Source organism: Solanum dulcamara, chromosome 12 (genome assembly GCF_947179165.1).
Source record: "Solanum dulcamara chromosome 12, daSolDulc1.2, whole genome shotgun sequence".
NCBI classification, from domain to species: domain Eukaryota; kingdom Viridiplantae; phylum Streptophyta; class Magnoliopsida; order Solanales; family Solanaceae; genus Solanum; species Solanum dulcamara.
Genome location: NC_077248.1, coordinates 48,139,161 through 48,283,339, shown reverse-complemented (window position 1 = coordinate 48,283,339; position 144,179 = coordinate 48,139,161). Strand labels below are relative to the sequence as shown.

Sequence of the window (144,179 nt, the reverse complement as noted above, 5' to 3'; positions counted from 1 at the left end):
TACTGGTTGTTATATTTTGAGTTTACATCCGAGCTAGTTAGCTTTCCCTTTTTCCTCCCTTACGATTGATTTCTCTATGGTGCCGACCCTTTTAGATAGATGGCTAGATCAGTTGTGTTAGTTATGGGAGTTGTGATACTCGAGGTTCTAGTTGTCTTTGAGGGTCGCCTTAGTTATGTGTTCTCCCATTCGGTTAGTGGTTTAATGTTTCCTCATATCCTTGTACATATCTAGAGTCATCTTGACTAGTATTTCCCTTTGATCATTCTAGCTTCTTAGCTTAGATGGCTATCTTCATTACTGGGTATTGTTTGGTTTGATTCTAGGTTATGGGTTGAGGTTTGCTTTATTAGCCTACTGGGTTGGATTCTTAGTAGTAATCCTAGTTGGCCATCTCTTCTCGTTTACCTTAGACTTGTTCTCAATTTCAAAGTTGTGGTTTATTCGTTCAATATTTTTGGAGAGGTCTCTTTTGAAGTTTCTATTACTTGGTTGCAGCGAGTTGAGAATTTGGGATGTGTGATCTCCCATGTGCCTTTTTACTATTGTTATTGGTTCCCTCAGGTTATGTTGGTAGCTCTCGAGGCTTGAGTTTTAGATAGATTTTGAGTAGCGGTGTTCGTGATTGGCTCCAGATGTAGCCTAATCTGGAAGATGGAAAGTTGGTTACAAAGTTCATCTACAGAATGGGGTCAAAGTAATTCATGGAATAACTTATTCTGAATTTGTTCAGGATGTGAGGACTTCCATTGTCGTATTTGGTAGCTTGCGGCGTTGTGAGTGGGGGTTGGTGCCCTTGGACCATTACCAATCGGTTTTCCACGTTTTTTCCTCTCCAACTAACTTTTGTTTCTCTTGGACTAAGATGGTTGGCTCAGACTTAAGGAGACAAAGTGATTTGTGAGCACATGATGCCAGCTTATTTTAAGTTCCTATGATTGAGTAAGTCATTTGGGAAGGGCTCAGTGGGGCCTTGTCATTTTTGGGGTAACCATCATTTGAAGTGAAGTATTCAGTTTCAGAAGATTGTGTTTTCCACTTGAATTATGGGTTTTGAAGTTGAGATTGGAGTTTTTGTCTTTGCCCAATTTGTCTCCTTGTTTTGGTTGTTTTCATCCTCTGGTGTTCAGATATAGTAAGTAACTACTTTGAGGATTGGGTAAGCGGGATTATGTAGGAAAGTTTCAGATGATGTAAGAGGTTTTTAGGATAGCTAAGGACCAGTAGAATGCCCTTAGTGGCTTCGAGAAAAGGATTTGGAAGGCAAAGTTTGCAGGCTCGGTACCCTAGTCCTTTCGTGCCTCAAGACTATGACTGTACTTTTACTTTCACGGTCGAAAGTCTAGTAGATATTGTAATAACCCTCCAAGTCATTTTCTTTATTTTTTGAGCTTTTTTGTAGTGATCTCAAGTCATTTATGACTTGTCGGCACTGACAGCTCATTCGCCTGATCGTTCATTTGGGTTTTATGTCTGTTTCTATATTTTAGAGCTTTTGGAGACTTTAAAATATAGAAAAAACTGAAATCTGGTGCGGCCCCTTTAGAGACCATATTTGGAGCCTTTAATGACCATATTTTGATTTTTTGGGACCAGATCCGTTTTTAGTTAAAGCCAAAATTAGCATTCAACCTTCATTTTCAAAACCCAATTTCTTGAGCATTTAAAGTCCAAATTGAATTCTTCAAAAAGCTATATTACGTGGTTTTTCTAGGAGAACATCATTGTAGTGTCGGAATTGATCGTGGGTTCTCTGTTCGAGTAAAATTTGAGTTTTTTCTTCTGGTTTGGATGGTTTTTGAGATGATCTTTTTGGAAACTTCGGAAGTTGATTTATGAGGCATTTCAAGTCCGAATTGAGTGGTTCTTGGGACTAAATTATGGGATATTTTGTGAGGAACGCATTAGTAGGATCGAAAAATGACTTAGGAGCTTTGTTAGTGGTGAGTTTTTCAATTCTGCAGTTTCCATTTTCGGATTGGAATTTGAGGGATTTTTGGAAAATCATATCATAGTCTGTATAGGTCCGAATTAGGTGATTCAAATCTCCAAGTTGTGGGGTTTTTTGTAAGGATTGTCACGGTGTGGTTGGTTTCAACTGTAGGACCTTCGTTTGAGTCAGTTTCTCAGTTTTAGCTGTTGTTCCTCTTTCTTTATTTTTTCTTTCCATTATTGAAGAACTCTTTTGCATGCACCAATTTCTTCCATTCAGAGCTTTGAATTGTGCCCTATTTTGGGGTACAAGTTTCTTTTTATGCTTATAACCTTTTTACAAAATTGATTTTATGATTTTTGTCGTGGGTCTGACAATGCCATTTTAGACCCAATTTTGGATTCATCTCCAAAAAATATGATATTGGTGTCAAAACATTTGTATTGATGAGGTGATCAATATTTTATTAGCATGGAGGTGATTGGAGGTGATTCAGAAGTAGAGAGCTTCATTCTAGTGGATTTGGAGCGCTCGTATTTGGCTTCGAGGTAGGCTATGGTCTCCCCCTTTTGATTGAGTTATTTTAGATAACGTTTAGTATCTATTGCACATGATTTAGGTTGGTATTGGCCGGTCTTAAAGCCTCCCTCATTTTATCCCACTTCCTTGACTCCGGTTGGACTTTAGCCTAGCGTAGTCTCTTTAGATCCTTATTTTAGCTTTTTGTTTTAGTTGTATTATGGTTGAGTGAGATTATACTTCTTACGATTAGTATTGATGTCCTTAGGCTAGGGTTGAGAATTTGATGCTTTAGTTTGTGTTTCAATGCCATTATAGCTAGGTGGAGCTTCTGATGGGGCTTGTGATGGCTGGTGTAACTTAGTGCTTGTGCTGGAGACCTTTGATGCTCGTCGAAGCCTTAGGATTGGCTTATCTATGCTCATTGGGAGATGAGATGGGATATTTTAGGGTAAGGTATCATTTACAGAGATGTTTCTCCCCTTATTTGATTCTGAGTTATGTCTCGATTGTTAGCATTTAGTTAGCATTAGGCTTATGATGCCTACTTATCTATAATTCATTATTGGGCACAAGGCCGTATTCAAAAAGCGATTGGACCCCAAGTTAGTCCCTTTGCCTTGTTAGTATGGTATGACATGATGTACTCTTCAGACTGCGTGTACCTTATTTGAATACTGGTGATGGCATGCTTGCATTGATTGAGAATATTCACTCATTTTGTGGTATAATTCCAGATTCTTTATGGATTTTAACTATTATTTTTGAGAAGGCTTTTGCACACTTTTACTACTTTTACACTGGTTTTTAACGAAAATCGTACCACCTAGATTAATTGGTCAGATATTTTGAAACTTATGAGGAGTCGAGGATGTACTTATTTTTCTACTTGAGGCATTAGAGGCATTTGGGGTGTTCTCTATTTTACTAGGATATTCGCCGCATCGATGCCCTTTCTTGACTTACAGATGCACCCGGGTTTACTCTTGCTAGCTGGGCCGATGCCCCTGGGAGTTTACTGGCTGGCTGGGCGGCCCCTTTTTAGGGTGTTCACGGTTTGAGGTTAATAGTTTACTGATCTTCAGCACGTCATTTCCCTTTTTACCTGATCTGGCTACACATTTCTCTTGTACAATCGATAGAGATGACTTATATAAGACCTAGTTCGGGCCCAGGTAGTGTATATGGACTTCCCGCATCCCCCATGGGTCCCTCTGGTCTTAAGTACTTGTACTTGATAAGGGAGATACATGGGTCTCACCTGGCAGGCCGAGGGCTGGGGTGGTTCTATACACTTTAGGTTAAAGGCTCTAATTATAAATGACACATTGGGTTAAATTCCCCAGTGACAGACGACACTATGTGTTTTACTACAGATTTACATTCAATAGAATCTCCTATCACCAGTCCACTTGTATGGTGTAGTCCCCCAATTTATGGGAGTCGACGGAATGTTTGTCATTGTTTGTACCTTCCGAGGGTATGGGCATTCAGTTGATAATTATTTGATCTTACTTGTACTTATCTTTGGTTGTATTTGTAGTTGGTCTATGAGGTATTTAAGTTGGATTATGGTTGGTACTTCTTTCTTGATTCGTTTGGATTAGTTCTTAGGTGATTACATGGTTAGAATTGCCCATTGGTATTGTATCCTTGTTTAGTAGACTCATATGATGCCTTCTTATTGTTAATAGGTTGTTGGATTGTGTTTCAGGTGCTTTCTTCGACTATGCTCCTTTATCTATGTCTCTAGTCTTAGTGTCTTATTTTCTGACATTATTATGATAATTTCTGATTAGTTACTGGTGTAGTATTTACTTTTTTTTATGTTATTTATGCTTTCTTTATCTGCACAGCTCAGTCGGTCTATGCCTACTAGTACCATTCATTTTGTACTCATACTACATTTTTCCCTATGCAGATCATAGTACGGGTTTTTCACCATTGATTTGGACTGGTGCGGAGCAACTTTTGGTTCAAATATTTGGTAAGCTCCTGGCGTTCAGAGTTACCGATTTCTATCTATGACGAACTAGGACTAGTCTTTAATTTCTTTTGAAGAATGTCTATACTTATTTTAGATTTTAAAAAAAGCCTTGTACTCTTATTTTGATATGCTCGATTACTGACTGATTCCAGTTCTTGGGGTGGTTTCCTGTGTTTGTTTTAGTTGTTCTCTTTCTTCTCATTATTACTTACTTTTCTCTTTATTTATTCATCTTCCACTTGATAGCTTGTTGTCTCTGGTTTCGGGCTAAGGGTTAGGCTTACCTGCTGGTGGGTGTTTGGAAGTGCCATCACAGCCTGAAAAATTGGGTCATGACATGTGAGAAATAAACAAAGCTATATAGGAATATTGAAATAATACTTAATCAATCAACCAAAATGTCTACTTGACTCCACTGAAAGCATATAACATATAAGAAACATAAACTGTCATTCGGATTTAAAATAACACTAGTAACATTTTTAATACATAAGCTTAAACCTATAAGCTAAAACAATAACTTATTCGATAGATTCAAAGTTAATGGAAGAGCTCATTGCTAAACATAATTCTAACACAATTTCTACTTTAGTACTTCACAAACAAGCTATATACCGATCTTACTGTATAAAGAATTATAACTCATAGTAAAGAAAACTAGGAATCAAAATCATGACTAGGAATAAAGCTAAAAGAAAGTAAAAGATAATTCCTTCTTCGGATACTAATTTACTTATTTTTAGAGGCTACTGATTGCAAGTGATTCAAATAGAGAAGAAAATAAGTTTCTGCTAAGGCTGAAAAAATAAAAAATGTATATATAACATTTTTTCTTTAAACAGTGAGGAGAAACAAGAAAAAATTTTAAAAAATTAGACAAATACTTCAACAATCACATTTCCTATTTATTATAGTGGAAAGAAAAAAAGAGAATTAGCTACATTAATCTAACATATGCTCAAGCTTTCAATCCAAAATGTTGCAATGCCACTAACTTTTTAGAAATAAAGAAAAAAAAACTTTAACATATATCTTAAGGAGAAACATATCATCTTTTCCCAAAACCAACCTCCGTGTAGAGTTAAAGCTTAATATCCTAAAACCAAGCATGCTCAAGAGAAAATAAATTATTTTTTACTATTTTAGATGCAAATGCATGATAAGATTTGAACAACTAAGATGATACAGCATGTGTTTATGCTAAAAAGATTCTAAGAAAATAAATGAAACCCAAAAGGTAACCACAAATCTACTATTGTAACATTAAATTCAAAGAGGAGAACCAAGCAAGCTATCTTATATAATAGAAAAATTACTTGAACTACTTATAACATTTCAGAATATAAAGCTAACAGAACTTATGAACTTAATGCATAATGGAGTTTAGTTAAGCAGAACCTAGTCTCACACACCTTCAAACAACTGGCTATTCATAAACCTAAAACATTTCTATTGACAAAAGAATGCAAACAGTAAAAATGCAGGGGAAAGGCATTATTGCTAAAATAATAACCAACTTAGAAAATAGTAAATTTACACTACTGAAATTAGACAACACATTATACAAAATGGAAAACCAAAGAAGAGAAAGGAATATTACTTTTATTGGAGCAGCTCTTTATGACTCAGATTGAGATGAAGGATTCTCCACCACAAAAACATGAATTCCGATGCACTCCATTGAGGCTCCAATGAACCAAAAAAGAACTCTGAACAGCCAAAGAGAAATTTTTTCTCAAAACCCAAAAATTGGGTGTTCTTTGTTTATTTAGGCTCTCTCTCTCTTTACGAAATGAAGAATGTGGGTTATTTATATGGTTACAAATCTAGATATTGGGTGCTGAAACTCGATGTGGGATCGTAGAAAGTTTTTTAATTCCTTGGAGGATAAGCATTCTAGGCCAGTTGTTGTACAAAATCTAATGGATTTGGGGAGGAATATACCAAGGCCATCTGCCTGGAAGATTTTCAAACCTTCGCATGGCACAAAGGATCGTGCCTTGCACACTATATGTATGAATTTGGGATGAGAATGATGAATTGACATCATTAATTGTTCGTTTCTAAAGTTCATTTGGTTCTTTCTCTTGTTTTGATCTTTGAAAGCGTGAGGGAGAATACAAAGAAAAAGAGGGGTGTGAGCACGCATATGTGAAAGCGGTGGGTGTTTCTAGATGAAAGAGAAAATGGGGTGGTTTGAATGATTTTGGGCTTGAAGTTTGTCAATTTTGGGGTTAATTATGACTTAAATGAATTGAGTCCCCAAACTATTACATTGAGGGACGTGGATCCTTTGCGAATATTAAATCTCTGGCCAAATATTCATAATTGAAATTAAATTAAGAGAAATCAAAATAAATTAATCGAGTTTCTTAATTTTAACAAAGTAACTTAATTAGTTAAAGTAAGAAATTAATTATAGTACTAAACTAATTTAAACACTATTTTTTGATAGTTTTCTAATTTTTTACAAAAATGAAAGTCGTATATAAATCTATATAAAGATATAAAATTATATAGCAAAACTATATTGAAATAAACTTTAAAATATTTTTGAATTTTTAAAAGCAATTACTTTAAATTGTTTAAAACTATAGAAGCTTGATAATTAATCTTTATTGTGGAGGGTCAAAATTGTGTGCCAACAATCGGATCCTTCCACAAACCTTCTATAATAACTAGCTAAGCTAAAGAAACTTTGAATATCAAAAGGAGATAAATTTCTAGGGAAATTATTTACTACTTTGATTTTCTTAGGATCAACAATAATTCCTTCACCGGACACAATATGGCTAAGGAAAGCAAGGGACCTCAACCAAAACTCACACTTGCTAAACTTAACACACAATTGTTGGTCCTTGAGGAATTTCAACAAAATCCTTAAATGATCAGCGTGTTCCTCTTCACTCCCAAAATCAACCAAAATATCATCAATGAACACAATAGAGAGCATATCCAAGTATTACTTGAACACCCTGTCCATCAAATCAATAAAAGTTGTAGGAGTATTCGTTAGTCCAAAATACATAACCAAAATTCGAAGTGACCATATCGAGTACTAAAAGATGTCTTCTGAATGTCACATTCCCAAATTCAAAGTTGATGATAACCCGATCTAAGATCGATCTTTGAAAAATATCTTGCCTCTTGAAGTTGATCAAATAAGTCATCAATCCTTGGAATGGGATAATTGTTCTTGATGGTGACCTTGTTCAATTGCCAGTAGTCAATACACATCCAGAGAGAACCATGTTTCTTCCTAACAAAAAGAACCAGAGCAACCTATGGAGAGATACTCAGTCTAATGAAACTCTTATCCAACAAGTCTTTCAACTGATTCTTTAACTCTTTAAGTTCTATTGGAGGCATTCAGTAAGGAGGAATAGTAATAGGTTGGCTATCAATAAGAAGATAAATACCAAAGTCTATCTCGCATTCGAAAGGAATACCAAAAAGATCATCAGGAAATACTTTTGGAAACTAATTAATAATCAAAACTGACTCAAGAGTAGGGGTTAAGAATTCGTATCCCTAACCTGTATAGATGATAGAGGCAACCTTTGAAAATCATTTTTCGAGCTTTAAGGCACGAGATAAATTGACCCTTGAACACTTAATTACTACCTTCCTATTTTAGGACTGGCTCATTAGGAAAATGAAACTTGACCACATGGGTTCTACAACATAGTGAAGCACAACATGCAAGAAGCTAATTCATACCAAGGATAACATCAAAATCAGTCATATCAAGCTCTACAAGATCACATGAAGTAACTTTGTGAAACATTGAGACCGGACAATTTCTATAAACTCTCTTTTCCAAAACTGACTCACTAACGGGTTGGCCTGTGGTCTGAGTTTGAACCTTCAGTCTACCGCCACCACTACACTTTCTCGCCTAGCTTACCACACCTATAACATCCACCCGATCTTGCCAAGTATTCTCTCATATAGTTCTTTCCACACTTCTTACATGCAAAAATGGATTGGCCACTAAGAGCTCCTCCTTGAACCTTAGGGTAAAATACCCTATCCTTGTCGAACTTTGGAGACAGAATGTTTGAAGAATTTTGATTGGAGTACTTTTGGGGAAATTAAGGATGACCACCATTTCCGAACCTAGAGTGTAAAAATTCATCACCATAGGTCCTAGCCCTCTTTGAATTCCTTGCATTCTCCCTAAGCTTTTCCTTCTCAATTTTCTTGGCATGGGCCATGAGCCTTGAGATATCCATTTCCTTAATTAGCATTGCAATTTTGCACCAGATACAAACTTTCTCATGAGAGCTCTAGAGTCTGGTACCATGAATTGGGCGTACTTTGAAAATTATGTGAACTTGAGAGTATAAGTTGATGAACTCTTGAATTTTAGCCTCTCTAAACTCAAGGGAAAAGAAACGGTCAAGAAATACCTCTTTAAAGTCTTACCAAACAATAGGACCCGCTTTTCTAGCTCGCTCACCTTTCCATTGATCAAACCAAATCTTAAAAACTCCTTTCAATTGGTAAGCGGCTAACTCCGCTTCTCTAATAGGCTTACTCTCATAATCTCCACAATCTTGTGAATGCTCTCTATAAATTCTTATGGACCCTTATCTACTTTTGACCCATGAAACTAAGGCGGACTCATCCTCATGAAATCACGAACCCTTATTGCCACCGTACCCATATTTGGATCCATAGGAGCAATAACTTCTCAATTAGCTTGGGCCACCACGGCTTGAGCAAACACATGGAAAGTGGCTCGAAACACCACGTGAGAGTCTTTCTTAATCAAGGGAAAATTTGGAGCTTGTTTCTCCTCCTCAACGTTCCTTCTTAGGGGAGATCTTCATGGAGGCATGACTCTGTAATCATAAAGAGAAAATGTTAGAGGGAAAACCCTTAGAGTTCAACTCTATCACACAACATAAGAATGATGAAAGAAGTAAAGATTCCTAAAATGCCTTATAGCCTCCTATTCATAGATGTTGCGAGCGTTACACCAATAAAAAAGACTCTACTCAATGCAACATGTTAGACTCTCGAGGAAACCTTAAATATTGAGCTCTGATATCAATTTTTCATGAACTAAGCTAGGTACTAGGGATGACAAAAATGGTCAGAATCCCTAGGAACTCCAACCATACTTCTTAGCATACATAAGGTAAGTAAAAACATCAATAAGATCATACTGTGGAAGATAAGTCTCAAAAAGTATAATCTCAAAATAAGGGAAGTACATTCTCAGGTTCGTCTAAACATGCCTCTACATTTATTAGATGGGGCTTAGGACAAGTTCCTAGATCACCAAAACATAAACAATAATAGTACAATGGAAACATAGAGAAAAACATAAGTATTGTGTCTCGAAACATAAGGACTCACCAATAATGAAATACTAACTAAATAGCTAGCCATGAGCAGGGTGAGTGTGATAATCATTGATCCCTACGTTATGATATAATATACACAAAAGTATGCGTTAGTACATAATATGTACTAAGTATGTGAGAAATATGCATCATGTACTAAGTATGTGAGAAATATGCATGATGTAGACATGATATCATGATGAACATAAAACATGTGATGAAAGATAAAGAATCATTTAAAATAATAAGATCTAAATCATAAGTAGAAGCATGTGGTAAATGAATCATTTCAAATCATCTTGAGGAAAAGTCATAAGAAAACACAATTTATTTGTGGGATATAACCTTTTAACCGACATTTATGACCATCCAAGATATAACATGAAAATTGGTGTTACTCCCACACCAAAAAGAGAGAGGCTACTTGCCAAGGTAGACTCCATGAGTAACATCATTTAACATTGGGCTATTTGTAGATCCACTAGCTAGGCCAATTAAGGCAAATCTATAGGGGCACGTAGTTTGGAACTAGAGGTTGCTATTAGAGCTCTCTTAGGTTGCTACTCAAACTTCCTGAATGAACCCCACCTCAAAGTCCTCTCGGTTCTTAGTCAATATCCCAACGAAATTCATAAACCATAGTCATTAATAACGTTAGGAAAGGCAATAATAAGTAAGAATCTACATTATAAAATAGTCATAAGAGTAGCTCATTAACATCATGATTCATACAAATATAAGAAAACTTTTCATCTTTATAAATCCGTGAGTAGGTCAGAAAACATTTCACCTTTACATGATTGTGTGTGAATTCCTTTCACACCTATTTACTTGAAATATCTTTGAAAACATCATTCATTACTTTCATGAATCATTCATAAGTCCTTTATCAATTCTATGTTCAAAATTCCATAAATTTATACTTGAAAATGGAATAATGCATGGGCCCATGAAAACTCAATTGCAAAACATGCAATGGAAATTGAATCATGCATAATTAAGTCATTAAAATAAATCATAATTAAAATGATCCAGTGTAAATTGATCAAAACCCTAGAATCATTGAACTGAAATTGATCGAAAGAAGAGAAATGATTTGGGACTCTGTGGATGAAAAGGACCCATGGATGAATTTCCAGCATACCTTGATTAATCAAAGTTTGAAACCATGAATAGGAGACTTGAATCTTGAAGCCCCAGCTTAACTTGAAGATTGATCCTTGGGAGAGTATTTTTAGATAGAGAATTATTTCATAGACTGATTAGAGAAGGAATGAGGGAAATTCAAAGTGTTAGGATAGTTCTAGGTTTATAAATATGTCCCAAAAATATAGCTTAGGGATTAATTGGGTAAAACAAAGTCAGAAATAACCTCATTAAAAGACTGACGGAGACAGGTTGGCAAGATCGGCCGAGCTCACCATCTTGATCAGTAAGTTGATGATCTCCTGAACTATCTCACCAAACATCCTAGTGTTCTAAGGAAAAATCTTTGAAAAATTTGGCAAGACCAACCTTGCTCGCCAACGCGATCGGCGAATCGTCAATCGATTTTTCTCTCGCCTACTTTCTCTCCCTCCTTCCAACTTTCCTGATCTTTTTGGTGAGGATCCCTAGCTCACCGACCTTGATTGGTTACTTTACAAGTCTCATCTATCCTCGCTGAGAATTCCTCATTCTTGAGTCAACTCTTTAAGATACTTAGGCAAGATTTCTCTACCCGTCAAATCTATTTACCGATTTTCCAAACCTAACTCTTCCTCACCAATTTCTCTTTTTTTAAAACAAACTTTAAGAACAATTGGGTGAGATTTTGAGCCCTTAGGAGATTTACCCAACCTGCTCGATGAGTCGCCGAGTCCAATTTGGCGAGCATCAACCTTGTTTTCTCAGTGTTTTTCTTTTTTAATCTCAATATTTTGACTTTTCATTTTTGGGGACTCACATTGTAATTACCTCTAAGGTACTTTCCATACTTTTGCATATTTTTACCATTTTATCCCACTTCTTATCTTGTTTTATAGCTCTTATATGATATTAGTATGGGTGGCATGCTTTCCAAGGTGGTTGAGTGAGCTACGTGTGAGTTTTTCCCTTTTAGAAGTTTACAGTGAAAAAAGTTAATTTTAGTCAACTTCTAGAGATTCGGTCATTGTATGGGAATTTCAACTATTCAATAAGCTCTAGAAAGTCTATTTTTGTCTAGAAGGAAGGTTGGTTCAGGTTTTGGAATCTTCATTTTGAGTTTGTGTGATTTCCCATTTTAACTTCAAAGTTTTGGCCAAGTTTGACTTTAGTCAACATTTTGAGTAAACACACCTGGATGAAATAAATTTCAGCTCAGTTAGCTCCAGAACACCAAGTTTGGTCTAGATTTGGTTTAGTTCTCGAGGTACTCGGAATGAGTTTTTGGTCGTTTGGGTGTTTTAAGTGTTTTCTCTGTAAGTATTGACTTTGGTCAACTTTTTGATGAGATGACCTCAGTTGGTCATTTTGTCAATTCCATTGAATTCGGAATTCCATTGAGTCTGGAATTCCATTTCCAGTTGGGTATCAATGGTTTTGTTTTGATGTGTTGTTTGATAATTTGGTAGAGTGGCATCGTTCAGAGGCGGCCCAAAAAAGAAAAGCTCTGGTTTAGTATTTCGTGTGTGGTTTTGGGCATGAGGTGGGCTATGGCATCTTCCTTCTATACATGGCTCGGTTAAAATTTGTATATTATGAGTAGTAACGTATGTTTAGGTTGGTAAATTTAGGTGTTGATATCCTTTGAGAAAAATAAGAGTTGATGGCTATCGTGGGTAATTAGTTTGGAACTTAGCCGTTGAAGCCTTAGTTTAAGAATTTTCTTTTCTTATTTGTATCGTGTAGTATCCTTAGAACTTACTTCTAGGTTACTTGAAACTTAGGATGCCATTCATTTAACTCAGTTGATTTTGTTGCCCTTTTAGTGTATTTTCGGTTTATGCTTGCAGATACTTACTTGTGTTATTGAAATATTAGGCCCAAGGCCATCTTTTTGGTACACCGGAGTTCCACGTTAGTGAAATGATGCCCTTGGTGGGGGTTTTCCCTTGGCTTTGAGTGATACATGATTTTTGATATGATACTTGCCTTGGTTACTTCACCGATGTTTAAAAACATTTTAATAGTTGAATATATGATGAGACAGGGATTTTTGGTAAAACAATAAATATAATGATTCGAAAACACTAGTAATCTCATTGAGTATGGAACTCTATGCCTTTGATGAGATCGAGGTATAAATCTAGGTGGCTCTTTTATTGACTTTTTGCTATATTATTATATTCAATGTTGATAAGCTCGAGGTGTGAATTTTGGGGGTCAGTCAATATATATTCCAGGTTATTACTTTGATATTGATGACCTCGAGACTTATTTCACCACTTCGTGATGTTTTGGGATTATTATTACATTTGTGCTTTGTTATATCTACATGCTCTTCCAATACTCTGTGAGTTAAGGCAATAATTGTGGTTATCTATTATTGTTGGGTTATTTGGCCTTGTATGATCTCCCCATACTCCGATGCACCTGTAGCTGTCATTTATGACTCATTTATGTTATCATCAGTATCATAGTGCTTCTTATATATATATTATTCAATCTGACCTTAGTAGGACTATGATGCCTACTAGACACCCTATGTTTTGGTACTCATACTACACTTTTGCTTTCTTTTGATGCAGATCCTAGTTCGAGCTACCCCCAATACACACTTGATCATCTGTAGTTGTGCAAGATCCAGATTGTGGTGAGCTCTCGGTGTTCAGAGACTTGCTTCTTACCATATTTTATACTGACTTGCACTTGTATCTTTGGACGGTAAGTTCTGTATTGCATATATATATAGTCAACTTTTGTACTTAGTATATCCCGTATAGGTAACACCAGGTCTGGGATTGGTTTAGCATCAGTTCTTTATCTTTGGTCATATTTGGGTCCTTTTGTATATTTTGTATCGTATTTACATATCTATATATTGGCCTGATCTCTTTTGTTATGTTATTCTTACTTCTGCCTTCTTTGTTACTACCTAATTATTTAAATTGATGTTTGACTTTAGATTTTGAGTTGGGTTTGGCTTTCCTACTTAAAGGGTATAGTAGGAGCCATCATGGCTCGGATTCGGGTTATGATAGAGTGGTATCAGACCTTAGGTTCTCGGTCTCACTAATACAGGAGCAAATGTCTATTAGAATCTAATGGATTGATACTATGATATTTATATCCATGTTTTAGGAGGCTATAGGGTATTGTTATGAATTAAGTCACTATCATTGTTTTTGATCATGCACTAATGATAATAAAAACCTCTAAAATCCTATTTGTTTTACTCTTTCTCAGATGGTAAGGACAAGATCTTTTCGGGGTAGATGAGGACCCCTTGCACTTGTAGATAGTGCCCAAACTCGGGGCAGAGGTTGAGGTCAACTAGTATACATAATTCTTAGGGTGACCAAAAATCTCTCTAAGTTTTGGCATGAGGTATATGATGGTTTGAATGGTAATTGAAACTTGGTAAGTGGTAGATTGCATGGAGTTGATATTGGGAGTGATTCAATAATTTCATTTGAACGAAAAAGTACTATGATAGTTGGAATTTATATTATCAGCATTAGGTGGGATATGTACCTATTATGGAATGCTTAAAAGGAAGGAGAGAGAGATATCTTTTGAAATATTAAAGACAAAAATGTGTTGTTAAGAAGACCTTGATACTAGTGATTATTTGAGAGTAAAGTAAATGGCCAGTGTGGTTATGATGTTCTATTAATAGTAAGAGTGTTGGCTTCAGTAAAGTATTGTGTGGAGTATGTAGAGGTTGATATATCGAGTATGTCTACTATTGTAATGAGACCAGGATGGTTAATTATGGGTAGAAATCAAAGAGATAGAGTAAGACGAATGAAAATATTTGATATGGGAATTATAAAAGTGTATCTTGTATTATTCAATATTGGTTCTGTACTTTCTTATGTGATCACCTACTTCATTCTGGACATGTTTTGGAGTATGATTTGTTGCATATGGTCACGTGTGTTCCCACTTCCATAGATGAATTCTTAGTGGTGGATTGAGTGTCATCCTATAATGATCTCTTGGTAGTGTAGGATGCTTGTGCAGACTTGGTCAGTTTGATATGGTGGATTTAGTGTTGCCTTGGGGTACTTGAAGTGTTCTAGTGGTATTACAAGTGTCACCTTACTTACGAGAACTTATGGAAGAGCTACCATGGATATATTTAGTGACCGGTAGTTTGGTTATACACCTCATCGTCAAGTGCACGTTCTGGCTATATATAATTAAAAGTGTGGCCTATTGGGTCTAGTGTTACCTCTTTTAAGGGTTGTTTACAATTACAACTATTGATCTACCATTTTCAATTATGTTGTTAGAGGTTTTGTATGCTTGGGTGTATCACTCGCTAGGAGGTTATTGGATATTTTCCTTCTTTGGGTTAGATAAATCATATTCTCTAATGATGAGTACCCAATGTCTAAAGATCAGATCTGTATAACTTATGCTCGTGAAAATGTTTGATTTTTGATGATGCAATCTTGACAAGATCTGTGATGGTCTATGTATTATAAATGTGGTTACTGGTTCAAGTTCCCTTCTTGTTATAGCTTGTATTGATTCAGAATTTTATCGTGGTTATGTGAGAAAAGATTCATCTTGATGGTTATGTTATGATCTAGTGGGTTTTGGTTCAGATTAGGTTCATGGGTTAGACTGTGACTTTCTAATCACTCATAATTTGTATATCTACTAGAGTTCGATTAGAAAGTTCAATTCTTAGTAGTTGATCTTGATGGAATGGTATTAAGGAGATGCTCATTTGGATATATAAACACCGACAATGGTAACATTATTTATTCTTCCTTCTCCATCTTTATGTTCAAGGATAAACATGATTTTAGTGGTGGATAATGTAATGATCCATTAGGTCATTTTGAGAACTAGTACTCTATCTTTTATAAAAGACCCTTTCTATAAATTTTAAATAGAAAATTTAGACTATTCAATAACTACAGTTATTTAGTTGACGGATAATTATAGAAATTTAATTTAATTGGTGGACTAAATTGATAATTTATTTAATATTCTAAATCAGTTTTCCCATATTTATTAAATCAAGTTAGTAGGGTTTGTCACTTTTAATACATAATTAGTTTGGAAAAGAAACAAATAGTGAGCAACTCACCTGTGCAACGGCGGCACATGAGTACGAAGAGAATGTGGGCTTCGGGTAAGCAAATCTCAACCAAGTTTCAATTCTTATGTATGCACACATTGATTACGCCATATATGGGTAGTATTATTAAAAGAATTTTGGGTTGAAAAATAAAGGAAAAAATAGATGGTGAGAGAATCTAATACACCTCCAAAGCTATATGGATATTGATGCAGTTATCAAGAGAAAATAATATAGCAAGAAAAATTCTTAATTTGTTTGCAGGTGGTAAAAATAAACTTAGCAAATTCATCCGTATTCTCTCTTTAGCTTTGTTAGTTAGAATATTCCAATTGAAGTTCTGGTACTTAGTTAGGGTAGGGATGTTGTCATGGCAGGGGTGGACAGGGAGTTGGAGTACATGAAACATTATGCACTGGTTAATTCACGAGAGAATTTTAGGATCTGTTACATACACAACTATAATTCTTATATAAATATATGTTGATCATCTATTTACCAAGTGACATTGAGAGGGATTTTTTGACACTATAGCTAACATCAAACTAGAGAATATAAATAATTGCATTACAAATGAATATATGGTCATATGTAGCACCTAGTTGGGAAGTAATGATGTATCAAAGAAAACTATCTGACGTCGGAGCATAGGAGCTTCATGGTTATGAATTGTCTAGTCAGTCAACCTGGCTTTGATACCTTGTCACGACTTAGAGCCAGGTTGACTGACTAGACAGTTCATAATCATGAAGCTCCTATGCACCGACGTCGGATAGTTTTCTTTAATACATCATTACTTCCCAATTAGGTGCTACATATGATCATATGTCCACTTGTAATGCAATTATTTATATTCTCTTGTTTGATGTTAGTTCTAGTGTCAAAACAACTCTCTCACTGTCACTTTGTAAATAGATGATCAACATATATTAATATAATAATTATAGTTGTGTATGCAACTGATCCTGAAATTCTCAAGTGAATTAAACAGTGCATAAAATTTCATGTACTCCAACTCCCTATCCGTCCCTACCATGAAAACATTTTGAACCTTACTAAGTACTAGAACTTCAATTAGAATATTCTAACTGACAAAGCTAAAGAGAGAATATAGATGAATTTGCTAAGTTTATTTTTACCACCTGCAAACAAATTAAGAATTTTTCTTACTATATTATTTTCTCGTGATAGCTACATCAATAGCCACGTAGCTTTGGACGTGTTTTAGATTCTCTCATCATCTATTTTTTCTTTTGTTTTTTAACCCAAAATTCTTATAATAACACTACCCACATATGGAGTAATCAAGGTGTGCATACACAAGAATTGAAGCTTGGTTGAGATTTGCTTACCCGAAGCCCACGTTCTCTTTGTGCTCATATGCCGTTGTTGCACAGGTGAGTTTCTCCTATTTTTTCTTTTCCAAGCTAATTATGTATTAAAAGTGACAAACCAAACTAACTTGATTTAATAAATATGTTACAACTGGTATAGAATATTAAATAAATTATCAATTTAGCCCACCATTAAATTAAGTCCCTAAAATTATCCATCAACTAAATAACCGTAGCTATTGAATAGTCTAAATTTTCCATTTAAAATTTATGGAAAGGGTCTTTTACAAAAGATAGAGGACTAGTTCTCAAATGACTTAACAAATCATTTCACAGGGTACACAGCCAGTCTCTATTCTATCGTACCGAATGGCTTCAGTTGAGTTAAGGGAGCTTAACATACAGCTCCAGGATCTCTTGATTAAGGGGTTTATAAGGATCAGTGTGTCTCCTTGGGGTGTTCTTGTTTTGTTCGTGAAGAAGAAGGATAGTACCTTGCATATTTGTATTGATCATAGAAAGCTGAAGAAGGTGACCATTAAGAATAGAAATCCGATGTTGTATACTACTGAGTTATTTGATCATCTCCATGGTAAAGTAGTGCTATCTAAGATATACTTGAGGTCGAGGTACCACTAGTTGAGGATTAGGGAGGCATACATCCCTAAGACTGCCTTTAGAACTCCATACAACCACTATAAGTTCCTAGTCATGTCTTTTAAGATGACAAATCCCCTTGCAACCTTCATTGATTTGATGAACTGGTGTGTTCTGACCCTACTTGGTCTCATTTGTTATTGTATTCATCGATGACATCCTAGTCTACTCCTAGAGTAGAGATCAACATGAACAGTACCTAAGGATGGTACTTCAAACCTTGCAACATAAGCAATTATATGTAACATTTAGTAAGTGTAAATTTTAGCTTGAGTCTATGGTGTTCTTGGGGGAACGTGGTGTCCAAGGATGGGATTATGGTCGATCCGATGAAGATAGCAGCAGCTTGTGATTAGATCAATTTCTCCTACTGAATCATAGTTTCATCAGGTTGGCAGGGTATTACAGATGATTGGCAGAGGGGTTCTCTTCTGTTGAAGAACTTTTGACTAAATTGACCTAGAAGAATGTTCATTTCCATTAGTCTGATGAGTTTGAGGCGAACTACCTGAAGCTCAAAGCTTAATGAGTTCAGCTCTGATTCTTACTCTTTCTGTTGAGGGATAGGGATTTATAGTGTATTGTGATTTTCTAGTGTTGGCTTGGGTTGTATTCTGATACAGTAGGATAGAGTTATTACATATGCGTTCAGGTAGTTGAAGGTACATGAATGGAACTGCACCACATATGATTTGTAGTTGGCGGTGGTAGTCTTCGTATTGAATATTTGGAGGCATTACCTATATGGCACCCATTGTGAGATATACCCTGATCACCACAGTTTTTAGTACATCTTCAACCATAAAGATCTTAATTTGAGACAACGTAGGTGTTGGAACTACTAAAGGAATATGATGTCACTATTCGTTATCACCCAGGCAAGGCAAATATAGTAGGAGATGCTTTGAGCTCTAAGGTAGTGAGTATGGGAAGTTTGGCATTCTTATCAATTGAGGAGTGACCTTTAGCTTTGGACATTTAGCCCTTAGCTAACCAGATGGTTTGGCTTGATGTTTCTAAGCCGGGTAGGGCACTTACTTGTGTAGAGGCTAGGTCTTCTTTGATGGAGTAGATTTAGGTACAGTAGTTCGATGACCCATAGCTGAGGGTGATTCATGAGAGAATGCTCTATGGGAAGTTGTTACACCCCACACTTTTAAACTCGGAATGTCTCATAAGTTCCTTAGACATTATCATATGAGACGGATACACTACGACACTATCTAACGACTCTAAGGAAGGGAGAATGTGATACCCCATAGTAGAGAAGGTTGGAAATGGAGTCATAAGAATCCGGAGGGAATTGGAGGCCAAGTAATGAGTCGTAGGACCCGATTTACCTACGTAAGTTGTTAACGTAAAAGTCTTATACACTTGAGCTACTTAAGGATATATCAAGCTTACGTAGTACAGATTACATCGACTCTTAAAACAAGACGAGATTACAAACCCACGGGGGAGAGGAGAAGGCGACATGTGGCAGAAAAAGAAGGTGCCACATGGAAGCCTAGGGAAGTGCCACATGGAAGCAGGTGACCCACCTGCTTGGGGTCAATTAGGTGACCCACCTACTTGGGGGTGGGCCCCACCAAGGACACGTGGCAGCCTTGGAGGCTAAGGGTGGATCCGTGGCCCAATATGGGCTTGACACGTGTCACCCTTAGGGGATGACACGTATCACTTCCTAAGGGACCATATATATGTATGATAATGACTCTTAAGTCATTTGGATTTCAAAAATCAGCCCAAAACATAGAGATAAAAACGTGAGAAGAAGAAGAGAAAGGGGCCGCCATGGTTTCTAAGAAATTAAGGTAAGTTCTTCAATTTTCCTCTGTGAATTAATTATCTTTGATGTTCCTCAACCCCGTGGAGGTGTATATATGTATCTTATGATGTCTACGGAATTAATTCTTCATCTTGGAACTTGAGAGAAAGTTGAAAGAACAAAGAGGGAAAACGTTAAAAACTAGTTAACAAACCCATTTTTGGAGGGGACAATTGTTAGTAATATTGGTATAACGTCTTGTGTATAGCTTCATTTCAGGTGATTCAATATGTTTTGGAAATTTATTTCATAGTTATATAACTTTAATTTAGACTTTAAAATCTATTTTTGCTTTTAGCTTCTCGAAAAAGGGTGATGAAGTGTAGAGGAGGTACTGACCAGAATTTGGTTTTGGAAATCTTACACGGACTGTTGTTGGTGTTTTGGGCATATCGTTTTGTACAGAATTGATGTAGGAGTGATTCAAAATTTTATTCGACCCTAATACACATGGATATAACTTTCATTAAGTAAGTAAATCCTGTTTCCCTCCATTACCCCTTCGAAACGAAGCGACAAGGTAAAATAGTAAGCTGTCCAGAATTCACGTTTTGATAGTTTTGAGTGAGTTGTTGCTGCAGGGGTGTAATGTATTGTTGCAGGGCCTAAATGCATTCTAAATGGGGTGTGGATGCTTCTGGTTTCAGCCACACGACCCCTCGTTTCATATAATGAAAGGCGTTATAGAATAAAGACTAGACGCCCTATTTGATATCATCTTTTTGAATGAGTCATTTGGAGTTTATATTGTATATTGTTGGTGTGAATTGCTGCAGGTTGTTGTTGTTGGTTGGCTGTATTTCTTAGGGACCTAATTGGAAATTTGGATAGGGCACATTAAAGAGGAGGTGCTGCCCAATTTTCGGCGATGCCTTGGCAAATAACAGAACTAGTCGGGGAAACGACTAAGGAAATAGATTCCATTAATACTAAGGTGTAACCTAGGGTGCTGGAAAGTTAAGAGGGGTTGATATTCATATTACTTTCATGTTGAATAGGTTCAAAGGAAGGCGAGGCAAACAGGATAAGAAATAATTCAGATAAGGTATGTAAAGCTTTCTCTTGGCATGTTTTGGTATAAGTTCATACAGCTATCTTTCTTTCCTTTTGGCAATGTTTAGCCTTAAGTGAATTGTATATGAAGTGCGGGGATAATTCCATTCCTAGAATTTCGAGTACGCCTCATAACCCCTATCCACTGTTCAGTATTAGAGTTCTTGTAAGGATTAAGTATTGCCTAGTAGGGCTTCTACGTGTTAAACAGTAACGTGTGGAAAGCTATCTCTCATTTTCATTGATATGTATTGGATACGAAAATGAGATTATGACGCCATAATGGTTCACCGAGTCCATGATGGGTTGGGTACGAAATATGTATATGAAGATCACCTGAAGGAAAGTATAGACTATATAGAGCCTATTCTCTTTCTTCTTTTGGGCATGTCTTTATCTTAGTCATAAGTTGAATATGATATGAGCTGCGGATGTAACTCCATTCTTAGTTATCTCGCATTTACTTTCGAATAACGAACTCTGGTAGTAGTAGAACTATTTCCCTAGAAACTAAAAGATGTTAAAAAATACCAAATGTATAGGCTCCAAGTCTTAAATACTATACGATAATAAGTGTTTTAATTCCGTAAATGATTTGGCCCTATGTTAATACATGTCTAGGGTCCCCGAGATTACTTTTGAGGCAGCCTATAATGGAACTTAGAGGTTACTTGAGATGACTACACCGTTGCTCGGGACCTTAGACAAAAGCTTAACTTTCTTATTTTGTCGAGTCTCCGATATGATTTAAATTGCATATAGTTACTCACTACTCTTTTCATGTATACTGTAACACTTCTTTCAATGAGTCCCGGGCCGGGTCCGTTCATGTATAACTCACTGCATTATCCATCGAGCCCTTCACTAGAGGGTCGGGTACGTATGTATATATATATGATGATGATGTGTTGCAATAAGGTGGTGATGGCACCGGGCCTATGATGATCCTACAGATAAGATTCATCGGACCCCTGAAAGGGCTGGCTATATTGTATAATTTGAGCATGCATGCTTTCATGATTTACAAAGTACAGGTACAGGTTTCCAATTTTGATATTTTATCCCCTGCTTCTCTACTTCAGATATGCTTCCAGTTGTATTATGTTATGTTTTACATCCTACAGATAAGATTCATCGGACCCCTGAAAGGGCCGGCTATATTGTATAATTTGAGCATGCATGCTTTCATGATTTACAAAGTACAGGTACAGGTTTCCAATTTTGATATTTTATCCCCTGCTTCTCTACTTCAGATATGCTTCCAGTTGTATTATGTTATGTTTTACATACTCAGTACATATATCATACTGACCCCTCTTCTTCGAGGGGCTGCGTTCATGCCCGCAGGTACATATATAGGTTTTGGGAGTCTGTCAGCTTAGAATTCCATACAGCTCAGCTGGAAGAGGCTCCATTGTATCGGGGCCTAGTTTTTGATACTATTCACTGATGTATAAATTTTTTTTGTCCATTCAGGGGTACGGCGGGGGCCTTGTTCCACCATATGTTGTTAGTTATATTTTTAGAGGTCTGCAGATATGTATATGTGGGTTGTGTATGTCAGTGTGATTCAGTTGGGTCTACATGATATATGATATATGTTATTATGTTATGGTAGCCTTGTCGGCTTGCGTTCCCTGTCATGTTGTGATACAAACGAAAAGGGCTACAGGTTTATGAAAGTATTATCGCCCAGTGGGGCTCTGTTACATAATATTATTTTATTTATAGTTCAATTTGACCACAACTGATAGTTGGGTATACGGGAGGGTCCAAGTCGGACCCCAATCGCGGCCTACGGGGTTGGGTCGTGAAAGAAGTAGTATCAGAGCAGTTCGTCCTTGGATTGTTTGCAGACCATGTCTATTAGAGTCTTGATTATCAATATGTTGCGTGCCACATCTATAAACAGGAAGCTACAGGACATTTAAGATGTTACCTTTCTTCTACATCTTAGATCGTGCTTTAGATCTGAGTCATAGAAAAATTCCTTATACTAACCTTGGATCTTAACAAAAGGATGACACCAACAGAAGGAAGTAATTGACGACATGGAAAGTTACAAAGCATGTAGGTAAGTAAAGTAAACCCTTGGAAGATATCCGTCGGGTAAGGTATTGAAGTACTATTGAAATGTAAAGTTGAAACCTGAAAGAAAAGCAGACATAAAGTGCAACAGATGCAGTTTGAAGTTGGACATATGAGGTAAGTCCAATATTTTTATATTATTGTTGATGTTGAAAGCCCTGTGTGGCTGCGATATGAGATGAAATTGAAAGCCTTGTGCGGCTGTGATATGATATGTATATATATATGTTGGCCCTGTGAGGCATTGTTGGTATTTTCTGCGTGCAGGTTTTGGGATAGTAAGAAGTGTAGAGGAAACTCTGCTGAAATTTTCCCAATACAAGAAGAAGGGAATAAAACATAGTTATAACATATCTTGGAAATTGATACCGGGTACCTATAGGATGCTAAATTAAAGCTGTAAGAGATACTCTTCATGTCGTCAATAAAGGACACCCTCTTTACTTGGGGAAATTTATTTCAAAAAAACAAAAGTCTATCTGAGCAGTACAGTTAAGACCGCAGTATCTCCATCCATAATGGTGCTATGGAAAAAAAAGGAGAGAAGCTCGGGTTGAAGGGTGAGATGTCCAGTAATTGAATGTTACTCTTTTCGAAAGTACCAAGCCCCAACTCCTATTGTAAATTGGATGGGTTGTTCATAACTCGAGGATAAACTCGGAAGGAGACCAGGTAGGTCAAGTATTAAAAGAAGTATTGTGATGTGTAGGAGGTTCTGATTTCTTCCAACAATGGTTGGAAAATGATTTATGATAACAGTTTATAGTTCTCCACTGACTAATTGGGGAAAGAACTTCTAACAAAAGAACCTCAAAGAGATGTCAGGAACTGAATATATGTACAAACTAAAAGGGGGATATTTAAATATGAATTGAACCGTGTGATACAGATATACAGGGATAAAGTGAGACCGCTAATAAGACGCCCTTGGTAGAGGCTAACTAAGTTAAAAGCCTGCGTTGAGAACGCAGTAAAAGCATGGAGCTTAAGATACAAAAAAATGACGCGTGTATATAACATCGCCCCAAAAATAGTGGAACCCTTAAGGAACGAGGATGGCAAACTTAAGGAATAAATGGCGCAACTCCTATTCGCCCCAAGAAGCAAAGGATATAGATTGGGATAAAGCTACTGCTTCAAGAAAACCTTAAATAGTTATCGTCGAAATACTAGCACTGCCTAATTGGAATTGGAATGACTACAGGTGCTAAGTAATTCTTGAAAAAGGAAATGTAGAAGGTGGCCTTGGACGAGTTGTTCCCTGGGTCACATTATTAAAGTATGGATTAGTAGACAAGACATCACATTAGATATGGAAAGGTTCTCGTTGCTTCGTAATTTAATCAAGGCTCCAAACGCGGATAGTCAGGTTATAAAATATGTAGATAGACGGGGACATGATGCAGTATCAAGTAGATTGAGGAAAGAAATTGGATGAAATTACGATGGGATATGGAGATATAAAGCAAGGCATAAGCGGGTGAAAGTATAGGCACCCTCTAAAGGGGAAAGTCAATGAGAAACTGGTAAAAGTAGGAGGAGGAAATCAATATGGCAATATATTTGAGATAGGCGTCTAAACTTCGATAAGATATCTTACTGAACCAAGTTGGAAAGGTCCGGAAGCTACCAATAATTGGATGGAAGCCAGAATGCTACATAAGGCAGCGTTAAGAAGTTTGTGATGATACCCTGAACAACATAACGCTAGAAGGCGGCTGCGTATAAAAACAAAAGAGTGTAACCATGAGAGGATAGCAACCAACTTAAGAGAATTATGAAGGATAATGATAGCATGCTAGACCAAAAGCCAAAATGTTGGTTATAGAGTTAGTCGCAAATGATGTTGCGATAGATAAATCACCAAAGAAAAAGGAATAGAAAGCCTCCTATGGTAGAAAATGAGGAGAACACAAAGTGAATAAAGGATAGTAGAGCTAAAGGTCTACACCGATACTGGATGCAAGATAACAGACGAAAGGACAGGGCAAATCATAAAGACTCGCGAGACAACGCTGAGGTAAATCTTGAGCTAAGTTGAGTGCCCCACACATTATGGCAGGGATTACAATAAAATGCGACATGAAGACTTCCCAAGAAGGTCACCCATCCCAATATTACTCTTGCCTCAGCATGCTTAACTTCAGAATTCTGATGGAACTTAATGCGTTAGTGCTGGTATGGTCGCACGAGATGGAAGAATTTGAACTAGTGGCGGTGGAACGACATGGGATTATGTACCTAGGATAAGGGAATTGTAAGAAGGGCTTAAGGGAAACCAGCAGGATTAGCTAAATTCTGAACTAATGGCATGCTTGAGTGCCACAGTTCCCCAACATAGTACCTATTAACGTCATTTATGGAAGACAAGAAGTAATACGTGAGTTTGAAAATTCCACAATATGACCAGGACTATAAGACTCATTTCACACTCCATCGACAGATGACTCTGAAGGGAATGTTACCCGTGGATTAACGATATTAGCCCCTGCTCCTTCGATCAAAGGCTACCTACTCTGCCGAAAAGGTGTAAAATTATAGAGTAAAAGAGTGGTAGGACCTTATGGAGTCCCCACAGCTATTGTCCTAGGCAAGAGAGCCCAAGTTGCAATTAACTATCGAGAGATACAAAGATAGGTTAAGCCAAATTACCGAGATGGAATTAGTGCTATGGGTGGAGTAAGACATGGCCACGAGTGGACCAAGGATCTACCCTAACATCGAGTGTAGGATAAGGGAGAAAAAGGCAGGGTAAAACATGATGACTAGCGAGGTAACGCTAGGATACTTTTTGTACCCTCTCATAATCTTGTAAAGGTAAAGAATGACACAAAATAATGAGAAGGCCTATATGAGGCTAAGGATTTCCAAATTATCAACATCATTACACACCTATGTTATACTCTTCAAGAGTAGGGTGCTATACGGGTTATTGCGAGAAGGATAATGAATCAGCTCATTTGCTTTCAAGTAAGACCACCTATGCAGCTGGAACTAGGTGAAGTTATATGAAAAGGAAGTAGTAAGGTTCCGTGAGGTTTCCTCAGCTAATATCTCAGATAGAGGGACTTCAATTATAATTAACATCTTGAGATCAGTACAAGAAGAGATCAGGAGCACAGACACGTCTTAGTACCACATTTCTCCCTCGAGCTACTAAACAGACTGAGCGCACTATTAGACGTTAGAAGATATGTCATAAGCCGGGAGATTAACTTCGAAGGTAGCCGAAATGATTATCCATCACTTATAAAGTTGCCTACAATAATAATTACTACACCAGTATTCCAATTGCCCCAACATGGTTGAGCAAGCTAAGAATTAGCAGCCCAGAGTCGAAAAAAATGATATACAGATAATCGCCACCGACACATAGAGTTTAAATTAATGATTGGATGTTCATAACAGGGTCACCCAAAAAACAAGGAAACTTAAACCAAACTATATTAGACGGTATCAAGTTCTCGTAAGATGAGAAAGGTGGCCAGTATTTCGAGCTTACCACCTTATTTGGAAACTATACGCCTAGCCCATCAGATAAAGGATACTTTATAAGGGTACTGACGAGCCACCCCAGGTATGTTCCATAGATGATGTCCAGGAAAAGGAATCCTGTGAGGAACAACCTATCGCCATCTTAGATCGGCAAACTAGAAGATTGTATAGTAAAGATGTGCCTTCAGACAAGATATTGTGGCAAAACCAAAACCCGAAAAGAGGATGACCGGAGAAGCTGAAGAGAAAATGAAACACAAGTATTCGCACCTACTCCCAATGTCTACAGGAACCCCAACTCCTGAAACTTGTATGTTAATTACCTGGATGAGAATAGGTGTGATCGCAATAGAGAACAATCCCCCTGCAATTGGTATAAGGTCTTGAGGGAAATTTATTCAACATTTGGGGATGAATGTTCTAAAGAGGGTAAGGATATTACGCCCCACACTTTTAAACTCGGAATATCTCATAAGTTCCTTAGACATTATCATATGAGACGGATACGCTACGATACTATCTAATGACTCTAAGGAAGAGAGAATGTGATACCCTATAGTAGAGAAGGTTAGAAATGGAGTCATAAGAATCCGGAGGGAATTGGAGGCCAAGTAATGAGTCGTAGGACTCAATTTACCTATGTAAGTTGTTAATGTAAAAGTCTTATACACTTGAGCTACTTAAGGATATATCAAGCTTACATAGTACGGATTACATCGACTCTTAAAACAAGACGAGATTACAAACCCACGGGGGAGAGGAGAAAGCGACACGTGGCAGCAAAAAGAGGTGCCATGTGGAAGCCTAGGGAAGTACCACGTGGCATTAGGTCCTTACTTGGGGTCAAGTAGGTGATCCACCTACTTGGGGGTGGGCCCCACCAAGGACACGTGGCAGCCTTGGAGGCTAAGGGTGGATCCGTGGCCCAATAAGGGCTTGACACGTGTTACCCTTAGGGGCTGACACATGTCACTTCCCAAGGGACCATATATATGTATCTAATGACTCTTAAGGCATTTGGAACTCAAAAACCAGCCCAAAACATAGAGAGAAAAACGTGAGAAGAAGAAGAGAAAGGGGCAACCATGGTTTCTAAGAAATTAAGGTAAGTTCTTCAATTTTCCTCCATGAATTAATTATCTATGATGTTCCTCAACCCCGTGGAGGTGTATATATGTATCTTATGATATCTACGGAATTAATTCTTCAGCTTGGAACTTGAGAGAAAGTTGGAAGAACAAAGAGGGAAAACGTTAAAAACTAGTTAACAAACCCGGTTTTAGAGGGGATAGTTGTTAGTAATATGGGTATAACTTCTTGTGTATAGATTAGCTTCGGGTGATTCAATATTTTTTGGAAACTTATTTCATAGGTATATAACTTTCATTTAGACTTTAAAATCCATTTTTGCTTTTAGCTTCTCGAAAAAGGGTTATGAAGTGTAGAGGAGGTACTGTCCAGATTTTGGTTTTGGAAATCTTACACGGACTGCTATTGGTGTTTTGGGCATATCATTTTGTACATAATTGATGTAGGAGTGATTCTAAATTGTATGCGACCCTAAGACACATATCTATATCTTTCATGAAGGACGTAAATCCTGTTTCCCTCCATTACCCCTTCGAAACGAAGCGACAAGGTAAAATAGTAAGCCGTCCAGATTCACGTTTTGATAGTTTTGAGTGAGTTGTTACTGCAGGGGTGTAATATATTACTGCAGGGCCTAAATGCATTCTAAAATAGGTGTGGATGCTTCTGGTTGCATCCACACGACCCTTCATTTCGTATAATGAAAGGCGTTATAGAATAAAGACTAGACGCCCCATTTGATATCATCTTTTTGAATGAGTCATTTGGAGTTTATATTGTATATTGTTGGTGTGAATTGCTATAGTTTGTTGTTGTTGGTTGTCTGTAGTTCACAGGGACTTAATTGGAAATTTGGATAGGGCACATTATAGGGGAGGTGCTGCCCAATTTTCGGCGATGCCTTGGCAAATAACAGAACTAGTCGAGGAAACGACTAAGGAAATAGATTCCATTAATACTAAGGTGTAACCTAGGGTGCTGGAAAGTTAAGAGGGGTTGATATTCATATTACTTTCATGTTGAATAGGTTCAAAGGATGGCGAGGCAAACAGGATAAGGAATAATTCAGACAAGGTATGTAAAGCTTTCTTTTAGCATATTTTGGTATAAGTTCGTACATCTATCTTTCTTTCCTTTTGGAAATGTTTAGACTTAAGTGAATTGTATATGAAGTGCGGGGATAATTCCATTCCCAGAATTTCGAGTACGCCTCATAACCCCTATCCACTGTTCAGTATTAGAGTTTTTGTAAGGATTAAGTATTGCCTAGTAGGCTTCTACGTGTTAAACAGTAGCGTGTGGAAAGCTATCTCACATTTCCATTAATATGTATTGGATACGAAAATGAGATTATGATGCCATAATGGTTCACCGAGCCCATGATGGGCCAAGTAGGAAATATGTATATGAAGATCACCTAAAGGAAAATACAGACTATATAGAGCTTATTCTCTTTCTTCTTTTGGGCATGTCTTTTTCTTAGGTGTAAGTTGAATATGATATGAGATCCGGATGTAACTCCATTCTTAGTTATCTCGCATTTACTTTTGAATAATGAACTCTGGTAGTAGTAGAACTATTTCCCTGGAAACTTATAGATGTTAAAAAATACCAAATGTACAGGCTCCAAGTCTTAAACACTATACGATACTAAGTGTTTTAATTTTGTAAATGATTTGGCCCTATGTTAATAAATGTCTAGGGTCCCCGAGATTACTTTTGAGGCAACCCATAATGGCACTTAGAGGATACTCGAGATGACTACATCGTTACTCGAGCCCTCAGACAAAAGCTTAACTTTCTTATTTTGTCGAGTCTCCGATATGATTTAAATTGCATGTAGTTACTCACTACTCTTCTCGTGTATACTGTAACACTTCTTTCATTGAGTCCCGGGCTGGGTCCGTTCATACACAACTCACTGCATTGTCCACCGAGCCCTTCACTAGAGGGTCGGGTACGTATGTATATATATATGATGATGATGTGTTGAAATAAGGTGGTGATGGCGCCGAGACTATGATGATCCTACAGATAAGATTCACCGGACCCCTGAAAGGGCCGGCTATATTGTATAATTTGAGCATGCATGCTTTCATGATTTATAGAGTACAGGTATAGGTTTCCAATTTTGATATTTTATCCCCTGCTTCTCTACTTTAGATATACTTTCAGTTGTATTATGTTATGTTTTACATACTCAGTACATATGTCGTACTGACCCCCCTTCTTTGGGGGGCTGCATTCATTCCCGCAGGTACAGATACAGGTTTTGGGAGTCCGTCAGCTTAGGATTCCATACAGCTCAGCTGAAAGAGGCTCCATTGTATTGAGGCCTAGTTTTTGATACTGTCCACTGATGTATAAAATTGTTTTATCCATTCAGAGGTACGGTTGGGGCCTTGTCCCACCATATGTTGTCAGTTACATTTTTAGAGATCTGCAGATATGTATATATGGGTTGTGTATGTCAGTGTGATTCAGCTGGGTCTACATGATATATAATATATGTTATTATGTTATGGCAGCTTTGTCGGCTTGCGTGCTCTATCATGTTGTGATATAAATGAAAAGGGCTACAGGTTTATGAAAGTATTATCACCCAAAACCGACCGAAACCCCTGCTTTTGCCAGCATGACAGCAAGCACGGACTGGCAGCAAGGAGTCAATTGAATGATCAAGGCATCGGTTGTCAGTTGACAATTGAATCAGATTTTGACCATTATTTTCATATCCATAATAGTGCGAAAAGAAGGCCCGGCTCCAAGTTGTTCAAGAATAGTGGCGTTGGGGCTCTGTTACATAATATTATTTTATTTATAGTTCAATTTGACCACAGCTGATAGTTGGATATACGAGGGGGTCCAAGTCGAACCCTAGTCACGGCCTACGGGGTTGGGTCGTGACAGAAGTCTAGAAAGGTGACCTTAGATCCGGAGGGTATTTTGAGGTTTGAGGGTCATATTGTGTTCCCAAAGTTGGAGATTTAGTCGGACTAATTCTTGAGGAGGCCTATTGTTCTAGATATTCCATACATCCCGGTGTGAAAAAGATGTATCTTGACCTACGGCAACATTATTAGTAGTGTGGGATAAAGCAGGACATTTTAACTTTTGTAGCTAGATACTTAACTCTCAACATGTTAAGTTCAAGCACCAGAGGCCAGGTGGTTTGACTCATCATTTCTTCATTCCAGAGTGGAAGTAGGAGCGGATAGCTATGGACTTTATAGTAGGTTTACCATATACCTCCTGAGGTTTTGATTTATTTGGGTCATCGTTGATCGATTGACCAAGTCTGCTCACTTCTTATCGGTTCAAACTGCCTACACTTTAGAGTGTTTGGCTCAGATTTATATCAGAGAGGTAGTCTAATTGCATGAGGTGCTGGTATGTATCATTTCATATCTTGCTACTAAGTTTACTTCTCATTTCTAGAGACTTATTCAAAGAGAGTTGGGTACCGAGGTTGATCTCAACGTACCTTTCCACCCCCATATAGATGGTTAGTTAAATAGGACTATTAAAGTTTTGGAGGACATACTACGGGCCTATACTATTGATTTTGGGGGTCAGTAGGATCAGTTCTTGGCTTTGGAAGAGTTTACATATAATAATAGCTATCATTCAAGTATTGAGATGGTTCCTTTTGAGGTATTATATGGTAGGCTATGTCATTCCCCAGTAGGTTGGTTAGATTCTCTTGAGATTAGGCCTTGGGGCACTGATTTGCTGCATGATTCGATGGATAGAGTCCATATGATCCACGAGAGACTTCATATTTCCCAGAGTAGGTAGAAGAGCTATGATAATCGTAGGGTTAAACCTTTGGAGTTCATGGTTAGAGATTGGTATTTCTGTGGGTGATGACCATGAAGGGCGTGATGAGATTTAAGAGGATGGGTATGCTTATCCCAGGTTCAATGGCCTTTTTGAGATTATGAGGCAGATAAAAGAGGTAGATTATGAGTTAGCCTTGCCCCCAACACTTTTAGGTATTTATTCTGTATTCCATGTTTCCATGCTATGCCGGTATGTTTCATATGAGTCTTAAGTGCTTTAGTGGGATTCGTTACAGATGAGTTCTTAGCTTTTGATAAGGAGCCTACCGCTATTTTAGACAGATAGATCAGAAAGTTGAGTTCTAAGGAAATTTTGTCAGTGAAGGTCCAGTGGAGGCATCGTCCATTTGAGAAGGCTACATAGGAGACCGAGCAGGATATACAGACCCAATATCCTCATCTTTTTGAGCAATCAGGTACCTTTTCTTCCTTGAGTTTCGAGGACGAAAGTCCTTTTAGTAGTGGATATTGTAATGACCTCCAAGGTCATTTCCATACTTTTGCATGTTTTTACTATTTTTACCCTCTTGGTAGCTTCTTTATAGCTCTTATATGAAGTTGGAATGGGTGGCATTCTCCTCGAGGTAGTTGGATAAGCTTGGTTCAATTTTTTACTTTTTAGAGATTTAAAGTAAAAAGAGTTGACTTTAGTCAATATCTGGAGATTCAGTTATCGTATGAAAATTTCGACATTGCCATTAGCTCTGGAAGGTCCATTTTGGTTTGCGAGAAAGGTTTGTTCGGGTTTTGGAGACTTTATTTTGAGCTTGTGTGATTTTTCATTTTAACTTTAAAGTTTTGGCTAAGTTTGACTCTGGTCAACATTTTAAGTAAATGTGCTCGGATAAAAATTCTATCAGCGTGGTTAGCTCTAAAATTCCGAGTTTGGTCTAGAACAATTTTTGATTCAATTGTCGAGGTGTTCAAAAGGAGTGTTTGGTCATTTGGGCATTTTAAGTGTTTTGTTTGTAAGTGGTTACTTTGTTCAACATTTCAACGAGATGACCTCCGGCTGTCATTTTATTGATTCCATTGAGTCCGGAAGCCATTTCTAGTTGGGTATCATTAGTTCTCTTTTGATGTGTTGTTCGATAATTTGGTTGAGTAGCATCGTTCGAAGGAGGCCCAAAAAGAAAATGAATCGATTAGCGGTTTGTGTGCGGTTTTGAACTTAAGGAAGGCTATGGTTTCTTCTTTTTAGACTTGTCTAGGTTAGAATTTGTATATTATGAGTAATAACATATTATGGGATTTCACTGGGTTGTTGTTGTTGTTGAGTAGTAACATATGTTTAGGTTGATAAACTTAGGTGTTGATATCCTTTGAGCAAATAAGAGTTGATGACCATCATGGGTAATTAGTTTGGAACTTAGCCGTTGAAGCCTTAGTTTAAGGGTTTTCTTGTCTTATTTGTATCGGGTAGTATCCTTAGAACTTGCATCAAGGTGACTATAAAGTTAGATGTCGCTTGTTTAACTCGTTTGATTTTGTTGCCCTTTTGGTGTATTTTCATCTTATGCTTGTGGATACTTACTTGTGTTATTGAAATGTTGGGCCCAAGGCCTTGCTTTTGGTACACTAGAGTTCCAGGTTAGTGAAGTGATATCCTTGGCGGGGGTTTCTCCCAGCTTTGAGTGATATATGATTTTTAATATGCTATTGCCTTGGTTACTTCACCGATGTTTAAAAACATTTTAATGGATGAATAAATGATGAGACTGGGATTTTTGGTAAATGAATAAATATAAGGATTTGAAAATTCTAGTAATCTCATTCTTTATTGCACTTCATGCCTTTGATCAGCTTGAGGTATAATTTCGGATGACCCTTTTATTAACTTTAGACTACACTATTATATTCATCGTTGATAAGCTCGAGGTGTGAATTTTGGGTGGCTCATCGATGCATATTCTAGCTTATTACCTTAATAATGATGAGTTCTAGGGTTATTCCAGGCTCTCCATGATAGTTTTGTGATTATTATTACATGTTTGCTTTGTTATATGTACATGCTCTTCCAGTACTCTGTGAGTTAAGGCAATTATTATGGTTATCTGTTATTGTTGGGTTATTTGGCCTTGTATGATCCCCCCATACCCCGATGCACCTGTAGTTGTCATTTATGAATTATTTGTGTTATCATCAGTATCATTGTGTTGCTTATATATATTTATTCTTTCTGAGCTCGGTCGGCCTATAATGCCTACTGAGCACCCCATATTTTGGTACTCATAATGCACTTTTGCATCCTTTTAATGCAGCTCCCTGTTCGAGCTAGCCCCAGCGCACACCTGACCATCCGTATCTATGCTAGATCCGAATTGTGGTGAGCTTCCGGCATTCAGAGATTTGCTACTTATCATCTTTTGTACAAACTTGCACTTGTATCTTTGGACAGTTAATTTTGTAAAATACATATATATATTATTAGTTTTTGTAATTAGTAGCTCCTAAATAGGTGACACCAGGTTCGGAGATTGGCCTAGCATCAGTTCATCATTTTTGGTCCCTTTTGTATATTTTGTATCGCATGTACATATCTATACCTTGGTCCGATCTCTTTTGTTATTTTATTCTTGCTTCTGCCTTCTTATGTTACTACCTAATTATTTAAATTGATGTTTGACTTCCATTTTTGAGTTGGGTTTGGCTTTCCTACTCAGAGGGTTATACTAGGTGCCATCATGGCCTAGATTCAGATCGTGACACACACCCATCTCATCTATGATTTCTTGTTTTCTGTGATTAACCACCCTAACAATGTACACAAAGAACTTGTCTGTGTTTGCCTACAATCCAAAAGCATTTGAAAATTTTAAAAATGCACCATGCAATAATTTAACAGACAATAGGTTAGTCCTGAAATACATCAGGAGATCATCAACAAAGCATATATGAGTGCTATTCAGCCTTCTTCATCTAGGATGATAGTTAAAGTCTTTATTATTAGCCAGCTAGTTCAATTCTTTATTGAAATACTCCATAGCCAACACAAATAGATAAGGAGAGGTAGGTCCTCCGTGCGTTATGCCTTTCTTTGTAGGGAAGGTCTTAGTCATTCCTCCATTTATCAATTGGGAATACGAGACAGTGAACACACACATCATGACCTAGTTGATAAATTTAGTAGAAAACCCCATATCAATCAGTAATTTCTCCATAAATTCCCATTCTAATGTATCATAAGCCTTTCTCAAGTCAACGTTGAAAACACATCTTGGAGAGATCCATTTTCTATTTATCTGAAATGTTTTGGTTACAATTGAAATGCAAATAGGCTATATTTTAAGTTCAATTTTATCCATCATTTAAATTTCTAAATATCCTCGTGAGAACCCTTTCGGACCAATTGTTCAGCCCAAACACGAAGAAACCATCGAACCTCAATATGTCTAACTTGGCCGATAAAACATTTAAACACTCTATCCCTTTTCTCTTCAATCTCATCTATCAAACTAAGAACAACTAACCGTTATCGATCAATAATCAACATTAACCCCTATCTCCTCTCCTATCAAAACCCTAGACCGTAAACCTACTAGCTCTATTTATTTCACCTCTGAAATCCTAGACTACCTTATCTCCCATCACAAACCTTTCTCTTCCTCTCTCTGTCTTTGAAACCTCTAACCATGTGGAGAGGTAGTATGAAGGCAATAAATCAAAGTCTAGTCAATGTCAAATTTTATTGTTAATCATATCCGTTGTTCTCTTCTCTAAATCATTTTTTTATTTTCTCCATATGACATCCTTTTAGAATTAAAAATTTGAACTCACAAGGATAACTCATCTATAAAAGAAGCCCCAATGACTCTCCAAAGGGGGAGTATTACCATAACGACTAATCTAGTCATTTTGAAAATTATATCAAGTTTATCTATTTTAATTCTCTCTATATTTTTATGTGATTTATGACTTATGAAAATGAATGACATTATTTCAAATTAAATTAAAAATTATTTTTCTTTAACAAAAAATAATTAAATGGATTTAAAAAAGGGGAAAACTCAAAAAAAACAAAATATAAAGAACGAATACACAAAAATAACGAATTTCAAAAGTGTTGAACAGAAACAAAAACCCCATAGAACTGCAGAAAAGAAGAAAAATGCAAAAAATTTAGAAAGAGAAAAAAAAAGAAGATCTGAGGAGAGAAAACATGGATTTTCATCTCAAAGTATTAAGGTATACGATTCGTAACTTTTAATGTGTGGAAAAATTAAAAAATTTAGGCTTAGGGTTATTATAGTAAGAATCTTGATTTCAGGCTCGAATAACAATCCATTTTAGCTTAAATTTAACGTGTGAGTTTGTTTTAGTATGGATAATATAATTTTTTTAAAATCTGGACTCGATTTTTAAGGCTCGAAGTAATATTTTGACACAATTTTTTAGCCGCAAATAAATATAGCAAAAAGAATGTCATTGGGTTCAAATTCTTGTGGGGAATGTATTTGAATAAATTATGACAGTTTGAAAGCATTATGGAAGGGAAAGTTCATAATTTGATACTTGAGTTTAGATTTGAGGCAAGTACAGATTTCCTGCTAGCTTGAAGTCTTAGTTTTGACGTAATAAATGAAATTAAGGGTAATGGGCAATAGGGATTCCCTTATAAATCAGATAACAAATATATGTATGAGTATCAATGTCATGCTATGGAAAATTCATAGGAAATTAACTATTGATTGATAGTATCCCTTGACTTGTGATGTGATTGAATTGATGAGATTTGTGAATTAAGTCAACTTGATTTGACTCAATGATCCTTGATTGTAGGATTGATTTGTCATGCCATGATCTTGTATGTTGGGAGTTGATCGATACTCACAATCATTGTCAGTCCCAAGAGAATCCTTGACATGACTTGCTACTACACTAAATGCTATAATAAATAAGCGAAATCTTTTAAAAGATGACCACACAATAACTTAGAAAATGAAGTCAATATCTTTATTAGTAAAATTTTGAAAATATGTATAATAAAGATGTTTGTAAAACAAGTTGAAACTATAACTTATCTGACTTGCCTTGAAGCCTCTAATGTATTGAACTTAGACAAGATCCCCTTCTACTTAAATATTCTACTAGCAACATCTAATGATTTCTAATTACTCTAGATAAACTGGAGTCCTCCAAAAGCAAGGAGCTATCACCAATGCTTAATCAGAGAGATTCTAATGGTGTGTTTGTTATCGATCCTGAGTACCTAAATTTGTATCGTTCAAAGAAGCAACATCGAATGATGTCAATACATATAATGTACAATATGTAAAATTATTGAAAGAAATAACTGGCTAATGACTGACAATACTTCCCTGAAAGAATAACTTGGAAGGGATACTGAAATAAAGTCAGTTGAGTAGTAAATCATGCAAGTGTACTTTAATAACAAAACTTTACAATTGAAAGTATGCATTGATAACAAATACTAAAATATATCTTTAGTCTCATTTGTACTTTCTCTAATCGACAACTATCACATGAGTCTTATGATGATACAACATCTTGTCCATATTACCAGAGTCACCCTATAACTTGTTAGGGTATATAATGAAGCTTTAACTATAGATACATATCTAAGACCTTATTAGGGGCTAACTAAGGAATCACCTTAATCAACTACACGATCCTATCTTACTCCGACAGGGTAGTTTTGACGTTTTGATTATTTGAATCCTTACCCATCTCAATGCTCAATACTATTCCCAAAATAATGCATTAATTATCAATAAAATTATGGTGTCCCACTTAGAGGAAAAGTTGATAATCTCTTTCTTTGGGTCTATGCTAAATAATACTTCTTTAAAACAGATATGTGCTTCCTTAAAAATGAATTTGCTTTCTAATAGCTTCTCTTTATTTGAAATAATGCATTTGAAGGTAAATACACTTTCTTGAGCTCTTTCTTGAAATATTACTTTAGAAACTTGAAATTTACTTTACTCATGAAAATGCATATGTTTGCGATGACAAGGTTTTCAAATAACCTTAGCTAAAAGAGGTCCATGTGGTAGAATAAGCATAAACCCTCAAACAAGCATCATCAATAAATATGAAATACAATTGTTTCTGTAATAGAATTCAACAATAAGAAGTTCAAATTTGAAAAAATTGAAATTCATAGAATTTGGGGTAAAAACTTTAGTTTTGATCTTACTAACTGAAATTGTAGATATAGGGATTGAGGAAGAATTGGGTTCCTCACTATGATAACCTTACATACCTTAGTTACTTTCCATATCCTTACACACCTTAGTTACTTTCCAAGAAGTCCAAGAGGAAACCTAACTTGAGGAAGAAGTTCCAAGAATTCAGTTCTTGGAATCTCGATTGAGTAGATGAAAATGATGGTGATCCAAAACACAGGATCTCACCACCACACCAAATGTGAATCTCGAAAGTTAGATATGATCAACCACCGGGAGGGATACCCTGACTAGAATCTACATCAAAAATGACAAAGAATTAGGGGTGAGTACAATCCACATGTACTCAGTAGGTTTGACTGACTGAATATAAGAAATTAATCAAACTTATAAAATAAACTAAGAAACATTTCCACCTGCATACAGAAAAGTCCCACTTCAGCATCGATGCCGCCAACTAATAAAGAACTATTAGAGTAAAATAAACACATATGATCAAAATAATATCATGTATTATCATAAAAGTCAAATAACTCAAAAATTAATGAGATGATGCAATGATGAGGTGGTACGGTGGAATCAAGGTTGCCACACAACTTGTCGTACACAGCATGTCGAGCTAAGGCTTCCAAACAAGTACCCATGGTGGATTCACAGTCCATGTGCCAATCACACAATCTCAATGTCTCATTATCTTTCCACATAGCTCTTGGTTAAGGATATAAAAATGTCTCATTTTCTTTCTAAGAAAGAATTTCTACATTTCTCAACTTCCCAAGAACAATGATATGATGAATAACGATGAATGCATCACATATACCATGGAGGCAACAATCAACTCAACATGTAATAAAAGGTTCAAAGTTTTAAAAACTCAACCAAATCATGATATACACCCTCATATGGAAAATAATGGGAAATCGTTCATTGGAAATAAGTGTTCACCCATTCGAAAAGCATTTCAGTTACTTAAAGTGTGATCAAAACCCCAACTCAACCCCTCGCCCGGCATTATAAGTCAAATAGTGTTACAAATCTCTCTCAAAGGCAAATCATAAATCACATGCTCACAAAGCAAATTAAATAACAATTAAGGCCCCACATAGTCTAAACTAGACAAATTGGCCCCCATACGAGCAAAAGAATATAATTGATCCCCCACATGGACATCACAATATAAATAATCTCAAATCACATTACAATCCCATACCAAAGCCAATGAAATAAGAATGATTAAGTATTGAATCTCAGTCTCAAAAAGGATAGCGAAACTTACCTCAAAGGCCAAATAATTCACCCGAACATTTTACTAGAGCTTTAGTCTCAAATACAGACTTTGAAATGACTCCCAACTATCAAGAATAGAAATAACTCATCTAAAAGAGTTCGAAAATACTCATATTACAAGGTTTAAGAATCGGGGTCAAAATCATCCAAAAAGTACCTTAAAAACAAAAAGGGTAAAATTCAAATTTTACTTGAAAATCAAGTTCTACAGATTAAGAGGAGTTCGTGATTGAAAACTCCATTAAAATCGAGTTTGAAATCATGAAATTACTAATTTTAAAATTTGGGAGAAAAAGCCCCCAAAACCCACATTGAAATTTTGATTTTAAAATATTTTTGGAAGATGAAATTGTTAGGATATGATTTAGAAATGATACAGAGAATTCTCCAATGAATTTCCTCAAAAGATTGCAAATCATCTCTCCTAAGCTCCAATTGAGTAACAATGGTGGAAATGAAAAAACAAAGAAGGAGGAAACCCAAAATATGGACTATTTTCAATCGAAAAGGGTCTGTTGACTGTGGTCAACTTGCACCAACACCCTTCAAAAAATGCTTTTGACTCTCAGAACTCATCTGGCACTCTATAAACATGAACCAATGCAAATTGATCATAAAACATGTTTTGGAGTCAATGAAGTCATCAGATTTCTGAATAAAGGTTGTTATGACCAAAATACCCCCATGAACCTCTCTTAGGCCTAAAATTTAACTTTTAGCCTAAATACTCAAAATGGAATCTAAGCTTTAGGTCTCTAACAAACCACCCTACTAGATCAAACTCAATGTTTCGGATGCAATGGAACTGACGAAAACACCATTCGACACTCGGATCTCAGAATGTTGATCAAAGTCAATTATCTCATTAAAATTCCATCCAAAGTCTCAAATCACCAAAATCTCTATTGATCACATCAGGGACTGCACAAACCATTCCCAAGACACAAATAAAGCATGAAACTGCTAAGGGGAAGGGCAAATAGTTATTTCATATAAAAAAGTAATTTCTCAAAAATTGGGACATTACACTATTAGACTCAAAGCCTTGTTGATAATGCTCAATCCCGACCTCATATGTTGGGTATTGTCTTGCATATGATCAATTATGCCTTAGTCGTGAAGTATAGTTGAGCGTTATCAATAAGGCTTGAAGTGAGCTAGTCAGATCACTATCTCTGATAAAGTGGTCATAATTTTCTTTTCTAAAATTAGATTTATGAGCGATCGATGATATTTGACAAAATAAGTGATGACCTTGAATTTAGTGGGTCTTACTCCATAAAAATATTCATATTCTTGGAGGAGCGATCATTTGAAGTTTACCCTATTAAGAACTTATTCAGAATATCAATTAGTAAAGAAGCTTTCAACTCAACTTTGCACTTGGGGTTTCTTCTGACCATAATTCATATTCAAAGCACTTACCATACTAGAAAATTGACCATAACATCTATGTATAATTAAAAATCATTGGCTTTGGACCTATATGCATATGAAAAGTGGTTTAGATCTTAACTTAGAATTTGTGGGGTAATACAATATATCCCTCTTGAGATCATTTGTCCTTGAATGAAGTCAAACTAGAGAAGAACAAACAAGAAAGCAACTCAAACTATGTTCTCTAAACTAAACTCACTATCAAGGCCATAACTGCTTATAGGAAGACATTAGGCATGAACATGAATGTAGAAACCAAAATTCTTAAAATTGCTTATTAGGAAGTTGATGGTTTTCTATTTTGTATAGGATACTTTTATGTTCACATCTGAGAAGTCTTGGTTATGTTCTTATAGAATCCTTGATTCAACACATTGTGATCATGGGAGGATGGTTGCGATCACGTACAAGGAAGTCAAATTCAGGTCAATTTGTTCATTAGGATCATGATGGTGGACTTGCATTCACATAAGTATAGGTTGAGTCAGATCTTCATGTTTGAGAAGAGCTTTGTGTCTGTGAAGAGTAATTTGCACTTTGGCACAATTGACTCTATTTTCAAAATTAGACTCTATATTTCAATTTTGGCAGTTGAAGATAATATTTTTAGCTAATATTTGAGGCAATCTTTATGATTTGCATCGAGGGTAAGAATATAACCTTATATTTAGTGTTTCCCCCTATTCTATTGTTTATTTTGTGATTTAAGCCGTGTTTGAGCATTATAACTTAGGATTTTGTACCTAAGTTGAGAATTAATATTTTGATGATTTGGAGTTTGATTTGAACATGGTTTTTAATAAAATTTTATATTTGAGACCCTTGTGTTATGAGTAAATGAATTTTGAAACTAAATTCCAATTTTGACCTTGGTTGGAATGAAAGTATAACCATATGATTATTAATAGGCTCATATATAGAGTATGTTCTTGAAATATCAGTACTAAATATTTGGCCTATGAAAATAGTTGAAAAATCATTCCAATAGATAAAATAATTCATTACAATAGAGCTATTGCAAAGGTTTAGCAACCAATTCATCAGATCGTGTGGCAATAGAGCTATTGCAAAAGTATAAAACCATTGCTATAGAGATGTTATTGTAATGTCTACCAAACAGATGTGGTAACTCTATCGATTGCAATATTATTTTAGTCAAATGGAATAGTTATTTGTCATTGTATTATAATTTTAAACAAGACTTATTAAGACTATTGCAACAGTTTAGTGATGTTTCTGCAACAGTTTTACGATGTTATAATAATAGGTCAAAAAGGCTATTGTCATAGTTTTTATTTCTATCACAAGGTTATTTTGAGACTACTACAATAGCTTTTGGGTTCTACTGCAATGATTCATAGCTTTTGGGTTCTATAGTTTTACTATTTTGCTTTGATCCTTTGATTTTGTGCTTTATTTATGACTTGTTGGGATGGATAGCATGATCTCCAAGTTGTTCGAGCGAGTTTTGGGATGGTTTCCCTATTTTTGGAGCTTTTAAGTTGAAATTGTTGACTTTGATCGACATTCTTAATCAATGGATTTGGATGAGATTTTGTCAATGTCATTACCTCCAAAACATAGATTTGTTCTAGTAGGACCTTTAGTTTGGGTTCTATGTATTTTAAACTGACTTTACATGCTTGGTTGATTTCTTTTATTTTTAGTTAAATTGTCAGCTTCAATCAACATTTCATCAAGATGACCTCCGATGATTGTTTCATCGATTTCATTGAGTCTGGAATGTCATTTCAAGCTAGAATGGCATTTCAAGCTGGTGGCTTCATGGGAACTAGCACCAAAAAATTTTGTACAATCTTTCCCCTCCAGCTTAACTTTCCAACTTATGGGGTGTCATGACCAAAAGTACCCCCTAAGTGTGATATAGAGAATAGAACCCCGAAGGACCCTAAACAAGCCACTTGACATAAGCATGACACTATGAGTAACCAATATACATAAAATAAACTGAAAGAGGAAGATAAGTCTCAAAAATTACAATCTCAATATAAGGAGAATATGAGTATAACAACTGATAATGCGGAAATCATACTAAGTCTGACATAGCCTCTACTATCATAGATGTGGCATAGGACAAGCCCCAGCTCACCAAATAATCTAAAACTGAAAGAAGTCTAATAAAGACATAAAAAGAACTCATAATATAGTTGCTCCCTCAAATCATGAGGACTCACAAAAGAAGTACAATGCTAACGAGATCCAATATTAACCACAGACATGACAGAGAGCGTTGTTGCCTATACTATAAAACAATATAGGCAAAAGAAGTATGCGATCAGTCCAATAAAAATTACTGAGTATGAAGATTGTACAATGCATGGCATAAATATTATAATGCAATTACAAAGCTAACACATGATATATTTCTTTAAAGTATATTTAGAAAACATAAGACATGGTCAATGCAAAACTCATAAGAAAATCATAGTCAAAACCTGTAATGACCCATTAGGTCATTTCGAGAATGAGTCCTCCTCCTTTTATATGAGACCCTTCCCGTAAAATTTTAATGGTTATTTGGACTATTCGGTAACTTTGCTTAATTAGTTGAGGAATAATTTTAGGGAATTAATTTAATTGATGGGCTAAAGTGTTAATTTATTTAATACCCTATACCACTTTTCTTATATTTATTAAAATAGGTTAGTAGGGTTTGTAAATTTTAATACATAATTAATTTGGAAAAGGAAAAAAATAATAATATACATATATATAATTTGATGGCCTAATGCCATCAGATGTAACAAAAACAAAAAGAGAGAGCAGTGACGCAAACAAAAAAAAACTGAAGAGAAAAACAATACGGAGGAAGAAAGAAAAGAAAGGGAGAAAAGAAAACTTAAGGAGAAGAGAAAAATAGGGATTTTCATTCCAAAGCGTCAAGGTAATTATTCTCATCCTTTCCATTAAATTTTCATATGATTATTAACATATTTTTAGGGTATATCGGTGGAGAAACAATGTTGAAATAAGAAAATATGACCCTAGGGTTCTTTATATTAAATCTTGATTTGAGGGTCGAATAACGATCCATTTTAGCTAAAATTTGACATGTGAGTTTATTTTATCATGAGTGAACATAATCGAAAAGAAAATTTCAGATTTGACTTCAATGACATAGAATGAGTTAGTTCCTGAATTTTGATATATTAAAATAGATAATTAAATATTAGGTATATTATATTTTATGAATTATATTAAATTTATGATATTGAGGAAATTAGAACCTAACCCTAGGCTTAAAATTTGGAAATATGAGAGTTGACATGTTATTTGACGTCAACATTAAGAACTTGATTATAGATTTGGGTAGGTTTTGGGTGTAGGCTAGACATATAATAATATGGGTGTTGTTAGTTTTGAAATCTTATTGTGGTTATTTATTTGACTAGATTACATTGATTTGAAGACCCAACGAAAAGGGAAGGCTCAAGTACCGGTGTAACTGCTTGATTAATTAAGGCAAGTGAATTTTTAAACCTCAGTTTAAGTTTGTAGATGCTTGTATTTCCATGTTATGTGTACAAGGGAGTAATGAAAATTAGACTGGATTATTGACTATATGATTGGCCTTAAAAAAATGGAGATGAGGGATATAAAATAGTGATCTAATGACATGTATTGGTGGAATTGATATGTTGTGATTGTGGATTTATTTTGGATATGTGAAATGGCTATGTTGATGTGGGATAGGAAAAAAATATTGTTATTGTCATGTTATTATCGTGAATTATATGAACATGAATTGATTGCATTAGTTCTGACATATTGTGTTGAGACTGAAAATGATATGAAATAAAGGGGTCAGGCCACACGCTCCGTGGCAGGTATTATGAAACAAAAGGGTCGGGCCACACGCTCCGTGGCAAGTATTATGAAATAAAAAGGGTCGGGCCACACACTCCGTGGCAAGATATATATGTTGAGGGGATGGGACACACGTTCCGTGGCAGGTTACATGGACAGAAATGTCCCCCATGGGTTCCGGACTGTAATTCAGCGGATGTGTACCGATAGGACAGACATGCATCATCTCATTGCATTGCATTGCACCTTTGTGATATTTGTGAATTCATGTTTACCCTTTTATTACTCTGTATATGCTGAACTTGACTTGAGATGATTCATTAATGAGGTTATTGATGAGTATTCGTGGACTATGTTGCTATTGTTATTGTACAAGCATAGAGTTGGACTGGTTTTATGCAGGTTGTAGTTAAGGAGGTTCGGTTGGGAGGACTGGAGTACTTGTGTCTATCAAGTTTGGCTTAGTTTTAGTTATCCACTTGCTGAGTACCGTGTTATTTGGTACTCACCCCTTGCTTCCACACTTGTGTAGGTTGTGAGCCGGACCTACTTGATCTTCTAGAATTTTCTACCACTTCTGAGGCTACCATTTCGAGTGTTGAGGTAGCTGTTACATCCATCTAGCGGACGCCTCTTACTCTTTTAATATGTTTTAGTCCTATTCTAGAGACAAACACATTATGACTGTATTTTCTTTCATATTTCAGAAATGTATTAGTGGCTTGTACACATGACAATCAATCTTGGGGGAGCTTGAGTTTGTTTTACTTATTTTCGGTTAAGTTAAATTTGGATTTATTTCTTTTTCTTCCGCATCTATTTTTTATTGGATATTAGGCTGACTTATCTCGGTGGATTGAGATGAGTGCCATCACACCCGTATTTGGGTCATGACAAAACCTAACATAAGTAAGAGGTACTGTTAACCGACATAAACCATATGAGTAATAATATGGAGATCAGTGTTTTTCCCACACTAAAAAGGGGTTGTCCTACTTTCTAGGTAAGGAAAATAAATATGAGCTATCGTGGATCAACTAGCTAGAGTCAATTAAGACTAAGTTCTATAGATGCACGTAGTTATGGGACAAGGGGATTGCTACTAGAGACCCGACCTCTACTAATGGGAAGGCCTCCATCCAAATTCATCTGGGTGCTAAGTAGTACTCTCAACAAGAATTGTCATAATCATATCATAGTATTTGAAAGTGGTAAGAGTCTAGTAATACAAGTTCAACATAACATAATTGAAAAGATAAGAATAGCTCCTTTCAATATATCATGATTCATACATACATAAATTCATAAGGGATACTTATCTAAACTATCTTAATCATGATAAGCTCTTCATAAATTTCACATTGATACTTTATCTAAAAGCATTCTTAAATCATAGTCTTTAAAAATCATGATGCATGCATAATTTCAAAATATAACTCTTAATCATAAAATAGGCATAATGCATGAGTTCATGTAAAAATTATTGAAAATATAAAATTAAGATCAATTCATGCATAATAAGATCATTGAGAATGAGTAAAACCATAATTAATTGAACCTAATGTGAAATCATCAAAATCTATGGTTTTGAAAGAATTCATAAAGAGAATTTGATGATCTTTTAGGACTCCATGGATGGAAAGAGATCTATGGATGAAATTCTCATGTACCTCAACAAATTCTAGCTTTGAAATTGAAAAGGAGACTTGAGTTCTTAAAAACTTAACTTTCTTAGAGAAGAGACATTGAGAAAGAATTCCTTGAGAGCCTTATAGATTTTGAGTGAATTAGAGGGATTGGGGCAAATTTGAAGGGTAAGGGTAGTTATAGGTCTTAGAAAATAGCCCAAAATGACATAGCTTAGGTTTTAAAAGAATCAAAAAGAACTAAAATAACTCTAGGAAAAAGGGCATGAGGTGACCTACGGGCCCTAGGTCACTCTAAGATCATACCCTAGGCTCGTGGAAAAATCTATACAAATTTCAAGGTCTCTGAAGTTCGTTCTATGACCACTTACTATGGGACGTAGACTCTCCTATGGATCTTCAAGGACCTCTTCCTATTGAACCATACAAACAAGTGTTTGAATCTCACCTTTGACCACACCTACAGGTCATAGGTCCATCTATGGTTCGTAGTACCCCTCGTGGAAACCAACTGCTGAGATAGTGTCTCTGAGTCTCACCCTACGACCTCTCCTACGGGTTGTAGGTCCTCATACATTTTGTATGTCGATCCATGGTTTCTTAGCTGAGACTTAACACTTTCCTATTTTCTCATAACCCTTCCTACTACTACCTTCTATGGACCGTAAGTCCTTGTACGGGTCGTAGATAGGCTCATACAAACTGGCACCAAAAGCTTGGACAATATTTCTTTTCCCAACTTAACTTTCCAACTTCCTAGGCGTTAAAATATCTCCCTCTTGGGAACATTCGTCCTCGAATGGGACTAAAGATATCATGAATAGAATAGGAAAGGATATCTAACAACCCAACATGAATGCAAAACACATGAAAATGCATAAAACCAAGGAGTAACCAATCCCTCACGCTAAAACTGAAGCAGATGGAAAGACATGAGGATATCGAGACATCATATCAGCTTTAGCATACCAAGTAGCACCATTAACTAATTGATTCCTCCAAAGAACTTTCACGAAAGCTACTTCTTTATTTTTCAACTTCCGGACTTGACGATCTAGAATATCAACTGGAACCTCTTCATAAGAGAGACTTTCTTTCACACCAACACTCTCCAATGGCACAATTGAAGTAGGATCACAAATACACTTCTTCAATAAGAAAACATGGAACACTAGATGCACCGATGCCAATTCTGAAGGTAAATCCAACTCATAGGCCATATTACCAAAATATCTCAAAATATTATATTGGACAATATATCTAGGACTGAGCTTCCTTTCCTTACCAAATCGCATCACACCCTTCATATGCGATATTTTCAAGTAAACCCAGTCATTAACTTCAAGCTCAAGCTCTATTCTTCTCAGATTTGCATAAGATTTCTTTTGGCTTTGGGCAGTCTTCAACCTCTCTTTAATGAGTTGAACCTTTTTGATAGCCTCATGAACAAACTTAGGCCCTATAAAAGCAACCTTACAAACTTTGAACCATCCAATATGAGACCTATACCTCATACTATAGAGAGCCTTGAATCGAGCCATTTAAATATTTGAGTAATAACTATTATTGTAGGAAAATGCAATCAACGGTAAATGGTCATCCTAATTACCGTTGAAGTCAAATAACACAAGCTATCAACATACCTTCCAAAGTCTGAATAGTTCGCTCCGCTTGACCATCGGTCCAAGGGTGAAAAGTTATACTAAACTTCACTTGAGTACCAAGACCCTTCTAAAATGATCTCCAAAATTGAGAGGTAAATTGAGTACCTCTGTCAGAAATAATGGACAATGAAAGACCATGCAATTTAACCAACTCTTGAGTGTAAATTCTAGCATAATCCTTAGGTGAATAAGAGCTCTTAATTTAAACAAAATATGCTGACTTAGTCATTCGTTCTACAATAACCCAAATCAAATCATATTGTCTCTAAGTATGAGGTAAACCCATAATGAAGTCCATATTCAAATCTTCCCACTTCCAAGTATTAATCTCAATGTCTTGAGCAAAACTTTCTAGTTTTTGATGCTCAACTTTCACTAGTTGACAATTCGGGCACTTAGCCACAAAGTCTGCAATATCCTTCTTCATGTTATTCCATCAATAGACTTTTCTCAAATCACAGTACATCTTAGTGGATACTAAGTGAATAAAATGTTGAGAACTATGAGTTTCAAATAAAATTTGTTCCCTCAAATCATCAACATCTGGAACATATAAGAGACTTTGTAAAGAAGCACACCATCTACCCCTTGGGAGAAAGCCTCAATAGATTTTTCTGAAATCGCTTTCTTCAATTCTACTAAAGTCAGATCGTTGTCTTTTTTTGCCTTGACATCTGACACAAGAGACGATTCTAAGCCATTTTGCACAATAATATGACCATCCTAGAAACCAAACAAACAAACTCCCAAATAATCTAGTCTATGCACATTGTGAATGAAATCTTTTTTCTCATCCTCAATATGTGAAATACTATTCATGGACAATCTACTAAGAGCATCAGCAACCACATTTTCCTTTCCCATATGGTACAAAACACTGATGTCATAATCCTTCAACAACTCAAGCCACCTTACTTGGCGAAGATTCAAATCTTTTTGCTTAAACACATACTGCAAACACTTATGTTCGGTGAATACATCTATATGAACACCATAGAGTAGTGTCTACATATATTTAAAGCAAACACCATAGCTGCTAAATCCAAATCATGAGTTGGGTAGTTCTTTTCATTAACTTTAAGTTTCATAGAAGCATAGGCTATCACCTTATAATTTTACATCAACACACAACCAATACTATTCCTTAAGGCATCACAATATAGTACAAAACCATCGGATCATTCCGTTAACGTCAAAACTAGGCCTGAAGTAAGTTGATCCTTCAACTCTTAGAAACTCTTCTCACAAGCTTCCGACTATTAAAATTTCACTTTCTTCCGAGCCAACATAGTCAAATGTGAAGCAATCAAGGAAAATCCTTCCACAAACCTTTTATAGTAACCGGCTAAACCCAAGAAACTCTTAATGTTTGAGGGAGAAAGAAGTCTAGGCCAATTCTTAATGTCTTGGATCTTCTTAGGATCAACTCTAATATTATCACCAGAAACAATATGGCCAAGAAACACCACCGACCTCAACAAAAACAGACATTTGCTAAACTTAGCAAAAAACTAAAGATCCTTAAGAACTTGTAAGACAATCCTCAAATGATCGGCATGCTCATCCTCACTCTAAGAATAGATTAATATATTATCGATGAACACAATAACAAACATATCCAAATATTACTTGAACACCCTGTTCATCAAATTCATAAAAGTTATAGGAGCATTTGCTAGTCCAACAGAAAAAACCAAAAGTTCATAGTGACCCTCCAAGTTTTGAAAGTCGTCTTCAAAATGTCACTCTCTCTCACACTTAGCTGATAATAATGTGATCAAAGATTAATCTTTGAAAAGAAGTTAGCACCTTGAAGTTGATTGAACAAGTCATAAATCTTTGAGATAGGATACTTATTCTTGATTATGACCTTGTTTAATAGTCGATAGTCGATGCACATGTGGAGATAACCATCTTTCCTTTGAACAAAGCGAACTGGAGAACCCTAGGGAGAGATACTCGGTTTGATGAAAACCTTATCTAAAAGGTCTTTTAACTGATCTTTTAACTCTTTAAGCTCTATTGAAGTTGTTCTATAAGGGAAAATAGAGATAGGTTGGGTATTTGGAAGAAGGTCAATGCCAATTTCGATTTCCTTTACAGAAGGAACACCAAAAAGATCATCAGGAAATACTTTTGGAAACTCATTCACACTAGTAACTAACTCAAAAGTAAGGATTTCAAAATGTATATCCCTAACCCATACTACATGATAGATACAAAGCTTAGAAATTATCTTTCTAGGTTTAAGAAAAGAGATAAACTGACCTCTAAACACTAACACTTCCACTCAATACTACTTCATTCAAAAAATGAAACTTAACTACTCGAGTTCTACAATCACTAGAGGCATAGCAAGCATTAAGTAAATCCATAATAGAATAAAATCAAAGTCATTCATAGCTAACTTTATAGTATCAACTAACTTGATTTTCTAAAAACTGAGACTAGACAACTTCTGAATATTTGCTTAGCTAAAACAAAATCACCGATAGGAATAGAGATTGAGAAAGGTTCTAACAGGATTTCATGACTACATTAAACTTCATAGCAACATAAAGAGTCACAAAAGAAAAGGTTTGCTCCCAAATCTAACAAAGCATAAACATCAAACTGAAATACACGTAATATACCAGTGACTACATCAAGGGAATCCTCTTGATCCTGTCGAGTTTGAAGAGCATAAAACTTATTCTAACACTGACCATCACCAGGACCAGATGAAGTACCCTTCTGAGTTGGGCATCTTGAAGAAATAGACTAAACATGTTGATGACCATATCTACACTTGCTAGCAAGCAAAGAAAAATCTCTCACCTTATGACCTATTTTACCATAACTAGAACATGCATCAGAACTGGCTAAGAAATATCCTCGATGGTTCTTCCCAAACCTTATACATGCGGGGACAGTCTGAAGACTAGGAGCACCTCTTTAAGGTTTTGGGTTAGACACCCTATCCTTGTTGAATTTCAAAACAGAAGAACTAAATTAATTCTAATCAGAGAACTTCTAACAAAACTGCAAACTACCACCATCACCACTACACCTATGATGAGAGTAGCCATCACTATATGTCGGTCTCCCTAGACCTCTTCTTGATCTTTTTTTCTCAATTTGTTCTGCATGAGTCATAGACCTTAAATTATTCATCTCCTTAATCAATATGATGGTTCTACACTCTTTGACCACCATCTCAGAAATATCAAAAACAAACTTACTAATACGATCTCTAGAGTCGGCAACCATAGCAAGAGTATACGTAGACAATTGAGTGACTTCAATGCACATTCATTGACGCTCATATTCCCTTGCTTCAAGTTTATGAACACTTGAACCTTAGCCTCCCTCATCTCAAAGGGAAAGAACCAATCTAGAAAATTACCCTTGAACTTGTCCCAATCCAATGGACCCGCATCAATAGGCCTCTTCTCTTTCCATTGATCAAACCAAATTTGAGCAACCCTTTTCAATTGATAAGTGGCCAAGTCTGCCTTTTCCATCAGAGTTACACCCATGATATCCACAATCTTCGTCCACCTTAGAACTATAGTATTCTAAAGGATTCATCCTTGTGAAGTCTCGAACCTTAGTCGTCACCGTACCCACATTTGGTTTTAAGGGAGCTACAACCTCGCAATTAGCTTGAGCCTTCATTACTTCAGAAAGAACTTTGAAAGCGGTCCTAAACTTGGAATGAGTAACTTGCTTGGCCAAAGGATCAATCGTATCTTGAGGTGCTTGTTGCTCCTCATCTTTATTCACTTTCATTCTCAATGGAGATCTTCCTGGAGGTATGATTTTGAAACATATAGAACATGAGTTAGAAGGAAACTATAGAGTTCAACCTTATTGCATGACTTAAGAATGAGGAAAAAAGTGAATTTTCTTAAATGTCGCACATCCTCTTATTCATAAATATGGTGCACTTCACACTCATGAATAAGTCTCTACTAGATGTGGCTTGTCAGATACCTAGGACCCTTTTAAAACATGTAGCTCTGAATACAAAGTTTGCCACAACTCAAAGTACCCCTAGGTGGACATGGCGAATAGAAACCCGGAGGATCCTGAACAAGCCACTTGACGTAAGCATGACACTATGAGTAAGAAAGATTTGCAAAATTAACTAAAAAGGGAAGATAAGACTCCAAAACAACAATTTCAACATAAGAAGAATTTGAGTATAACAACCTATAATGCGAAAATCATACTAAGTTTGACATAGCCTCTACTATTATAGATGTTCCATAGGACAAGCACTAGCATACCAAATAATCTGGAAACTTAAAGAAGACTGAAAACAACATAAAAAAACTCATAATATGGATGTGCCCTCGAATCATGAGGACTCGCCAAAGTAGTGGAATGCTGGCGAGATCTAATACTAACCCCGAAAGAGAATGTGCAATGCATGACATAAACATAATAGTGCAATGACCAACCTAAAACATGACATAAATTTTTAAAGCATCATTAGAGAAGATAAGGCATGATTAAAGCAAAACTCGTAAGAAAATCATAGTCAAAACATAACATACATAAGAGGTACCATAAACCGACATAAACAATTTGATCTATAATATGGAGTCTAGTGTCTTCCCCACTCTGAAAAGAGGTTATCCTATTTGCTAGCTAAGAACCATAAATATGATCTATAGTGTATCCACTAGCTAGAGTCAACTAAGACTAAGTCCTATGGGGGAACGTAGTTATGGGACAAGGGGATTGCTATTAGAGACTCGGCCTCTACTAATGGGAAGACCTTCATCCCAAAGTCCTCTTGGTACTAGGTAGTACTCTTAACAAGAATAGTCATAATCATATCATAGCCATTGAAAGTGGTAAGAGTCTAGTAATTCCAAGTTCAATATAACATACTTGAAATCATAAAAATAGCTAATTTCAACATATCATGATTTAACATACTTCAATTCATAAGAGATACTTATCTAAGAATCCTAAACATGATTATCTCTTCGTAAAATTCACATTGACACTTTATCTAAATGCATCTTTTAAATCATAGTCTTCAAAAATCAAGATGCATCCACAATTTCAAAACATTGTTCATAATCATAAAATAGGAATAATGCATGAATTCATAAAGAAATTCTTGAAAATATTAAATTAAGATCAATTCATACATAATAAGATCTTTAAAAATGAGTAAAACCATAATTAATTAAATCGAATGCAAAATCTAGGATTTTGAAAGCTTGAAGATCTTTTGAGACTTCATGGATGGAAAGATATCCATGGATGAAATTCCAACATACCTCAATGAATCCTAAATTTGAAATTTAAAAGGGGACTTGAGTTCTTTAAACCATAGCTTTCTTGGAGAAGAAGAGCTTGAGCGATAATTCCTTGAGAGCCTTAGGGATTTTGAGTGAACAAGAGGGCTAGGGGAAATTTGAAGGGTAAGGGTAGTTATAAGTCTTAGAAAATAGCTCAAAACGACATAAATAAGGTGCTAAAGAATCAAAAAGGATTAAAATAACCCTACATAAACTATCAGAGATGACCTACATGTCGTAGGTCACTCTACTGATTGTACCCTGGGCTCGTTGAATTATTAGTACACTATGGCTATTCAACTTTAAACTCAAAGTTTTTCTTACTACATAGGCAGATAAATGAAGCTTCAGTCTTTATTCGTCAAACCCCAATCCCCTTATTAAGGAATACCAAACTCTACCCGTATGAGGCCTCATAGCCGGGGAGAACTATAGAATCAAAGGATTATATTATAACATTGGTGGAAAGGAAAAGAAAGCACCTAAAAATAACTTTAGAAGCCACATTAGGAAAGTGATTCCCGAGTTCAAGAAATTGCAATGTGACATCCAAACAAAAAAGGGTTAGGGGCCGATTTTGTGCATACATCATTAAACAAGATAAGAATCCACATATATGGGGGAACACGTCAAAGGCCCATGTTATGGAAGTAGTAGAGGCTTATGAGGGAAAGAAAAAAATAGAGTTTAGTACCAAATAAGTCACACCTCTCAAAAAGACGATGATTTTCCCTTTAGAAAGACGTCTCCTAATCCATCATCGGGCAAGTTCATGCATCTCTTTAAGGTATGGCTAGTCATATCTTCACCACACAAGCACCCCATAAGCACACTCAGACGCAATCGATGATTTTCCCTTAAGAAAGTCATCACTCTATCTATCACAAGCATCGCCACTCAACAACACCATCACAAAATAAAATTAAAAAACCATCAAGAGAATAGAAAACTAATAAGAAATGACTAATCTAACATAACTAAATCAACCCAAGCATGACAAGGGTGCATCATATCCATAATAATCAAAGCACAACAAGGGAACACAAAAATCCATAACAATCCAAGCCCGAAAAGGGCATAATCAAAATAAACAACAATTTAAGATATCAAATCCTACTATCAGTATACAAAAAAAAAGGAACACTAGGGAAACACTCCCAACTACTCAGTATATGAAGCCTCTACTAACTACTAAGAAGGTGTCAAGACAAGCCCACGGCTACCTTAATGAAATAAGAAAATGACATAAAGTTGATAATGAAGAAGCTCCTCTGAATGCAAAGATGTCTCACCAAAAGCTAGCGAAGATAGATCATCAACGATGCTCCTATTGATGATCTCTAACACCTGTATCTGCATCATAAACTGATGCAGATTGAATGACATCAGTACATGGAATGTATGAGTATGTAAAATGGAAAAAAAGTAAATTATGTCAAGATACTCAACTCTCAATATAACTCAACTTATTAAATCATAAAATATAATAAGACAGAGCTTTTGCAATGATATGCCATAATTAATGCAACTTAATATATTAAAATATAATACTTTACTTCTTAGGGAGATTCTTTAACTGACAACAATCAATTATGAGATAGTGACAATACAATAAAGTGATGTCATTGCCACATCCACAAAAAACTTTTCTAGGGTAAGGGATGTCACATCATCTCTGGATCCATATAAAAAGTCCTCTTTTGGGACTATGAAGAGTTGCCTGAATGAACAGTACGATCCTATCCTACGTTGGCTACATAGTTTATGGGGATTGAGTTATTTGAACTCTTTTTCAAGCCAGTGCTCAATACTACTACTAAAATTACTTATGCTCATATACATCAAGTGAGTGAAATACTCAAAGTACATTTCACCTAGTCTCATTGGACTCTTATATCAATTTACGTCAACTCCTCTTATCATTATTTCTTCTTTTAAATATAGGTAACATTTATCTCATCAAATGCATTAAAACATACATCAATTTCTCAAAATATGACATGTAAATGTGTTAATACTCATGCTTGGAAATAGAAATCAAGAGACTCCTTCAACTAAACATCATACTCAACTCATCATTTGATTAATATGGATGAATCATCATTGTTTTGAAATCAAGAATGCATAAAATAATTTAATACAAAAACTCAACTAAGTTTCATGTAAATGAAAATATGAACAAACATCTTAAGGATTCAACTTATGAAAAAAATTGACATATATTTATATATATATATATATATATATATAATAACTTAATAAGATTTATATAGATAACTCAAGAATTCACTTTAAGCAAATTAAAAACTCAAACTCATAACTCAATTTGATTTCATGATCATGTAGGGCACTAGGACGAACTTAGTCCAATGTTCTGATAGTCTTACATACCTGAAACAAAGATTATCTAGTCAAAAATTGAAGACCTCGCTTGAAAACCTTTAACCCTAGCTCTCCTTCTACTCTCCAATACCTTTACTCAAAGGTTCTAAATGTTAATGAGAGAAAAACCCCTTTGGATACTGATAAGGGACTAAATTTAGTCCCAAAATGGGTTGGGTTGAGTTTGGGAAAGGTGGGAAAAGACCAAGCATGTTGGGGAATGTATTGGAGACTTTGGAAAGTGTTGGGTAACCTTCATTTGAGATATATTTTGCTATTTAGCTGCTACCATGGTTGAATTTCACTAGCTTTAATGGTGAAAATTGCTTGTCTCAATTTGGGGTTGCTCTAGGCCCCGAATTTAGCTTTGGACATCCAGTCCGTAGCTAACCGGATGATTCGACTTGATATTTGAGATTCCATATGGGTACTAGGCTATGTGAAGATTCAGTCATCTCTATTAGATCGGATCTAGAGTCGCCTCTGAATTCAATAATTTTAATGTCATAATAAATGTATTGAAATTGTAATTCCATTATTGATAGAGTGGCATCGTTCGGAGGCACCCAGAAAGGAAAAGCTCCAAATGAATCTCCACTTCAAGAGCCACATGTGGATAAAAAATCAGACCAAATTATTGCACCAATTGATAGATCCCACTAGGCAATTTTTAAGAGAATCGCCTGTGAATCGCCTGAGCGTCACTGGTCTATAGAAGGTTCCATGACCCGATGAACGGTCCATAAATTCAAAGTTTAAAAAAACTAGAATTTTAGTCAACTTTCAGGGAAAAGACCAAACTAACCTTCATTAAAAAATGGCTCTGGTCCATCTATGGGCACTTCTACAAACCGTAGGACTTCTTACGGACCGTAAAAGGCCGGTCGTAGAAGCCTAGTTCAAATATTTAGACTTTCTAAAAATTCCTCTCATGGATCTACAAACACCTTTTTATGGGTCCTAGACACTTCGATGAGTCATCGTGCTAACTCGTAGGAAGGCTTCTGAGGGCCCTTCTGTAGGTGGAGTCTGCAAGCCATTTTCTATCGCTCATACAAGATCCTACGGGTCATTGCTTGGGCCGTAGGAGTGGTCCTTGACCACTAAATTTTTATTAACTATCATGGGGTTCTATGACCAACTTCTACGATGGGTCACCCTAGCAAGTCATCCTGCATACCAAAAGTTCCAAGGTTTCTGAACTTCACCTACCAGCCTCCCTATAATTCATAGCACTTCCTACGAGTCATAACTATGGCTCGTAGGAACTTCTCTTCCATTCTAAAATTTGATAAAGTGTTGGGACTTTATGAGCCCCATTTGCGATTCGTAGAAATTCTTATGCTTTATAGGTCCCATTCTTTATCCACTAATCAGTCTAGACTTATTCTATTTCTCAGGTTTTTCTTAGTTCTCGAACTTGGTCTAGGATAGAATTAAATAAGGTATTACAATATCTCCCCCTTAGGATCATTTTTTCTTGAAAGAATACCAAGTCAAGCGTTTCATCAAGGCATAATATGATGCAAGAATTCAAAACATCAGCATCAAGAATAACTCATTCGAACTGCCCAAACTTAAGAAGGGACTAACTCAAATAGAATAGTAAGAATAGTACCTTCAACATCAACACTAGGAGAAATGAATAGATGTGGGTACTTGTCTTTCATATCCTCCTTGGCCTTTTATGTAGCCTCTTCAACAAATGGAATTCTCCATAAAACTTTGACTGAAGTGGCCTCTTTGGTTCTCAATTTACAAACTTGATGATCAAGGATTTGGATAGGAACTTCCTTATAGGATAAGCAATCTTTCACTCCAATGTTTTCTGTGAGAACGATGAGTGAAGGATTTCCTAATAATTTCTTAATCATGGAGATGTGGGACACTGGATGAACAATACCTAACTCTACAGAAGCTTTATAGCTAATAGGCAATATTACCAATTCTTTTCATAATCCGGTAAGGACCAATGCAACACGGACTCAACTTCTCTTTCTTCCCAAATCTCTTAACACCCTTCATGGGTGAAACCTTCAACTATACCCAATCATTGACCTTAAACTCTAAGCCTCTTCTCCTAACATCAGTGTAGGATTTCTGAAGACTTTGTGCAATTTTCAACCTCTCTTGGATAATCTTCACTTTCGCCATATCTAGATGAACCCAGTCAGGCCCTATCAACTCAGCTTCACCAACATCAAACCAACTTATTGGTGATCTACATCCTCTCCCATAGAGAGCCTCAAATGGAGCCATTTAAATGCTCGAATAGAAGGTATAATTGGAAGCACATTCAATAAGCGGAAAGTGGTCATCCTAATTACCTTTGAAGTCTATGACATAGGCCCTCAACATATCCTCAAGAGTCTGAATTGTATGCTCTGCTTGACCATCTATCTACGGATGGAAAGAGATGCTAAAATTTACCTTTGAACCCAAACCTTTCTAAAATGACTTCCAAAACTTAGTGAATTAAGAATTTCTAATAAAGATAATAGACATAGGAACTCCATGCAGTCTTATTATCTCTCAAATATACAATCTTCCATAATCCTCAGTCGAACATGTAGTCTTCACGGGCAAGAAATGGGCTGATTTGGTTATTCTATCCATAATCACCCAAATCAATTTATGTTATCTGTGAGATAGGGGTAAACATGTAATGAAATACATGCTGATCATCTACAATTTCCCTTCTAGCAATTTAATATTCTAGGCTACACCACAAGGACTTTGATGCTCAATTTTGACTTGTTGGTAATTCGGTTAGATGCAAACTCAACTATATCTTTTTTCATTCCATTCCACCAATAAACTTCTCTAAAGTTATGGTATATCTTTGTCAAGCCAGGATGAATTAAATATCTTGAGCTATGGCCTTTGCCATAATTCTTTGTTGAAGACCATCAACACTCGGAACACATAATCTACCTAGATACCTTAACAGTCTATCTCCCTATTTGGCGAAAGCCATCACTTTCTATTTATGGACATATTCTTTTAGTTGAAGGAGGATAGGATCTTGATCTTGCTTTTTCTTTACCTCTACAACTAAAGAGAACTTAGCCCCATTCTAGATAATAAAACCTATCTCATCAGAGTCCATAAGATGAACTCCCAAACGTGCAAGACTATGAACCTCTTTGGCCAATTCTTTCTTCTATTCCTCAACATGAGAGGTACTTCCCATGGAAAATCTTCTAAGAGAACCATAAACCATATTAGATTTTCCTGGGTGGTAGAGAATACTCATGTCATAGTTTTTGAAAAGCTCAAGCCATCTCTTCTGCCTCAAGTTCAGCTCTTTCTAACTGAAAACATATTACAGGATCTTGTGATCAGTGAACATATCTACATACATGTCATAAAGATAATGGAACCAAATATTGAGAGAAAATACTACTATTGCCAAATCTAGATCATGAGGTAGATAATTCCTTAACCTTAATATGTCTAGAAACATACGTTATGACTTTGCCTTTCTGCATCAAAATACAATCCAATCCTACTCTAGATGCATCACAATGTATGAAGAAGACATATATTCCCTCAGTAGGGACAACACTGGAGCAGTAGTCAATCTTATTTTCAACACTTGAAAACTCTTCTTACAAGCATCAGACCATTAGAACTTAGTCTACTTCTAGGTCAACTTAGTTAATGGTGATGATATGGATGAGAATTCTTCAACGAATCTCCTATATTAGCCAGCCAAACCTAAGATACTTCTTATATCAGACAGGGATGTGGGTTTGGGACAGTTCTTAATGGCTTTGATCTTCTGCGAATCCACTCGAATACCATCACAAGAAATAATATGGCCTAAGAATTCCATGGATGCAAGCCAAAACTCACACTTCAAAAACTAAACATACAACTCCTTTTCCTTAAGATTTTAGAGAATAATTTTGAGATGATTGGCATGCTCCTCCTCATTCCTCAAATATATTAGAATGTAGTCGATAAACACGATAACAAACATGTCTAGGTACTACTTGAACACTCTATTCATGAGGTCCATAAATATTGCAGGATCATTAGTCAAATTGAAAGACCTAACTAGGAACTCATAGTGACTATACTAGGTTCTGAAGGCTATCTTTGGGGTGTCACTTTCCCTCACTTTCAACTAATGATAGCTTGATCTGATGTTTATCTTGAAAAAATAATTGGCATCCTAAAGTTGGTCGAAAAGATCATGGATTCTCAGAAGAGGGCACTTATTCTTTATGGTGACCTTGTTCAACTAATGATAGTCTATATATATTTTTAAGAAACTATCTTTCTTATGCACGAATAGGATAGGAGCGCCCCAGGGGGGAGACACTCGGCCTAATGAACCCTTTATCTAGAAGGTCCTTCAACTACTCTTTCAACTATTTTAACTTTGCGGGAGTCATTCTATATGGTAGAATAGAAATAGGTTGAGTATTGGGAACAATATCTACTCTGAATTATATCTCCCTATCAAGAGGGACTCCCCGTAAATCCTTAGGAAAGACTTCAGGAAATTTATTAACGACAAGAATGTAATGACTCTCCAGTTTATTTCTTTTATCTTCCGATCGTTTTAGAATTTAGAACTTTCCAATAGCGATCCTAAGTCATTTATGACTTATTGGCACTAACAGTTTGGTCTCCTGAGCGTTCGTTTGGATTTTATGCCCATTTCCCTATTTTAGAGCTTCTAAAACTTAGAAAGTTGACTTTGGTTATAAATTCAAGTAAAAAATCTCAGAATAGAATTTTGATGGTTTTATCCACTCCAAAATGGCCAAATTAGGCTATTAACATGGTCTACATGAGTATCAAGGCAATCATTATGAGTTTAGGGTTATTTGGCGCTTTTGCCTTCGAAATTTAGCCTATAGTTGACTTTTGTCAACATTCTTTAAAAAATTGATGAAAATCCGCTAGCACGGTTAGTTCTAAAATATCGAGTTTGGTTTAGAACAACCTTTCATTCACTTCCCAAGACTCCCGATCTAATCCCATGGCCTGTTGTGGAATTATACTCAAAATGGCACTTGGGTGTGGGACCAACATTTTATTAAAATAATCTCGTATGAAAATTTTAAATGCGCCATTGAGTCTAGAATATTAAATTTGATGAGTTAGCATATCTCGTTTACATGCACCGGATTCTAAATGGATTTTGGACACCCCATCCGAGTATTTGAAGTTGGTGAATATTAGCATTCCAACTGATATCTAGTGTAGGAGGATTTTTGAATCTCTGATCGCGGTCCCTGAGTCATATTTGTGGAGGCTTGGCCCTTTGTTCTTCATATTCGCAGGGCTTTGGACGTGTTCATATAGCCTTGTCCCCTTTGCCTTTGCATTTGCAGGCCTCCAACCGTGTTTGTGAAGGTCAATCCTTCTTACCTTCGCATTCGCTAGCCATTTCATGTATCTTCAAGGGATGATTTCTCCCTTATTCTAGGCTCAAAATAGGTGATTTAAAGGCCTAAGTTCAAAGAAATTTCATGGGGAATTCATTGGTGATCTAGGAATCTTGATTAGAAGCTTTATATGAGGTAAATTCACAACTTTAGCTGATTACTCTTGTCATTTTTTGAATGAAATTTTGGTGAATTTTGGGAGATTGTTTCATTATCATTTTAGGTCTATTTCCTGCATTTCAAGAGCCTATTTTGTGGGGGGGTTTCGTGAGGATCATCGTGGTGTGGTTACTTTCATCTGTGGGAGCTTTGTTTTGGGTAAATATCTTGTTTTAGCTGCTTCCTTGTTCTTATTCTTAGCTTAAAAATGTTTTCATTACGTGGGCGTAGCTTTTCCCATGCCCCAAATTGTATATCCATTAGTCATATAAGCTTGTAGTGGTGTTTAGGACCAACTTTAGAAGTTAATTCTAGAATTTTAAATATGGGTCCCATATTTCCCATTTTAGACCCCAAAATTGGTCTGTCTCCCAAAATTGTGAATTTAGGGTCTAGACAGTCGTGTAGATGAGGTGATTAATACTTTATTATCATGGCAACAATAAAAGATAATTCAAAGGCGAAGATCATCAATTTGGTGGATTTGGAGCGTGCACATTCGGCTTTGCGGTAGGCTACAGTCTCTTTTTTGATTGAGTTTTATTAGATATCGTTTAGTATATATTTCATGTAATTTAGATTGGCATTGGCTAGGTTTAGGGATTTTCTCCTTTTATCTCATTTCCTTGACATCGGTTGAACCTTAGATTAGCGTAGTCTCTTGAGACCCTTATTTTAGGTTTGTCATTTCGATTACATTTGGTTTGGGTGAAATTATCCTTCTTAGGATTGGTATTGATGGCCTTAGGCTAGGTTTGAGCCTTATATGCTTTAGTTTGTGTTCCAGTGCCCTTATAGCTAGGTGTATCTTGCAGTAGGGTGTGTGATGGTTGGTGTAAATTATGGCTAGTATCGGGGACTTCTAAGGCTCGTCTAGCTGTATGTTAGGCTTAATTATGCTTGTTAGGAGCGAAAATGGCATACTTTGCGGTAAGGCGTCGTTCATAGTGATATTTCTACCCCTGTCTGACTTTGATCCATATCTCCATTATTTGTTTTACTTCTCTTTGGTGTTAGGCTTATGATGTCCCTATTTCTATTATCTATTATTAGGCCCAAGGCCATGTTCCATAAGAGATTGGATCTCAGGTTAGTTCTTTTGCCTTGATAATTTGGTTTGACTCGATGTTACTTTATGGATTATGTGTGTCTTATTTGGATGTTGGTGATGGCATACTTGCACTGATTGAGCATTCACTCATTTTGTGTTACGATATCGGATTATTGATTATTTTTCACTAGTTTTTTAGAAGGCTTTCTCACACTTTTACTATTTTTTAAACTTGTTATTAATGGGGATCATACCACTGGATTACTTGGGCACTAGTTTTAAAACTTATGAAGCATCAAGGACGTACTCCTTTTTCTACTTGAGGCATTAGAGGCATCTGAGATGTACTCAGTTTTACTTGGTTATTTGGTACATCGACGCCCTTTCGTGACTTACCGATGCACCCGAGTTTACTCTTGCTAGATGGGTCGGTGCCCCTGGGAGTTTACTGGCTGGCTGGGCAGGGCCTTTTTAGGATACTCATTGTTTGAGGCTACTGGTTTGCTGATATTCGAAACGACATCGTCTATTCTACATCAGCTTGGCTGTTCACTCTCTAGTACCACTACGAGGATACTATATGTCTATGTAAGACCTGGTTTAAGCATAGGCAGTGTATATGGACTTCCTGCATCCCCTATTGGCCCTTCTGGCCACTTTACCTCTGAATTGGATAAAGGAGATGAACGGGTCTCACCTGGCATGCTAGGGGACGGGGTGGGTCTATACACTTATTGTTGATCTTTGAGATCCATCGATGATGTCACTTATTTTAATTACAGACTTGCATTCATCAGCCTCGCCCATCACCAGTATACTTGATTATTGTTTGGTCTCCTAGTTTTATGGGGGTTAGGGGTATGTTTGTCATTGTTTGTACCTTCCAGGATGTATAGGTGTTAGGTCGGTTATTATTTGATCTTACTTGTACTTACCTTTGGTTGTAATTGGTTTACATGGTATTTGAGTTGGATTGTGGTGGGTACCTCCTGCTAGGTTCATTCAGAATAGTCTTAGGTGATTATGTGGTTGGCGTTGCCTATTTACATTATATTCTTATTTAGTAGACTCGTATAATGCATTCTTCCTGTTAATAGGTTGTTGGATTATGTTTCAGGTGCGTTCTCTTACCCTACTCCTTTATCTATATCTCTAGACGTTTTTTCTTATTTCCTGTCATTATTGTGATAATTCTTGATTAGTTACTTGTGCAGTATTTACCTGATTATATGTTATTTATACTTGCTTTACTTATGGAGCTTAGTCGCTTTATACCTACTGAGTATCATTCGTTTGGGACTCATACTACACTTCTTCTCCCTACAGATTATAGTACGGATTTCACCATTAATTTGGACTAGTGTGGAGCAGCTCTTAGTTTGGAAATTTAGTGATCTCCTAGTGTTCAAAGTTGTATATTTCCATCTATGAAAGACTAGGACTAGTCTTTACTTTCTTTTGAAGATTGTCTATAATTATTTCATATTTTAAAAAGCTTTGTATTCATATTTTGATTTAGATGCTCGATTACCGAGTGATGCTGGGTCTTGGGGTGGTTTCTTGTATTTCTTTTAGTTGTTCTCTTTCTTTTCATTATGCCTTACTTTTCATTTTATCTATTCATCTTCCTCTTGATAGTCTGTTGCCACTGGTTCCACGCTAAGAGTTAAGGGTTAGGCTTACATGCATATGGGTGTTAGTAGGTTTCATCACAACCTAAGAAATTGGGTTATGACAAGTTGATATCAGATCTCTTGGTTGACATGCATCATTGGTACAAGGGCAATATCTAGTAGAGTCCTGCAGAGCGGTGCGGACACTTTTATATCCTATCTTCGGGAGGATATAGGGCATTTTTAGGGAATTCTGTTCTTGACTCCTTATCATGTGTCATTGCTTTGAGTAACCTCTTAACTAATCATTTGGAATCCACTCTTTCTTAGATGGATAGCACTAGTTTTCTGGTGGACACGGTCGGAGCATCAGCAGGTTCTACCAGAGCTTTGGCAGATGGTTCTCAGGACAGATATGGGTTGGTGGCTCTCCAGTATGGTTCTTCATCAGTATTGGAGTATGTCATGATATTTCTTGAATGGGCTGAGAATAACCCTATATCATCCCCACGAATCTGGATATGAGTCAAGGAATTCATTAGGGGATTGTATTTGCCACTCTGATTGGTGTCAAAGTACTTGATAGAGGCTAGGTCTACCTTTCCTCGGGTGGTTGGTCATATAAGAGCCATGGATCAGGAATGTCTTGGGGCTTACAGATATTGTGGCAAGAGGCCTCTTCATCAGCATAATGGTGACATACAACGAGGTGGCCCTCTAGGCATTAGAGATGGACCACATTTTGTTAGAGGTCGCCAGAGAAGTTTGCCACATTCTTCACGTGGGGCTTCAAACTCCAGAGGATGCTATGATAGTGGGGAGTTTGACTACTAGTCCAAGGAGTGCCCCCAAATAAGAGTTGTATTTTAGGTATTTTAGACTTCTACTACTTAATAGGGTAGGATGGTTGGACCTTGTCATATCTGTGGAGGGATTGGACATCAATCAAGAGACTGTCCCTGGTATGGGACCCATGTACAGTTTGCTCGGCCAGGTCAGAATTAGGGCTTTATGTCGCCTCCAGGAAGAGGTAGTGATCAAAGGGTTACTGGTGATGCTTTAGGTGTTTAGAAGAGTTCGGTCATGATCCATTCTATGTTTTTATGAGTCACCTTGAGGCTGAAGATCTAGGTATCTATGGTATTTGCGTGATTTCCTTATTTCACACTACATTTCTCATTTTGGGGGGTTTTGGGGTTTTCATACCCAAAGGTTCTATTTGGATTGTTAATTACCTCTCGACTGTTGTGGTTGCCTTATCTGGACGTATATGTGTGTGTTTTAGCCCCGTAATTGATCTCTTTTAGTAGTGGATCGACTAGGTCAATCTCCTGTGTTAATTATTGGCGGTTGAGTAACTCCCTATGCCTTATCTTGGTGGTTCTATTTTGAGTTTATTATCGGGCCAGTTAGCTTTCCCTTTTGTCTCTCCTACCGTTGATTTTGATGTAGTGTCCTCCCTTGTTAGATAGGTGTCTAGACCAACTTTGTTTGGTGTTAGGAGTTGTAGTGCTGGTGGATCTAGTTACTTTAAGGGTCACCTTAGTTATTTATTATCCTATTGGGTTTGTGTTTGTATGGATCTTCTCTCTATCGTTCATAACTAACTTTGCTTTGATTAGTAATTCTCTACCATTCTAGCCTTCTTAGCTTAGATGCTTGTATCCATTGCTTTACATCTTTTGGTTTGTAGTTGAAAGGTTGGTTGTCGAGGTAGTATGTGATGGAGATGTAGCATCTTTGGAGTTGCGGTAGATTCTACTTATCGATTCCTCTCTATGGCTTATTGGAATTTTTAGGCTGCAGAGTTGAGGATTGCTCTATTTTGCCTACCTGGTTGGTTCCTTTACAGTAGTCTTTGTGTTTTAAATTTATTGGTCATTGGGAGAAGTGTGACTGTTGGAGTTGTGAGAAAGGTTTTGTAGCCTTTGGTGGTATACTGGTAATCCTTGTTGGATATCTCTTCCCTTCCGTCTTGGTTTTATTCTCGGCTATGTTAAAGTGCTTTGTTCTTTCAATCTTTTGAAATCCTCATTGATGAGAGTTTTGGTGCTAGTTTTGGCTAGTTGGGATTCAAAAAGTGTGATCTTTTGTCGCACCTTGTTGTCGTTATGGTTGGTTCTTTGTTGTTGGATTGGTAGCTCATGAGATATTAATTGTGTTCTGGGGCTGGAATGGTGGTGTCCCTTAGAGTGTTCACAATTTAGCTTCGATTGGAGAATTAAAGGTTGCTTAGAAGGTTCATCTACAGGATAGGGTCAAAGTAATTTATGGAATCCATGTTGTGGGTGGAAATTGGTACCCTTGGACCTTTACCGATCAGTTTTCCATATTTGTGCATCGCCTACCGATATGGTTTCTCTTGGACTAGGATGGTTGGCTCAAATTTTATGTGGCAAAGTGATTTGTGGTCATATAGTACTGGAGTATTAGAAGCTCCTATGATAGGAGTAAGTAAACGAAGCTGAACGCAGTGTGGCCCAGTCGTTCGCAGGATAATCAACCTTTGAGGTGGAGTGTTTAGTTTCAGAAGGTGAGTTTCGACTTGGGTCTTGGATTTAGAAATTAAAATTGGGATTTTGTGCTTTGTCCCAGGTTAGTTTACTGGTTTTGGTTATTATCACCCCTTGAGGTTTAGTGGAAATATGTGGCTTCCCAGAGATTTGCGTAGTGTGTATGGTAAGGAAGTGTCGGAGAGCGTTGAGAGTTTTTAGGATAGTTAAGGACCGGCAGAATACCCTTGGCAGCTTGTAGAAAGGGATTTGGAAGCATAATATGGGTATTTGGAATTTTGAGCGATTTGTGATTGCCACGGTCCTATATTGCTCATTTTAGTGGTTTTGGTTTAGTTTGTCTTCCTCAATCAAAATCTGGTGTTTTTGGTCAAGTTTGGGCTAAGCGAGCGAGAGTTGAAGCCTAAAAGGCAATTAGAGGAGTTTTCAGAGTTAGGAGTGAATTTGAGGATCTTTCTCTCGGCCTGAGTTTTTTAATTATGTTATTCGACTCGAGAGGGTGTCCAATGGTCTGGCAGAGTTGTAGGCCCGATACCCTCGTCCTATCATGCCTCCAGGCTATGACTATACTTTTACTTTCACGAACGAAAGTTCTTTTACTAGTAAATGTTATAATGACCCTACAACCCATTTATTTCATTTTCCAACCTTTTCAGCATTTAGAGCTTTCCAGTAGCGACCACAAGTCATTTATGACTTGCTGGCACTAACAGTTTGATCGCCTGGTCATTGATTTGGGTTTTATGCCTGTTTCCTTATTTTGGAGCTTCTATAACTTGAAAAGTTGGCATTGATCATAACATCAGGTAAACAACCTCAAAATGGAATTCTGACAGTTCCAATATCTCTGAATGGCTAAATTAGGCAAGTAGAATGATCGACATAAGTATCGAGGCAATCAATATGAGGTTGGGGCTATTTGGCTCTTTAGCCTATGATTGAATTTGGTCAATATTCTTGGAAAATGCATTCGGATGAAAATTTTATCACCATGGTTAGTTTTAAAATGTCGAGTTTGATCTAGAATAACCCTTTATTCACTTCTCGAGGCTCTGGTCTATTCCCGAGGCTCATTATGGAATTAGACTCAAAATGGCACTTAGGTGTGGCACCCAGTTTTCATTAAAATGACCTCATATGGAAATTTTGAATGAGTCATTGAGTCTGGAAGGTTGAATCTGGTGGGATAGCATATCTGATTTGCGTGCATGGGATTCCGAACAAATTCCGGATACCCCACCGGAGTATTAGACTTGGGTAAATATCAGCATTCTAACTGATATCTGGTGTAAGAGGATTTTCCCTATGCGATCGCAGGCTCTGGGTCGCGTTCGCTGGAGCTTGGCCCTTTGTTCTCCATATTTGCGGGGCCTTTGCCGCGTTCGCAGAGCCCTGACCTCTTTGTCTTCACGTTTGTAGGCCTTCGGTCGCGTTCACAAAGGTTAATTCTTCGCATTCGTGGGCCACTTAGGCCGCATTAGTGAAGGCCAATTTTTGGCATGTCCCTTTGAATAAAAGACCACGTGATCAGCCATTGCATGTATCTTCAAAGGGTGATTTCACCATCATTCTAGGCACAAAATAGGTGATTCAAAGACCAAGGTTCAAGGAATTTTCATGAGGAATCCATTCGTGAGCTCGGAATCTTGATTAGATGCTCTTTGTGAGGTAAATTCATGACTTTAGCTGATGTCTCTTGTCCTTTTCGGAATAGAATTATGGTGAATTTTGGAGATTGTTTCTTGATCATTTTAGGCCCATTTCCTGTGATTCAAGAGCCTATTTTGCTGGGGGGTTTGCGATGATCCTCGTGGTGTGATTACTTTCATCTGTGGGAGCTTCATTTTTGGTAAATATCTTGATTTAGCTACTTTCCCGATCTTGTTGTTAACTAAGAAATAGGGTTTTTCATTATGTGCGCGTTTATAGCTTTTTTCGTGCCCCAACTTGCATAAAAATTAGTCATATGAGCTTGGGGTGCTGTTTAGGACCAACTTTTGGGGTCAATTCTAGAATTCTAAATGTAGGTCCCACATTTCCTATTTTGGACCCTGAAATTGGTCTGTCTTCAAATATTGCGAATTTAGTGTCTAGATGTTCATACTGACAAAGTGATCAGTATTTTGTTAGCATAGCAGGGATTGGAAGTAATTCAGAGGCGTAGATCATTAATTTGGTGGATTCAGAGCGAGCGCGTTTGGCTTCGAGGTAGGCTACAGTATGCCCTTTAAACTGAGTTCTATTAGATATCAATTATTATATATTTCATGTGATTTAGGTTGGTATTGGCTGGGTTTAGGGTTTTTCTCCTTTTATCGCATTTCCTTAACTCTAGTTGAACCTTAGATTAGCGTAGTCTCTTGAGATCCTTATTTTAAGTTTGTGGTTTTGATTGCATTATGGTTTGGGTGAAATTACCCTTTTTAGGATCGGTATTGATGGTCTTAGGCTAGGTTTAAACCTTAGATGCTTTATTTTGTATTCCAGTGTCCTTACAGCTAGGTGTAGCTCTCAGTAGGGCATGTGATAGTTGGTGTAAATTAGTGCTAGTGCTGAAGACCTCTGAGGCTCGCAGTAGCCATAGTTTAGGCTTAGCTATGCTTGTTGGGAGAGAAGATATCATACTTTGGGGTAAGACGTTATACCTAGATATATTTCTCCCCCTGTCTGATTTTGAGTCATGTCGCGATTGTATCACTTCTGTTTAACTTTAGGCTTATGATGCCCCTATTTATATTATCTATTATTGGGCCTAAGGCCGTGTTATAGGATACATTGGATCCCAAGTTAGTTCCTTTTTCTTGATAATCTGGTTTGACTCGATGTTACTCTTTGGACTGTATGTGTCTTGTTTGGATGCTAGTAATGGCATTCTTGCACTATTTAAGTATTCACTGAATTTGTCGTACTGTCACGATCCGACCTAGGGCCTAGTCATAACATGGTAGTTGAGATCCAAGGGATCCCAACCATAAGCTATCTTAGTATGTATTGCATACATAAAGTAAAGAACATGATAAAGATAAGCGAAAGTAATCATCACAAGAGAATGGGACTAAGAGAGATCAACTATATAAACGTCCAACCAGACTACACCATAATATCGTCTAAACATGACTCTAGTCTAATATTTGATGGGGGCTTAGGAGAACCTCGTAGATCACCCTAACAAAAAAAAAAAGTCAAAACCAGAGCAATGTGAAGAAAATTCATGTCCTCGATAGAATAAGGACTCACCAACTTCTCAAAAATCTTGGGCAAACTCTACCCACAAATAAGATGATCGTGAGTGTCGTCTGTCCCTGCATTATAAGACAATGTAAGCAAAATATACGTTAGCATATTTAAATGTACTAAGTATGTGAGGTATGCATGAACAAGTAGAAGAACGTAATCAATATGCAATAAAATGCATGACCAATCATAATGAATATGAGTAAAGCTTACAAGTAATTTAAAACATACAAAAATCTTGGTTAATACATATCATAAAAATTTATCATAACTCATAAATTGACATCTTATAACTTAACTCCATCTTATGTAGGGTAGGACCATAAACCGTCAACTAAGACCATGCGAGTTATTACATGGAATCTAGTGACTCCTACATCGAGATAGGTCGATGACTCCTGCATTGATGGAGACTCTCCCCTTTACAATATAATCCTAACTAAGTATTCTTCATAGAAGCTATAACTATAATTAGAGACAGCGAATGTGAAGAACTACATAGTACTAGAAAAAGAAAAGTAGATAAGAAGAACTCATGGTGGTTTCTTGATCCTCTTGAGACAATCTTCAGCAGCTCATTTAAGGTGGTTCTTTAATCCTCCTCGGTATTAACCTTCTGAAACTTGTCATTCCCAGTTTGTCTAATATGTAGTACCCTCTTGTATCCTTAGGAAATTGTTGAAAAATGAAGAATTGATGCAACCTATCAACCATATGTTTGTGTTTGGAAAGAGTGTCTGCAGCGAAGTTAGCTTTCCTAAAAGTGTGTTTGCATTAAAAGTGATCCAGCAATGTGATCAGATCTTGCAGCTCAGTGATGTAGTTCCTTATGTTCCAACGAGGTTTGGTCTCTTGTTTTAGCCATTTCACAAGCAGCTCTAGGTCAACCTCCAAGAGAACCCTAATATATCCATGTTGAATGCACTAAGTGATGCCCAATAAAGCAGTTTTCACCTCAGCTTGGTTGTTGGAACCAAGGCCAAGAGGTATAGCAAAAGCATATATGAGCTTTCCTTTGTGATCTCTTAAGATACCCCCAGCTCCAATTCTTCCTAGATTGTCTAATGTACTCCTATCAGTGTTTAGTTTAACTAAATTATAAAGAGGTTTGTGCCAATTAACTTGGATAATTTTTATGTCATGACTGCATCTTTCCACCATAGATAGTAACTCCTTCCAGTCAATTGCCCAATTAATGTAAGGGAAAGCTTTAAAAATTAGCATATAAAGATCTTTGATGATAGAAAATTTGACTCTAGTACTACTAGATCTTTTGCCTCCATATTTGCTATCACATCTATTCTTCTATAGATTCCAACAAATAAATATAGGTGTAGCTTACAGTAATAGTTTATGAACCTCATTATTTGGTTTAGACAGCCACCATTTCATCAAAAAACTTCTCATGGGGCTTCTGCTATGTTGTATACCCCAACAGTCAGAAAAGTATCTCCAAATGTGCCTAGCAAAGTGGCATGAGATGAATATGTGTTCTAACCTTCTGTTTGGTTGGCTCATTGCCTGTTGATTTGACCTTCTTACTTTGATGCTCCTCTTTATCTTTTTTCTTATTATCCTCAACTTATGGGCCATATACCATTAGTCTGGAGGTATTCATCTCTAAGATCAATAAAGTTGCCTGACACTCCTTCTTCACATGTTTGCCAATCTTGAAACAAACTTTCTCATCTTGTCTCTTACATATAACTGAGAATTTGAGATTGTACTCCTTGAAAGTTATCCTTTTCTACTTCATATTCATAAACTCCTCTACCTTTGCCTCCCTCAGCTCTCGCGGAAAGAAGTGATCTAAGAATGCACTTTTAAACTCATCACAGACCGCAGGCTCAACATCTACACCTCTACTTTCCTCCCACTGTTGTACTAGACATTAGCAATATCCTTCATTTGGTAGGAGACAAGTTCAACTCCTTCTACCTCAGTGGCATGCATTGCCTTCAAGATCTTCCACGTGTCATCAATGAAGTTTTGAGGATCTTCCTCAATGGTGCATCTGTTGATGATCTCTAACACTTGTATATGCATTACAAAATGATGCATGTTGAATATTGTTAATGCATTAAATGTAAAAGTACGTAAAATGGCAAAAAGGAACTTACATCATGATACTCAACTCAAAAGCTTAACTCTAAATATAACTTGACTCAATAAAGCATGAAATAAAATAAGACAGTGCTTTTGAAATGATATGCCATAACCAATGCAATTCAGTATATTAAAATATAACACTTTACTTCTTATGGAGATTTTCTAATCGACAACCATCACTTATGAGCTAGTAACGATACAACAAAGCAATGTTGGTGTAACATTCATCCAACACTTTGCCAAGGTAAGGTACATCACATCATCTCTGGATCCATATAAAAAGTCCTTTTTTGGGACAGTGAGGAGTCACCCGAATGAACGACATGATTCTATCCTTTGCTGGTTACATAATTTATAGGGATTGAGTTCTTTAAACTCTTACCCAAGTTAGTGCTTAATCCTACTCCTAAAATTACCTATGCTCATATACAACAAGTGAGTGAAATACTCAAAGTGCATATCACCTAGTCTCATTGGACTCTTACATCAATTTATGTCAACTCCTCTTATCATTTCTTCTCTTAAATATAGGTAACAAATATCATCAAATGCATTAAAACGTACATCAACTCCTCAAAAAATGACATATAAATTTGTTAATACTCATGCCTAAAAATAGACATCAAGGGACTCCTTCAACTCAACATCATGATCAACTCATCATTTGTTTAATATGGATGAATCATCATTCTTTTAACATCAACAATGCATAAAATACTTTAATGTAAAACTTCAACTAGGTTTCATGTGAATACAAATAAGAACACATGTCTCAAGGATTCAACTCATGAAAATAATCAACGTATATTTATATATATATATACAGTAACTAAATAGGATTTATATAGATAACTCAAGAATTCACTTTAGGAAAATTGAAAACTCAAACTCGTAGATCAATTTGATTTCATGAATATATAGGGCACTAGGAAGAACTTAGTCCAACATTCTGATAGCTTTACATACTTGGAATGAAGATTATCTAGTCGAAACTTGAAAATCTTGAAACCTGGCTGTCCTTCTTCTCTCCAATCCATTCTCTCAAAAGTTCTAAGTGTTAATGAGAGAAAAAACCTTTTGGGTAATAATAAGGGACTAGATTTTGTTCCTAAATGGGTTGGGTTGCGTTAAGTTTGGTAAAGGTGGGAAAAGACCAAACTAACCTTTATTGAAAAAATGGCTCTAGCCATTTATAGGCACTTCTACGGACCCGTTGGACTTCATACAGACCGTAGAAGGCCGTTCGTAGAAGCTTAGTCCAAATATTTGGACTTTCTAGAAATTCCTCTCATAGGTCTATGACTACCTTTCTATGGGTTATAGACCCTTCAATGAGTCGTCCTGCTCATAGGAAGGGTTTAGAGGGCCCTTCTAAAGGTGGAGTCTGTGGGCAATTTCATATGACAAATAAAAAAACCTACGGGTCATCGCTCGGGTCATAGGAATAATCCTTGACCACTAAATTTTAATAAGTGTCAAGGGGTTCTACGACCAACTTCTATGGGTAGTGGAACACTCGACGGGTCGCCCTAGCAAGTAGTCCTGCATACCAAAATTTCCAAGGTTTCTAAATTTAACCAAAGAGCCTCCCTATAGTTCGTAACACTTCTTATAGGTCATAACTATGGCTCGCAGGAACTAGTCTTCCTTTGTAAAATTTGACTAAGTGTTGGGACTTTATGAGTTCCACCTGTAATTCGTAGAAACTCCTATGGGTCATAGGTCCCATTTGTAGGCCACTGATCAATCTAGACTTCTCATATTTCTCAGGTTTCTCTTGGTTCTCGAACTTGGTCTAGGATGGAATTAAATGGGGTGTTACATAACAAAAAATAATATGGCCTAAGAATGCCACGGACGCAAGCCAGCACTCATAGTTCAAAAACTTAGCATACAACTCTCGGTTCTAATGAGTTTGAATAACAATTCTGAGAAAGTTGGGATACTCGTCCTTATTCCTTGAATAGATTAGAATTTTAGTGCTAAACATGATAACAAATATATCTAAATACTGCTTGAACACTCTATTCATGAGGTCCATAAATATTGTAGGAATGTTAGTCAAACCAAATGACATAACTAGGAACTTATAATGACCAAAGCAGGTTCTGAAGGTTGTCTTCGAAATGTCACTTTCTCTCACTTTCAACTGATGATAGTCTGGTCTGTGGTCTATCTTAGATAAACACATCGCACCCTGAAGTTGGCTGAATAGGTTATCAACTCTCGGAAGAGGGTATTTATTCATTATAGTTACCTTGTTCAACTGACGATAGTCAATGCATATTCTCAAATAACCATATTTCTTTCATACAAATAGGACAGGAGCGCCACAAGGTAAGATATTTGGCCTAATGAATCCCTTGTCTAAGAGATTTCTTAATACTCATTCAACTCTTTCAACTCAGTTGGAGACATTCTATATGGAGGAATAGAAACGGGTTGAGTATCGGGGAGAACATCTATTGCGAAGTCTATCTCCCTATTAGGAGGTACTCTAGGCAAATCCTCAAGAATGACTTCAAGAAACTCACTCACAACTGTCTCTAACACGAATAATATGGCAGATACCCTCTTTTTATTGGCTGCGGTGCACTCACTAGAGATGGTGCATAACCACAAGACCTTTTTTGAAAGAAAGAACTGTTGTCATTACCACTTTTCTGACGGTTTCCCTCATTATGTATAGATTTGGCCTTCTTGCTTTGGTGCTCCTATCTATCCTTCATCTTATTCTCCTTCACTTATCAAGCATACATCATGAGTCTACAGGTATCCATGTTTGAAATTAATAAGGTTTCCTGACACTCCTTCTTCACATGTTTTCTCAAGCCAGAAACAAACTTCCTCATCTTGGATCTCACATCGGGAACAATCTCCGGGGTATACCTGGACAGTTGGATGAACTTAAACCTGTAGTCCTTGATAGTCATCCCTCCCTACTTCAGATTGACAAACTCCTCAACCCTTACTTCCCTCAGCCCTCGTGGAAAGAAGTGGTCAAGGAATGCATTTCAACTCATCCCAAACTACAGTCTCAATATCCTTACCTCTACTTTCCTCCTACTAGTTGTACCAAATATTAGCAATATATTTCAGCTAGTAGGAAACAAATTTAACCCCCCAACTCCATAACATGCATTGCCTTTAGGGTTACTTTAACGACCAGACTGTGTAGCCATTAACTAGTGAGCATAGAGATAGCTCCCTTAAATTCTGTCTCCAAATTCATAACAGGCTGAGTAGTCTGTTGAACCTCTTGAGTTCCACTCTTGTTCTCATTCTTAGTTACTCAGGCACGATTCTAGTTCGACATTCTAGACTGTTATAGAATCTTATTCTCGGTGACATTTCTCTGACTTAATGTTCTTTAGGAATGCCTGATCTGAAATTGTGAAACACATGAATTAGAAGGAGATTTTTCATAGAGTTAAACTCTATAGTACGAAATGGAGTATGAAAGAAGTGAAACAATTCCTAAAAGTCTTATAGCCGCCCTATTATAGATGTGGTGCGCTTCACACTAATAAGAAGTACTCTACTAGACTTGGCTTTGTGGACATCCTAGGACTCTTGAACTATGTGCTCTGATACCAAATTTGTCACGCTCCGAGTCTACATCCTAGGTGTAGCCGGCACTCAAAAATCATTGTTGGTTCCCAAGCTAACCCTTAGCCTAGCTAGCTCACTAACCGAAAGACGTAACTTATAAAGAGTAACTCATATGGGCATAATTAGAATATGAAAACTTAACTATCTCAGTTTAAAACTCAAATATCAAAGATATATATGATATATGACTCAATGTTTTAAAAAACATAACTCAGATGAATAAAACTGGATAAACTCCAGCTGTATCTGGCTAGTCTATGAAGCCTCTAAAATACTGACTCTAAATAGGTACCGGGAAAGACCCCCGGCTACCTCAACTGATAAATAAAAATTGAAAGGTAAATGACTCAAGATCTCCTCTAAATTCAAAGAGGTCTCACCAAAGCTGGGTAGAAATCTAATCTTCAATGATGCACCTGTTGAGGATCTCTATCACCTGTATCAGCATCATATGATGCTGCAACACCAAATGGCGTCAGTACATGGAATGTACAATATGTAAAATAGCAAAAAAAACTTACTTAAAAATACTCAACTCAGCGCAAAGAACTCAACTCTGAAAATAACTCAACTCAATACATCATGCAGTATATGTAAAAGAATGCTTCCAAAGATATGGTTAAGTAAATGCAACTCAGTATATAAAAAATATAATACTTTACTCTTAGGGAGTTCCTCTTAACCGACAATCATCACTTATGAGCTATGTGATGATACAACCAACTAATATCATTGCCATAGCCATCCAATACCATGTTAGTGTAAGGGACGCAAATTCATCTATGGATCTAATAAAAGTCCTCTTTTAGGACTATGAGCAGTCACCGAAATAAATGGTACGACTCTATCCAACGTTGGCTAGCAGTTACCAAAATAAATGGTATGACTCTATCCAACGTTGGCTACGTAGTTTATGGAGCTCAAGTTGTTCTATACTCTTACCCAAGTCGGTGATCAATATTACTCCCAAAATATATATATTGTTCTCATATCTTAAGTGAGTGTATTTACTTAATATTCTCATTTAGTCTCTTTTGGACTTACCTTAAAACTCAACTCTTATCAACTCATCTCTTCTCTTTAAAGAAAGGGTATTCTACACTCAATAAAAGCATTTAAAAGCATAGTTTGACTTCTCAACTCAATCTCAGAAATAGATGTTTAAATGTATCAATACTCATGCTCAAAAAAATAATTAAGAGATTTCTCAAATGCAACTCATTTATATCAATAATATTCATTGATCAAAAATAGAAATTTAAGAAAATTCTCAAATTCAACTCATTTATATCAATAATACTCATTCCTCAAAAATAGAAATTTAAGAGGATTCTCAAAACTCAACTCATTCTCAAGTTCTTTCTCAATTAAATGGTGAAAATATATCATTCTCCAACCAAACAATGTATAAGATAATTCATTCAAAACATAATTAGGGTTCATGTAAATGCAAATATGAAGCCATAATCTCAAGAACTCAGCTCATCAATGTATAATCAAATACATACTAGAACTCAATAAGAAATTATATAATTAACTCAAAAATTCAATTTCTCGGGATTAAAACTCAAACTATAACTCAACTGTATGAAGATATAGGGTACGAGCACAAACTTAGTCTAACATTATGAAAATCTTACACACCTGAAACGAAGACTATGTAAGCAAAATTTGAAGAACTTGCTTGAAACTCTTGAACCCTAGCTCTTCTCCTTCTCTTCAATTCTTGCTCTCAAAAGATTTTGTGTTAATGAGAGAAAAACTATGTTGGGTACTGATAAGGGACTAATTTAGGTCCAAAAATATCTTGGGTTTAGTTTGACAAAGATGGGGAAAAGACAAGTTTATCCCTTTGTCACAACCCAAGATTAGACCCTAGATTTGACACAACGATAAGAATCCCAAAGGACCCTAACCCTGCCTCTTAGCATATCATTCATGAGAATACAAAAGGTGAGTAAAGCAACAATGCTAAGACATAGATGCAGAAATAAAGTCTCAACATGGAAAATCTCAATAAAAGAGAATAAGTCTCAAACTTAAAATGAAAAAACAACATAGACTCCATGACGTTAAACATGTCTCTACTAATATGATACGGGCATAAGACAAGCTCCTAGCTCACCCATGACAACATATGAAAGTCATAAGGAAAGGTAAAAGATAATGAATTCTTGTCCTCGGGGCATCCTGATTGACCAACTATAAGAAAGTAAAGCTCAACTCTAGCCGCAAATGGGAGGTGGGTGATGATCGTCCGGCACTACATTAAGATACAATGTATGCAAAAAGTATGCATTAGTAAATGGAACTTACTAAGTATATGAGAAATATGTATGAACAATGAATATATGACATAATCAATATGAATCATGTAATGCATTACCATTATATTAAAATATGAGTAAAACCTTGAAAACATTAAAAACGTCATAATCATATGGTCAATGTATCGAAACATCATCATGAAAACTTTATACCTTTTCATAGACCTTGATGTGGGATATGATCTTTAATCGATATATATGACCATGCGAGCTATAGCATGGAATCTAATGTAATTCCAATATCGAGAAGAAAGAGGCTACTTTGTCAAGGTAGACTCTGTGAGAACATCATAATAATGAGCTATATGTGGATCCACTAGCTTGGCCATATTATCATCATAAACCTGCACGGGCAATATAGTTAGGGATAAAAGGTTGCTACTAGGATTCCCTTGGGTAACTACTTGGCTACTGGACCAAACCCCATCTTAAAGTCCTTTCGGTGCTTAGTTATTATCCTATCAGAATTCATGAAAACATAGTGTCACGCCCCGAGAGGGTACCCTAGACGCGACCGGCACTCAGGAACCATTTCTGGCTCCCAAGCGAACCACATAGCCTGATCACACATCCGTTCATTCATTCAATCAGCGAAAGACTTAAAATAAAGAGAATATTTGGTGGACAAATCCCAAATCAACAATCTAACTCAAGAAAGAAAGGCCATGAGCCAACAAATCAAACTTCAATCTTTGTCATTAAAATAGTTTGACAAAAATAATTTCAAGGAAATAAAATATTCAATCGACCCATCACTATCTAGTCTATGAAGCCTCTATCACTACTATCTAATTGGTGCCAATGACATGTTCATGGCTAAGTCAAATCAAAATGAAAAAGGCTAACTCAACACAAGAATAACATAAGCGGTGTCCTTCGAATATAGGGGAGGACTCACCAATACGTTGGGTGTGTATAGATCCTCAATGGTGCTCCTATTGACGATCTCTTAAACCTGTCTCTACATCATGAAACGATGCAGGTCCAAATAGACGTCAGTATATGGAATATACGAGTATGAAATATGGTAGAATGAAACATACCTCAAGGAAGAATAATGTTGGTTCGAATATCTCACTTCAGAAAGATAAGAGAGACTCAATCAAGGTGTCATAAGGCTAAAGTAAGGATACAGTTTTAGACAAAGAGCGGCCATATACCATACAACCCATTCCAATCATACACTATCTGGTCACATATCATTTAATCCATTCCACCACATATCACTTATTCCAATCCAATCATACACAATCCAATCATATGTCATCCAATCCAATTCAATCATATACAATCAACTCAACAATCAAGTCAAAGGACTCAACTCAATAAACATGCAACTTAGAACTTAGTAATATTATACAATCCAAGTCAATCATCAAACAATCTCAATTGAACTTATCACATCATGCACAAACCACTCAATTTGGGAGTTTCTTTAACCAACAACAATCCCACCACCTATATATAGGTGATGCACAATGAGTCACGCCGTTGCTCCGTCCATTCATACTTGCCAGGGTATGAACGACTCAACCAAATCATGGATCCATCAATTAATTAAGTCCTATCATTTCAGGACAATGAAATTAGGGAAACATCCGACATGGTATGATCCCTTCTTACGTTGGCGGCATAGTTATGGGATTCGAGTATGGACTATACTCTTACCCAATTTGGTGCTCAATACTCCTCCCAAGACTCAATACGCACATAGCTATTAAGTGAGTAAAATATTCAAAATACTCATTTAGTCTCATCGGACTCTTTCAAATCAACTCATTTAGTCTCATTGGACTCTTTTCAAAACTCAATCAAATCTGGCCTCATTGGACCTTTTTTCAAATCGACTCATCTCAAATCATCAAACTCTTCTCTTTAAAATTTATACAATCTCAAAAATTGACATTTTAAAATAAAAATGCTCAACTCATTTATACTCCAAATACTCATGTTCAAAAATAATTAAAAGATTTCTCAAACTCAACTCATGCTTAAACTCTTTTTAAATCATAGATGAAAATAATCATTCTTTAAAACTCAAAATAGTGTATAAATAGTTTATGCAAAAATGCTCACAATAATTTATTTAAAACTCCTTCTCAAAAGATCATTTATTTTCAAAATGCACATAAGACTCCAATCAAATCAAATTATACAAATAACTGATTAGGGCTCCTACATCGAGGGCCCACCACAGTTCATGGAGCCTACCATGGCTCATGGTGGTGGTCATGGTGAGGAGGCTCAAACTTGAGTAGAGGGGTCTTGAGGGGTTAGGTTTACGGTATGCTTCACGGTCCATTGTGAGCACCACAAGCCGTGGAGAGCTCTGTGGTCCTTGTCCCAATTGTTTTCCATTCATCAGTACAACTTCACAGTTCCTTTCCACGGCCAGTGAAGGGCACCACGGCTCGTAAAGTACTTTGTGAAGGACCACATGGTGCCAAAAAGCTGTGATTTTCATCTTAAAACTCATTTCCTGACCTTTCAACTTCTGATATCTTAAAATATCTCCCACTTGGGAACATTTGTCCTTGAACGAGACTTAAACTAGCATGAATAGAGTAAGAAGGAGACATAGCAGCCCAACATAAATGTGAAATATACCAAAAATGCATAAAAACATGGAATATTTAATCCCAAGCTAAAACATAACTTCGGCTGAGGGGATGAATACATATAGAAACATAAAACACATGGGTTTGACTGAGGGGATCATGAAGCAATTAATACCTTAACTAGGAATAGAAGGAAAGATATAAGGATATTGTGACACCATTTCACCTTCGGCTTCCCATGTAGCACCTTCGACCTCTTGGTTCCTCTATAACACCTTAACTGAAGCTATTTACTTGTTTCTCAACTATGTAACTTGCTGGTCTAAGATCTCAACAGGAACATCCTCATAGTAAAGACTGTCTCTCACACCAATATTGTGTAAATGCAAAATGGAGCTGGAATCACCAATAATCTCCCTTAATAAAGACACATGGAACACTGGATGCACCGATGCCAACTCAGTAGGCAAATCCAACTCATATACCACCTTGTCAATCCACCTTAAAATCTAATATAGGCCTATATAGCAGGGACAATGCTTCCCTTTCCTGCCAAACTGCATCACACCCTTCATGGGTGATATTTTTAACTAAACCCAATCATCAACCTCAAATTCAAGTTCCCTTTTTCTCACATTCGAATAGGACTTTTGTCGACTTTAGGCAGCCATCAATCTTTTTCTCATCAATCTAAATTTTTCCATAGCCTCATGCACCAACTCGAGTCATATTAGGGCAATTTCACTAGCTTCAAATCAACCAATAGAGGATCTACACCTCCTACCATATAAAGCCTCAAATGGAGCCATTTGAATATTGGAATAATAATTGTTATTATAGGCGAAATCTATCATTAGAAAATGATCATCCCAGTTATCATTAAAATCAATAACACAGCTTCTCAACATGTCCTCTGAGGTCTGAATTATATTCTCGGCTTGACTATCTGTCTAAGGGTGAAAAGTTGTACTAAGCTTAATTTGAGTACTAAGACCCTTTTGGAAAGATCTCTAAAACTGATATGTGAACTGAGTACCTCGATCTGAAATGATAGATAGTGGAACACCATGAATCTTAACAAACTTTTTGAAATAAAATCTAGCATAGTCTTCGGCCGAATAAGCGATCTTAACAGGAAGGAAATGAGTTGACTTAGTCATTCGGTCAATGACCTCCCAAATCGAATCATGTTGCCTACGGATACGAGGAAAAAGTATAATGAAGTCCATATTCAAGGCCTCCCACTTTCAAGTAGGAATCTCAAAATCTTGAGCAAAACCTCCCAAACTTTTATGCTCAACCTTCACTTGTTGACAATTAGGACACTTAGCCACAAACTGCAATATCCCTCTTTATTTTATTCCACTAATACACTTTCCTCAAATCTTGAAGTAATAAAATACCATAAACTATGAGCTTCAGACCATATTATTTTCCCTAAGCCATCAGCATCAGAAATACATAATCAGCCTTGATATCTCAAAACACCATCTCCCCTTAGGTGAAAGCCTCAATGGCTTTTTTGGCAACTGGTTTCTTCAACTCAACCAAAGTAGGATCATTATCTTACTTAGCCTTAACATCCTCCACAAGAACTATTTTGAACAATAATACCACGATCCTCAGAATTAACCAATCGAACACCCAAAGGGGTTAATCTATGAACATTACGAACAATAATTTTCTTTGCATCCTCAACATGGGAAACACTATTCATAAATAATCTACTAAGAATATTGGCAACCACATTCGCCTTTCTCAGATGGTACAACACACTCATGTTATAGTCATTTAATAAATCAAGCCATCTCCTTTGTCGAAGATTTAAATCATTTTGAGTGAACACATATTGAAAGCTCTTATGATTGGTGAATACATTAATATAGACACCATAAAGATAGTGTCTCAAAATCTTCAAAGAGAATTCCACCGCCGCTAACTCCAAGTCATGGGTTGGGTAGTTCTTTTTATGCACTTTGAGTTATCTAGAAGCATAGGCTATCACTTTACCATTTTGCATCAAAACACAACCAAGAATAACTCTTGAAGCATCACAATACACAACGAACCCAACAGAACCTTCCGACAAAGTCAATAAAAAAAAAGGGCAGCCTGGTGCACTTAAGTTCCCGCTATGCGCAGGGTCCGGAGAAGGGCCCGACCACAAGGGTCTGTTGTACGCAAATATTGGAGCAAAAGTAAGCCTTTCTTTCAACTCTTGGAAACTCTTCTCACAAGCGTCGGACCATTAGAATTTCACCTTTTTTTGAGTTAAAGTAGCCAGGGGTGATGCAATAGAAGAGAAACCTTTCATAAAACATCTATAATAATCATCTAAGCCCAAGAAACTCCGAATATCAAAAGGAGACAAAGGTTTAGGAAATTCTGAACCACCTTGGTCTTCTTAGGATCAACCATAATACCTTCACCGGAGACAATATGCCTAAGAAAAGGAACTGAACTCAACAAAAATTCACATTTGCTAAACTTAGCAAACAATTAGTGGTCCTTGAGAATTTTCAAGACAATCATTAAATAATCAGCATGCTCCTCCTCACTTTGACAGTAGATCAAAATATCATCGATGAACACAATTACAAACATATCCAAATATTGCTTGAACACCATGTTCATCAAATCCATAAAAGCTATAGGAGCATTTCTTAGTCCAAAGGACATAATCAAGAATTCAAAGTGAACATACCGAGTTCTAAAACTCATCTTCAGAATGTCACATTCCCTTACTCGGAGTTGATGATAACCCGATCGGAGACCTATCTTTGAAAATGAACTTGCTTTTTGAAGTTGATCGAATAAGTCATCAATCCTTGGAATGGATACTTATTCTTAATTGTGACCTTGTTTAATTGTTGATCGAAATAGTGAAGGGTGCTTGATAATATTCCATTCCTTGAAAGCCTGTGAATACTAGAGCCAGTGAAATGGTAGCTACTATAGTCAATACACATACAGAAAGAACCATCCTTCTTTCTAACAAAGAGAACCAGAGCACTCCATAGACAGATTCTCTAATGAAACTTTTGTCCAATAAATTTTTCAACCGATCCTTTAACTCTTTCAATTCTGCCAGAGCCATACGGTAAGGAGGAATAAAGATATATTAGGTATTGGAGAGAAAATCGATACCAAAGTCTATTTTTCTTTTGGGAGGGACACTTAGGAGATCATCAGGGAAAACTTTCAGAAACTCATTAACAATTGAAACTCACTAAAAAGTAGGAGCTTTGACATTTGTATCCCTAACCCAGACTAGATGACAAATGCAAACCTTTGAAATCATTTTCTGAGCTTTAAGGCACAAGATGAATTGACCTATAAACACAAAATTACTACCTTTTCATTCTAGGACTAGCTCATTAAGAAACTAAAATTTGACCACACGGGCTCTATAACATATAGAAGCATAGCATGTATGAAACCAATCTATACGAAGAATCTAATCAAAATCGATCATATCAAGCTCAACAAGATCAACTAAGGTGATTTGATGAAAAACTGAAACTAGGCAATATCGATAGACTCTTTTAGCCACAATTGAATCACCAACAGGAGTAAAGACCAAAAAAGGATCTAACAAGATCTTAGAACTAACAATAAATTTCATAGCAAGATAAGAAGTAACAAATGATAGAGTAAAATCCAGATCTAACAATGTATTAACATCATTGTCAAGACTTTCAACATACTAGTCACAAGATCAGGTGAATCCTCTAACTCTTGACTAGTCTGGAGGGCATAAAATCTACTTGGGTGCTGACCGCCACCCGAAGTAGTACCATGCTTATCCAGACGACCTATAGCCTGATCTGAGTCTGGGTTTAGCACAACTCGTATACTCTTTCACCTGATGATCTGGCTTTCTACACCTATAGAATACATTCGATCCTGCTACGCATTCTCCCTTATGATTTCTTCCACACTTTTTGCATAGAGGGATTACTTGACTACTCGGAGCTCCTTCTTGTACCTTAGGGTTAGGCATTTTGTCTTTATCAAACTTCGAAGTCAGAATGTTTGATGAATCTTGGCTGGAATACTTTTGTGAATAAAAGACGGCCACTATTCCCGAACTTACCATGTGAGAAATTTCCACCATCGGTGTGAGCCCTGTTTAACTCCTTTCTAGACCTCTCATTTAGCTTCTCCTCTTTTATTTGTTATGCATGTGTCATAAGCCTCGAAATATCCATCTCTTTGATAAGCATGGTGGTTCTATATTCTTTGACCACCAAATCGAACATACCCAAAATGAACTTTCTCATTTGAGCCTTTGGATCCGCAACCATGAAATGAGCATATTTTGACAACTTAGTGAACTTGAGGGCATACTCCCTCACACTCATACTACCTTGCACAAATTGATAAAATCTTGTACGTTAGCTTCTCTTAACTCCAAAGGAAATAACCACTCAAGAAAAGTACCCTTGAATTCCTCCCAATCAATGAGACTATTATCTCTGCCTCTTTTATCTTTCCATTGCTCATACCAAATTTGTGCCACTTCCTTGAGTTGATAAGTTGCTAAGTCTGCCTTATCCATCGGACTAATACCCATGATCCCAACAATCTTAACAATGTTTTCAATAAATTCTTATGGATCCTCGCCCACCTTAGAGCCATTGAATTTGGGCAGGTTCATCCGAGTAAAATCCAAACTCGACTAGCCGTCATACCCACATTTGGATTCATGGGAGCTACCACCTTCCTATTACCTTAAGTGGCTAGGTCTTGGGCAAGAACTTGAAATGTGTCAGGAAATTCTACATGAGAGGCATGCTTATTCAAATGGTCAATTAGAGTTTGTTGCTCTTGCGCAAAATTCCTTCAGATAGGGTTCCTTCTTGGATTCATATTGTTGTAATTGCAAAGAGAAAGCGTTAGAGGAGGAAGCCTTAGAGTTCAACTCTATCGCACGATGAGATCATGAAAGAAGTGATGTTTTTCTTAAGATACCTCATAGCCTCCTATTAATAGATGTGGCGCGCTTCACACCGATAAATAAAACTTTACTCAACGTGGCATATTAGACTCCCTAGGACACTTTAAAACTTGTTCTCTGATACCAAGTTTGTCACTACCTAGGCTAGACCCTAGTTGTGATACGATGATTAGAATCTCGAAGGACCCCAATCCAGCCTCTTATCATATCATTCATGAGCATACAAAAGGTGAGTAAAGTAACAAAGCTAAGACATAGATATGGAAATAAAGTCTCAACATGGAAAATCTCAATAAAATAGAATAAGTCTAAAACTTGAAATAAAAAGACAATATAGACTCCATGACATCAAACATGTCTCTACTAACTCAATAGGGGCATAAGACAAGCTCCTAGCTCACCCATGACAACATATGAAAGTCATAAAAATGGCAAAAGATAATGAATTCTTATCCTCGGGGCATGATGACTCACCAACTATAAAAAAGTAAAGCTCAACTATAGCCATGAGTGGGAGGTGCGCGATGATCGACAGGCCCTACATTATGATATAATGTAGGCAAAAATGTGTGTTAGTACATAGAATGCACTAAGTATGTGAGAAGTATGAATGAGCAATGAATATAAGACATAATCAATATGAATCATGAGATGCATGACCAATATCTTAACCATCAAATTATATCAAAATAGAATCATGATCATACTTTAAATCAAAATTCATGCAATTGGAATAGAGATCACAAAATCCATAAAATATCATACTTTAATTTGATAGAAAACTTGAGAAATTGATTGGGCTTCATGGATAAAAGGATCCATGAATCAATATCCACATACCTTGAGTGAGAACACAATTTAATTTGGAAGAATTTGAGAGTTTTGATGGAGAAATTGAGTGAATTTGCTTGAAATCTTCAATGGAAACTCTTGAGAGCCTTTTTGTAGAGAGAGAAATATTTGATAGATGAATAATAGAATAATGAATTAAATTAGAGGTTTAGATTAATTTATAGAGTTGAATTAGATCCTTAAAACGTCTAGGTTCATTAACTAATAATTTGGGAAAAGTCTAAAATGCCCTAAAAAAACTAATTTTCGACTAGGAACCTTCCCAGGTCTGCGTCGCAGACCTGTCGTAACCAACTCGGCCAGAAAATTGTCCTTAGGTCCGCGATGCGGTCCTGTCGTGGACCATACTATTTTGTGATTTCTTCGAAAATCTTTTTTCCATTTTACGGGTCCTAAAAATCTATCGAGACCATTTTCCGATCAGATTTTGACCCCCTGATCAATATTCCAAACTCGGATTTTCCAAAAAGATTAAGGATAATGCGTTACATGAGTGACCTATTTCCAAGGGATACTTAAGGTGTGTATATCTATCTATCTATATATATATTTATATTTATTTTTTTTAAAATTTTGAGGGAAGTTATAGGTGATTAGACAGGACATGGCGCAGTGACAACTTACCGAGGACATAACCTTAGATAGAAGGGTGTGGAGGACCCACATTAGGGTAGAAGGCTAGTACATAGTCTCTTTATTCTTTCTTATTAGTAGGCGCATTAGCGCACTATAATTTCTTATGCTCTGATTTCTGTTATAATCTATTACTCTCTGTACTTTAATTATTTTATTTTAACTGTGTCGTTTTCGTTATTTACTTTCCTATATTATTTTGAACTTTTTAGCCTTATCTGACCTTTTTTTATGCTTTTATTGAACCGAGGGTCTTTCAAAAATAGCCATCCTACCTTGGTAGGAGTAAGGTCCGCGTACACTTTTTACCCTCCACAAACCCCACATTGTAGAATTTCACTGGGTTATTGTTGTTGTTGTTATTCAAGATTTTTGAAAATTATTGGAGAAGTCGTATATTATTTTTTTGAAAGTATTTTCTTATTGGTTAAACCAAAAATCGAACCGTTAAAAAGCAAAAACTGATAAAGCAAAAATTGATAACAAATATTTTATTAGTTTGTTTATCGATTTAGCGTATTTAAAAATCAAAAGTTGATAAACCGAACCGATAATACTTAAAATTGAACCGAACCGATCAATACACACCCCTAACTTTAACCCATGGAGTCCCAAGGTTCTTCTCAAATTCTCTTATGAATTCTTCTACGAAAAGCCCTAGTTTGCATGAATTTGCATTAGGTCTTTTTAATTATGATTTATTTTATGATTATTGATTAGATTATGCATAATTCACATCATATTGCATGATTTCAAGTTGAATTTCAATGACCCATGCTATATGTTACTTCAAGTATGTTTTCAAGGAACTATGATCATAGATTCCAAGCGATTTCAATGAACGCTTTATGATTGACTACCAAGGTTTATGAATGACTCATGAAAGATTTATATGTGATGTTTCAATATTGTTTTATGCAATAAATTATAGTGTGAAAGGTAGTTCTCACACAATCATGTTAAAGAGGTGAAAAAACATTCTCAGTAACTCATGAATTCTTATGAATCAATCATGTTAATAAGCTATTCTTATGATTATGTTATGATGAGGATTGATATCTTTTATTGTCTTTCCTAATGATGTTAATGACTATGTTTTCATGAATTCTGATGGGATAATGACTAAGCACCGAGAGGACTTTAAGATGGGATTCGGTCCGGTAGCCAAGTAGCTACCCAAGGGAATTCTAGTAGCAACGTTTTGTCCCTAACTATGTTGTCCGCGTAGGTTTATGATACCAATATTACCAAGCTAGTGGATCCATATATAACTCATGATTATGATGTTCTCACGGAGTCTACCTTGGAAAAGTAGCCTCTCTCTTCTCGATATTGGAATTACATTAGATTCTATATTATAGCTCGCATGGTCTTATATGTTGGTTAAAGATTCTATCCACATCAAGATATATGAAAAGATATAAAGTTTTCATGATGATGTTTCAATATATTGACCATATAATTATAATGTTTTTAAGTTTTTCAAGATTTTACTCATGTTTTTTCCATGAATTCTCATATTTTGATTTCTAGGGTTCATGGTGTAAAATATGAGTATTTTCAATTATATTTCTAAATGATATTATCTATATGAATTATGTATGGGCTGATATAAAGTTTATGATCATGCATGTTTCCAAGTAAATTTCATGATTTTTAAGTCAATTGATCATGCATTCATGTCATACCCTTATTCCAAGTTCAAGTTGTGGTCATGAGTTTTCAAGTTATGAATTATGACTATGTAATTCCATTATGATCATAAATTATAAGTATGTTTCAAGGTATGAATTGCATGCAAATTATGAAGTAAGGTGACTTAGGGTCCTATGTGGTGATCTAAGACCTAACGATATGAAGTATGCAAAAATGATTGTAATGATGAAAGGACAATTCTCACATTACAGGTGTGTTATGAAAATGAGCTATTCTATGATTTCAAGCATATGATCATGACTATGATATATGAAATTATGATCTTATGTTATGTATATATTCCGTGGGATTTGACTTAGCACTGAGTGGACTTGAGGTGGGGGCCCTACCAAAAGCCTTAGTAGCAGCCTCATGTCCCATAAACTACGTGCCACCATAGGTTGCCTTTATGACCTAGATAGTGGATCCACAAATAGCACATGTTCATGGTTAGGAGTCTACCTTGGCAAAGTAGCCTCCTCCTTCTCGATGTGGGTATCATCAGATTCTATGTTATAGCTCGCATGGTCTTATTGTCAGTTATGGTTCATATCCTATATATGTATGATTTCTTAAGTATGTTATGATTTTGAACTTATGCTTTTAAATGCTTTGGTCACCATGATTTTCTCATGACTTTATGTATTCCATCTTATCATATGATTTACTTGACCTTTGCATTCCATGATTTACGTTGCATGTCATGCCCTCATACTTAGTACATTCCAACATACTAATGCATACTTTTTGCCTACATTATCTCATAATGTAGGGGTTGAGGTTGAAGATATCTATCATCCACGTAACTAGTAGGTGTTCCTATTTGAAGGTGTTGTGGTGAGTTCTCATTGACTGAGGACTAGTTTTAAGTTGGTTACTGTTTTTTCTTCTTTTAAAAGACTTGTGTTTATATCACAAATTTGAGGGTAAGCTAGGGACATGTCTTAGCCCACGTCCATACTCATGTTTAAAGGCATCTAGTTGGACATATGTTTGAGTCTATGTTGTCATAAAATATTTTCAGATTTCTATTTATAGTTTAGACTCTATTATGATATTTCCGCTTTTATATTTTACCTTATCTATGCTTATGGTATGTGTAAGAGGCTTGGTTGGAGCCCTTCGGGGTTTCGATCACCGTGTTACGACTAGACCCTAGGTCAGATCGTGACATCACCTCTATCAAATATTTCTTCGGCTTACCCCTACCTCTTCTGAAACCATCCAGGGCCAACCTCTCACACCTCCGCACTAGGGCATTTGTGTCTCTCCTCTTCACATGCCCAAACCATCTTAGTCGCATTTCCCGCATCTTGTTTTCCACCGAGGCCACTCCTACCTTGTCCCGAATAGCCTCATTTCTAATTCTATCGCTCTTGGTATGCCCATACATCCATCTCAACATTCTCATCTCGGTAACTTTTATTTTTTGAATGTGAGAGACCTCAACTGGCCAACACTCTACCCCATATAACATAGCTGGTCTAACCACCACTTTATAGAACTTGCCCTTAAGTTGTGGTGGCACCTTCTTGTTACATAGCACACCGGAAGTGAGTTTCCATTTCATCCACCCAGCCCCAATACGATGTGTGACATCATCGTCAATCTCCCCGCTTCCTTGCATGATAGACCCAAGGTACTTGAAACTACTTTTCTTTTGGATGGCCTGGTCACCCAGCATAACTTCAGCGCCAACCTCCTGAGGTGTCTCACTGAACTTGCACTTTAAGTACTCTATCTTGGTCCTACTCAGCTTAAACTTTTTAGACTCCAAGGTATGTCTCTAATCCTCCAGCTTAGCGTTAACTCCGCTACGAGTCTTATCGATTAGGACTATGTCGTCCGCAGAAAGTATACACTATGACACCTCACCTTGAATTTATCGTGTCAGTTCATCCATCACCATGAAAAATAAAAATGGACTAAGAGCTGATCCTTGATGCAACCCCATCACAACTGGAAAGTGCTTTGAGTCCCCACCTACTGTCCTTACCCTAGTTTTGGCACCCTCATACATGTCTTTGATCACCCTAATGTACGCCACAGGTACACATTTAGCCTCCAAATATCTCCATAGTATCTCTCGTGGAACTTTATCATAGGCCTTTTCAAGGCCGATGAACATTACTGAAAAAGAAAAAAAAGCTTTTAAAGAAAAATATTCAAATGCTCATCAGATTTAACCCCAATTAGGATAAAATAATCTCCTAATTATTTACCAGCGAACTCAAATATTTTTGAAAAGGTGGGTACGGAGAAAAGGAGAAATCAAAAAAGGGAGAAGAAGCGAAATAAAAAAAGAGAGAAATCAAACTCACAATTCACAACCCTAGCCGTTGCCTAACTCTTGCCGTCGTCGTTGCAACTTGTAAACTGTAGCTGCAATTGTTCTTAGTTTTATAGGTTTTGAGTTTTGATGTTGTAAAGTTAAAGCGGCAAAGCCTATAGGGTAAACACAATGTGAACTGTGAAGTAGTGTGAAGTATGAATTGTGTAGGGCACATATAGTATGATATAGCGATTATATATTTATATTAATATTTTTTATTTGATATTTGTGCATGAGTAAAAATTAACATAGTAAATTATTATAATCTTAATGGGTTATTGATTTACCCAATAACCCAATATTAAAAAACTAATATCGAACCGATAACCCAATAATTATTTTTTATAAAATCATTAATTAATCGTTAACCCAATAGCAATAAACTGATAACACTTTTTTCGATTCGATTTATCGGTCAGTTCAATTTTTGCACACCCCTAATGAAAGAACTAATTGATGAATTCCCACATACCTTAGATCTTAGAAGCCCTAAATTGCAATGAATTGAAGTCTTGACCTTAATTTTTTTTGAATTGCTTGAGGAAGAATAAGACTTTTGAAAGAGAACTTTAGAGAGAGGATTTGGGATTTGAGTGTTAGGGTGAGAATGAGAGAGTTAGGAGGGCTTAGGGTAGTTACTATGATAGAATAAATCCCTAAACACTGTCCACATTCATTAATGAAACCATAGGGAAAAAACCGAAATACTCCTATATTAACTGAGTTCGGGCCCCTGCACGAAGGGCTCACCACGGTGAGTGAAGCCTACCACGGCCCATGGCGGTGGTCGTAGTAAGGAGGCTCAGCTTGGGGTGGAGGGGTCTTGAGAGGTTAGGTTCACGATTGGCTTCACGCTCCGTGGTGAGCATCACAAGTCGTGGAGCCCTCCGTGGTCCTTGAAGGACGACTTAGTGCCAAAAAACTGTGATTTTCATCTTAAACCCCATTTCTCGACCTTTTAATTTTTGTGGTCTTACACCCTCATTAGATTGGGCTATTCTTAACTCCTACGCGGACCTGTTCCACAACTTTCGTTACAAAAATATTATTATTCTTCGCGATGCGGATGCATCGATTACCCTACTGTCTCCCGATTCCGTTCAGAGCCAAATATAGTTGCCCAGGTCCGTGACACAAATATTAGGTAGACCCTCATGTATTGCCCTGAATTCACTCCAAATTTCTCAAGTTTTCTCTTGGTTCTCGGAATTGATCTAAGTTAGAATAGTACGAGGTGTTACAAGTAGCTATAAACCGATAAAAGAGCGTTCTTACTTTGTATACACCCTCATAATAATACCCAGTACACTTTATAAAAATAGTACCTCGCTGTCACAATACCCCCATAGAAATACCACGAAATTGGTGGGGCGAACTATGCCAAAATGACGAGCTCACAATGTAGAGTAACTTTCTAGAAGCTTCTCAGATAAGATCAGTAAGATCTAAGTAGTATTTGATGGATTTTGGAGGAATTTTCTCTCTATTTAGAGACTTGGAATGTGAAAATTAAGAAGAAAATAAAGGTGGTTGAATACATAAAGTTCCACCGACCTTGGCCCACCTCACGTGCCTGTTTGCATCGTCGCAAAAATGCGAATATCTCTCTACTCTAAAATTGTATGAACAAACAATTTGATGTGTGGAAACTAGACTTGTACATCCTTCGATTTGATATATTGTGGGCCCTTAACTCCTTATAGATTGGAGAAAACCTCTGACACATTTGACCCAAATTTTAGAGAAACTTTTAAAATGAATTTGCGATAACTTTCATTTTTCAACTTGGTTGACTTCAAAACTTAAAATACGATCATTGAACAATTCAAATGAGTCATACCACCTCATTCTTAATATATTAATCATCCTTCATCATGCCACGATGGTGTGGGTTAATTTAGACTATTCGAAAGACGAGGTATTACATGTATCATATTTTCGAATCGGATAAATTATATGAAAATGAGATTTTTAATTCACCTAATAAGAAAATAACACTCATTAAATAATTCTTAAAAATAAAATAAATTGGATTGTTAATTTCAAGAGAATAAATTAGTCAAACAAGTGAATTGGAAGAATATTTTTAACAAAATAGGTGAATAAAAAATATATTTTTAGACCTTTTACATATAATACAATATTTCTAGACCTTTTATCTGTTGAAACAACAATTTTTCCTTGCGGGGTGGGCAGAACGAGGTGAAATCCTTGTGGGTTTATATGGTTTGCCCCGCAACAGCCCCACCCTGCCCCGATAGCCCATCACTTCCTCCGTTCATAAAATCCCGAATTTCAAAATTTTCGAACTGTCATTGTTTCAAATGGACGCTCTCTCATCGCACTTGACGGCGCCGGGCCGATCCCGGAGTTCACAATCTCCATCACCCTCACATTCTGCGTCGGCCTCGGCAACCTCGTCGATCTACAAGCGCAAGATGGCATCTGATGACCACGCGCCACCCTTCCCGTCCTCTTTCTCTGACACGCGCGACGGCGCTCTCACCTCCAACGATGACTTAGAGAGTATCAGCGCCCGTGGAGGCGGTGCTGATTCCGACTCTGAAGATGACTCCGAAGAGGTCGGAGACGATGACGAGGAAGATTATGATGCTTCTTCCATGCGCAATTTCACTGCCTCGCGGTTGGAGACTAGTGCGGCTATGGTACCCTCAGGGAGGAATACCAAGCTTAAGAGTGATAATTCAGTGAAAATTGAGTCGTCCGAGATAGTGAAAGAAGGTGGCACTGTTTGTTCCGGTAATGTTGCGCCACCTACCGCTACTGGTTCTGTTTCAGGGGCGGTGGTGAAGGATGAGAGTATGAAGAATATTTTTACTGACAATTTACAGACTAGTGGTGCTTATACTGCAAGGGAAGAGAGCTTAAAGAGGGAGGTAATAGTTTTAAGTTATGACGAACTTTTTTTCCAACGGAGGTAATATTTGTTATGGTGGAAAATGTTTTCTGAAAAATGAGTTATTTAAGTAAAATAGTTTTCAAACACGGTAAAATGATATTTTCCACGGAAAATTGAAGTATATGAGTATCTTTAAGTGGCTTCTATGTCCTGTTTGTTGAATTGCGAAATGATGCGTGCCTTTTTCTTTAGTACACATTGAGCAGATCGAATGCAAAGGATGCATTCTGCTTGAGATAATGCGAATAGCTCTTGAAGATTATTTGTTATGAACAAGAAACTAGAAAACTAAATTTAGACATCAACCCTTTTGGAACTCTCCGAAGGGATTTGTATGTGTACCCAACGTTAAAAGGTTTATGACCAATTGCAGTTTCAAGAATTTCGCCTTTCCACTAGACTAAAAGAAGACGGTTCCCCTACCTATAACTTTCCCTAATTTTATTGACTTCCTTTTATTTTCCACACCTAGTGTCTTTGAAGTTATATTGCTTCGTATTTCCTTGGTGTTTTTTTTTTGTTTTTTTGATAATGTAAGGTATTTCCTAGGTATTACTTTGTTGTTCTTCCAGTTCAGCTGAGAGGGAGAGGTTCAGTCACATACTTTAATAAATCATGAATTATGTCCTCTCTTGTTCTAACGTTATGCTAAAGTGGCTACTACCTCCGGTGGTTGTTTCTAAAATTATGCACATGTATTTTTGTTCAACTGTACTGTTTGCTATTTTATGATTTGTGATTTTTTTTATTACATGTATCGTTTTCTTCTTGGCATACATGATTGATGTCCTTATCTATTTGGTCCCACTTGGACTTTGACATTGCAAGTCAAGATGGGTACTAGCTCACCTTCAACTTTCTGCTTGAACTAACTTGAGATGTGAAAGAACCCAATATTCCCTGGTTTTCTGTAAACTGGAGAAAATTAACTTGTTGAAAAGGAAACAAATTGAAAAGAAAAGTAAAGCGACGGAAGAAAGAAAAAAGAGTAATTTTTGTACTGAGTAGTGAGTAATGTACATGAGTAAATTCAAATATTGGTTTAGCAACGAGAAAACAAACTATAAAGAAAAAGGTCAAGTGGGTTACATCAAATTGGACAATACAATATCTTCAATTCCCTTGACAAGAAATACAAATTATAAAAAAACATAGCTAATTAGAGACTGCATAAACAAAGGGTGATATTACTATCATGGAGATGGTGGTGTTGAGGAAGGAGCCACGTGATTTAAAAAGATGTCAATTTCTATCATGGAATAAAATGATTAGATCTTTCTAACTAACTCTAGGTGATGGACTAAAGCAAATTGTGCTATCCTGGTGGTAAGTGTTAAAGCAATGGACTTGACTTAATTCCAAAAGCAAACTCATGATGAGAGGATGCTCAAGACTGTGAGGAGACTGTTGAAGAGTCCCACATTGGATGAAAAAGGGATGGGAGGTCTCCTAATATGGTCTTGGCAATTCTTCTATCTTGAACTAACTTTGGGGTTGAGTTTGATCCAATATTCATTTCTTTACAGGGTATCATAGCAGGATCCATCTCAATTCTTATTTCTCGATGTTTGGCGCCTATATTAAGTTGCTCACACTCGAGATGTCTAGCCTTGGGTGTAAGGTGGGGTGTTGAAGAGTCCCACATCGAATGAAAAAGGGATGGGTGGTCTCTTTATATGGCCTTGGACGATCCTTCCTTCTAGAACTAGCTCTTTGGGTTGAGTTAGGCCCAAGATCTATATCTTTACTATAAGAATTGGATTGGGAGAGATATTCTATTAAGTTCTCTTTCATTTTAGGGACTGCTTGTTCGTTATAAGTTGAGGTTATTAATAGGATTGACGTTCCAAATTTTTGCAATTGAAAATAAGAATAAAAAAAATCTTTGCAACTGCAAGTCTTATGGGCGTTATTGATAAAGTTTTGGCTTCCATAACTTGTAATTGGAATACGGATTGTCAACACATTCTAAATCTTTATTTGTAGACTTTTTTCATTCATTTACTATCAAAGTAAATTTTAACATTTTGCAGGAGGAATCAGGAAGACTCAAGTTTGTATGTGTTTCAAATGATGGTGTTGATGAGCATATGATTTGGTATTGATATTTATCTTATGTTGTTACATGTAATGTTCAAGCATGCGATCTATCTTGGCTACCAATAATTGCTATATGTTCTTTCCAGGTTAATAGGATTGAAGAATATATTTGCAAGGCAACTCCCAAACATGCCTAAGGAATATATTGTTCGTCTTGTGATGGACAGGTGTGGATCTTGAATGTTCTTTTAGTATTCAGATCATTTTATTTCTCTTGACGTGTCTAAGGCTATGTTTTGAAAATAACAGTATATGTGAATACTCTTTGCCAATTTTCTCTTTATGAAGAATTAAAATATGTATAGGTCTTCTGCTATGGAAGGTGGAGAGAGCGGGAGTGAAGGAGTTGAAGGAAAGGGAAAAAGAGAGGGAGTTAGCGACATAAGCAATAGCTCAAGAGATCAATTGGAGATAAAAATCGTCAGAGTTGTGGTTGAAAAAGGAGAATCAAATATTTAATCTTCTCATAAGGTAGCAATAGCAAATTAGAGCAAGAACTTTATAGAGTCAATAGAGGTGAATGCAATGGTTTTAAGGGTGAGGAGGTAGAAGGAGCAGTTGTGTATTTTATGAGCATTTGTGTAGGGAGGAGAGGTGAGTTGGAAACCTGAGATGGGAGAGGGTGTTAAATAAAATAGGAGAGGAAAAGAGGGAGTGATGAGGGCTATTGGGGAAGAGGGGGTGTACGAGGCAATGGAGATTGTGCTATAGACATGGCCCCTTCACCGGACTTTTCTCCAAAAATGGTAGCTCACAATTAAGGGAGTTGTGATGGAAGCCATAGTTGTATTTCAAGAAGCTGGAGAATAGGAATAAGCATTAATGCATCATTCATTACCATTGTGCTGAAAAGGTAGGGAGCAACGAACATCAAGGAGTATAGGCCTATTAGTGTGGACGGGAGCCTTTATAAGTTAGTTTTTGAGGTGCTCTCCAACAAACTAAAAAGGTATTGAACGATACACTGTCTGCCTCTTAGAACACACTTGTGGCATGGATCTTATGGAAAACAGAGTGGTCAACTCTAGAAGGATGAAGGGAGGCCGGGGATTCAATGTGAAAATTAGACATAGAGAAGGCCTACGACCATGGGAAGTGGGTATTCCTGGATTCATTGTGTGTAGTAGTGTTTTATCTCTAGATTCTTTTTGGTGTACTTATGAGGTCCCTATTTGTATAGAGGATTGGATCTCTTTTGTTGAGAACCATATTTTGGTGTAGGTTCTCTCTTTTGGTATATGACTTGTATACGGGGTTGTCCTCAATTATTTATAAAATTAATTACCCTATAAAAAAGAACAAGATGGAATTTGAGAGAAGTGAAGGAAATTCCTTTGATTAATGATAAAATGGCCTAAACGGCCATAACGTTACACTAAAAAAAAGAGAGAAGTGAAGCAAATGGATCAAATTTTGCATAAACGGGGGGAACTTCTTGATCCCGATGAATGAAAGTCTAGTGAATTCTTCAACAACTCTTGTGGCTTGCAACAGGGAGACCCGTTATCTCTATGTTATTCATTTAGTTGTGGAAGTTGAGAGAGAAATGATGGAATGAGATGTGTCAGTATGGCCAAAGCAACGTGAGGGCTGCATCTTCTATATTTGATGACACATTGCTGTTCTATGATGCATATGTGTCTCAATTGACATTCATTAGACACATTCTTATATGGTTTCAAGTGGTGTCAAAACTTAAGATCAATCTTAGGAAATGCAAAATCATACTAATGGGCGAGGCAAAAAATAGTGAATATTGAGTTCGTCGCACCGGGCTTGCCTAGTTTGGGTTACCTCTCTTGTGTGGTTTGCGAACTATTGCATAGGAGCGAGATGACAGGATGTTAGGTCTAGTAAGGAGACTTTTTGGATAATTTACTTCCACGAATAGACTGTTAGGCTAAGAAGAATAGGTTGGGGTTTATCCTGTGCGCACCCAAAGGGTAGCAGGGGTAGCGGTTGCGGATTTTCCTTTTCATCAAAAAAGAAACAGTAAATATTCAGCACAAGTACTGTAATGTAAGGTAGGAGCCCTATTTACTATCTACCTTGGCTTATTGTTGGGTGCCTCGATCACGGTGTTTTTGAGAGCGTGAAGCGACAAGACCTCGCTTCGCCTCACTTCATCAAAGTGAAGTGCAATTTTTAGAAGACAAAATAAATTTGCACAGAGACAATGTATATAAGCAAATGTTCAATTTAAAAATTAAAAAGTAGATATCACAAAATTCCCTGGGATAAGCAAAATCAAAACAAAAATATAAATAGATCAACATCCTATTCTTCTACAAGATTGTTAAAATACCTAATTCATCATCATCATTATATTTCTCATCATCTCCATCAGTTAGGTATAGACTACTATCTCCTTCTATTCCCCTCCTATGTGAACTTAAACTTGAATTACTGCCTCTTAAACCATAAATGACCTTCTATATTATTCTTAAAGATATGCACTTTTGTCCATGAAAGTGTCATGCCATGTTTAAGATCACAAGTTCTGCGCATGATAGTTGGTTCTACTGTGGAAAAGTCTGCTTCTTTTGGTCTGCTGGTCATGTATTGGTCATCCTTGTTGCCAAGAACATTTGAAAGAGGAAGAATGCTTGTATCTTATGTATGTGCTACATACATGAAGGTTTGACAAAGAGTTGAATCACTTATACTCGTATTTTCTGTATATGCTACATACATAGGAGATTTAGTGAAGACGTGAATCCTTGAGACATCACTCCAAGGTTGCACATCATTGTGGAGTAGAGTTTGGAACTTATTTGTTATTAAGTGGTAGTGCTGGCAACTGGGAGATTTTGTTTTAAGTTTTTGCAATTGGAAGGAAGAGGAGGAGGTTAGAGTCGCTCCTTTGATAATCTTATGGACAATGTAGAAAGGAATTATGGAGTTTCACCAAATAACCTTTTTATACTAAGAATTCAAGGATATTCTGTCAGAGTTGGGAGTAAAGTAAAGTATGTCGAGAACTACTTTGTGCATATCAGTGTGTCATGTTGTGTTTTGGGTGTAAAATTTTAGAGTACTAGCGATTCCTGATTATTGCAAATGATTGCTACTCTTTAGTCTTTATAGATAATAATATTTCTGTCTAGCCTTCTTTCTGTTTGTAAGCCATTTCTACTTGGGGGTCATTGACATGCCTTTATTAAGTTTTTGCTTTATCACAATAAAAAAGAAAAAGAAAATGCTCATGTAGTGTTTGTAAAGTATTCTTAGTCTCTTTTTCATTTCTGCTTGTTACAGAAACCATAAGTCTGTAATGGTCATCAGACGTAATCTGGTGGTTGGTGGTATAACATATCGTCCATATACCAGGTAATTGTCTTGTTCTTTTTATTATTCTACTCATACAGCTAGATGTTGGATTCGTTGTGTGATTCTTATTATTCAACAGAATATGCTTTTCCTGATTGTCAAAATGGTTTTCCACTTTGCTGCTTAAAATTAGTAATTAAATGCTGAACTTCTTTTCATCCAATCATTAGTGTTTTCATGTTGTCTCTTCCTTCAGGAGGTGGATTCATATTCATCAATATGCAGTTTATTTTACTCCCAGTTGCATTTATAACTACTTTTAGACGATTGATTAGTATTTTTTTTCTTTTGATAAGTGATGACTTGGCAATACTTACTGGACAGTTGCATAAAGTGGGTTTAAGTCCATTATATCTTATTGGATTTTGTGAGAAATATAGGAGAAATATTATTGAATTGTGTATCTACATTATTACACAGAGATCCTAGTTATAGACACTACAATGCAATCCTTTAACAAGTAGGTTACGATATACAATTCCTATTCTTATTCTAAGTAGGATCGTATATTCCTATTTCTATTATAACACTCCCCCTCAATCTAGCGCATACAAATTATATGCACCTAGCTTGTTACAGATGTAATTAATACGAGGACTGGTGAGGGCCTGAGTGAAGATATCTACAAGTTGATCTCTTGGCTTCACAAACTTTGGAACAATATCTCCTAAGAATATCTTTTCTCTGAAAAAGTGACAATCAATCTCAATGTGCTTAGTTTATTTGATGCGATATGAAGGGGCGCTTGATTATCACACAAGTTCCATCTGACCGATTTCGCCAAATTTTAGCTCTTTCGGCAACTGTTTGATCCAAACTAGCTCACAAGTTACTGCAACCATTGCTCGATATTCTGCTTCTGCACTAGATTGAGCAACCATACTTTGTTTCTTACTCTTCCACGACACCAAATTACCTCATACTAAAACACAATATCTGGATGTAGAACATCTATCAGAGGGTGATCCTACCCAATCAGTGTTTGTGTATCTAGTGATATGCTCATGGCCTTGATCCTCAAAGAGTAGTTTTTTACGAGGAGCTGACTTTATATATCACAGAATACAAACAACTGCATCCTAATGACTATTATAAGGAGTAATAAACTGACTTACAACACACAGGAAAAGAGATGTCAGGTCTAGTCACAGTGAGATAATTCAACTTTTCAACTAGTCGTCTATACCTTTTAGGAATACGGAGTGGCTTCCCCTGTCTTGGAAGGAGTTTAACATTCGGATCCATACGAGTGTCAATGGGTCTACATCCATCATTTGTTTCTCCTCAAGAATGTCTAAGGCATACTGGCGTTGAGAAATAACAATACTTGATCCAGACTAAGCAACTTCAATACCTAGAAAATATTTCAATCTGCCGAGGTCTTTATTTTGGAATTGCTTTTTAGAGATGTTGCTTCTAATTAGTGATACTATCTTGATCATTGCCAGTGATAACAATATTATCAACGTAAACAACCAAATAAATACACAGATTTGGTTGCAGAATGCCGATAAAACGTAGAGTGATCAGCTCCACTACGAGTCATGCCAAATGCCTAAATTACTGTGATGAACTTTCCAAATCAAGCTCGAGAAGATTGTTTCAGACATTAGAGTGACGTACTCATACAAGGCTACTAGACTCCCCTTGAGCAACAAAATCAGGTAGTTGCTCCATATTAACTTGTTCAAGATCACCATGCAGAAAAGCATTTTTAATGTCCAACTGATGAAGAGGCAAATGACAAATGGCAACCATAGATAGAAAAAGACGGACAAATGTTATTTTAGCCATCGGAGCAAAAGTATCACTATAATCAAGCCAAAATATTTGAGTATACCTTTTGGAAACAAGGCGAGGAGCCTTAAGCCAATCATCCTGACCTTCTGGATCAATTTTGATGCATAAATCCAACGGCAACCAACAATAGATTTACTTGCAGGAACGAAGACAAGCTCCCAAGTACGGCTCGTATATAAAGCATACATCTCATCAATCATAGACTTCCTCCATCCAGAATGAGAAATCGCTTCAATTGTAGTCCTAGGAATGGGAATAGAGGACAAAGATGATATAAAGGCATAATGGGGTGATTAGCGACGATGATAACTCAAGAAAGTATAATGTGAGTTAACATTTTGAGTGGATTCTATACCTTTTTGAAGTGCAATCAGTTGGCTAGGAGGAGGCAAGTCCATAGTAGGAGCAGGTTTGGCGCATGCCATGAATCATCTAGGACTATTGCTCGATGCGGATGACGACGATAAGTCAGGAATGGTGGAACTATAATTAGAGATGTAGAAGTAATCGTATATTCCTCAAAAGTCTGTACAAGTAAGATTTGAGGTATTGGTAAGAACTCAAAGACAGTAGGATGATCACTGGATGTATAGTAAGGTTGAGATTCAAAGAATGTGACATTGGCGACAGTGTTATCAAAAGTGAAAAGCGCAAAAAAGCTCCAAGGTTCGTTGGGGCTTTAAGTGCAACGCACAAATAAAGCGTGGGCTTTATTGAGAAAATTGCCCAAATGGAGGAAACATATAAATATATGTTTAGTCCAAGACTAATAATTATAAGCCTGAATAACAAATATATGGACAAAGAAATTGATTGTTTTTACGATAAAGTGAAATATCAATGGTTTAGCGTCGCCTCTTCAGGAAATGCTCATTCATAAGGAAAAGTATTTCAGAGCCTTGATGACGACAATGAAGCGTACATTAAGCGAGGCGAAGCGCTCAACATGTTTTGAGCCTTGCTTCAAGGCTTATGCGCGCTTCAAATGCACCTTTGATAACACTGATCAACGAACATAAGGTATCGATGTAGATCATGTGAATAGCAATGGTACCCTTTTTGAACTTGAGAGTAACCAAGAAAAACTCATTTGAGAGCATGAGGGGCTAATCTATCTTTTCCTAGAGCTAAGTTATAAACAACACATGTGCTCCCAAAGACACGAGGAGGTATAGAGTAGAGACATGACTCGGGAAAGAGCATTCTATTAATTTTATAAACAATTGGAACCTGATTTTGAATAGAAGATGAGGGCATTCTATTAATTTAATAACAAGATGCAAGGACTGCATCGCCCCAAAAATACAGCAGAACATGAGATTCAATGAGGAGTGCGAGCAGTTTCAATGAGATGCCTTTCTGCTACACCTTTCTGTTGAGGGGTGTACAGACAAGATGTTTGGTGAAGAATTCCTTGGTGAGTCATAAACTTTTGAAACGGGAAAGATAAGTATTCTAAGGCATTATCACTATGAAAAGTACAAAAAGAAACACTAAATTGATTTTGTATTTCAGCAAAGTAACTTTTGAATATAGAAATAACTCAGAACGATCTTTCATTAAGAAAATCCAAGTGCATCTTGAATAATCATTAATGAAAATAACGAAATAACGAAATCGTAAGGTTGAACTGACTCTATTAGGACCCCAAACATCAAAATGAGCTAATGAAAAAATAGACTTTGAACGACCCTCAGTACTATGTGAAAATGTAGCACGGGTGTGTTTCCCAAGTTGACATGACTCACAATCTATTATGAATAAACTAGACAAACTATGCACTATCTTTTGTAGCTTGGATAAACTCGAATGTCCCAAATGTTTGTGAATTAGGTCTAGAGAATCAGTAACAGAGCATGCTGTGAAGGAATTTGAAGAGTTAAGATAGTGAAGCCTTGTGATTAATGTCCTGTGCCAATCATCTGTTTCGTACTGTAGTCTTGCATGAGAAAAAAAATCATCAAAAAATGTTATGCCACAATGTAGGGCATGTGTCAAACGACTAACAAATGCCAAATTAGAAGGAGAACCAGGAACATAAAGAACATAGTCTAGAGTGACAGAAGATAGGCATTGTGCTTTTCCAACACCTTTTGGTTTTGTTTGGATCCTATTGGCTAAAGTAATAGAAGAAAAAGATTGTGAATAAACAATATCGGACAGAAGTGATTCGTTACCAAAGATATGATCAGAAGTGCCTGAGTCCATGATCCATGCTCCAAGAGTACTAGACTGTGAAACACAAGCAAAAGAATTACCCCCAATAGAAACATCAGGTTGAGCAATTGAAGCTACTTGTGGATACGTTTGCCTACTTGTTCGATACTGCATGAACTCATCATTTTCTGTATGAGCAATATGAGCATTATTGGATGGTCAATCAGGCTGAGCAACAGATGGTAATTGTGGAGATGTATGCTTACTTGCGTGAGATTTAATGAAATCTCAAAGAAGCCCACGTTCAAGGTATTACTCAATAAATACATATATATATCTTAAGATTGACTATTCTAGTACACAATCTCCAAGATGATTTTTTTGAAAAAAAAGAAGAGAATAGATCATCCATCACATATCCTAGTTTGACACCAAGCAACAAAACTCTTTCTCTAAAAGAATTTTCATAAATTCTTTTATAATAAGAGTTTGTCATTAACCAAATTTTTCAAAGGAACTCATTATATTTCTTTAGATCAATAGGATCATAGCTGGGTGGTGGACCATGCAAAATATAACGTATGTCACGAGGGTGTCCAAGTTTATGACAATAAGTATACTTGGATCGAAGTTTCCCAAATCGTCCTCGCCGATTCTCTATAGACTGGTATGTTTGTTTTTCTATGGTTTGAGATGGGAGAATAGAGGAGTCAACAGTGGGTGATTAAACTTCTTTGTGACTGGGAGGCGCAGTAAGACGAAGTAGACAAGAGAATAATACATCAATTATAGGAATTGTAGGACTAACTAAAATCTGGTGACACACTGAATCATGGTCCATATGGAGTCCAACAAGTGTAAGAACTAGAAACGACGTCTGTTTGTGCTCTTGTTGTTTTTCCACATTCGTAATGACTTGCATCAATGTTTCAAATTCTTCCATGACTGCTCAAACCTATCCTAAGTAGACATATCGAATTCTTATTTCTTTAAGTTGGTCACTCAAGATATCACATCATAGAAACGAGATATGTAATTAGTGTGTAAAGTACATGCCTTTTTCCAAACTAAATAACATGTCTAGAATGGACGAAATAGGGGCATCAATTTGGAATCAATAGAGCTCCATAAGAGACTACATAATTGAGCATCCACTTTCTCCCATTGTGCTTTGGCTTTTACACCTTCCTTAGTAGCCTTTGCCTTTTCATCTACCACACAAGCATTGTTAGTGATTTTGAACACCTTGACCCTTGCACCCCAACTCAACCGAGAAAGCCCAAGCTAAATAGTTTGAACTTCTCATTAATGGTTCTGAAGTGATTATAGGGCTTGGACTTCCAATCCTCGAATTTGTAGAGCCAAAAACATCATACCCAAAGGACATTTTCTTGAAATTTGACTTGAAAACAGTAAGAAACTCTCTGGAAATTGCCTATAGAGGTCTCGAAATCCAAATTTTGCCAAAAACTGCCTGGAAATAGTTGAAACCCTAATTTCGGCTATTGGATCTAGACAAAACTGGCCGGGGTTTGGTCGGAATGATTGTATGACCCCAACAGAGAAAAAACAACTCGAAAAAATCGACCAGAGCAGTCCTTACACGCCGGTGCGTGATCCAGATCTCGTTGGAAAACTTCCACCTTCAAACGACGTGTGAGAGCGCGTGAGGTGCTATTTTCCAGTGTTTTTGGGTAGGATTTGGTTGCCCGAGCTTTCCGAGCCTCGTGATGATTTTTGTTTACGCACAACACCCACAGAACAAAAGATGACACAAATCAGCCCCAACAATCATCGAAATTGACGCACGGTGACTTGAAGTTTCTCACCAATGCTCTAATACCATGTGAGAAATATAGAGGAAAAAATATTATTGAATTGTGTATCTATATTATTACACATGGACTCCATTTATAGAAACTATAGTATAATCCTTTACCAAGTAGGATACTATATATACCATTCATATTCCTATTCTAAGTAGGATTGTATATTCCTATTCCCATTCTAGCAGATTCAATGCTTCATATGAATTCAAGTTAATTGTGCAGCTAGTACCTCTTATTCCCTATGCACCAATATATTGTCTTTATGTGCGTACGTGCGGTAGTTGAGGATGGAGTTGAATAAGATAACAGGGCCCAAGATTTTGAGTTAAATGTGATTTTTGATTAGTTTAAAATTGTGAAATTATAAGACAAAAACATACTGGATTGTGTATTCTATATTATTACATTGAGCCCTATTTATAGGCACTACATTACAATTCTTTTTTCAATGGACAATATATACAATCCTAATTCCTATTCTAATTGTAGCACTCCCCCTCAAGTTGGTGCATACAAGTCATGTACTAAGTTTTTCATAGATGTAACTAATACAAGGATCAGGGAGAGACTTGGTGAAAATTTCTGCAAGTTGATCACTCGGCTTCACAAATTTTGCAACAATATCTCTAGAAAGTATCTTTTATCTAACAAAGTGACAGTCAATCTCAAGGACCATGAAATACCGGATTTGATGCGATATGAAGGGCCACTTGTTATTAAACATAAGTTCCATATGACTGATTTCTCCAAATTTTAATTCTCTACGCAATTGTTTAATCCAATCCAGGTACGGATATGGGTACAGGGATTCAACTAAAAAAATTCAAATATCTAAGAATAAAGTTATATGTCTAAATTATGAGACAAAAATTTACAAGGTATTCCAAGAAAAAAATATCAATAAAGAGGAGAATCCCAGAAAGAGATAAAAAAAGGATTGACATAGAAATTTCTACATACAAGGTATTCCATTTTCTTTAATTTATCTTAGCTTTAGTTTTTATTACAAAAATCATGGCATCTATCCCAAATTTCTCTGCTGATTTTGGTCAATGTACTCAAAATCGACCAAATTTGGTATGTATCCCACACCCACACCCACACCCACGTCGTGTTGACACTGAAAATGAAGAGTCTGAGAAACTCAGGTCTACATCCCATCATTTCCGTCTCCTCAAGAATGCATAAGGCATACTTCCGTTGTGAAATAAGAACGATCTGTAATGAGCAACTTCAATACTTAGAAAATACTTTGCTGATGTGTTTTGTTTGGAAATGCCGAAAGACATGTTGCTTTAAATTAGTGATACCATCTTGATCATTGCAGTGATGACTATTCATCAACATAAACCACCAAATAAATACACAGATTTGGAGCAGAATGCCGATAAAACACATAGTGATCAACTTCACTATGGGTCATGCCAAACTCCTGAATCACTATATTGATCTTCCCAAACCAGGCTAAAGGAGACTGTTTTAGACCATAGAGTGACTGATGCAGTCGACATTCAAAGATACTAGACTCCCCGTGGACAACAAAATCTGGTGCTCCTCCAAATAGACTTCTTACTCAAGCTCACCCTTGGGAAAACATTCTTAATGTCTAACTGATAAAGAGGCCTATGACGAACAATAACCATGGATAAGAAAAGGCGGTCAAATGCTATTTTAGCCACGATTGAAAAAGTATCACTATAGTCGAGCCCAAATATTTGAGTATAAATATTTGAGTATACCTTTTGGCAACAAGGCGAGCCTTAAATCGATCAACTTGACCATTCAGACCAACTTTGACTGCATAAACCCAATGACAACCAACATGAGATTTACCTAAAGAAAGATAAACAAGCTTCGAAGTACCACTCACATATAAAACATACCTCTTGTTAATTATAGCCTACCTCCATCCTGGATGAGAAAGTGCTTTATTTGTAGTTTTAAGGATGGATATAGAGGTCGGGGATGATACAAAAGCATATGGGGGTTAGAATTACGAGTGCATTGTATACCTTTTTGAAATGCAATTGCTTGACCAGGAAGAGACAAGATCGCAGTAGGTGCATCGTCCTGCGTATAACATGAATCTTTTGGGCCTTATACTGGACACAGACGACGATGATTAGTCCGGAGTGGTGACATTGTGGCTAGATATGTAATTGTTGGTTCCTCAAAAGTTGGTATGTAAGACCTCAAGGATCTCAACATGATCAGAAGAAGACATAAAGTAAGGCCTAGACAAAAATGTGACATTGGCTTACATTAGTTATGACGAAGATCAGGTGAATAACAATGATGCCCCTCTATTAAACCCGAGAATAACAAGAAAGATACATTTGAGAGCATGGGGCTAGTTTATCTTTCCCCTAGGCTAAGTTTTGAACAAAACATGTGCTCTCAAAGACACGAGGGAGAAAAGACTATAGAGTGATTGAGGAAACAATACAGAATAAGGAATCTGATTCCGAAGGGAAGGGGAGGGCATTTAATTAATTAAATAACAAGACGTGAGGACTGCATAGCCACAGAAACGCAACGGAACATGATATTCAATGAGAAGAGTGGGAGTAGTCTCAATGAGATGCCTATTCTTTCTTTCTGCTACCCCATTTTGCCAATGAATGTACAAAAAAGATGGCTGATGAATAATTCGTTTGGTGAGTCATAAACTGCTGAAACTTCTAAGGCATTATCACAACAAAAAGTATGAATAGAAACACCAAATTGATTTTGTATTTCAGCACAAAAACTCTTGAATATAGAAAATACCTGGAACAATCTTTCATTAAGAAAATCTAAGTACATCCTGAATAATCGTCATTGAAACCAACAAAGTAGCGAAATCCTAAGGTTGAACTAACTCTACTTGAACCCTAATATTGGAATGAACTAATGAAAAAATAGACCTTGCAGAACTCTCAACACTACGTAGAAAGGAAGTGTGAGCGTGTTTTCCAAATTGACACGACTCGCTATCTAATGTCGATAGACTAGACAAACTAGGGACCATTTTATGTAGTTTGAGCAAACTCGGATGTCCTAAACGTTTGTGAATTAGGTCTGGATGAGATTTGTAACGGGGCATGCTGTGAACGAATTAGGAGAGGTAAGATGGTAGAGGCATTGTGATTCATGCCTTGCGACAATCATTTGTCCCGTACTTTGGTCCTGCATAACAAAAGAATCATCAAAAAATATTATGACAATTTAGGGTACGCATCAAATGACTGACAAATGCTCGATTAAAATGACAATTAGTAACATAAAGAACAAAGTTTTGAGAGACAAAGGGTAGGAGATTAACTTGTCCAACTCCTTTTGGTTTTATTTGATCCCATTAGCTAAAGTAACAATACGAAGAGATTGTGAATAAACAATATTTGAAAAAAAGGGAGTTGTTACCAAAAATGTGATCAAAAGCGCCTGAGTCCACCACCGACTGTTCAAGGGTACTAAACTGTGAAACACCTGCAAAGGAATTACCAACAACAGAACTATCAGGCTAAGTAACAAAGGCTATTTGTAGAGATGTCTGCTTAAATGCTTGATACTTGAAGGAACTTGTTATTGCTCTACAGATATAGTAAAGAGAAAATACATAATATCCTCCCATAGCTTGTCCACTTAGCTTAGTTTAACATTTTTACTTTATAGGCGTTTCTTTACCCCATATTCTAGTCTGAATTGAAACTAATACCCCTTTAAGCGGTGACGTGGCACACAATTTTCGAGAAGCACGTGACAAGGAAAAAGTAACATTAATAATTCTCCAAAGTTCCAGATGTCATCTTCTTATGGGGTGATATATAGATATACTTAATTAAATATTCTTAATATTTATTTTTTCATTTTAGGTTTTCTTTTTCGTTTTCTTCTGTCTTTCTTATTCTTTTCCCTTTCTTGCTACCCAGATTTTCTGACTCCGGCCATCTACCTCGTTATCTTTTCCCTCATCTACACTATTCTCTTTTTCTTTGTAAATAAATTTAATAAATTGGTTTAATCTTATACATATACATAATAAAAGAAAGATCATAATTTGTTTCTTAGACAAATTATATGTGGGGTTGGTTAATTTAATCAATTGGTTTAATATTATACATAATAAAAGAAAGATCAAATTTGTTTCTTAGACAAATACAAATTAGATGTAGGTTTGGTTGGCCGGAAAAGTTGTTCGTCAGTGCCATTTTTCTCGGATAGAGTGACCATCTATATGATCTCTTTTTAAGACATTATTAAATCACCTTCCTCAGATCTTACACCTTATAAATTGAAATTCAAGATCCAAAAGTAGAGATTGAAATCAGCCCACCTTCACCGGAAAATCAAATTCTGGTGCTTTCCTCTATACGATTGTCTATCTCATCTATAAACTATCTTGTTGAGAAGCCCTTTGAATTATGGGGAGTGTGTGTGTTGTGAATTTGATAATTGAAAAAAAATATGCCATGAATGTGCAACTTATAACCATGGATGTGCTGTCTCAAAAAAAAACTTATAACCGTGGATGTGGGGAAAAAGTAGGGAAAGAAGGGAAAAACTAAAATAATAATTGTAAATAAATGAATAAGAATAAAAATAAAAATAACTTAAAAATGGTGTTATACATGAGTTAGGCGCGTGAATAACTGGGTTTGTTTCAAGAAGAGTATTAATTTCACTTCAAACTAGAATAGAAGGAGCATAAGTGTTGTCTAAAGTGCTAAACTAAGTTAAGTGGACAAGTTTGGGGGGATTTTATGTATTTTGTCTTGAGAAAACCCTTGATCAATTGTTGGAACCGTAGGACTAGTCAAAATCTGCTCACCCATTGAATCAAGGTCAGTAGGAAGTCTAACAAGTGTAAGAACTAGAAACAACGTCTGCCTTTGATTATGTTTTTCAACATTCATAGTGACTGTCGTCAACCTCTCAAATTCCTCCGTGACTGCATACCATTGTCCTAGGTAAGTAGACATATCCAATTCTTGTATATTTAAGTTTGTCATTCGAGATATCAAGTCATAAAAATGAGATACACCATTAATGTATAAAGCTAAGCCTTTTCCCACACTGAATAACATGTATTGAATGGACTAAACAAGGGCGGGCATCAAGTTGGAATCAATAGATTGCCACAAGATACTACATAATTGAGCGTCAACCTTATCTCACTATGCTTTGGTCTTTTTATCTATCTCACTATCCTTTTTCATTAAGTGATTTCGAACACCTAGCTCCTTGCACCACAACTCAACCGAGGAAGCCCAAGCTAAATAATTTGAACTTCCCATTAAAGAATTAATTATAGGCCTTGAACTTTAGATTCCAGTATTTTTGGAATTTAAAATATCAAATCCGAAAGACATGGCTCAATTCTTCAAGACAATCTGACCCAAGAGGAAAACACCTAGTTTCTGCCGAGAAATAGAAGTCTAGAAGCTGAACAGAAGCTAAAGAGGGCTGAATCTTCCCGAAAAACTGATTGGAGTGGCCCGATTATAGTTGGTTGTCGTGATCTTTAGAAAAATGGCTCAGGTGACTCGGAATAGTTGGACAAACCTACTGAAGAGAGATCTCGTGCGTGTAGCAGATATGTCGTCAGAGGTGCTGGTTTTTCTGGCGCGTGCCAGAGATTCTACCGGAGTGTTTTTATGGGGTTTTGTTGCCAGAGTATCCTCTACCTCGTGGTGTTGTCGGTTTTCAAAAAAGACCCACCATAGGGAAGGTGACGCAATCTATCTGGAAAAAGATCACCAAAAAGAGGCACAATGACTGTTCCGGACTCGCTGGTTACTGCACAATGAAGATATCTCACCACAACTCTTGTACCATGTGAAAAATAAAGGAGTAAAATATTATTGAATTGTGTATTCTACATTGTTACACTGACCCCTATTTAAAGACACTACATTACTTCTTTTTCCATGTACCAAGTAGGGCAATATATACAATCCTATGTGGATAGAGTTACGTAGTACCTATTGCTGGTGCAAGGTGACAAGTATCTTGTAGAATTAGTTGAGGTGCGTGCAAACTGGTCCAAACACCACGATTATCAAAAAAAAGATGCAATCCTATTCCTATTTTAATTTAACAAAAACATTATACCAGTAACATATGTTTCTATTTCTTCTCAATAGTTTAATATCCAAAATGATTTCAATATTGAAAGGAAACGGGTTCCCATTAGAAGAAATTGATACGCCCTCTATCCCAGTTTATATGACTCACTTTCTTTTTTAGTTCGTCTCAAAAAATGACGCATTTTTATATATTTAGTAAAATTTTAACTTTTAAATGCCCATATTACCCTTACTGAAATGATTTATAGCACACAAACATCTATCACTTATTTTAGACCACTAGTTTCAAAAAATCTTTTTCTTTATTGAACTCTATGCCAAGTCAAACTATATCAATATAAAATGGGATGGAGGGAGTAGTATTTTGCAACTGTTTTCAAAAACATAAAAGAAAGTTAATGTTTTTTCGATGGAGTGATAAGTATATTTCAATTCCACAATATGCTGACTCACATCTTCTCCGGAAGAAAAAAAGAATGTGGAAGAAGTGTGTTACTTGTTCACTTGTGGCATTTTGTTTTATCTATAAATTGTTGACGGAAATCTTTTTGTTGATGCTGTAGCCAGAAGTTTGGGGAGATAGCTTTTTGTGCAATTACAGCAGATGAACAAGTTAAGGGCTATGGCACCAGACTGATGAATCACTTAAAGCAGCATGCACGCGATGTGGATGGGCTGACTCATTTTCTAACATATGCTGACAACAATGCTGTTGGTTACTTTGTCAAACAGGTACTTCGCTCGTTCTTATTTTAGTGTGGTATTGTTATTTGCAACAAACTTGACCAGTCAATTCAACAAATTCATGTTTATGTCAATGTACTCTGTTAATGAGTCATGAATTATTCATGAACTTGCTAAAAATAATGGCATTACCTAACTCATCGTTTCCATTTCATCTTTTATGTTATATTTCCTTTATTCAAGTGTGACAATTATAACTATTGCCTACAATGTTTTACTCATTGTTTTGAAAGAGGACTTTAGGACAAAAGAACCAGATGAAGATTAGTATGGGCTCATTAAAAATTGAACTTCAAGTTGTTGCGTAATGTTTAAGAAAATTGTGATCAATGTTTTTTCTAGTTGACTTCTGAAAAACAGCTGTTTGATAAAGGTATAATGGAGGACTTATTAGATACACCTTTAATCAGAAACATGGTAGAAAAATGGGTCAACCAGTATTTTACAGGTGTTAATAAGGTTAGTTCGTGGTGAAAAACGCCTCAAGGTATTGTCTACAAGAGCATCACCTCAGAGCCAAAAATCATCTATATTATTACACCTGAGGCATGCCACCTTTTGCCAAAGCATAGTCCTATTTGTGCTTGAATTCTTTTGTTGGTAAATAAATTCAGTTGATTGAATCTTAAATTATGATGCTTTTATGATCAGAAGTCTTTTCATACATATCAGGAAATCTGCAGTTTTACTCTTGAAGGATCTTCTAATTATTTACTTAATTTGTGAGAAATATAACACGGGGAAAGATCTTATGGGGAATGCGTAACTAATACACCGTGCTCTTCTATCTTTTAACACACATGAACACAATGAGTACATACCCGTGTCTAATATGGGACACTAAGTATAAACATATCTACGTTAACTATCTAAGACACCTCCTCAAGCTGGTGCATATTAGTCATATGTACCGTGTTTGTTACAGATAACTCCCATATTTTTGGAACTAAAAGCATCAAATTAAAAAAACATGGTTGGAATGAAGAGATTTCTAACCAAATATTAATAAATAATCACAAAATATAGCCAAGAAAGCTGGAAAACTTCCTTGAAAATGGTTAGAGAACTGCTAGCTGGCAGAAAGTGGTCGGAGAGTTGCTGGATAATACTGAAAATTGAAAGGATAGAATAGAAGCTGCAGCCGAAAACCACAATGAAAGATGAGTCCACAGATGTTGATGGAACAGAGAGATATCGCTGGGAAAAGCTATTGAAGTTGTTGGATTAGGTTTGCGGTGATCCGAAACGGGATAAAAATAGCAAGGGAGTGGTGCAAAATGAATGGCCGAATACTAAGGAGTAGAGACCTGCTTTGAAGGTGGCCAGAAACTGTTCCACTTGCCCAACACATGTCGGAAGCTTCTCCAGAGATGTCACTATTGGCAGTGCATGACGATGCGTTAGAGAGTTTCTTTCAGATTTTTGCTCCCTTGAGGCTGATCTACCTTATGATGGTGTTGGTTTTTGGACAACACAGAGTGAAGAATGTTAACGGCTAATGTTATGCTGCCCTTCCCTTGGTCAAGAGAAAGCGAGGACTTTTCTCCCAGACACCTTTTTTGCCCTCTTTCGCGGAGGAGGAAAGAATAATCTTCCAAGCGGACAGAGACCTAAATTTCCATTAGATACATTCCTAAGCTTGCTTTGTTGCAGCAAGATGATCAGTTCAAGAGTGCTGGAGATAAGAGAAAGTGGTAAAAACCTCTCTTATTCGGTCACTGAGAAGTCGGACGACTCTTCAGTAACCCAAGGTGATCCGACCCCTTCGACGCTTTTTCGTTGTATACCCCCTCCATCCTTCGGGTGTGAAAGAAAGGGTACTCTAATTTGAATACATAATAGGGCCCCTGAACGCTAAAAGGTGGGGGAACAAGAGTTGTCATGATAGAAAAGAGAAAAAAATAAATGACTATAAGGAACCAACGACTCTTCTTAAACAACCTATATCCTCCACATTTAATCAAAATTTGATAGATTATCCAACCCCGAGTAATCTTAGTTATTAGTGGGGGTTCGGTTCGTTAGCTGGTATTTGTTTAGTCATTCAGATAGTGATTGGCGTTTTTTTAGCTATGCATTACACACCTCATGCGGATCTAGCTTTCAACAGCGTAGAACACATTATGAGAGATGTTGAAGGGAGCTGGTTGCTCCGTTATATGCATGCTAATGGGGCAAGTATGTTTTTCATTGTGGTTCACCTTCATATTTTTCGTGGTCTATATCATGCTAGTTATAGCACTCCTAGGGAATTTGTTAGGTGTCTCGGAGTTGTAATCTTCCTATTAATGATTGTGACAACTTTTATAGGATATGTACTACCTTGGGGTCAGATGAGCTTTTGTGGAGCTATAGTAATTACAAGCTTAGCTAGCGCCATACCCGTAGTAGGAGATACCATAGTGACTTGGCTTTGGGGTGGGTTCTCTGTGGACAATGCCACCTTAAATCATTTTTTTAGTCTTCATCATTGACTACCCTTTATTTTAGTAGGCGCCAGTCTTCTTCATCTGGCCGCATTGCATAAATATGGATCCAATAATCCATTGGGTGTACATTCAAAGATGGATGAAATTGCTTCGTACCTTATTTTTATGTAAAGAGTCTAGTAGGTTGGGTAGCTTTTGCTATCTTTTTTTCCATTTGGATTTTTTATGCTTCTAATGTTTTGGGGCATCCCGACAATTATATACCTGCTAATCCGATGTCCACCCCGCCTCATATTGTGCCAGAATGGTATTTCCTACCGATCCATGCCATTCTTTGTAGTATACCTGACAAATTGGGAGGTGTAGCCGCAATAGCACCAATTTTTATATGTCTGTTGGCTTTACCCTTTTTTAAAAGTATGTATGTACGTAGTTCAAGTTTTCGCCCGATTCACCAAGGAATATTTTGGTTGCTTTTGGCGGATTGCTTACTACTAGGTTGGATCGGATGTCAACTTGTGGAGCTTGCTTCTGGATAGATGTGTAGGACAGAGGGCTCGTGGTACCTGCTGCCCACCCTTCCTCCTCTGCTTTGAGAACCGTGTGAACGGAGACGACCGATTGAGACAGGGCAGATGCGACTGATGGAATCTAATTTGAAGAAGGAAGTCATTTGTGGACTGATTCCGACCCTTTACCAGAAGATGAGATTCGCGGTATGGCTTCAGTAGGCCGGGAGGAATCGGATAAGATATTTTATCTAAAGCCTATCAACCATCATCGTTTTTGAGATCTTCTACAAAAAGGCTTCCTTCTCCCAATGTTCATGGGCCATTGTGCATGCGAGCAACTTTACTAATACTAATAAATAAGGGGAAGGCCCAACATTTTCTATTAGTATAAGGAAGGTGCTCCTATTTGATCCCTTTGAATTCCATATTTGAAGTTGCGACTCGGATCTATTCATCAAAAAGAATCATTTCAATACATTTCTTATGTACCCATAGGTACTATATTGGATTTGAATCAGATTTCGGATCAATCTATATTGAGTGACTGCCTCCATTATGTTGTTGCTAGCAAATACCACTATATTTGGTTTTGGATCTTCCAAATCATTCCCGCAGGAGATCCGGGCCCATTTTTTCTGATCCTTTGAGAAAAAGATTCATTCTCTTCATAAAAAATAGGAGGTAGAACCAATAAAGATTTGATGGTGTTGGTTTTTGGACAACGCAGAGTGAAAAGAATGTTAACACTGACAACCTTGTGGTCACTGTAAAAGATTGTGTGGTTACTGATTTCTTCTTGTCGGAATTACTGGTATGTTGAGCAGCGATAAATTTTCTCACCAAAGTTCTGATGCCATGTGAGAAATATAGCATTGGAAAAGAGTTCATGCAAATGCGTAGCTACTACTCCCTGTGCTTCTATCTATATATATATGGAGTACATGAGTACATACACACTTGCCCAATGTGGGACACTATGTATAAACATATGTACATTAACTATCTAACATAGTCATGGATAACATCTGGTGATTTAGTTGTTATCTTCTTTTTTGATTGCTTATAAGCTCAATTATTCCTTAGTCTTATCTTTCCAATGATTTAACTTCTTACAATGCCTTGCAGGGATTCACGAAAGAGATTTATTTAGAGAAAGAGCGCTGGCAAGGGTAAGTCTACATTAAGCTTTCATGGAACAAATGCTATTTACCGAAGTAATTTTGTGGCATAATTCAATATGCTTCTATAAGGATACTCTATTATCTTATTTCACCTAATCTCCTTAACCTGCCTCAGACCAAAAAAAAAAAAAAAACAGAGAAGGAAAATAGAGAATAAAAGAAAATAAAAAAGAGAAAGGTTCAAAGTTCATTTTGATGTTTTGAATTACCTTATTTTCTTTAACTATGCTAACTTTTTATCCAGGTTCATTAAAGATTATGATGGTGGAATCCTTATGGAATGCAAAATAGATCCAAAGCTTCCATACACGGATTTATCTACTATGATACGTCGTCAAAGGCAGGTAGACTGGAATGTTAGCTTCATGGTGCTTGCTCTCAGTGGCTAGGCTTCCTAAAGTTTCACTTGTAAAACTTTGATAAAAGTTGTTGAAGGGTGTCCTCTGAATTTCAATTGTTTATGTTGTTTGACTTATAGACTTCAACCCCTTTTTGCTTATGAGCCTCTCCGACATCCCTGCTTTTGCTGATGAAGTAGTGGAGGAGAGGGAGGACTTGCTTACAGACCTTTAAATAATTTCTTTTTTGTATGGTAAATTAGTCTACCATTTTGTTGTTTGTAGAGAGAGAATCGTCTCTACTACTTTGGGTCGTTTAGATAGTGGTTCCGACATACGTATGATGCTAATTGATGAATTAAAAAAGAGAGATTATAACACAGTTAGTCTGTAACATGGATGGGGTTAGAGAATTAAAAGTGGGATAATAATTAATATTTACTTTTGGTAGTTTCTCACATTTCCCCCCCTGACATGCTGGACGGATTGGTAGCAATATGGTGTTTTAACTCTTTTTTTTTAAAAAAAATAAAAGCACCATGCTAAATGTTCTATTTAGTTTGGCTCTGGTTATTCTAACATGTGGAAGAGTAAATTATATTGTTTGTGGAGTAAATTTTCCCTTTTTATGCAACCAAAAATTGACTAGTTACATGGATTCTTATCTGGGCCCTTATTACAACTTTGTAGAGTAAGGTATCGGTCCTGCCCAAATGAGAGGCTATTGAATTGCAGTATTTTCCTTTTGTTGTTATTAGGCAATTGATGAAAAGATAAGGGAGTTATCAAATTGTCATATTGTCTACCCAGGAATTGATTTTCAGAAGGTATGCACTTTTGTCTCTGAACAAACTTCCATCCTTGATATTGATTTATCATTACTGCATTGGTCAAATGTAGTTCCTGTCTTTTGTATGTATCAATTCAATCTCTTGAGAGAGGGTTCTAGTCCTCAATGGACAAGGGTCTGTTTATAGAAAAATATGATGCAATGTCAAAGTCGGCTTAGCTAATAAACTTGTGATCATGCCAATTTGAAATAATCAGATTTGCACTATGCTTCATAATTGTTTATTAGATAATGTAGGAAAACATGTTAACTTAATGTCACACCTTCCCAATACTACCTAACAAAGAAAGGAAAGCAGTGACACTTTTAGAACCAAGAAAAATACACACCAATTTGGCATGTTTTTCAGCGCTTTTGAGTGTGCACTTCAGCCACCAACAACCTTAGCTCGAGATTTTGACGATGGTCTTCTTAGGGCTTCTTATATCATCGTCCTTGCCTTATGGAGTTATCAAAGTATCTATGATATGTTTGGATGTCTTATGACATCAAATGGATGTGCGATAGTGCATCAAGGATGTGGCCTAACGGTTGATGAAACTGACACAAAGATCATAGGAGACTAGGATTTGAATTTCAATAGAGTAAAAAATATTTGTATAAAGTTCTCGTGGACAAAATTACTTGGTATCAAAATTGTGGAAGGATGCAGGCACCTGTGGAATAATCGAGGCAGTGTAGTCAAAGGCGCGCTTTAAGCGCGCTTAAGCCCTGAAGCGAGGCTCAAAATGTGTTGAGCGCTTCGACTCGCTTTATGTGCTCTTCAGTGTCGTCATCAAGGTTCTAAGGCAAACTTTTCCTTGCAATGAGCCTCTTCTTAAGAAGTGACACTAAACAATTGATATTTCACTTTATCATAATTTGTTTTCAATTTCTTTGGTCATATATTTGTCATTCATGTTTATAATTATTAGTCTTGTACTAAACATATATATTTGTATTTTTTATCCCTTTGCGCCTTTTTTCATTAAAGCCCATGCTTTATTTGCGCTTTGAGCTTAAAGCCCCAACAGATCTTAGAACTTTTTTGTGCTTTTCGCCTTTGATAACACTGAATCGAGGTGCATGCAATGTGGTTTGGACACCTTTTTTCTTCGTAAAAGTAAAAATGTATGAGTGGTATCACATCTTTATACATGAAGTAACACACTTGATCTAATGTTATGGTTTCAACAAGTTCCTTTTGAAATAGATCTGTAGGTGGCATACTTTTGTCGATGCGTTGAAGCCAATTAAATTAAGTATTTAATTATATTTTTAGTAGCTTTGTTTATTATTCTGGAATAGAATTTGTGTTTCATAGCATCACAAGGATTAGGTTAATCTATAGTTATTAGTGTGGAATAGGATTAAGGTTTCGTACTTTCACAAGGATTAGACTTCCTATTGTTGTAATAAGTCTCCTATTTAAAGGGGTTCCTGATGAATAAAGCATTAAGTCGTATTTTAACAGAAAAAGGAGATCAGAGTTCTCTCTTCCATTGAACTCTAAGGTTTCAGTCTCCCTTCAACGAGCTGAAGTTATATAGAAAATAGGTTGATCTAGGAATTCCAACAAAGTCAAGGGAAAGTCGAAGTCAATTGATTTAGATTTTTCTTTTTATCATCCTGTGATTCGATCCTTCTCTATGAATCCTAACAATTTGGTACCAGAGCCTGACACAATGGGCGATGTGATGAATTCCAAATTCCAAGAAGAACATGCAATCACAAAAACATTAATGGAATCTAAACTTGCAGCGATGGAACAACAGCTTGGCAAAAGAATTGTCCAAGTCATACAAGAATAATTTTCTATCTTGGGAATTGGCTCCACAAAACTAGCAACTCGCAGAACTGAGACGAGTAATGCCCTGACGACATGCAAATCTACTAGAGGCAGTACACTGCCTATTCAACCGGCCGATCAGAATCATCTAACAACAACAACAACAACAAACCTAGTATAGTCCCACCATGTGAGGTCTGGGGAGGGTAGAGTGTACGCAGACCTAACCCCCACCTTGAAAGGTAGGACGACTATTTCCGAAAGACCCTTGGCTTAAGAGAGAAGAACAAGGGAGGAGAAACAAGGAAAACAAGGAAAACAAGACATAGGTCAATAGAGCCAAACATATAGAAAACAATATAAAAATATGAATAATGAGAGCGATAAAGTTAGGGTAGGAAAGATCGGGGATAAAGGAGCATTAACTACTATAGATAAAATAGGATATCCAAAGTAAATTGGGCCAACTAATATAAGAAGTAATCCCATGCAAAAATCAAATGTTAATAAACAAATGAGCGCAACTACGACTACTATGGAGAAAAGATAGGCCACCTAGCCCACTATCTTAGTCTGAGTCCTCCACAGCCTCCTATCTAAGGTCATGTCCTCGGTTAGCTGCAATTGTGCCATATTATGTCTAATCACCTCTTCCCAATACTTCTTCGGCCTCCCTTTGCCCCTCCTGAAACCGTCCATAGCCAACCTCTCACACCTCCGCACTGGAGCATCTGTCTCTCCTCTTCACATGCCCAAACCATCTCAGTCTCGCTTCCCGCATCCTGTCCTCCACCGATGCCACTCCCACCTTGTCTCGGATATCTTCATTCCTATTTCTATCCATCCTAGTGTGCCCACACATCCACCGCAGCATTCGCATTTCCGCGACTTTCATCTTTTGAACATAAAGTTTCTTGATTGGCCAACACTCTGCCCCGTACAATAGAGTCGGTCTAACCACCACTTTGTAGAACTTGCCTTTGAGTTTTGGTGGCACTTTTTTGTCACACAGCACTCCGGAGGCGAGCCTCCATTTCATCCACCCTGCACCGATACGGTGTGAAACATAGTCGTCGATATCCCCATCTTCCTGTATAATAGACCCAAGGTACTTGAAGCTTCTTTTCTTTTGAATGGCCTGGGTACCAAGCTTCACTTCCCCGTCAGCCTCACGCGGCAGGCCACTGAAACTGCACTCCAAGTATTCTGTCTTGGTCCTACTCAATTTAAATCCTTTAGACTCCAACGTCTGTCTCCAGCCCTCCAGCTTGTCGTTAACTCCGTTGTGTGTCTCGTCAATCAGGACTATGTCATCCGCGAACAACATACACCAAGGCACCTCACCTTGTATTTGTCTTGTCAATTGATCCATCACCAGGGCGCATAGAAACGGGTTAAGAGTCGATCCCTGGTGCAACCCCATCGTAATAGGAAAGTGCTCCGAGTCCCCTCCTACCGTCCTTACCCTGGTCTTAGCTCCATCATACATGTCTTTAATCGCTCTAATGTACTCCACATGTATACATTTCGCCTCCAAGCATCTCCATAGGACCTCTCTTGGAACTTTGTCATAGGCCTTTTCTAGGTCAATGAATATCATGTGTAAGTCCCTTTTTCGCTCCCTATACTGCTCCACCAATCTCCTTACAATATGAATGGCTTCTGTAGTCGAGCGCCCCGGCATGAATCTAAACTAGTTCTCTGAAATAGACACACTACTCCTCACCCTCATTTCCATCACCCTTTCCCACACTTTCATAGTGTGACTTAGTAGCTTGATACCTCTATAGTTGGTGCAGCTTTGAATGTCTCCCTTGTTCTTGTACACGGGAATGATTGTACTCCACCTCCATTCTTCTGGCATCTTCGATGTCCTGAAAATGACATTAAACAGCGCAGTCAGCCACTCCAATCCTACCCTACCTGCATTCTTCCAAAATTCCCCAAGAATCTCGTCAGGTTCGGTCGCTTTTCCCCTGCTCATCCTACGAACAGCTCCCTTAACCTCCTCAACCTTTATTCTCCTACAATACCCAAAGTCGCGACGCCTATCCAAGTGCTCCAAGTCTCCCAACACAAAGTCTCTGTCCCCTCCTTCGTTCAAGAGTTTGTGAATCATCTAACTAGTGATAATTCACATTCGATAGTACCAAGGTATGCAAAGATGGATTTTCCTACTTACGAAGGCACATATGGCCTATTAATTTAGGCACATTGTTGTGAACAATATTTTGAAAATCAATACACAACAAAAGCGGAAACGGTTGGAGTGGCTGGGTTTCACATGTTGGGAGAAGCATAATTATGGTATTGTTAGCTTAAACGAGCAAGGGCCCAATGAGCTGGGAAGAGTTTCAAAAACGTTGTTTCCAACAATTTGGGCCTCTTGAAAGTATCAACCCCGGTGGGCAAATTGGTCACACTTCATCAAACTGGTACAGTTGAACTATATCAACGTCAATTTCAAGAAAAATTGCCTAGGACTGATGAGCTTATTCCAGAACACTTGCACGTGGGGATATTTATGGAGGGGTAATATTAGCATGGGGGCATGGCAGCAATCCTGGAAAAGTCTTGGCTGCACAGTAAACTTGGCAAAATCTACTACTAGTTTAGTTGACTCGCTTACCTCGTTTAGTACCCAGACCAGCAAACCAACCCATTTTGTCAAGCAATTAACTTGTGCAGAAATTGCAGAGAGGAGCTAAGGTATTGTTCTATAATAGTGACGAACAATATTCAGAAAACAACTTTTTTGGTTGGAGTTGGATGATTCAGTTGACAGCACTATTCCAGAAGTTCAGGATGATTGCCGTGAAATTCAAGCTTGAGGACAAGCTCTTTCAATGCGAGGAGGGTAATTTTGTAAATGCATTGAAGCCAATTAAATTAAGTATTTAATTATGTTTTTAGTAGCTTTCTTTGTTTTTCTAGAATAAGATTTATGTTTCATAGCTTCATAAGGATTAGGTTAAGCTCATGGGCATATAAAAAAGGATTAGGTCAAGCTATAGTTATTAGTTTGGAATAGGATTTAGGTTTCCTACTGTCATAAGGATTAGACTTTTTATTCTTGTAATCAGACTCCTATTTAAAGGGGTTTCTGATGTATAAAACATTAAGTCGTATTTTAACAAAAAAGAGATCAAAGTTCTCTCTTCCATTGAACTCTAAGGTTTCAGTCTCCTTTCGACGAGCTGAAGTTATATACAAAATAGGTAGATCTAGGAATTCGAACAAAGGCAAGAGAAAGTCGAAGTTAATTGATTTAGGTTTTCATGTTCATCGTCCTGTGAGTCAATCCTTATCTAAGAATCCAAACACATACTGCTCTATAAACGAGAAAATTGGTTTGGGGGTGCGGGGGTGGGGGAGGGATGGTATTGAAAGGAGGTGTGTGGTGAAGGAAAGAGTTCGGAATGCCAATTATGAAGGCTGGAATTAAGCTTATGGAAAAGAGAGGAGTGTGTGGATCAGATCAAAGGGATGTCATTAAGGTGGGCTTGTGGGAGCAAAAGAAAGACTAGATTAGCTGAAACAAACTTTGGAAGCAATGCCAGGAGTCAACCTTGAGAAGTGTGTTGAGAAAGGTGTGTAAGATAGAAATGACTATATCCATAAGAAGTGCGAGTAAGTTGTATCAAGTAAAAGGAATATCGCAATTCTCAAACATTGTTGTATTTGATTAGGATGTAATCTTCTTGAATATACTGATACTTCATCAATGTATGCAGACTTTTGACAATCATAAAATCAAATGAGCAAAAGGTTTATGTGTACTCTTTGACCCCAGTATATTGCTTCAGAAGAATGACCTTGATGATTGATGTCTTCAATCGTGTGAGAAGTAAAGACCCAGAAAAAAGAATTATTAAGATTTATATCTACATTATTACACTTAGCCCTATTTATTGATATATTCTGCACAATACATACAATCCTTTTCCATGTAGGACGGTGAATACATTAATATTCTAACACTGCCCCTCAAAGTGGTGCATGTTATTCATATGTACTGAGCTTGTTATAGATGTAACTAATACAAGGACTAGTGAGGGACTTGATGAAAATATATACAAGCTAATCATTTGACTTCACAAATTTTGTAACAATATCTCATGAGAGTATCTTTTTTCTCACAAAGAGACAGTCTATCTCAATGTACATACTCCTCTCATGAAATATAAGATTTGTCCACAATATGTAGGACCAATGATTTTCACACAGAAGTTCCTGACTGATTTTTCCATGCTTTTGATGTTTTAAGAAACTGTTTATCCACAGTAGCTCACAAGTTGCTACAACCGTTGCTTGATGTGCTGCTTTTGCACTAGATCAAGCAACCACATTTTGTTTCTTACCTTTTTAGGACACCAAATTATCTCCTACTAAAACACAATATCCCGACGTAGAATGCCTATCGGAAGGTGATCTCTTCCGGTCAACATTGTATATCCAATGGTTTTCCCATGGCCTCGATCTTCGACCTTTGCCTAGAGTCGACTTTATATATTGCAGAATGTAGACGACGACATCCCAATGATTCTTACAGAGAGAAACCATAAAATGACTTACACCACTTCAAAGGAAAAGTAATGTCAGGTCTATTCACTATGATCAAGCTCAACTTACCAATCAACCGACTATATCTTCCAAGATCATTAAATGGCTCCCTCTATCCTGATGTGAGTTTAGCATTTGGATCCATAGGAATATCAACAGGTCTATATCATGTCATTGTTGTTTCCTCAAGAATGTCTAAGACATACTTTTGTTATGAAATAACAACGCCTGATTTAGATTGAGCAACTTCAATGCCTAGAAAATACTTCGGTTTGCCAAGGTCTTTAGTTTACCGTCCTGATCATTGCCAGTGATAACAATATCGTCAACATAGATCACCAAATAAATGCACATATTTGGAGCAGAATGAAGATAACTTCACAGCGAGTCATGTCAAACTCCTGAATTAGTATGTTTTACTTCCCAAACTAGGCTCGAAGTGATTGTTTTAGACCATAGAGTGACCAACACAATTGACATACAAGGCTAGACTCCCCATAAGCAACAAAACCAAGTGGTTGCCAAATATAAACTTTATCTTCATGGTCATCGTGGAGAAAAACATTCTTTATGGGCAATTGATAAAGTGACCAATGACGAACAACGACAAAGATATGCTAGTTTAGCCACGGGAGAGAGAGTATTGTTGTAATTAGGCGGGTGCCAAACATTTGTGATACATGTTTGGTGGAATTGTAACATTGAAACTGGAGAGATATCCTGTACCAATTGTCTGTCTCATACTATTGTCCTACATAACAAAAGAATCATCAAGAAATATAATGGCACAAACAAATGGCAAACACAAAAGTAGGACATCTAGGGACAAAGAACGAAGTTTAGAGTAATATAGGATTAGCTTGTCCAACTCTTTTTTCTTTTGTTTGGATCCCATTGGCTAAAGAAACATTGGGAAGAGATTGTGAATAAATAATATTTGATAAAAGTGATTTGTTACCAAAAATATGATAAGAAGCGTCTTGAGTCTATGATCCACGGTCCTAGGGTATTAGACTGTGAAACACAAGAAAAACAATTACCAACAACTGAAGTATTAGGCTGAGCAACCGAGACTACTTGTAGTGATGTTTGCTTACTTGCTCGATAATGAAGGAACTCATTATACTTCCCTTTATGTAAATAAAATCTTTGATTACATGTTGACCTACTTCACAATAACTACACTTAGGCCAAAATCTTCCAAAATGAACTCCTTGTCAATTCTTCATAGATTAGGATGGTTGGTGATGAGACCATAGCGTGACTGGGTGGCACGACAAGGCAAAGTAATTGAGGGAATAGTTCATCAATTAGTAGGAACCATTGGACTAGCCAAAATCTTATCACACACAGAATCAAGGTCATTAGGAAGTCTAGCAAGTGTAAGAACTAGATTCAAAGTCTGTCTTTGCTTATGTTGATTTTCAACGTTTGTTGTGACTGTCATCAACCTATCAAATTCCTCCATGACTGCATGTACCAGTCCCAAGTAAGTGGACTGATCCTATTCTTGTTTCTTTAAGTTTGTCATCTGAGATATCACGTCATAAAAATGAGATATGTCATTGGTAGATAAAGTGTGAACCTTTTCCCAAATTGAATAACATGTGTTAAATGGCCGAAACAAGGGCATCAACTTGGAATCAATAGATCGCCACAAGAGACTATATAATTAAGCGTCAACCTTCTCCCACTGTGCTTTGGTCTTTTTTTGAACCTCACTAGCCTTTTTGGTTAAGTGATCTTGAACATCTTGACCCTTGCACCACAGCTCAACCAAGGAAGTCCAAGCTAAGTAGTTTGAATTTCCCACTTAAGGAAGTCCAAGCTAAGTAGTTTGAATTTCCCACTAAGGGTTCTGACATTAATATCGACCACGAAAGACATGTTGAATCGAAGAGATATCTAGTAAATAATCGACTGAAAATAGTTAAAAAAGGGTTAAAATTCACTGTAACACCGGAAAACACTATTCTAGTGGCTGATATGCAGCAAAACCTTGTGGGTGGGGTCAGAAATAGGAGGACAACCAACTTGGACAAGGTTTCAGATTACGTTGCAAGACACATATTTGAGTTGCAAAATTCTTTGTCGCACAAGTAGCGACCTGCACGAATGGTGTAAAGACTGCCCCGCGGTCCCCGATACAGTGTTCTGAAAGGCGCTCGCCTCTCGCCAAAGGCGACATGGAGAGGCAAGGCAATGGCTTGTCGCCTTTTCTCTGCGAGGCAAGGTGAGATCCAATAGGCGACGCAAGGCGACAAAATGGTGAGAGGCGACCAGGAGTGGCGAGGTGAGAAAGGTGCGCCATTTGTAATTTTTTTTAAAAACGAACTGATTTAATAATTAAAAGAAAATATTAGGGTTTTTGGTTATTTTGACAAACCTGCAGTCCTGCACTCTATTCTCTCCTGCACGAGACAGCCGCGATCCCTTTCTCTCCTTCACAGTTTGCACAAATCGCGACTTTCTCTAGTTCTTGTTTCTTCTTTCTTCTTCAGCTGCTCAAGTCTCAACTCTCAACAGGTACATTTCAGTCTTCATCTTCAGTTTTTTTTTTCTTTCTTCTTCTCTTCTTCTTCTTCTTCTTCTTCTTCTTCTTCTTCTTCTTCTTCAGTCGACTCAGTAGTCAGCGACTTTAGAGTTACTGAGTTCTGAGTCACTGACTGTGACTGCAATGAGCAATCTGCCAACATTTTTTTTTTTAAAATTAATTCTTTTATATTTATTTCTGTCATAATCAATTTAGTTTTATACTAATTAACATAGTATTTATTTGTCCATAAATAGTTATTTCAATGGCGTCCGATGCTAACAAAAAAAAGGACATTGGATGGAATTATGGTATGCAAGGACCAACAAAATTTTGATAATCTTGAAGAAGAATAGACTTTTAGAGTTCTAGTATTGTTTGTCAATTGTCTTATGGATTATTGAATCATTCAAGTTCTAGACTTTTAGTATCTACTATTAGTTTTTGAACTGAAATATTTGCTAATATATGTTATTGCTATTGAGATTTTGGATATTTATATATGCAATTAAATATTTTAAGGATTTGTTATTAATTGACGCTTCAATTCAAAAAGGCGAGCTGTCGTCCTTTATTGCCTTTTGCCGTCCAAAACACTGCCCCGATATGGACTTGATGAAATCAGGAATAGGGTTCGAGTGATTAGAATCTGCATTAAAGTGGAGGGAACTGCTCAGAAATACTGTATGAACCCACTAGAAGAAAAATAACTTGAAAAGTAGCCGGAAAGGGCTTCATGTGGTGGTGCATGTGTCAAAAGTGTTGTCGGCGTCGGAGCTCTAAGAGGTGTGTGAGAGCACGTGTAGGATCGTCTACCAGAACGGTTGACTGGATTTGGTTACCAGTGAGTGGGGGAGCCTGTGGTGGGGTTGACTTTCGCACAACGCTAACGGAAAGTAAAATGACGCAAGTCAGATCTGAGGAGTCATGGGAAAAATGCATGGCAACCGATTTTTTCCCCCCAGATATTTCTCGCTGTTGCTCTCATACCATTTGAGAAGTAAAGACATGAGAAATAATATTATTAAGATGTCTATCTACATTATTAAACTGAGCACACTAAAACCTATTTATGGATATATTTTACATAGTACATACAATCCATATCCATGTAGGACACTAAATACATTGATTTTCTAACAAATCTTAGTATCTTTGCCATCATTTTCTAGTTTTGGTAAGTTGTAAATATCAATCTGTAAATGACTTGTTTTTGGTTTGCTAAATGAATTTTATTAATGGAAAAATTGTTTCTTTTAGACTTGTTAACTTGTCAACAGATAATGTAAAAAATTCCCGAGGACAAAAGACAGAATATCCGAAGATGTCTTCTTTAATTTGAGAGGCAGTTCAAATTCTTTTCAATTGCAGATATGGTCTCATATGGACATTGTTTTCTTTGTAACTGGATTGGTCTGCTGTTGCAATACTATGTTTTGCTGATATCGTGAAGAAACTGTTGGATTTTGAAGTTCACTAATCTTGACTAACTTATTTAGAAGGAAGCTGGCATTCCCAAAAAGAACATCAAGGTTGAGGATATCCCTGGCTTGAGTAAGTTCTTTCTATCCTTATTTCCTTTTTCTCAGTTTCTATTTTTCTTATGGATGTGTAGAATTTCTAAACTCTGCTCTCTATAAGTGTGATCCGAGTTCCTATAACTTGCCTTCAGATGTATTATTTTTGTGCTCCAACAATCTTAAATTTCTTATGGGAATTTGCTGTTGACATCTTAATAGGGGAGGCTGGATGGAGTCCTGATCAATATGGTCATTCTCGGTTCAAAACAGTGAACTCCTTGTCAGATCAGAAGTCCTTGACTGCATTCATGCGCTCACTCCTGAAAGTAAAAATCTTGTTTTTCCTTTTTCTGTTGCCTTCATACATCTTGATTGAATATCTGCCTGAAGCAACTTTTCTGGGTCTGATGAACATTTGATGCCGTAGTAAGAGACTAAACAAAGTGGAGTACTTATTTGAAGTATTCAAAACATATTAATCTAGATTTAAAAAAGGAACTTACTCTCTCCGTCCCAATTTATGTGGCATACATTTTTTTTGGGGTAATTATTGTTATACCCAAAAAAGGGAACTATTTATCATTGGATACCTCATTGCTTTCATACCCCTTGTTTTTAACTATCTCGCGCATTTGATACCATGAGAGTATATAATATAATCTGATGGTATCAAGCAGTTTTGCTGAAGCACCGTCTCTTCCTTCTTGATACCATCAGAGTATATTATACTCTGATGGTATCAAAAAGAAACTGCTTGATACCATCAAAGTATAATATACTCTGATAGTATCAAAGAGGAACAAGGGAAGGGGCACTGACGTAAATACACGTTTCATATCATGAGAGTATATATATACTCTGATGGTATCAAGAAGAAAGAGACAGTGCTTCAGCGAAACTGCTTGATACCATCAGAGTATAGTATCAAAGTGGAGCAGTGATGCTGACGTCAGCATGACATCATGCGCAAAATTAAAAAGGAGAAAGTGGGGTAAGAGGTTAAATAGTTTGGGCCATGAGTCTATTAAGGGTAAATAGTTTGGGTTGAGTCTAATTTGGGTAAATAGTTTCACAATTGGTCTATTTTGTGTAGTTTTCCCTTTCTTTTTATTCTGTCCAAAAAGAATGTCACCACTCTATAATTTGAAACAACTTCACTTTAAAATTCCTCTTTTACCCTTTAATGATGATTTATAGCCAGACCAATGTCTAAGGTTTGTTCTAGTCCACAAATTTTGAAAGTCTTTTTTTCCTTAGACTTTGTGTTACCAACTTGTTGGAATCAAAGTTTAGTTTCTGTATCATTTACATTAGGTCCAGGAAGATTAAGTGTGAGATTTAGAGAACCTCTAGCTTTACACAACTATTATTTAATTTAAAAAATACTTACCATTGTTGGAGGAAATGAGCCCGAATCTAGTGGAATATATAGAAGATTCATATTATGAGCTTCAACTAGTTTGAAATTGAGAATAGTTGGTTGATTGGTTGCTTGAGTTAGAAGTTTGAATGATTACTCAACTTTGGGTAATTGGGCGCCATACTCACTCAACTTTGCTGTCTTCCAAAAGTCACTCAACTTTTGGGGTAATTGGCCTCCGTAGTCACTCAACAATATTTTGTCTTCCAAATGTCACTCGACATTGCCAAATTACCTTCCATGGTTATTATTCCCAAAAATATAATTTTCGTGACTATTTAAAGATGTGCCAACTGTAAAATTTTAGAAAAAAATATTTTTTTGAAATTTAAAATTAATATTTAATTATTGAGTTCTCAGTCAATTTTTTTAATTCTTATTTTCTTGCTTTTTAATTTTTTTTTTCTTCATTAATCTAATTTAATATGGTGTTTTCTTGAGTATGAATATTTTAGAGATGTCATGAGATATAGTCAAATTTGTATTTTGCCTAACTAGTTACATCATCTTATGTTAGCAGTTTTGTAATTTTTTTATTTTTTTATTTCTCGCGTTATTCTTCATTAATTAAATTTATAAGGTATTGTTTTAAATATGACTTTCGATATGTTAACGGGGTATACTTGTATGTCAAAATTCATGTTTTATATAACTGAAACCTAATTTTAGAAAACTACTCATACAAGATAAATGATATCAATCAGTCATATAAACATGAATTTAATTATTTGAGTATATCCCTGCAACATATCTAAAATAGTCATATTTCGAACAATACCTTATTAATTTAATTAATGAAGAATAAAAATACAAAATTGCTAAAATAAAATGATATAGAAATAAATAAAAAATTACAGAACTTCTATAATAAGATGATATAATCTCGAATTTGACTATATGTGTATATCTCGCTAACATATCTAAAGTCATATTTAAAACAATCCCTTATTAATTTAATTAATGAAGAATAATGTGAGAGAAATAAAATAAAAATTACGGAATTGCTACGACAAGATGATATAACTAGTTATAGAAATCAAGAATTTGACTATATCTCATAATATATATGTGTAAAATATTCATGCTTAAGACAACACCTTATTAAATTAGATTAATGAAGAAAAATGAATTGAAAAACAAGAAAATAAGAATAAAAATTTGATTGAGAACTCAATAATTTAAAATTTTGAAAATATATTTTTTCCTAAAAATTTACAGTTGCCATGTCATTAAATAGGCATCAGAAATTATATTTTTGGGAATAATGACCATGGAAGCTAACTTGGCAAAGTTGAGTGACCTTTGGAAAACAAAACAAAGTTGAGTGACTATGAAGACCAATTACCCAAAGTTGAGTGACCATCCAAGCTTCTAACTCTTGATTGCTTGCTTGCTTTATTTAAGCTTTTGGTGCACAAAGGCCAGCTAGCACTGGGTTAAATTCACTGGTTCTCTAGTTTAATAGGCACATCTTTATTGAGTATTTCCCTCCTGAGCAGATAATGCATGATCATCCTGATTCTTGGCCGTTCAAAGAACCTGTTGATGCACGGGATGTTCCTGATTATTATGACATCATCAAAGATCCAATAGGTAATGGATATTTGCTTTTTGTTCCACCGGTGGTTGTTGAGAATCTACTTGAAATTTTGTTGAATTTTCTCTTCTTTTTTATCGTAAAAGTTATTTGTATTTCACAATTTTGATGCACCAAGCAGTTTCTACATGAATTTTAAAGCTAAAATGTTAAATGGACTTTGAGTCTAACTCAACGCCAAATACTAGCTCAAGAGGAGAGTATTGGTCAAAGACCATATAAAGAGACCTCCCGTATAAATAGACGGTGGTAACTTTAAAAAGTATAATGGTGAGTGTATACCTTTTTGAAATGCAATCGATTGACTACAAGGAGGCAAGTCCTTTATAGGTGCAAGGTTCGAGACATGAATCAACTGGCCTAATGTTGGACACGGACGACAATGATAAGTCAGGATTGGTGACACTATGAATGGAGATGTAGAAGTAGCCGTAGATTCCTCAGAAGTCGTTACAAGACCTATATCACGATGATCGAAACATGTAAAGTTAGGTTGATACTCAAAAAATGTGGCATTGACTGACAAAATATCAACGAAGATCAGGTGAGTAGCAACAATGCCCTTTTTGAACCCGAGAATAACCAAGACACATTTGAGAGCACGAGAGGCTAATTTATCTTTCTCCGGGGCTAAGTTATGAACAAAACATGTACTTGCAAAGACATGAGGGGGGTATAGTATAAAGGTGAATGAGGAAACAATATGGAACAAGGAATCTGATTCCGAATGGAAAATGAGGGCTTTCAATTAATTAAATAGCAAGACGTGAGGACTGCATTGCCCCAAAAACGCAGCAGGGCATGGGATTGAATGAGAAGAGTGTGTGTAGTCTCAATGAGGTGCCTATTCTTCGTCTCTGCTATCCTTTCTGTTGATGGGTGTACATACCAGATGTTTGATAACTAATTCCTTGGTGAGTCATAAGATGCTGAAACTAGGAGGATAAGTGTTGTAAGACATTATCACTACGAAAAATATGAATAACAACAACAACAACAACAACAACAATCCAGTGAAATCCCACATCGTGGGGTCTGGAGAGGGTAAAGTGTACGCAGACCTGACTCCTACCAATGTAGGACGGCTGAATAGAAGCATAGGAAAAAAGATCAGACAAGAATATTAATGGTAGGAAAGTAGATAACGAAAGAGTTCCAAACAATAGTATAGTCAAAGCACAAAAAAAAACAATAGATATCGTCAAATAATAGCATAAATACCATAAATAACATAAGATAACATAACATACATAACATAAATAACATAAATCAGAGTACAATAAATCATAGTGTGTTAATACGCCTACGGATAAGGGGGATAATGCCACTATGTACTAGCCTTCTACCCTGATATGTGTCCTCCACACCCTCCTATCTAAGGTCATGTCCTCGGTAAGTCGTAAATGTGTCATGTCCTGTCTGATCACCTCTCCCCAATATTTCTTCGGCCTACCCCTACCTCTTCTGAAACCATCCATGGCCAACCTCTCACATCTCCGCACTGGTGCCTCTGGGACTCTCCTCTTCAAATGCCCAAACCATCTCAGTCGCGTTTCACGCATCTTGTCTTCCACCGGGACCACTCCTACCTTGTCTCGAATAGCCTCATTTCTAATCCTGTCGCTCCCGGTATGCCCACACATCCATCTCAACATTCTCATCTCGGCAACTTTCATCTTTTGCACGTGTGAGACCTTAACTGGCCAACACTCCGCCCCATATAACATAGCTGGTCTAACCACCACTTTGTAAAATATGAATTGATTTTGTATTTCAGCACAAAAACTCTGAATATAGAAAATAACTCAGAATGATCCTTCATTAAGAAAATCTAAGTACATCTTGAATAATCATCAATGAACTGACAAAATAACTACATCCCAAGGTTGAACCGACAATACTAGGACCCCAAATATCAGAATGAACTAGTGAAAAAAAAAACTCTACATGACTCACAACACTATGTGGAAAGGTAACACGATTCACAATATACTGTGGATAGAGTAGACTAACTAAACGCTATCTTTTGTAGCTCGAATAAATTTGGATTTCCCAAATGCTTATGAATTAGGTCTGGAGGATTTGTAACGTTGTAACGTGGCATTCCTTGCACCAATTGTTTTTCTTGTATGAGTAAAGTATCATCAAGAAATAGTATGGCACAATTTAGGGCATGAAACGACGAACAGATGCAGTATTTAGAGGACAACCTGAGACCTAAAGAACAAAGTTTAGAGTGACCGAGAATAGGGAGTTAGCTTGTCCAACTCCCTTTGCTATTTTTTGGGCATATTGGCTAATTTAACAATGGAAAGAGATTGTGGATAAACGTTATTTGACAAAAGTGATTTATCACCAGAAATATTATCAGAAGCATTGGAGTACTCGACCTGCAGTACAAGGGTATTAGACTATGAAACACAACAACAACAACAACATACCCAGTATATTAGACTATGAAACAAAAGCAAAAAAAATTTACCATCAACAGGAAGTATCATGCGTACTTGCTCAATATTAAAGGGACTCATTATTTTACCCTTCAGATAAATAAATCCACTGATTACCTGCATTGTCATTCTGAGCAACATGAGAATTCTTAGGTGGTCGACCATGTAGAGAATCGTGTACTTCACGAGTGTGTCAAAACCTGTTACAAGATCTACCCCTAGGTAGCAGAGAACCATATACTTCATGAGGGTGTCCAAACATACCACAAGAACGACACCTAGGTAGAGATCTTCCAAACGTATCACAAGAACTACACCTAGGTAGAGATCTTCCAAAATGATTTCTTCCTCATCGATTCTTCATAGACTAGAATGTTCGAATTTCTTGTCTTCTCATTAGTCTGAGGTAGTCATAGGACTTGAATTCCAATTCTTGAATTAATATGCGGCAACTGATGACACGAATCAGAGATATTGATTGAAGAAGGCCAATGGAGTTGCCAGATTAGGGTTCTGATTGTCGGAAGTTGACAAAAGCTGGCAGATCTGGCTCGAAACACTTCAAGGAACCAGATCTACTGCTGGAAGCTGTTGGCGACCTTCCAAGAAACTAGATCTGTCCCGGGAAGCTGTTGGACATGTCAGAAAAAATAAAAATTGATTGGAACTTGGAAAAAATTAGTACGGCTCGGCTTGGAATCAATGGGAGAATCCAAAAGGAAAGAGAACTGATCGATAAAGTGATTGGAAACTGCTCACGCACCGGTGTGTGTTTCAGATTTGTCGCCGACATCATATATCTGACCAGCGCGTCGCTGGGTTTCTGCCAGAGAATTTTTCTGGGGTTTGGTTTCCAGACCTTGATGCACCTTTTGGTGGTGTTACTTCTTGCAAAATACTGGCGATGAGAGAGATGGCGCAGGGCATATCTGAAAGTCACCGGAAAGCTATGTTGCTCAGACTCTTCAAAAATGGCAATGGGTGCGTGTTGGATTCTCCAAAAGTAGTGTATTTTTGGAGAATCCGACATGGGTGCGGCATCTAAAGTGAAGAGTCCGCGCAACTTAGCCGGAAAGATATGCGGTGACTGGCTTTTTTGCCCCCCGGGGTTTCTCACAATAGCTTTGATATCATGTGAGAAATAAAGTCTCAAGAGTTATTAATAAGATGCGTAAACAAATTATTACATTGAGCCTTATTTATAGACCACATATTACAATCCTCTTTCATTTAGGGACACAATCTTGTTCTAATACGGCCGTGAAAGTCGCCGAAAAGTTTTCCGATAAATTCTCTTCCTATATATTGGTGGCCTTAACAAGGCTTTGATACCATGTGAAGCGGAAGAGAAAATAAGTGAGAATTCAGCTTTTGATTATTCACTCAAATTATTGCGTTTTAAATAACTATAGGAAACAAAATCACTATCTAATTACAATAGGAGTAAATTTAGCCACCTATTAAATTTACATATATTCTAGAATATTTGGAAGAATTTTAACACTTTTTTTTTGTTGCTAAAGCATGGACAGAGATTTCCAAAAAGGTCCTAAAATTGTGGAGGCTCTAGGGGACAAATGTCAGCGATTCAATTGTGCCCAAATTTATTTTCATTCATTGAGCACAAACATACACATGTCATGAAATGGATACTTCCACTGCGACTTTTTCTTTTTTCTTTCTCACTTGACTATGTGAGAGGTATGACCGAATCAGACTTTGGAACTTTTAAGAGATGAAAAACATCCTCTTTTTATTGGGTGATATAATACATGTATGGCGAGTTCATGAACCGTTCCTTTCATTTTGGTTTTTATTTGGACAAATAGGCGTCTGCTTGTCCCATGTAATTTTCCATATGCTGATCTACATCAAGATTCAAATCTAAATGTTCTTTTCCCCTTTGGACCCTGTTTTAATTTCATTGATCATTAATTTGTGACATTTTGTTATGGTTATGTACAATGAAGACTTAAAAACAATGTCGAAGCGGGTTGAGTCGGAGTTATATTATGTGACATTTGATATGTTTGTGGCGGATGTAAGAAGGATGTTTGCTAATGCTCGCACCTACAACTCTCCTGAGACCATTTACTACAAATGTGCAACCAGGCAAGTGTATTACTCTTTAATGTGCCAAATATCTTTCTTTTTTTTTCCATTTTGATTTGTTTTTAAATCGTTTTATGCATCCGCTTACAGGCTTGAATCACATTTCTCAAACAAAGTTCAAGCTGGTCTACAGTCTAGCATCAAGATTCAGTAGGAAGTTTGTTATTAGCTATTTATGAGGTTGATTCTGATTCAAGTGACTACTCTTGAATCTCCTCATAATTGATGCCTCATCATATCATCCGATCCCGGGGTGGTATGAGAGTATTTGTATAATTTGTACACTAAGTAGATGTATAATAGTTAATTTATTTTAATGTGAAGTTCTTAATTTAGTGTTGCATTCCGTCAGAGGCTGGTGGTGAGTTTTTACACCACTTGTGTCCCAGCGGCTGGTGGTACTCAAGTAATCTTATATGTAACCCCAAGGTAGTACATGTTCATTCTGTAAAAGTTGTCACTGACGCATTCTTATGTTAGTGTTAACTAGCCTGTTAAATTATGCAAGCAATTAGGGATGTATGACTTGTTTGGTTAGCAACCGTTGTATCCGACTTGACTTTTGAAATTGGAGCATCATATACGCTCTTAGCACTTTAAATTGAAATGTGACAAGCAGAAATAATATACGGGAAAGTTAAGGTAATGTAGAAAGATCTCGACATAAATATTTTAAACAAATTTATGATTCTGGTTGAATGGACAATGAAGTTTTCTCAGGTATGTGATTTAAAGGGCCAAGTGGACCAATAGCAGATTTTGGGCCCTATCCTCATGTAAGCGATAGTTTCATTATAATTTTTGAAGTTTACTCACTATAGATCCAAGCATATGCAAAATTTTGTGTCTGAACTTAGGCAGCAAACTTTCGACATTTTCATTTAAACCTTAGCTTGGCATGGCAAAAGCTACATTTTTGCATGAAGATGTAGGGTTATTGGTACGGGATAATTGAATGCTTGCATTTATGGATGAAGTTTAGACATATGACTGAAAGTTTCAGGCATTGTTTGTGCATGAGGTTCAGACATAAATGATTTAACTTCAGACATTTGTATGTGAAGTTCAGAAAATTTAACTCTCAAGCTGATATAATTCATTTCTTTTCACAGCGCTACTTGATTTGAAGATTAAATAATCGAAATAATACGTAACAGTCAATGAAAAATTGATAGAAAGATTGAGGTATAATCAATTATATGTGATTGAACTTTAGGCATTTGTGACTGAATTTTTGTGCTTGAACTGCAAATTTATATTACTTTAAAAGCATGAAGGTCCTCAGAAATGTTAATTCAATTTTTTACCCTTCATTAAAAGACTTCATAATAGATAAAAAAAAAATTGTTGCTATTTTCCTCAAATAATTGTTATTGAATTACTATCCTAATATTTAGGATTTTGAAACTAATTAAAGTACATCTATTAAATCTTTACTTATTTGTAATAAGTAAGAATTAATATTTGATACTATAAAATTAACTAACATTTTGCTTCTAAAATCTTTCATTATTTGAACTATATTAACACTCCTAAATTTAAGACTTCAAAATTAATATTTTTACCTTATATAAATTTTATTTAAAGTATGATAAACAAAATAAATAAACATTTAGGGCTTTGAATTCACCAATGAATCTAAATGATGAGAATTTCATATAGGAGTTAGGGCCGCTGAGAGCTTCCATGATGTATATAGTGTTTGTTTTCAATAATTCGAAAATTATTGATCGAATGAAGAGAGAATACGCACAAAAATTTTATGCAAACAAATTTGATTTGAATGCCTATAAAAAATATTTGTAACCTTAAAAGAATGAATCAGAGTAGTTAGTCGATGGAAAAGACTAAACTGTATTTAAACGTCAAATGACAACACAGCATACTTACCCAACTCAAAAGTATGATAAATTTTCTAGACTAGCTATGGATTTAAGCATAATGAAACCACGCATGAAAAACGTATATAGTTAAAGATTTCAACCATCAAAACTTATCAAAGTATGTAGTAGAACTAGAGTTTAAAAAAAACAACTAATGAACGATTGATGAGAAGAGAAAGAAGGCATACTGTCAAATATATACAAACTAAAATCTGCAATGTTCCTAACAGAATTGGAACTCTTTAAGCATTTAGAGAGTTAACCCAATACAAACTTGACATGGTGATCGTGGAGCACTTCTCAGTTGAGATAGGGCTACATCAGGGATCAGTTTTTAGTCCTTTTCTATTTATTTTGGTGATGGATGAGCTGACACGGTTTATTCAGGATGAGGTTCCATGATGTATGTTATTTACGGAAGACATAGTATTGATTGATGAGACACGGGACAAAGTTAATGATAGGTTGGAGGTTTGGAGACAAACTCTGGAGTCCAAAGGTTCAGGTTGAGCAGGACCAAATTAAAATATTTAGAGTGCAAGTTCAGTGTTGCGTTGTATGAAGCAGACGTAGAAGTTAGACTTTCCACACAGACTATTCTCAAGAGAGAAAGTTTTAAATATCTTGGGTTCGTTATCCAGGGTAGTGGGGACATTGAAGATGATGTCACACATCGCATTGAGGCAACATGGATGAAATGAAAAATTGCCTATGGAGTCTTATGTGATAAGAAGGCACCACCTAAACTTAAAGGTAAGTTCTATAGGAATGGTGGTTAGACTGTCCTTGTTGTATGGGTTGTAGTACTGGTTAGTCAAGAACTCACATGTTCAAAAGATGCATGTTGTGGAGATGAGAATGTTGTGATTGATGTTTGGGCATACTAAAAGTGACAAGATTAGGAATGAGATTATTCGACAGAAGGTGGGAGTGGCCTCTGTGATGGACAAGATGATGCAAGCGAGACTGAGATGGTTTGGACATGTGCAAAGTAGGTGTGCTGATGCCCCTGTGAGGAGGTGCGAGATGCTGGTTGTAGGGGGTACATGGAGGGGTAGGGTAGGCAGAAAATATATTGGGAAGAGGTTATGAGATAGTTAATGACACAACTTCATATTACCGAGGACATGACTTTACATAGAAAGGAGTGGAGGTCCTGCATTAGGGGTAAAAGTTTAGTAAGGGTATTGTCTTGCCTTGCGAAGGTAAAGTTTCTTAGATAAAGTATCTAAAAGAATTAGATTCTATCTCCTCTTTTTTTTCTCCTCTCGTTCAAATGAACTTTTTAGTGCCTGTCATAGGACTAGTCATACCCTTGTAGTTCTTGCTATATGTTGTTTATTGTATTTCTATTATCACACTATTTCGTTGTTCTATTGTAGACTTTACACTACTTTTCTTATTAACTATTATGCTTTCTCCATTGTTTTCTTCTACTTTTACTTGGACACTTGAGCTGAGGTCTTTTAAAACAGTCTCTCTACCTCCACGAGGTAGTGGTAAGATCTGCATATATTACAACCTCTCTAGACCCCATAGTGAAGAATTTCACTCAATATATTATTATTGTTATTGTTGATCATGGAAGAATTTCCCTAACACTGGGACGATTATGAAGAAGACAAGTTCTCAATATTAAGTGTACATACTCATTTTAGTTGACTTCAAATTCATTCATAACTAATAGATAAAGTACTAAATATTATATTTTTATCCAATAAGGAATAATGTCTTTGGTAATTTTTTTTAACTCTAAAGGATATAAAAATGGTTCAATATTTGAAGTATATTTTGATCAAATAAGATTTATATTCATGATTTTATAATAACTAATTTCTATAATTCCATGATTATAAGTTCATTCCATACCGGACCAGGATGGAATAGGGTTATATACATTTTCATAACGAGAAGGAGCCATTCGAGCCTATCTAAATCGATACTATGTTTACATATAGATTCCTACATCATTACATTCAGTTTAGGATTAGGAATACACGTAATCAAACCTACTTTTTACATATCTCTATACTTGCGCAAGTATGACTCAATAAAATTGGGGGCCTAAAGCCAAACTTCATGGAGAGGCCCTAATTTATAGTCGATTTATTCTAACAATTCCTTTTCAATTGATAATACAGTTAATACATTCAATTTATTTTGAGACATTGTTCTTCAATAAGGTTTTATCAAGTTTAGTTTTGAAAAACTTTTTTCGAATGAACAACAATTAGATGAAATGTTAACATTATTCTATAAGCAATATATGTATTTGAAAATGAATCAAGTCTTTTTATTTGATTCAGTATTTCGATTAGATAATTATCTATAATGACCTTCAAGGTCATTTTTGTCTTTCTCTGATATTTTCAGCATTTAGAGTTTTTATGTAATGACCCTAAGTCATTTATGACTTTCCAACACTAACAATTCAATAGTCTGGTCGTTCGTTTGGGTTTTATGCCCGTTTTCCTATTTTGGAGCTCTTGAAGTTTGAATGGTTGACTTCGGTCAAAACTCCAGAAAATGACCCCATAACGGAATTATTCCATCAGCTCTAAAATGACTAAATTGGGCTAGTAGCATGGTCGGCATGAGTATCGAGGAAATTGGTTTGGGTTTGGGGCCATTTGGCGCTTTAGTATTTGGAATTTGGCCTAAGGTTGACTTTGATCAATATTCTAGAAAATACTCTCGGACTGAAATTCCATCAGCGCGGTTAGCTGTAAAATATTGAGTTTGGTCTATAACAATATTTCATTCGTGTCTCGATGCTTTCAATCTAATTCCAAGCCCTTTTTGGATTTTGCTTTAATTTGATGCTTGGGTGTGAGACCCATTTTTCATCGAAACGACCTCTATTGGAAATTTCAACTACGCCATTGAATCTGGAATGTCAAATTTGGTAGGGGTACCATATTCCATTTGCATGCTTGGGGTTTTGAACAAATTTCGAGCATCCCACTGGAGTTGTGAAAGTTTCCAAAACCAACTGATGTGCAGACCCATTTTAAGCTTCGTGTTCGTGCCACCTAGGCCACATTCACTGAAGCCATGGTCCTTGGTCTCTGCATTCGCGGGCATAAGGTAGCTTCGCAAAGACTTAATGGAATGGCCTCCGTGTTTGCGAGGTCCCTGTTGCATTCGCGGAGCTTTGAGGACTTAGCCTCTGCATTCGCGGACCTTTTCCTTCGCATTCGTAGAGAGCCTTCCACAGGTCTTTTAATTAAGACCACTGACAAAAACTAGCCCCGACCCCATATCCATTCTTTGATTTTAGAAGCTAGGGAACTCCAATTTAGGCAATTCCAAATGCATTGGGTTCGAGAGAATCATGGCTACATGTTGGTAGTTTGGAGAAGTGTGCAAGGTGGCGGTTTGAGGTGATTTCTGCCCCAAAGGGGCTCCCATAAATTAGTTTAAGCTTTAATGGTGTTTTTAATTGTTGGGTTGATTTAGGTATTTTTGAGCATCAAGTTGTGCCCTATTTTGGGATACAAGCTCAATAATACATTTATAAAATTTTCACAGTCATTTTTGGGATCCCATTGTGGGTCTCATAATCCCCTTTTTGACCTAATTTTGGGTCAATCTCCAAACAAATATGATTATAGTGTCAAAACGTCTGTATTGATATTGTGATGAACATTTTGATAGCGTGGAGGAATTTGAAGTTGATTTTGGAGAAAAAATCTATTGAAAAGTGGACTTGGAGCACGCGTGTTCGGCTTCGAGGTAGGCTACAATCTCTGTTTTTTTGATTGAGCTTCATGAGGTATTGTTTAGTATAAATTGCATGTGGTTTGGATTGTATGAAACAACTTGGGCTTGATTCCTAAATTTTTGGTTCTTTGTCCTGGTATGAACCTTAGGCTAGGTTGCCTTATGAGACTTTCAGTCTAGTTGGTAAGCTTAATGATTATGCCTTAGTTTGTCCTTGATTAGCACCTTGATTATCTTATTATAGGTGGCTTATTCGATGTTTACGGTGGTGGAGGATTTGTGCCTTAGAATTGATTTTGGGATTAACCTTAGTTGATGTAGCAGTTGTTGGCGGGAGTTTCTGAGACTTAGTGTCCTTCTCTATTGTAGCACCTATTTTGAATCCTTGGTGTAGTGGTTTTTCACCCGGATAGGCTTGTGAACTACTGTTGGGCCCTATTTCTAGATTTACAGTGAGAATCCTTTATGCTTTCTTTTTACCTTTTGGCAGGGCTAGTTGTGTTAGAAATCTTGAGCTTGTATTTCCTAGTTGGATTTGGAGTTATTGACTAACTAGATGAGTACCTGTTTATCATTTTCCTACTCCTTGTTACCCAATTAGGGTTGAGTTCCTTTTCGGGCTTTGCTACCGAATTAGAGGAGTAGACTTGAACCTTAGGCCTTGGTTAGAGGTCGGTTGCATGTGCTAGTCGTGGTTCTATGCTCTAGAGGTTAAGGTGCTTGTGGCATCATTATTGTATGTAATTGTGCCAGTTTTTTGCGTGCTGGTGATGACATGTATTTCATTTGGATCATTGTTTTCTCACGGATGTAATCGACCTCGGTGCATGCATTAGTTCTTAGCATTGATTTGAGAAAGCTAGGTTAGAACCCAAACTATTTTATATCAATTTTTGAATGGGGGTCGTATGACCTTTATTGCTACTATTTTCAATGGACTGGAGGCATCGAGGATGCACACAATTTATGATATTGATTCGAGGCATCGAGGATGCGCTCATTTTCGGATTTTGATTCGGTCGGAGAGAATTCTCAACCACTTCTATATTGATTTGACTATTTATCAGCGACGGAGAGGACTTTTGATGATCGGATATACAAATTGGTATCTATATTGATATAAGAGTTGGATCAGGACCAGACAGACATATATGAGAGTTCTTCAGCCCCCCATGGAAATCCCAGAGAGGCGCATGGGTCCTACTTCCTGACCGAGATTAGAAGTAGGTGTATATATCTTGGTATGAGGCACTTGACAATGATGGTACTATTGGTTTTATTGCATAATTCTCATTCATATATGCATTGCCTATCACCTATATAGTTATTTGTACCTGCCAGTAGTATGGGATGCCGTACGAGTTTACCTGTTTGTAAGTGAACCTCTTTGGCATACAGAGGCTCGAGAGGTATTGTCTTACTATTTACAAATTTATGGTGGTATAAAGGGTGGTCTCTTATTTGAATGTAGTTACTTCCCTTGTTCTTATTTATCTAACCTTTTGTGCAGGGATTTAGTTGATATGGTCCTTTGGGCCTTTATGTGATATCTGTGTTTACTTCTGTTAGTAAGTTGTCACTTAGTTGTAATCCTTCATAGTGTGTTGTCGTGTTTAGGTTCTAGGCTGGCGCCACCAGGTACTTCCTTTGTGTCCTTGCTTGTCTCCTATCTTCTCCCTTCCTTGTAGCAGATATTTCTTATTGCAGGCTTCCGTATTATTTTTGTAGTTACTTTTGATATATACTCCTTGCTTATATGTTCTTTATATTTGCTTTATCTTGGATCTCAATCAGTCGATGCCTGCTGAGTGCCACTTGTTGGTACTCATACTATATTTTTGTACCCTGCAGATCATAGTACGTGTTTTCTTTGCTGATTTGGATATCTTGGGGAGCAACTTTTGGATTTTGGAGACGGGTGAGATCTTGGAGTTCAGAGTTGCATATCTCCTTCTATTCTGGACTTGGACTAGTCTTTATTTTTTATTCGGAGATAGTCTGTATTACTATTACTATTATGGAATTTGTATAAACCTTGTACTTCCTTATTTAGTTTAGTAGCTCGACTATCGAATGATACCAGGTCTTAGGGATTATCTTGTTGTCTTATTCTTATTTTTTTTTTCTTCTTATTATTACTATTATTATTTGCTTCTTTCCTTCTACTTGTGCTGGTCCGTTGCCTATTATTTTGGACTGTGGGGTTAGGTTTACTTATTGGTGGGTTGATTTTAGGTGCCATCATGACTTGAGGGATTAGATTGTGACATAGTGGTATCAGAGTTTAGGTTCGTCGGTATAATCGGTATAAGAGCAAATGCCTAGTATAGTTCTGCGGATTGGTGTGGAGACGTCTGCATCGTATCTTCAGGAGGCTATAGGTCATTTTAGGGAAACTACAGTGTTGATTCCTTATTGTGTGAATTTTTTTTGATCAATCTCTAAATACTTTCTTGGAATTCATTCATCCTTAGATGGATAGTACGAGCTTTTTGATGGGCATGGCTAGAGAATCATCACATACTACCTAGGCATTGGTAGTATCTATGACCACCTCGGATTCTTTGGATTTAATGTTAGAGATTTAGTGTCTTGATAAGCATACACCACCGACAATAGTAGTTTTAGGTGCACTGAATGATTCGCAGCCTAGGGTTGGACTTGTAGGTCCTCAATAGGGTTCTTCATCGGTCTTTGAGTATGTGATGGAGTTTCTAGGTTGGACAGGGCATGTTCTTACACTATTTTCTATGGAGCGAGACATGACTCAATGATTTATTGATGGATTAATCTTGCAGCTCCACCTAGCATCACAACACTCTATAGTAGTTGGGTCTACTTTTCTCCAGGTGGTCAGTTATGTGAGGTATGTGAAGTATGCATATATGGAGACTTACAGAGGTGGAGATAGGAGATCCTGCCCTCACTGTAGTAGACGTAGCACCTCGCTCTAAGGTAGGCATCATCCTTGGGAGGGTTACCCCCACCCTCGACTTATAAGACCCATGGCGGAAACATCTCAGGTTATAGATGATCCTATGATTGGTTATGGTACCCACGGTGGACAGAGTTCACGACAAACTTCTTAGGGTATGCCTATTGAGCATCCAGGTTTTGGGGTTCATTCTATGCCATCCAGGCCATCTTAGCGGGTTGCAATTAGTTGGAGGTGTTATACATGCTATGATTTAGGACTTTGGCTAGGGATTGCCCTACATTCAAACATCACAAGTGATAGGCTCGACAGGATCGGTTTCGTAGGGCTTAAAGACAGTCAGTTAGAGGTGGTACCCTGAGTGTTGCAGTTAGTGGTACAGTTTTTTAGTTCGACGCTAGGCATATTCCATGTCATGATTCTGTAGGTTAGATAGAGGACTAGGCTCTAGGTATCAATCGAACTTGTGTTAATTTTGTTTCTAAGACCGTCCTTGCTTGTAGTGCTTGGGTGTTGGGGTCTTTGTACCCATCAGTGATTACTTGACTTATTAGATTCATCTTGTAATTCTGTTAATTACTCTGGTTGTACTTATGTGGGGCTACTTACTTAATTTGATTACTTGTCTACTATTTTCTATGACAACTTTACTTGAATCTATATGTTTGTGTTTATCTCCCCTAGGTGATTTCTTTTAGTAGTGGATCATATTCTGTTACTTTCATGTTATAGTAGTGGTAGAGTTATACCTTATGGATGTTAAGCTTAGTTGATTGCTTTGGTGGATTTTCATTTAGCCATTCTAGAGCTTTCTTAGGTTGGTCCTTCCCCTTCATAGTTTGCCCCCCAGTGTGCTTAGCTGGTGTGAGGTTGCTACTGAGAAAAGGGTGTGTCAGTGGTTGTGGCCTTTTGTTCTACTATAGATCTCGTTTGTCGATTCTTTCTTTATTCGATTTCCTATTCTTAGTTTCTAAAGTGGCAAAGTTAAGGTTTGCCCTTCGGATTGGTTGGGTTTTCTCTTTATGGTAAGTTTGATGATTAAGTTATTGGTTCAACTGGTTGTGTGATGTGGGGTCAGATGGATATGTTTGAGGTAGGAAGGCTGGAAATGGAATTGGCTTTGGTTATTCTAAGTATAATGATGTTTTAGCTTGAGGTGTGATGTAAAAACATTCTATTGGGTTCATGGAAATGGTAGTCTTCTTATGCTTATGACCGACCAACAATTAGCTAAAAAGGTGTGATTGTGGAGCAAGAGCATTGATATTGATG

The 144,179-nt window shown here is 36.7% G+C and overlaps 2 protein-coding genes across 3 annotated transcripts; one reads left to right on the top strand and one right to left on the bottom strand.

The window, feature by feature from the left end:
- Window positions 1-92,350: 92,350 nt before the first annotated feature.
- On the top strand, window positions 92,351-134,888 carry LOC129876242 (histone acetyltransferase GCN5). 2 transcript variants are annotated; one of them, XM_055951618.1, is made up of 13 exons: window positions 92,351-93,042; window positions 95,099-95,163; window positions 95,252-95,332; window positions 98,424-98,495; window positions 110,913-111,081; window positions 115,160-115,203; window positions 115,460-115,559; window positions 116,312-116,380; window positions 126,770-126,821; window positions 127,007-127,113; window positions 129,707-129,800; window positions 134,225-134,366; window positions 134,457-134,888. In XM_055951618.1, the coding sequence occupies exons 1-13, from the start codon at window positions 92,470-92,472 to the stop codon at window positions 134,518-134,520; spliced, it is 1,632 nt and encodes a 543-aa protein (XP_055807593.1). In that variant the 5' UTR covers window positions 92,351-92,469; the 3' UTR covers window positions 134,521-134,888. The 2 variants fall into 2 exon arrangements, with proteins under 2 accessions (XP_055807593.1, XP_055807592.1); XM_055951617.1 differs by having other exon boundaries at window positions 126,767-126,821.
- Window positions 130,245-132,411, bottom strand: LOC129876243 (uncharacterized). Its single transcript, XM_055951619.1, has 2 exons — window positions 132,372-132,411; window positions 130,245-131,591 (listed from the first exon to the last, which is right to left on the bottom strand). The coding sequence occupies exons 1-2, from the start codon at window positions 132,393-132,395 to the stop codon at window positions 131,139-131,141; spliced, it is 477 nt and encodes a 158-aa protein (XP_055807594.1). The 5' UTR covers window positions 132,396-132,411; the 3' UTR covers window positions 130,245-131,138.
- Window positions 134,889-144,179: the final 9,291 nt, after the last annotated feature.

Coding starts and splice junctions, on each gene's coding strand:
- LOC129876242 (XM_055951617.1), top strand. CDS start 92,470: ATGGACGCTCTCTCATCGCACTTGACGGCGCCGGGCCGATCCCGGAGT. Junction 98,496..110,912: donor ACATATCGTCCATATACCAG/GTAATTGTCTTG, acceptor TTGATGCTGTAG/CCAGAAGTTTGGGGAGATAG. Junction 127,114..129,706: donor TCATGCGCTCACTCCTGAAA/GTAAAAATCTTG, acceptor CCTCCTGAGCAG/ATAATGCATGATCATCCTGA.
- LOC129876243 (XM_055951619.1), bottom strand. CDS start 132,395: ATGTTGCTCAGAATGACAATGCAG. Junction 131,592..132,371: donor TGCTCAGAATGACAATGCAG/GTAATCAGTGGA, acceptor TTCTATATTCAG/AGTTTTTGTGCTGAAATACA.